Source organism: Zea mays, chromosome 2 (assembly GCF_902167145.1).
Source record: "Zea mays cultivar B73 chromosome 2, Zm-B73-REFERENCE-NAM-5.0, whole genome shotgun sequence".
Classification (NCBI taxonomy): domain Eukaryota; kingdom Viridiplantae; phylum Streptophyta; class Magnoliopsida; order Poales; family Poaceae; genus Zea; species Zea mays.
This window is the reverse complement of record NC_050097.1, coordinates 241,853,885-241,995,719: the sequence shown is the minus strand read 5'-3', so window position 1 is coordinate 241,995,719 and position 141,835 is coordinate 241,853,885. Positions and strand designations below refer to the sequence as shown.

Below are 141,835 nucleotides of genomic sequence, written 5' to 3'. Positions count from 1 at the left end.
CCCCAAGGCAGCTAGGAGCTGTTGAGAGCAATCCAGGAAGGCAATTCTTGCCTTCTGTCGACTTGCGCACCGGACAGTCCGGTGCACCACCGGGCACTGTCCGGTGCAGATTTCTTTCCTATTCTGGCACAGCCGATCGTTGAAGACTTGGAGCCGTTGGCACACCGGACACTGTCCGGTGGTCCGGTGCTCCCATCCGACCATTGGCTCGCCACGCGTCACGCGCAGATTGCGCGGCCGACCATTGGCTCACCGGATAGTCCGGTGAATTATAGCCGTACGCTGTTGACTTGGTTCCCGAGAGCGGCGACTTCGCCGCAGACGACTCACCGGACACTGTCCGGTGCACCACCGGACAGTCCGGTGATTTATAGCCGTATGCCGCCGTCGAGACCCGAGAGCAGCTAGTTGACCAGACGCCAGCCTGGCGCACCGGACAATGTCCGGTGCACCACCGGACAGTCCGGTGCACCCAGACTGAGCAGAGTCTTGGCTGCTCGAGCCAAGTCTTTTCCAATTGTATTTTCTCTGATTCTAGCACTTAGACAAATATGTTAGTACACAAAAACCAATGTACTAAGTCTAGAATCATACCTTTGTGTTGACTTTGCACTTCATCCACCATTTGGCATAGTTTAACACTTAAACCATTTGTGTTGGCACTTGATCACCAAAATACTTAGAAATGGCCCAAGGGCACATTTCCCTTTCAGTATCTGTATTTGACGCCTGTGGGTGAAGTCATGATTGCCACAGCGCCTGCCCCCGCATGGCACCACGCGCCGTTGCAGTGAATGATCCATACTTTCTCTGGGGACTCTTGTTGCCGTGTTGGCCCTGTCCAGTCAACGATGAACTCTGCCAGGACTTGTGACTTAATCGCTGTTCTGGGTTCAAAGGTGATGTGGTACCCAAAGAGTTCCGCTACCCACTTGGCGATTCGGACGGATGCCTCCATGTTCCGGAACAGTTCACCTAGACCTCTATCCGAAGTGACCCGTACTTTGAATGCTTCAAAGTAGTGGCGTAGCTTGCGAGATGCCATGACAACTGCGTATGAAATTTTTTCCAGCTCGGTCATGTTGCACTTGGAAGCCATGAGGACTTCAGAGACATAGGACACTGGGCACTCTCGGGTCATGCCCTCTCTGTCCTGCTCTTGGACCAACGCTGCGCTAACTGCACATGGTGAGGCCGCTATGTATAGCAGTAAGGGCAGCGAAGGGTCGAGACTAGCGAGGGTTGCCAGATCGGACAAGAGTTGCTTGAGTGACTCGAAGGCTGCCGCCTGCTCTGGTCCCCAAGCGAAGTCTTTTGCACCGCACAATGGCTTGAGGAAAGGTAGATTGCGCTCTGTGGATTTTGAAATGAACGTATTCAAGGCGGCCAATCTTCCTGTCAGTCGCTGGACATCCCAGGCGGACTGCGGGGGTGTCATTTTGATGATTGCTTGGATTTTTGTCGGGTTGGCCTCGATCCCTCTGTGCGACACCAGGTAGCCAGTATTTTCCCCTGGCGGACTCCAAAGACACACTTTTTGGGGTTGAGCCGAAGTCATGCATCCTGCATATTAACGAATGTTTCGGTGAGGTCGGTTAGGTGATCCTCTTTGTTCTTGCTCGCGACGATAATGTCGTCCACGTAGGTGAAAATGTTGCGGCCTACTTGACTTTTGAGGACCCTTTTTGTGAGGCGGGAGAAGGTTGACCCGACGTTTTTGAGTCCTTTCGGCATTCTGATGAAGCAGTATGTGTCGAAGGGTGTGATAAAGCTTGTGCTGGCCTTGTCTTCCTCTTTCATGTAGATCTGGTGGTAACCGAAGAAGCAATCAAGGAGGGACATGACTTCACATCCTGTTGCGCTATCGACTATTTTGTCGATCCGTGGCAGGGGGAAATTATCCTTGGGGCAGGCCTTATTGAGACTGGTGAAGTCGATACACATGTGCCACTTGCCGCTTTTCTTTTGCACCATGACCATGTTGGCGAGCCATGTAGGGTAAGCGATTGGCTCGATGAAGATGGCTTCCAACAGGCGGTGCACCTTGGCTTTGGTGGCTTCGGTCTTCTCGTCGAACATTTTGCGCAGTCGCTGCTTTCTTGGGCGCACCGAAGGGTCGATACCTAGGTCGTGCTCTATGATGGTGCGGCTAACTCCAACCAGATCGTGAGCGGACCAAGCGAAGACGTCCTTGTTTCGGGAGAGGTAGGAGATGAGTTTTCCTCGTCTCGCGAGGTCAGGTCTTCGTTTATTACGACCGTTTGTGTGACGGAACCTCCCAAGTAATTAGGCCCACCTACAGTGTCCTTGTCCAACGGACATCAGACACCCTGTAGATGTTCCTAAGTTACTTGACAAGCTCGGTATCTTTCCTTACCTAACCAGGAACGTTTCACCCGTCTTGCAGACATTACAGAACATCGGAGATAAAGAAATGCGGAAGCAAATTACATAAACTTTACATTTATTTTAAAAGCAAGCTTAAGTTATGTTATTACAGACCAGACTAAAAGTGAGTGCAGAGTAGTAATATTATACAAACCAGGGAGGCACAAACTCCTCCCGAGAAGCTAAAAGCAAAAGATCCTAAGTGGAGGACCGAGTCCTCCCGCACTTCAGTCTTGTTTTTCTTCTTTCGGAACCACCTTGGCACAGAAGCAGCAAAAGTCTGCTACTTCCTCACCTAAAAACAACGAAGGGATAAACCCTGAGTATGGAATTACTCAGCAAGTCTTACCCGACTAAAGAAAAGACTCTCAAGGGTATGCTGGTTATATGGGAGTCAAGGTAAGGCTTTTCAATCATCAATGACTCTGTTTTTGCAGAAATGCTTACTAAAGTGGATCCTTAAAAATCCAGTTTTAATTTGTCAAGTTAAGTAAAATTACCTGCACTAGAGTTCTTTCTACCCTAGTTCAATCACTGGTCCTGCACTAGCCAATTTCTTAACAAAAGTCCATCGTCTTTAGTGGAATGCTACGTGTAGGGTAGTGACCAAGTCTTCATAACCGCGAAGGTACGACGATCCGAATCGATTATACTCAGCTGAGGATCTCCAATCACACGACATATGTAGCACTTAACCCTTGCATATGTCAACCCGCCACCGGGGTTCTTAAGACCGGATCAGGTTCACACAGACCGAGAGCACAGATACACCACCGTCCAGCCTCTTGCCACGGAGGGTACACGCTACTCTCGCCACCGCTCCACGCCCATCTCGTGTTGTCTTATTCCGGCCTTAGTCTGCCCGAGGCAAGGCTTACCCATGACGAGGCATGTGACCAGTTAAAGGGTCCTCGATCAACAAGCCTACATCGACAAGGTCCTTAATCGACTCAGACGGAGACACTACACCGAGACTCTCTTCTCGTGCAAGTCACCCGCCCGGTCTCAGCTTAATCATTTCAAACCCAAAGTTTGGTCCCTGGCAGAGGTACATCTTTTCCGATGTTGAACCTATCAAGGCCTTTGATAGATCCATCATCAAGTTTTATTTTCGAAAAACATCCCACCCACCTTTGCCACATCATATTTTGTAAAAACAAAACCTTTTGTTTTTCTAAAGCAAAGCTAAGCATCAAAAAGCTTTTGTAAAACAGGTGATCAAGGAAGGTAATCAAATTCATGGAAGGTAATGCAGGAATGGTTTTATCAAGCAACTCCTATCACCTAATGCAGCAATCAAGTGAGAAAGATTTTGAAATAGCAAGGGAGGTGGCAAATGCACCGGGGCTTGCCTTCGTTCACAGGTGAATCAGGCTCAGATCCACAGATATCAAAGTAGAAATGATTCCCGGCCTGAGACTCCGAAGGTGGTGGTGGTGGTGTCTCCTCTTCAGTTACTTCGATTTCTTCTTCACGTTCTAATCATAACCATACATAGGTATAAGAATGGATGCCATGGGATGCTCATGAGGATGCAAAGATAATATAAATTTATTATCTATATCTTGAATACAACTTTCCTTCATGGAGTTCCGGGAACTTAGGGTTTTCGGAGTCGGTAAAGGAGTTCATAGGGCAGGGAGGGTGTTTTGGGGTTTGGTGATCAAACAAAGTCCAAAACAATTCAAACTCTACCCAAGGCTTCTAAATAATATGAGGAACTTATGTAAAAATGTTGAGCATTTTTGGAACTACCATTTATTTTCTAAAAATCCATAACTAATACTTTTAACTACTTTAAATACCCTAAAATTTCTTACTTTCACTAAAAATCACAAACTTATTTTTATTAAATATTATGGAAAATAACAAACCTAGGAAAATTAGTTTCACAATTTTAGCATTTTTCTACATTTTTCTATAATTGTTTTGGCTCTGGGGATAAAAGAAAAAGGAAAATGTTCCAACAGTGATGGGCCAGATTCAGCCCAACGGCCCAGTTCCAGAGGGAAAGCGCGCCCGCGCGCCCGCGCCCTAGCGACTTTGCACAGGGGCCCCCGCGTTTTAGACTAACTGCGAATGAGCTCTTTCACTATTTGGAGGAGTCGCTGACACTTCGCAAAAAGGCACTCCGGTTTCTATCTATTTACGATTTGAAGTCCACGACGGCGCTCGCGCACCGCCGTGCTCCGACGAGCAAGCAGACCGGCCAGAAGGGGCAACGGCTAGGGTTTTTGAGCAGTAGACACCAAATTCAAGTCCTAAGGACTCTTTCCCCCCAATCAATTTCATACATGGTGATCTGCCAAGCTCTACCCGCGAGGACAGTGCACGACGCGGATAGGTGTTCGTGTTCCAATCAATTCATGGCAGTTAAATTCAATTGGATGGTTTGGAAAGCATCAAGGACACACGAGAATGTTAGAACAAGCAACAGAGCAACATGAACTGACCTAATTTGGGCTGGCCACGGTGAGACTTGTTTCACGGTGGCGGAGAGCGAGGTTGGGGGAAATTCCGAATTCGAGCAGATGAGTGGATGATTGTGGCTGATTAGCGGTGGTTAGCTAGCGAACTACCCCACAGAGCTGGACACGGGCTCAATTTATAGGAAGGATGGGCGGTGGTCGCGAATTTGGACGAGACACGCGGCGGTCGGAGGTGAAGAAGAAGCACTGGCCGCGTGAGTTCGTGGCCAACGGCGTGGCAGTAACTCCGGTGAGCCACGGAGACTTCAGAGGAGGTCACGGCGACACGGTAAAAGAGTTGAGCCACGCGGCGCACGGCCGGGAGGCGGCGGTCGACGGTGAACATATCCACATCCGCCGCGGTAACGATGGTACGGTGGCCGGAGTTGTTTAATGGCTGAAGTTTATCCCCGGCGGTGACCTCCAAGCGTTATCCACACGGTCCGCACGAATCACAGCAACGGATCGACCATCGGCGACGACTTACCAGCGACGAGCCCGCCGCGCTGGCAACCTGATCCACTCGGGTCTACTGTACCATGGCAAGCGCTTCATCAGAGCAGCTGACAGAGCAACTTCAGAGCTCCTTTTCTCCCAATTTTGTGTGGTGACTAAGCTAGCTCCCTGTACCAAAATTATAGCCTGACCAACCAGCTACAACTTTGTCACAGCAACCATGATCAATTTCTCAACAATTCCAGTTTGAATTCACACACCAAGTTGGCTCTGTCCCACTGAGAATCTGAACTTCAGAATGGACCAGCCTGACAGCCAAACTTGAGGCTTAATTATCTCTGACTTTTTCTAAATAACTATGCTTTCCTTCTTAAGCAAAGTTGTTCTCCTATGTTAGGTCTTCAACTTTGATGTGGTGACCTAGGGCAAAAACCCTATGCTTTGAAAGTTACAAAGCCCCAAAGTGGAGCCTTTAACACTAAATTTCAGACTTGGTATAGAACTCAAATGAGGTCCATTTTGCATTTAAGTCCAAAACTTAGGGTTTGGCTTGTAAATTCACATATTTGTGAACCAAATGACTTTATATGTCAAAACATAGTAGTTTTTACACTTTAGTCCAAAGGTTCATCATTTTTGCACATAAGTCCCTAGGGTTTGATTTTAGGGTTTTCCAGGGTTCCAATTAGGGTTTCTGGTATCCCAGGGGTACAAAAGTGATTCAAGTTTATTCTTAGGGTCATTTTATGACTTTTACCCTAAAGCTTTTAGGTTTTCCTAACTTGGGTTAAGTTTTACGCCTTTAACCACTATTTAGGGTTAAGTCCATTAACCAGGGTTCCATTTGCAAAAACATTAAAACAATACAACTTGTTTGAAATTTTTGCCTAGTGAATGCACTCTAGGTGTGTCACACATATGCAATGCCAATGCTTATGATGTCATGCTCAAGTTTTAGTTATAATAACACCAGGGGTGTTACAGTTTGCTTAGGGTGGCCGGGTCGAGGGATATCGCCTTCGTTCTGTCATTGCTTTGCAGCTGCGCTTTTACTTTTTTGTCGGTGACTGGGCGGGTCTCTTCAAAGCCTTCGTGTTGTGCTATGAGGCAGTGCATGTTCCATTGCCCTGGGACGAAGTCTCTTTCAATGTTGCACGCGGTCTGCTGGTTGCCATAGACTGTGATCACGCCTTGCGGACCTGAGATTTTCATGCATAGGTGAAGTTCGTGAATGGCCGCTTCAAACTTGTTGATGGAGCCCCAGACCATTATGGCGTTGTACGGGTATACCATGTCAACGATGTCGAAGGTGACTTGCTCACTTCGTGCATTGGGTGCTACACCGAAGGACAGGGGTAGCTCAATCTTGCCGACGGGAAAGGTGCCCTTCCCACCGAAGCCATAAAGGGGGTTGTCTGAAGGCTTGAGCAAACTGTGGCTGATGCCCATGCGGTCGAAGGCGTGCAGGAAGATGATGTCAGCTTGGCTGCCGTTGTCGACCAGGACTTTGTGTAGGTCCCAGCCTGCTACGCTACAGTTGATCACCATGGCGTCGACGTGAGGGGGCGCTGCGCAGATCAACGTCCCTGGCATCGAAGGTGAGTGGCACAGGAGACCACCTTGTTTGTATGACTGGGCCGATGAGGGCGACGTGGTTAACACTTCGGTAGTGGTCCCTCTTCTGCCGCTTCGTTTCGAAGTCCACGCTGGACCCTCCGGTGATCAAATGGATGACTCCGCGATATGGTTGTTCGGCGAAGTCTTCCTGCTTTGGTGCTTGGGGTGGTTATGGTGGTGTGGATTTGGGTGATGCGGAGGTGGAGGCGGGGGTGGAAGGACTTGTACTTCCTGGCGGTGTTGGTACACATGGTTGGGTGGGTGCTGGACATGGTCGTTGTAAGGTTGTTGTTGTTGGTATGTGTGTGCAACAACTCTCTGGTTGTCGGCTAGCTGTGCTCTAGACATCTTGTCCTTGGTGTCCTTCGTTTCTGGACAATCTCTTGTTGGGTGCGCGTAGTCCTCGCCATGAAACAGGCAGTAAAATCTGCGTGGCTGCTGTGTCCGTCCCCGGCCTCTCCCTCTGGTGCCATTGCCATGGCCTTGGGGGGGATTCCTGACGGCGGACGGTTTCTCCAGCTAGGTGCTGATTGGCTATGTTGTGCACCTATTGTTGGCTTCAGCTATCCTGACCGGAGTCTGGCTGCGAAGGCCTAGTCCAGGTTCTGCTGGACTGCGGAGGGTCCTTAGGCTTTCTCTGAGATTCGACCTTTCGTTGATGTAACTCTTCGAACCTGGCATACTTCTTGAATAGCTGGTATAGCTCTTGGAGATTTTTAGGTGGGCCCTGATGCAGTGACTGTACAGGACGCCAGCCCGAAGGCCACTGATGGCGTAATGGATTGCGATGTGGTCGTCGACCGATGGCAGTTGAGACTTGAGGGTCAGGAACTTTCTATAATACTCCCAAAGAGTTTCCTTCTCTTGCTGCTTGCAGAGTGATAGCTCGGCCAGGACGTCAATATCAGGTCGGTACCCTTGAAAGTTGAGCAGGAACTTGTCCCAGAGTCCTTTCTAGGAGTCGATGGACAGTGGTGGCAACCTGGTGTACCAGGTCAGGGCCGAGCCTTCGAGCGCGATGATGAAAGATTTGTCCATCATGACGTCATCCCCTCTGGACGATGCGACGGCGACTTGGTAGCTCATGATGTATTGTGCTGGGTCAGTGCTGTCGTTGTACTTGGGGTAGGTGCCTGCCCTGAAGTTGGTAGGCCAAGGTGATGCTTAGAGCTGTGGTGCCAGGGGGCTTCGCTCATCGAGGTAGTTGATCCCCTGGAAAGTTGTGGCATGCGGTATGAAGGGCCCGCGCTGTGGTATGAATAGGTCTCCTGTTGGGACGCGCTGCTGTAGGGGCGGTCCATGCAGCAGGTTGTGCTGGCCTCCGCTTTGCATGAGCGTGATTTCTTGCTCGAGCTCCCTAGCTCTCTCTTCCTCGTCCCGTATCATCTGGCGCACTTTGGTCTAGGCGGTGACACGTTGGCGCTTGGCCTCGAGGATGTCCTTTTGCTTTTGTAGGTTGTGGTTCTTGATGCGCAGGGCCCGCAACTGTAGCTGGTCTTCGGCTGATATGCCGATGACCTTGCCGTCCTCTATTGCATCTTCGTCCTTTGTTGGAGCGAAACCTAGGGGTGGTGCTTGCGGTATGCCTTTGGAGCTGCAGGTGCGCAGGGTGCCTTCGGGAGTGGGGTGGTCTTGGCGCTATCGTTTGCTGGCAGCTTCATCTTTGAAGGCTTCTTGGGGGGTGTTGTCCGCGAGGGCCTTGCCTTTTTTCTCAGCCAGCAGCGCTGCCTTTGCTGCTTCGTCGATGGATGGGGCTGCCTTCGAACTAGCTCGCTTGGGGGCCATCGCGGGTTGTTGTTCGTAGCACGAATGGTGGGCGCCAAATGTTGGAACTTGCTCTCCCGAGCAAGTAGATCCAATGGGGAAGTGGAAAGAGTGCGAGCAAAGTTTAACGTGAGATGGCAAAAGCTCTGTTAATCTGGCCACGCAAGGGCACTGTACGGGGGTATTTATAGGCACTCGAGTGACCACCCGTCCTTTGTTAAAGACGTTTATGCCCTCGAGTACCCGGTCTATCCCCAGAATTCCTTATTAAAGAAAACAAGAAGCATGTTAAAGTAAAAAATGCTTATGCTCAGGAAGTAGAGAAAAATGAAAACTTGACTAAAGAGCTTAGCATTTGTCATGACACTGTTTCCAACCTTAGAACTGAGAATGCTAATTTAATTGCTGAGGTTGAGAAGTTAAATGTTTGTAATGATTCAATTGTCAGTCTTAGAAATGAAAATGTTAGTCTAAATGCTAAGATTGATAAATTGAATGATACAATTTCTAGCCTTAGAGATGAGAATGCTAGATTAATTTCTAAGGTTAAGGATTTAAATGTTTGCAATGATTCACTTTCCTTTCTTAGAGATGAGAATGTTATTTTTCATGCTAAGATAGATGAGTTAAATTCATGCAAACCCTCTACATCTACTGTTGATCATGTTTATATTTGCACTAGATGTAGAGATATTAATATTGATGCTATAAATGATCACCTTGCTTTAATTAAACAACAAAATGATCATATAGCTCAATTATCTGCTAAAATTAATGAGCATGAAATTGAAAATGGAAAGTTTAAATTTGCTAGAAGCATGCTCTATAGTGGGAGACACCCTGGCATCAAGGATATAATTGGTTTCCAACAGGGAAGCAATGTCAAGCTTAATGCCCCTAAGAAACTGTCTAATTTTGTTAAGGGCAAGGCACCAATGGTTCAGGATAATGAAAGCTATATATTATATCACGCTAATTACCCTGAGCATAAAATTAGGAGGATTCGTGCTAGAAAACCTCATAATGTTTCTCACCATGCATTTATGTATAAGAATAAGGCATCTAGCTCTAGGCATTCTGCTCATGTTAAAATGCCTAAAAGGAAAACTCCTGCTGCATCAAATGAACCTAACATTTCATTTAAGACTTTTGATACATCTTATGTGCTTACTAACAAATCAGGCAAAGTAGTTGCCAAATATGTTGGGGGCAAACACAAGGGTTCAAAGACTTGTGTTTGGGTATCCAAGGTGCTTGTTTCTAACGTGAAAGGACCCAAGACTGTTTGGGTACCTAAGAACAAGGCCTAAATTGTTTTGAAGGTTTATGCATCCGGGGGCTCAAGTTGGATCATTGATAGCGGATGCACAAACCATATGACTGGGGAGAAAAGAATGTTCTACTCCTACGAGAAAAACGAAGATCCTCAACGGGCTATCACATTCGGGGATGTAAATCAAGGTTTGGTCAAAGGACTTGGTAAAATTGCTATATCACCTGACCATTCTATTTCCAATGTTTTTCTTGTAGATTCTTTAGATTACAATCTGCTTTCTGTTTCTCAATTATGCAATATGGGCTACAACTGTCTATTTACAGATGTAGGTGTTACTGTCTTTAGAAGAAGTGATGATTCAGTAGCATTTAAGGAAGTGTTAGAGGGTCAGCTATACTTAGTTGATTTTAATAGAGCTGAACTTTACACTTGCTTAATTGTTAAGACTAATATGGGTTGGCTCTGGCATCGCCGACTGGCCCATGTTGGAATGAAGAATCTTCACAAGCTTTTAAAGGGAGAACACATTTTGGGACTAACAAATGTTCATTTTGAGAAAGACAGGGTTTGTAGCGCATGCCAAGAAGGAAAGCAAGTTGGCGCCCATCATCCACATAAAAACATCATGATGACAGACAGGCCGCTCAAGCTACTCCACATGGATTTATTCTGCCTGATCGCTTACATAAGCATCGGCGGGAGTAAGTACTGTCTAGTAATTGTGGATGATTATTCTCGCTTCACTTGGGTATTCTTTTTGTAGGAAAAATCACAAACCCAAGAAACCTTAAAGGGATTCTTGAGACGAGCTCATAATGAGTTCGGATTGAGAATCAAAAAGATAAGAAGCGACAACGGGACGGAGTTCAAAAATTCACAAATAGAAGAATTTCTTGATGAGGAGGGCATCAAGCATGAGTTCTCTTCTCCCTACACACCTCAACAAAATGGTGTAGTGGAGAGGGAGAATATAACTCTACTAGATATGGCAAGAACCATGCTTGATGAGTACAAGACACCGGACCAGTTTTGGGCGGAAGCAATCAACACTGCTTGCTACTCCATCAACCGGTTATATCTTCACCGAATCCTCAAGAAGACGTCATACGAACTCCTCACTGGTAAAAAGCCCAACGTTTCATATTTTAGAGTCTTTGGAAGCAAATATTTTATTCTTGTTAAAAGAGGTAGAAAATCTAAATTTGCTCCTAAGGCTGTAGAAGGGTTTTTACTTGGTTATGACTCAAACACAAGGGCATATAGAGTCTTTAACAAGTCCACTAGGCTAGTTGAAGTTTCTTGTGACATTGTGTTTGGTGAGACTAATGGCTCCCAAGTGGAGCAAGTTGATCTTGATGAATTAGATGATGAAGAGGCTCCATGCGTCGCACTAAGGAACATGTCCATTAGGGATGTGTGTCCTAAGGAATCCGAAGAGCCTACCCAAGCACAAGATCAACCATCATCTTCCACTCAAGCATCTCCACCAACTCAAGATGAGGATCGGGCTCAAGAAAATGAAGTTGAAGATCAAGAAGATGAGCCACCTCAAGAGGAGGACAATGATCAAGGGGGAGATGAAGATGATCAAGATAAGGAAGATGAGCAAGAAATACAGGGTCAAAAACCACCACACCCAAGAGTCCACCAAGTAATTCAACGAGATCACCCCGTCAACTCCATCCTCGGTGACATTCATAAGGGGATAACCACTAGATCTCGGGTTGCACATTTTTGTGAACATTACTCTTTTGTTTCCTCTATTAAGCCTTAAAGGGTAGAGGATGCACTAAGAGATTCGGATTGGGTGGTGGCAATGCAAGAGGAGCTCAACAACTTCACGAGGAATGAGATATGGCATTTGGTTCCATGTCCTAATCAAAATGTTGTAGGTACCAAATGGGTATTCCGCAACAAGCAATGTGAGCATGGTGTGGTGATAAGGAACAAAGCCCGACTTGTGGCCAAGGGTTATTCACAAGTCAAAGGTTTGGATTTCAATGAAACTTATGCACCCGTAGCTAGGCTTGAGTCAATTCGCATATTACTTGCCTATACTACTTACCATGGCTTTAAGCTTTACCAAATGGACGTGAAAAGTGCCTTCCTCAATGGACCAATCAAGGAAGAGGTCTATGTTGAGCAACCTCTCGGCTTTGAAGATAGTGAGTACCCTAACCATGTTTATAAACTCTCAAAGGCGCTTTATGGGCTCAAGCAAGCCCCAAGAGCATGGTATGAATGCCTGCGAGATTTCCTTATAACTAATGGCTTCAAAGTCGACACGACCGATCCTATACTCTTTACTAAAACTGTTGAAAAAGACTTGTTTATTTGCCAAATTTATGTTGACAATATCATATTTGGGTCTACTAACAAGTCTACCTGTGAAGAGTTTAGTAGGATCATGGTTCAAAAATTCGAGATGTCTATGATGGGGGAGTTAAGATATTTCTTAGGATTTCAAATTAAGCAACTCCAAGAGGGCACCTTCATCAGCCAAACCAAGTACATTCAGGACATACTTAACAAGTTTGGAATGAAGGATGCCAAACCCATCAAGACACCCATGGGAACCAATAGGCATCTCGACCTCGACACGGGAGGTAAATCCGTAGATCAAAAGGTATACCAGTCGATGATAGGATCTTTACTCTATTTATGTGCATCTCGACCGGATATTATGCTTTCTATATGCATGTGTGCAAGGTTCCAAGTCGATCCTAAGGAAGTTCACCTTAGGGCCGTGAAGAGAATCATGAGATATTTAGTTTACACTCCTAAGTTTGGGCTTTGGTACCCTAGGGGATCCACAATTGGTTTAATAGGATATTCAGATGTCGATTGGGCAGGGTGTAAAATTGATAGGAAGAGAACATCAGGGACTTGTCAGTTTCTAGGGAGATCCCTGGTGTCTTGGGCTTCAAAGAAACAAAACTCCGTAGCTCTTTCTACCGTCGAAGCCGAGTATATTGCGGCAGGCCCATTGTTGTCCGCAATTACTTTGGATGAGGCATGTAACACCCCTGGTGTTACTGTTACTAAAACTTGAGCATAACATCATAAGCATGGGCATATCATGTGTTTGTCACACTTAGAGTGAAAACTAGGCAAAAATTTCAAACAAGTTGTTTTGATAGGACATTTTGTGAACAAAACCCTAGAGTAGGGTACTCAACCCTAGATTGGGTTTAATAGTGCAAACAAGGCTTAAACAAGAGAAAACTTCAAAACTCAATTTAAATAGTCATAAAGCATCACCATGGATGAACTTAAGTGGTATCCAAACCCTAAGAGTGCTAAAAACCCTAAATAGAAACCTGGAAAACCCTAAAGTAAAACCCTAGGGGGCTAAGTGCAAAATTAGTGCACTTTTGGACTAAGGTGCAAAAACTATGAAGTTAAGGTGTCTTAAGTAATATGGTTCACAAGAATGTGGATTTGCAACTTAAACCCTAAGTTTGGGCTTATTTGCAAAAAAACACATTTGTGCCCATTTCAAATTAGTGTTTTCGGACCAACTTTGAAGCCCTATAGTTTTCAAATTATAAGGTTTTTGCCCTAGGTCACCACATCAAGTTTGTAGAGCTATGATAGGAGAGCAAGTTTACTTAAGTAACTCAGCACTGGTGCCGGATAGAAATTGAAGATAAATGAGTTTGAAGTTGAGCTGTCAGACTAAAACAGTCTGAAAATTGGATGATCAGTGACATTGGATCAACTTTGGAGTCAAGCTGTGACTAATCCAGTGGAGTTAATACTTGGGTCACTGTGACAAGGTTGGAGACGATATATTGGAGTACAACTTTGTCAAAGGAAGGTAGGTGTGTTACTGCCTAGATCAGGGAGTAAATGTGGCTCAAACATGCGTTGTCAGGCGACTTCAAAGGGAAATTTAGAATGAACAGTGGTCTGAAGAAGATCGTAGGTGCAGTGCACCAATCGCCGGTGAGCTCACGCTGGGATCCGAGTTCCGCCTGGGAGATTCGTGCTCGATGAGGAGTGAATAACACTAGGGCGGGGTGAAAAGATCAGTGGTGGGATGAATTTCGGTCGCTAGCTGGCCCAGCCGTCATGCTCACTTGCCGCGCGGTCGGTCGAGATTATCATCACCGGAGTTGGATGCCCGTCGACCGAACGCCACGTGCCTCAGCAATTACCACGTCGCAATCACCAGTATTATGCATGTCTGATGATCGCCGGGGAGGCCGCCACGGTGAAGGCCACGAATCACCATGCCGGTGACTCATCTTGTTTCTTACCGATAGCCATCCGCCGCTCAAATTCGTCGTGCTCACGGTCGATCTCTATAAATTGATGCCTCTGTGAGCTCCGTTAGGTTATCCCCAAGCCATAGCACCCACTCTCATCTCCAATCATCCGCCATAGCGCTTCAATTCGGGTTTTCCCCCAAATTGAATCTCCACGCCGCCGTGGATAGCCCTTCCGTGGCCAGATGAACCTAGTATGGTTCTGCGCCTTTGAGTCGTTGTTTTAGCAGCCCTGTATACCTGTAAAGCTCATCGTGGCACCCGTTTGACCATTATGGGCATGATTGATTGGGAACGCTGCCTTGACGTCGCGGGTTCCGCCGTGTGCGTGGGTAGAACATCCTCTGCGTATGCAAGCCAAAGTGAAGCTCGTTCCTGAGTCATCTTGGGTCGGTAGTGCTTCCCCTGTAGCTAGACTAGGCAGCCACCGCCGATCATGGCCAGTACGGGCCGCGTCGGTGATGGACGGCGAGCGCGCCGTGGCCAGGGGTGTATTTGGAGAAGAAACAGAAGTCGGGGGACCTCTATGTAACTGTCAGAGAGAGAATGAATAATGGTTAGGGATTCTTAATAGATTATTCAAGACAGCAAGGGCCTCTGTGCAAATTGCTAGCGCGGGCGCGCGCACGCACGGGCGCGTCCCCGTTTCCTGTTCAGATTGGGCCGACTGGGCTGGTTTAGGTCCAACACTTTTCACGCTTTTTCTTTTTCCTTTTCTACCAGAGCTAAAACAATTCTAGAAAATTGTAGAAAAATGATAAAAATATCAAACCAATTTTGCTAGGTTTCTAATTTCCTATAGTATTTAATAAAAATAGTTTCATGATTTTTAGTCCAAAAGGGAAATTATAGAGTATTTAAAACAGCCTAAGACCATGCTTCTGGATTTTTAGAAAATAAATAATAAATCCAAAATTCACTAAATTTTTAGGATAAACTTTAAATAATATTTAGAAGCCTTGTGTAAAGTTTGGTACGATTTGGACCATGTTTGATACTTAGAACCCAAAACCCTAGCCCCCTTGCCCTGTGAACTTCACTATTGACTCCGAAAACCCTAAGTTCTCGGAGATCCGTGAAGGAAAGTTGTATTCAAGACTTTAGATAATAAACTTTTATTATCTTTGCACTCTCATGAGCATTACATGGACATTCATTATTATGTATGGCTATATCTAGAAAACGAAGAAGAAGTAGAAGTCGAAGAAGCGAAGACTTCACCCCCACCACCTGAGGAACATGAGGCAGGCAACTGTTTTTATATCGATATCTACGGAACCGAGCCTGATTTACCAGTAACACAAGGCAAGCCCCGGTGCATTTGCCACCTCCTTGTTCCTTTTAAAATCTTTCCCACTTACTTGATACATTAGGTGATAGGAGTTGTGTGCTAAACTATTGTTGCATCTCTTTTCTTGGATTATTTCCTAAATCCCTGTTTTACAAAAGGCTTTCCTTATGCATATCTTTGCTTTAGAAAAACAAAATGTTTTGTTTTCTCAAAAGATGATGTGGCAAAGTGGGTGGGATGTTTTCAAAAATAAAACTTGATGGTGGATCCATCATGGCCATGATGGGTTCAGCATCGGAAAAGATGTACCTCTGCCAGGTACCAAACTTTGGGTTTGAAATGTTAAAGCTGAGACCGGGCGGGTGACTTGCATGAGAAGAGAGTCTCGGTGTAGTGTCTGTGTTGAGTCGATTAAGGACCGTCTTGATGTAGGCCTGCTGACCGAGGACCCTTTAACTGGTCACATGCCTCGTCATGGGTAAGCTTTGCCTCGGGCAGACTAATACTAGAATAAGATAACACGCAATGGGAGTGGAGAGATGGCTAGAGTAGCGTGTACCCTCCGTGGCAAGAGGCTGGACGGTGGTGTATCTGTGCTCTCGGTTGGCGTGAACCTGATCTGGTCTTAAGAACCCCGGTGGCGAGTTGACATATGCAAGGGTTAAGTGCTACATATGTCGTGTGATTGGAGATCCTCAGCTGAGTATAATCGATTCAGATCGCCGTAAATTCGCGGTTATGAAGACTTGGTCACTGACTTACACGTAGAAATCCAGTGAAGATGAAGGGTTGTTAAGAAATGAGCTAGTATAGGTCAAGTGATTGAATTAGGGTAGACAGAACCCTAGCTGCAGGTAATTTTTACTTAACCTGACAAATAAAACTGGATTTTTAAGGATCCACTCTTAGTAAGCATTTCTGCAAACAGAGTCATTGATTATTGATAAGCCTTACCTTGACTCCCTCTAGCCAGTATACCCTTGAGAGTCTTTTCTTTAGTCGGGTAAGACTTGCTGAGTAATTCCATACTCAGGGCTTTGTCCCATGTTGTTTTAGGTGAAGAAGCGGCAAACTTTTGTTGCTTCTGTTCAAAGGTGGTACCAAAGGAAGAGCATCAAGACTAAAGCTGCGGGAGGAAAGGATCCTCCGTAAAACTTTTGTTTAATACTTATCGGGAGGGGTTTTTGCCTCCCATGGTTTGTAATAATAATACTCAGCACTCATATATTATGTTCTGGTCTGTAACTATATAACTTTGTCTTACTTTTCAATAAAGGTAAGTTAATGTAATTGTTTCCGCATTTTCTTATCTCCGATGTGTTATAATGTCTACGTGACGGGTGAAACGCTCTTGGGAAAGGTAAGGAATTCAGATACCAAACTTGTCAAGTGATCAGGTGCACCTGCAGGGTTGTCTGAAGTCCGTTGGACAAGGACAACTGTAGGTGGGCCTAATGACTTGGGAGGTTCTGTCACAACTGGTATCGGAGCAAAGCCCATCTCTGCAGAGGTTATGAGGCATTTTCAAAAAGAATTTTCAAAGACTTATCTAGAAAATTTCTTTCTTTCTTATCTAGTTTCCTTCTGAAGTACTTATTTAAAGACCAGATATAGAGTGCAATGTATAGAGGGTGTGAATCAACTAAGGTTGATTCTGTAATTACACATGCATCATGCTAAAAACTATGCTAATAAGCTTTTCCCCTTAAGAAATGCCGCCGCGCACAAGAAAGACCGCGCGCAAGTCTACCGGGCCGATTGGCGTACCCCGCCATCAGCTTGCCCCACGGCATGAAGACACCAGCAGTGGTAGCAACGATCCAATCGGGGATCTAGAAGCCCAAGTTGATCAGCTTCGATCAGAACTCTGTCGCAGGAACGATATATGGGTCCCGGATGGTGAAAGAATAAATGAATTAAGAACAGACATCTGCCACCTGCAAGATCAGCTTGCGGAACGAGATCTAGCGCTCGACTGGGCGGTTAACTCTCGTTCGCTTGCTTGGGCTAAGGAGGCTAAAGCTCGAGCCACGTGGAGGAGCTCAGCGCCGCCATAGACCACTTGCAAGTGTATTGTAATACACTACATGAAGAAGTTCATGTATTGTATTCCCAACTGCACCCCAACGTACCTGCGGATCCTGTCGGGATAGAAGCCGGACCTTCTGGGACAGCGGGAGAAGCCTTTGGTGGTGAATTAGATCTTTTCAGGCCTCCTCCCTCTATGAAGTTGGTGGATGAATGGTCTCCTACTCCCGACAGCGAGGCTACTAAAAGTGACAAGAAGCAAGAGTAGTATAGTGTAGAAGTAGTAGTAATGTATAATAGGTAATGTAATCCTGTAGTAAAATTTGAGTCTGTAACATTACCCTTTTTAGTAATGTAAAGTGGATGGTTTTCTTTGGCATATTATATTTTTCCAAATGTTTGTTGCCTCAGATGCCTTCCAAGACTCGTTCACAGGATGAAGCAGGGACCTCCCGTGGGAGGGAAGCAACTCCAAACCCACCCCCAGTACCTCCAACATTAGCTGAGGCCATCGCTGCCTTGGTTAATTCTACGACCGACAACACCCGCTTTCTGCGGGAAATGGCGGGTCAACAGTTACAACAACAAGGCGGGCGAGCACATCAGCAAGGACCCGTGAAACATCGTATTTGGACTTCTCCGAGACATGCCCTCCGTTGTTCGTCAAGGCGGAAGATCCTTTGGAAGCGGATAAATGGATCCGCGTTATCGAGCAGAAGTTCGGGCTTCTCTGGTGTATGGAGATTCAAAAGCCCCTATTCGCAGCACAACAATTGCGTGGCCCTGCCAGCACCTGGTGGGGAAATTTTGTAGCCGTTCAACCGGCTGGTCATCAAATATGGGATGAGTTCAAGTTGGCTTTCCGGGAGCACTATATACCTGAAGGGGTGCTCCACATGAAGCAGGAGGAGTTTATGAAGCTGAAACAGGGTGGGAATACTGTCACTCAGTATCTCAATAAATTCAACCACTTGTCCCAATATGCTTGTCAGTACCCTCAATCAGGGGTACCTTCTGCTACTGCATAAAGGCACCGCACCCGTGCAACACCTCAAGACCACGTGGAGAATGGCGCCCAATGGGCAGGTCCAGGAGCGCCGCATGGCAAGGAAAGGGAGTACATCCCAGCGTTCGTCACTAGGACCGGACCCCCGCAGGAGGACACCGGACCCCTATACATACTAGTTCGGGACCCTAAGAAGGTATGCCAGACCCCCTGGAAGGCCTCAGCATTGGCAGGGTCCTGGGACGAGGAGGACCCCGGCGAAGGTAGGGGTCCGGTGCTGGCACGTGCCCAGACCTTGCCCTGCACTGCCCCTTGTTGTCGCGTGGCTTACGACCCGACACATAAACCAGCGGGCCAAGCCTGGCATAATAAGCCCACCCAGCCGAGCGGCCTCTACATTTATTGCTGAAAGGACACGTCGCCTTCCACCACGCCAGCGGGCGACGCGTCCTCCCAGCATTAAATGCGTCCTATCCAATCCAATGGCAGGCGATGTTAGGGTCATCCAGCAGGCGGCGCATCTGACCGGTCAGCTGGGAAACAGTGTGCCTGTGCCGAGCGGTGCACCGTACTCATCATCCCTTCTACGAGAAGCCTCCCCTGCACGCCGAGGATATGAAGATCTCGGGTGACAGAGCGCTAGAGGACCGCCTCAGCAGCACACGTTCGTGACTCCAAGTACAATATTCGTTATGTCCCTGGGCCCACATGTCGGGGCTCAGTACCTTTGTGCATGCCCCCCTTCGGCTATAAAAGGGGAGGCATGCGGCGTTACAAGATAGACAATCTTTGGCAGTCACTCACAAGTTCATACAAGCTCCCAAAGCAATACATCACACAGTGGAGTAGGGTATTACGCTCCGGCGGCCCGAACCACTCTAAACCCTTGCGTGCTCCCGTGTGTTGATCCACCAGTCTCGTAACAAGCAAAACGCTTAGGTCCCTCCTCTTTTTAGGATTTTGGGCGGGTGCAATCCGCCACCCGGCCGAGGATATTTCCTCTCCGACATTTGGCGCACCAGGTAGGGGGTAGGCTTTAAGTTTTTGCTTGTTTTCTTGCTCAGCATGATGGTGCGGATCATCGAGCACCGCGCCGAAACTTCGAAGGATTTTGTGATGGAGCAAGAAGTTGCATCCTCTGCGCCGCAAGTACCCGACCGCCCTGACACTAGGACTGCTGCTGTACACACCGTGCAGCAACACACGCCTGCACAAGCGTCCCGGACCCCGTCAAGGGCAGCGCCTACGGCGTTGTCGGTAGCCAGGGAGTTGCTGCGCCACCCTCAAGCTCCGCGGCCTCACTAGGGGCCATGAAACAGTGGTGTGACGATGTCGACCGGCTACTCGACATGGCGCATTCCACTTCGACCAGGTCTAGGCCTCGGTCATCCCGACGCCAGCGCGAGGCGACAGCGTCTGTACGCTCGCCCTCCGTAAGGGGAGCATAGACCGACGACCTTCGGGCAGAGCTCAACCGTAGGCGTACGGGAGAGGACGCCTGGATCTCTTTGGAAAGGGCGCGGGAGCGCCGACAAAACATCGAGGGACGCAACCTCGACCGAGATTTCGCTGCGGAAGCACCTCAAACACCAATGGGCGGCTGGTCCCAAACGGGAGTCCCCTTGGCCGGCGTGGGCTGCACCGCCCTTGCGGACCATCTACGCGCGACGTCATGGCTGCCCAAGTTCTGGCCGCACCTGCTGGAAAAATATGATGGAACATCAAACCCGTCGGAGTTCCTGCAGGTGTACGTCACTGCCATCACGGCAGCAGGTGGAAACACCGCGGTGATGGCGACCTATTTTCATGTCTCCCTGTCTAGGCCTGCCCGGACTTGGCTCATGAACCTCGCCCCAGGGTCAATCTACACCTGGGAAGAGCTTTGTGCATGGTTCGTTGCGAACTTCGCCAGCGCTTACCAGTAGCATGGCGTGGAGGCCCACCTACACGCAGTGAGGCAGGAGCCCGGAGAGACCCTCCGGACATTTATCTCCCGCTTCACCAAGGTACGAGGTACTATTCCTCGTATTTCTGATGCCTCCATCATCACAGCCTTCCGATAGGGGGTACGTGATAAGAAAATGTTGGAGAAGCTGGCCACACATGACATGGAGACTGTCCCCATGCTCTTCGCTCTGGCTGACAAGTGCGCCAGAGCCGCCGAGGGCCGTGCATGGCACTCGGCCCCACAAACCAGAGTTACCTAGACAGGTGGCTCGGGCGCCGTCCCCCGGGACGGCAAAAAGAAAACGAAGGGCCACGGCTACGAGAGGCCACAGTCAAACGCGCTGGTCGTTGCAGCTGCGACCGGGGGCCGGGGCGACCGCAACAAGCGCCCACGACCACAGAAGGGTAGCAGCGGCTCATGCCCTATACACCCCAATGGTCGCCACAGTGTCGTGGAGTGTCGCGAGATCATTGATCTCGCAAGGCGCATCAACGAGCGCGTCAGCGAGCGGCGTGAGTAGTCTTCCAAGGACGGCTCCCCGCCTCATCGTCGTCCTGGCAAGGAAAAGGTCGATGACGATGAGGTAGCCGCGGCTGAGCGAGACCTCGGGTACCAGTCGCCCGAGGGGGACCTAAAGGACGTCTTCGCAAAAGACTCCCACTCCGACGGCGACGACTAAACAGACCACCGGTGGGACCCCATGTCCCCCGGCCTACAGAGCCGAAGCCCGCCTTCCTCCAGAAACCCATCTAGACTCCCCACGGGTCTAGATTTCTGACAGGTTCACCTAGGAATGACCACAGCCAAAGGCGGGGCCTCCTTCGTCAAACGCAGATGGAAATCTAGGGTTGGGAGCTAATCTTATGGAAGTACCAGACCAGATTAGGGCTCCGTAACACTCCCCCGGCTGGGAAGGACCCTTCATGGTAATGGGAATCCCCCGACCCGAGGGCAACTATCTAGCTATGACTGAAGGAGTGCCTCCCCTAGTGCCAGAATATCTCTGTAAGTTTTATCTATAGAGCAAGTCTGAGGGTCGAAGTTTTTCCCTTTTGTAACTAGGTAGCGCATACGTGTACGCCAACCCGGTTGGGTCTGTCCCCATAAACCCGGCCTGTTGGTCCGCACCCATGCATAATAAGTTATAAAAAGAAAACTACCCTCTCAGATGTACCTCTATGATAGTATTATCCTACTGCCCCAAGGTCTTCTCCTACAGTTTCCGGATTATATTTTAGCTAACCCATCCGACCAGTTCCCATCCTATCAGGCATGATGACATCTGAATTGAACAGCCAGGCTTGCGGCTTAGGACCTCTATGCGAAAGCAGGAGGGCCCGATAGCCTGGGAGCCGGCTATGAAGAACGGGAGCCCGTTCCATAGGGTGGAACGGAGCCTATGTGGTCGGTTAGCCTGGTTCCGTACCCGAAACCCTACACACTCCACCAATCCGTGACGGGTACTCTAGTACTTAGAGCTATAAGTCATGTGGGTCTGCAACCTAGGGTTCGGAACTAGGAAAAAGGTACTTGCCTCCTAGGGTGGTCCGGAGCCGTGTAGCCGCTCAGCCTGGTCCCGTACCGTGGGCCTGCACACTCCATCACCCTACGGCAGGTGTCCTAGTATCTAGAACCACCATCCAGGGGGTCCAGACGCACAACTTGGCTCCCTCAGGCTAGACCCTGCAAGTCCTGAGCATGTATCAAAGGATGACTAGTGTCAGATGGCGGGCCCTATGGGTGTATCACTAACGCTCTTTAAAGCTAAAGTTGTGTACAGATCCAGGCCTCGGCGAGGCTGTCTCCCGAAGGCCGTCGACAATCCTTTCATATACGCTGGTGCCCAACCTCGACACATCGAGCCTGCACCCCATGCGGGGGGCCAGGTACCAAGGGAAGTCAACAACAGGAACGAGCAATGCATAGATAAGTGTTAAACACTGCTTTATAAGTAATACTCAGAAGTACCTTACAAAAACAGGAAAAAGCCTGGGGGTTGATTCTAAAGAACAGATGCCCGTTCCATGGGGTGACCCGGAGCATGTGTGGCCGGTTAGCCTAGTTCCATACCCGAAATCCTGCATACTCCATCACTCCGTGATGGGTGCCCTAGTATTTGGAACTATAAGTCCTGTGCGTCTGACAGCTTTGGGTCCGGAACTAGAGAAGCGATGCTTGTCTCCTAGGGTAGTCCGGAGCCGGGTAGCCGCTCAGCCTGGTCCCGTACCGTGGGCCTGCACACTCCACCACCCTGCGGCAGGTGTACTAGTACCTAGAACCACCATCCAGGGGGTCCGGACACACAACTTGGCTTCCCAGACTAAGATCCTGTATACATATGTTATTACATTTTGCTTCTGAGCAAGCATATGTTGTTGCATTCCCTTACAAGCGGGGCCCTAGCTCCATTTCTGCAGGAATAAATTACGCTGCACTAGCAGGAGTCACGCTGAAAGTTGGCTCCGAGCAACCTCTGCATCGACGGATCGCCGGCGACAACAACCACCTCTGCACCAGCAGCGACAACGACCTCCGCTCCGTGCGGCTTGCCAGCAACAGCGACCACCTCAGGGTGAGCGCCACTGCGAGAAGGTCCTCGCCCCCCGTCCTCCTACGAGGGGCGACAATGAGGCCATTAAAGCCTAAAAGTCAGGGACTCAGCGGCAGATGGCTCTGATGCCCTCGCCAGCGGAGGCAACCACCTCTGCAAGGGGTAGCCTCACCAACGGCAGCGACCACCCCTGTACCAGTTGGCGGCGGCTGCCTCAGCACGCACGAAGGGGTCCTCGCTCCCGTCTGACCAAAGGGAGTGAGGACAAGACCATCCAAGAACGCCACCGCTACCACTGCGGCATACGACGTCTTGTACGATCCCCCAGTGTGGTCGGCGGGCAGGAGAAGGGGTGGATGTGCCGGACCCACACACGGCGCAACCGTCGCTCATGCGGTGGACGGACAGCCACGCCCCGGCCAGAGCAGCAGGAGGCAGCATCGGAGGCGGCGCCGAAGCCGTCCAGCCCAAAGGGGCGAACACGCTGCAGCTGACGGCCTACAACTGGCCGGCCCCGCGTAGCCGGGGTTCGCCTCCTCCGCAATGCTGGTGAACACCCTTCTCCTCTGAATGCTGGAGGAAGAAGCGGGCCGCCAACCCACGTGGAGGGCAGGGCCCCGACTTGGCTTGCCCCCCGCCCCAGCAAAGGATGATGAACATCCTTGAAGCTGAGGCTGGGGGAAGCCATAGCCCGGCTTGCTTCTCCCCACCGCGAGGCTGGTGGTCATCCTTCTGGATGACCACTGGTGGGGGACTACAGCCGGGCTGCATGATGAAAATCCTTGAAGCCGAGTGATGACAGAAGAGCACCGACCCTCACGGGGTTGCGCTCCTCTAACAGCAGCAAAAGGAAGACAAGATCGGTAGCCCAACTGCGATCGCAAGCTCTCTGGCGATAGGACCACCAGAGGGGATGGCTCTGACGCGTTCCCCCCCCCCCCCAGAGAACATTGGCGCACCCCATCCAGAGGCCCACAAGGCAGGAGGGCGCGAAGGATGCAAGAGGAGCAAGGCATGACTTCTACCCGGGGGTCGACCCCTTTTTAAAGGGAGATGTCCCCCTCTTGCCCCGGAGCGCCACGGGCAAAGTCTCCCGGTGTGCACTAAAAGGTCCGCCCTATGACACGGGGGCTAGGCCCCACGCGTCGTGGAGGCCGCCCCGAAGAGCGAAGAAGGCAAACCACCACGCAGGGGGCCTGCAACCGCCCTAGGCTTATGTGCCCCTTCACTTTCGAAGCAACCAGCGGTCGGGAAGGCGAACCGCCGCACAAGGGGCATGCAACCGTCCCGCGGTTAGGCGCCCCCTCATTTTTCGCCAAAACTGGCGGTCAAGAAGGCGAAACGTCACGCGGGAGGCGAGCAGCCGCCCCACAATTGCGCGCCCCCTCGGCTTCGCCACAATCAACGGTCCAACATGCGGATCCAGGCCCACGCGTCATGCAGCCGGCGCGATCGGCTATTAGGTGCGGAAGAACCACACCGCCGCTTGCACCAATGATGCGCCCCCTCGAGGCCGTCGTAGAAGACTGAAAAAGATAAGCTTTCAGGGCCGATGCAGCGACTCGAGGCACCCCACGCATGGCCTATCGGTGACGAAGGTCACAGGTAGATCAGTCATGGGAACGGGCGTGACAGTCGGTATAGCCATAGGCGGGCCGGCAGTAATTGCGCCAGCAGGCCCGCAAGAACAGCAGGCAGATCGCCAATCAGGCTCTAGCCCCACCTGCAGGCTCACCTCCTCCCCTGAGGCGGGCCTGGGGGCCACTGTCAGTACCCTCAATCAGGGGTACCTTCTGCTACTGCATAAAGGCGCCGCACCCGTGCAACGCCTCAAGACCACGTGGAGAATGGCGCCCAATGGGTAGGTCTAGGAGCGCCGCGTGGCAAGGAAAGGGAGTACATCCCGGCATTCGTCGTTAGGACCGGACCCCCATAGGAAGACACCGGACCTCTATACATACTAGTCCGGGACCCTAAGAAGGTATGCCGGACCCCCTGGAAGGCCTCAGCATTGGCAGGGTCCCAGGACGGGGAGGACCCCGGCGAAGGTAGGGGTCCAGTGCTGTCACGTGCCCAGACCTTACCCTGCACTGCCCCTTGTTGTCGCGTGGCTTGCGGCCTGACACATAAACCAGCGGGCCAAGCCTGGCATAATAAGCCCACCCAGCCGAGCGACCTCTACATTTATTGCTGAAAGGACGCGTCGCCTGCCACCACGCCAGCGGGCGACGCGTCCTCCCAGCATTAAATGCGTCCTGTCCAATCCAATGGCAGGCGACGTCAGGGTCATCCAGCAGGCGACGCGTCTGACCGGTTAGCTGGGAAACAGTGCGCCCGTGCCGAGCGGTGCACCATACTCATCATCCCTTCTACGAGAAGCCTCCCCTGCACGCCAAGGATATGAAGATCTCGGATGACAGAGCGCTAGAGGACCGCCTCAGCAACACACGTTCGTGACTCTAAGTACAATATTCGTTATGTCCCTGGGCCCACATGTCCGGGCTCAGTACCTTTGTGCATGCCCCCCTTCGGCTATAAAAGGGGAGGCATGCGGCGTTACAAGACAGACAATCTTAGGCAGACACTCACAAGTTCATACAAGCTCCCAAAGCAATACATCACGCAGTGAAGTAGGGTATTACGCTCTGGCGGCCCGAACCACTCTAAACCCTTGCGTGCTCCCGTGTGTTGATCCACCAGTCTCATAACAAGCAAAATGCTTAGGCCCCTCCTCCTTTTAGGATTTAGGGCGGGTGCAATCCGCCACCCGGCCGGGGAGATTTCCTCTTCGACAATGCTATCGACCAAGTCAACACGGATTTAAAGAAGAGAAATTGCTTCATGAGAGGCCTTAATGATCGAATGCAAAGGAAGATGGCCACCTGCATTGAGCTTTCCTACAGAAGGGCTGCCAATACTGCACTGGCAGTCGAGGCTAAATATTTAGGCTCCGGAAAATCCATGGGTTACGGAGGCGACAGGCCCAGTCAGGGGTCTGAGAAAAGACAAAGGTTGGTAATCCGACCTTTTAATCTGAATCGCTCTTCCCCGCGTCCACCCTCCTACCCTTTCAAGCAACTGATCTTCATTCGCCCCGCCACTGCCCCTACATCAACCACTCAGCCAGGTGCCCCTAGCACTCGTTTCCTGGCCCTCCCAAGCTCTTCAACTGGCTGTTTCAACTGTGGAAAGTCCAGACACTTTATTAAGGACTGTCCATACCCGAAGCAGAATAAATCAAGTAATCAGCAGAGTTTTGGGAATTCCGCTCAAGGAAAGGGAAACACGGCAAACAATACCGCGGGCAAGAATATGACGAAAACGGGGCAGATTTATTATACTCAAGTGGCCACAACACCGGAAGGTGCACCGGTTATGATGGGTACGTTTCTCGTGGCCAATCACCCCACAATTATTCTTTTTGATTCTGGCGCTTCGCATACTTTCATAAGCAAGAAATTTGTGGAGCAACATTGCATTCCATACCATGAATCAAGGGAAGGGTTTAAAATTCATTCGCCTGGGGGACAAATATTTACTAAAGAAGTGGCTTTCCAAGTGCCCATAACATTGGCTGAACGGGACTTTCCTACTAATATGATTGTTCTAAAAGGCCAAGATATAGATGTAATTTTGGGCATGAATTGGTTGGCCCAACATAAATCTATTCTCAACACTAATTTGAGAACTGTCAGATTGAGTCATGGCCAAGAAGAGGTTCTCTTGACCATCCCCGTAGCTATTCCAGCTAAATCAATTGGCAGAGTATATGAAGCTATTATACCGGAGATCCAAGATATTCCGGTAGTATGTGAGTTCCTAGACGTTTTTCTAGAAGATTTGCCCGAATTGCCTCCAGAGAGAGATGTAGAATTTGTGATTGAGTTGAAGCCCAGTACGGCTCCTATTTCTAGAAGGTTGTACTGAATGCCTCCAAATGAATTGGCAGAGCTCAAGACCCAATTACAAGATCTACTGGAGAAAGGATTCATCCGGCCAAGCTCATCGCCATGGGGTTGTCCAGCCATCTTTGTTAAGAAGAAGGATCAAACAGTATGGATGTGCATGGATTATAGACCCCTCAATAAGGTTACCATCAAAAATAAGTATCCTCTTCCCCAGATTGACATTTTATTTGATCAACTAACTGAAGCGAGGGTATTCTCTAAGATTGACCTTAGATCAGGCTATCATCAGATCCGTATCCGACCTGAAGATATACCGAAGACCGCATTCACTACGTGGTATGGTTTATTTGAATCTCTGGTTATGTCTTTCGGGCTAACAAATGCTCCTGCCCACTTCACCTATCTGATGAACTCGGTATTCATGCCCGAGCTGGATAAGTTTGTAGTGGTATTCATTGATGATATCTTGATATATTCCAAGAATGAAGAGGAGCATGCTCGACATCTACGGATCGTGTTGACGCGCTTAAGAGAGCACCAATTATATGCTAAGTTCAGTAAGTGCGCATTCTGGCTGGAAGAGATCCAATTTCTGGGACATGTATTATCTACCAAGGGGATTGCGGTGGATCCCAGCAAAGTCAAGGATATTTTGGAGTGGAAACCCCCAACCACTATACATCAAGCCCGAAGTTTCCTTGGACTAGCTGGCTATTACCGTCGATTCATACCAGATTTTTCCAAGCTTGTGAAACCAATCATAAGTTTATTGAAGAATGATACTAGATTTATTTGGTCTTCAAAGTGTAATGAAGCCTTTGAATAGTTGAAGGTATTATTAACCACTGCTCCGGCATTGGCTCAACCGGATATTGAAAAGCCCTTTGATGTGTGTTGGAACTTGCTCACAGGCGCAAGTCGATCCAACGGGGGGGGGGGGGGGGTGCAATAGCGCAAACAGGATTTCAGCACGTGATGGCAAAAGCTCTGTTCATCCAGCCTCTCAAAGGCACTGTGCGGGGGTATTTATAGGTGTCCGGGTGCCCAGCGTCCCGTGTTAAGGACGCATGTGCCCTCAGACACCTAGGTTATCCCCGGAATGTTCCCATAAAGCGGGGTTACAGACTGTAATTACAGGGACACCTTTACAAATTAGGCCCGTAACACGCAGCGGCCATGCAGGGCCCGTTACAATGGGCCGGATCACACGTGGGCCTCCGTGCTGGACGAGGCCGCACGGTGGGATGACCTCGTCAAGGGTCTTCGTCCGATGTCGTATGGGGCGAAGGGTGTCCCTGCCCGTTGTCTTGTCTCCGTTGGGCCAACGACTACGGCGAAGGCCTCGAGCGAAGGGTGGCATCTTTGCCTTCGCCCCAACATTTGCCCTCCGAGGGACCAGTTCGACTAAGTCATCTGGTGCCGAAGACGTCGCTAGATGGCGGAGACGCTGCCCTCGCTCGAAGTGGTTCCGCGGGGGTTTTTGACATGACCGTTGATTGACACCGTACTGTTGGACTGCGGGTTTCCCGAAGCGCCGCGCCCTGTGTATAAAAGGGGGCGGGGGCGGCGCGTTTTGAACTTTATCCTTCCGCGCTCCGTGAAAACCCTAGCCACTTTTTCCACTGTCTTTGCTGCTCGTCTGCCCTCCTTGCTCTTGTTTGCCGGAGATCTGGCTCGAGTGAAGCAGACCGCCCGCCGCCGCCGACGGTACATAGCGATGCCAACCTCTTCTTCTTCTGCTGTCGCTACGCCGCCGGCCGACGCGTCGTCTGAGGAAACGCAGAGTACTGTGGCGGCGGAGGAGTTGCGCGCGGCGATACGGTGGATTTTGGTGTGTCGCGGATGTCGTCGGTTCGCGTGCAAGGTATGCAGCGGCTTGGTTACTTTGGCGGCGGAGTCGCTCGTGTCCCGGGGACGGAGGAAGTCCCCGAGCCGGAAGGCGAGTTGGTTGTGTTCGAGGCGTTCTTTGCCGCTGGTCTCCGCCTGCCTGCGCACCGATTTGTTGGAGAAGTCCTGCGCAGATTTAACGTTCAGATCCATCAGCTGACTCCGAATGCCGTGGTGGCTCTGTCGAAGTATGTCTGGGCGACGACTTCGTACGGCGGACAGCCATCAGTCGAAGTCTTCGCGAAGTACTATTGCCTGCACTGGCAGAAGAGGATGATTGGAAATGAAGTTGCTCAGTTTGGGTCCTGTACATTTACGCCGAAGACCGGCAAGACCACGATGGAGGTAGTTGAGTTAGTTCCTTGTGCCCGCAACAAGTGGGGCAATTGGCATGATTTTTGGTTCTACGTCGCAGAGGGTACAGTCGAAGACCATCCGGGGCTCCCCGTGTCCGAGATGTGCTCGCATTTTTACTCAGCATACCCGCCTTTTGAAGTGGCGGAGGAGGATGCGAACGAAGGGGCCCTTCGGTGCGCCGCCGGCCTGAGCAGCGGGCGCGATTTGGTTGAGGAGTTTGTGGCGTACGGGGTATGGCCTTTGGCGCATGGCTAGGCGCTGGGCGAAGTGTGCCCTCGCCAGATGCCTTCCCATGGTGGGAAGCTGGTGCGAAGTCCTGCCTTCGCGCTGGATCTGCATAGCCACGATCCGGCCGCCTTTGTGCGTGAGGCGGAAGATGGGGCGGTGCGGATCGTTGGTCGGTACGTGCCGAGGACAGAGGGCCAGCGTAGCTGGGACATTCGCGGGTCAAATGACCGCTTGAACAGGGTTTTTGAGTTGAATCGTCTGCCGTATGGCGGTTATCCCGGCCAAGACGATGTGGATCGTCGCGGGAAGAAACCGGTGGTAGAGTCTGGAGACGACCCCGCGTCGGCGGCCGCCCCGTCCTCTAAGAAGAGGAAACTAGGTACTGCTGTGGGAGGACTTGGGGTTTCTGATGGTTTTGCTAGAGAATTGATGAGGACATGCGCGGCCCCGGGGGGAAGGATGTCTTCGCCCGAGCTCCGGGAGTCTTCGGCGCGGATGCTGAGGGTTACTGGGGGTTGGTGGCCTAAGAATGTTCCTGTCCCCCGCGCGGCCAGCGAAGACTTTTTTACATCTCGCATGGTTCGTGATTGGAAAGTGTTTCCTTACGGGCAGAATATTGCTGCTGTTGTGTCAGCAGTGATGGACAAGGATCACTAGGGAGCTGCACAGAAGCGCCAGGCGGTGTTCAGGCTTCATAAAGCCAGGCCGAAGAGGCAGCGGGGGGCTGCGAAGGCTACTGCCCCCGGCGGAGGCCAGCCGCCGCTGGTGGCGAAGTCGGCCGTCCGTGCATCCAGCAGGGCGCCGGAGGTTGCGAAGGCGGCTGCCGCCGGTGGTTCCAAGTCTGTGAAGGCCGCCCCTGTGCCCAGCTGTGTGCCGAAGGCTGCGAAGGCGGCCCGAGAGTTGCCGCCGCCGGGCAAACGCATCGCCGACTTCGCCACCGACATTAGTGTGGAAGATTATCTTGTTGGTAAGTCACTGTCTCGATTTTTTTCTTCGTTAATAAGTTGAAATGTTGCAGGGTCGGACGAAGGCCAACTTGTTGTTGCTCCGCCTGCCGGGGCGAAGGGCGGTGCGTTTAGTGCCGGTGGCGAGATTCCGGCACTCGCTGCAGTCAGGGACGAGGCAGGTGCTGTGTCCCGCCGGCTGAAGGAGCTGAAGGAGGCACTAAGTCAGGTACGTGGAGCTGGACTTTGGTTTTTTACCGGCTTTGCTGGGGCTGTGGTCTTATGTGTGTCTTGTAGGCGACTGACTTCGCTGACTGCACGACGTCGGGAGCCCTGACGGCAGTTGTGTCTGCCGAAGTCGAGAGACTTCGGACGCAACATGCTGACGCCGTCCGGGAGAAGTCGGCCGCCGACAGCAAATGCCGCAAGCTGGCGGATAAGGTGGCCGCGCTGGAGGGTGAGAAGGCTGACCTCCGGCGCCAACTGGCGGAGGAAAGGAAGGAGGCCAATGAGGCCCTCGCCAAGGCGCAGGCTGCGTAGGCGGAGGCCAACTTGGCGCGGGTGGAGGGCAGTCTTGCCAGGCAGCACGCCGAGCAGTTGGAGGAGCGGCTCAGCGCTCTGCAGAGCTGTGTGGAGAGGGCCGAGGCCTCGACGCGCACGGAGGCTGAGCAGACACGCAAATAGCTTATGGATTCATACCATGAGCTGGGCGCGTGGACCGCTGAATTTGAAGTGCCGGACCAAGAGCCCGGACTTCGCTGCCTTGAGTGGGTACAGGAGGAGTTGCAGGCGCTCCCCACCATCGTGGAGGGGTTTATGTCTTATGCCTCCCTGGTCACCTGCGAGGGGGCGATGAACGCGCTCTCTCGCGAAGGGTGCCGGCACTATGAGGTCTTCGACCAGGCTGATGAGGATTTCGAGCGTGATATCTACAAGGTTGAGGACCCTATAGTGAAGGAATCCGCCGGGGCCCTCTACGACCGGATGTGGGGCCCCCACGGTCGAGAGGTGGTCAGGGAGCGGGCCGAGACGGCGAGGGGTCAGGTAATTGTTTGGCTTTTGTTTGGTGTTTGTTGAGTGTGGGCTATGTATGGGTTTGCTAAATTTGTGTGTTGTGTCTCAGGCGGCGCGCGGCGAGAGGGTGGATGATTTCGGGGCTTTGAACAGCGCGCTGCTTGACCCGGAGTCAAACCCGGCTTTGTCCAAGGTCGCCCTGGAGCTGCCCCCGGAAACCACCGAAGGCGCTCCTAATGCCCCCGCAGCCGCTGCGGCCGGCGGAGGCCCGCCCCCGGAGACCGCCAAAGGCGTTCCTGATGCCCCTGCAGCCGCTGCGGCCGGCGGAGGCCCGCCGCCAACTGCTGCGCCGAGGGCTGAGGATCCTGTGACGGTGGCGGCGGAGGCGACGGTGGAGGCTCCCGCGACGGCTAGGTCTTCGCAGGTGGCCTAGTGGGTGTGGGTAGTTAGGAAATTTTGGATATTGTTGTTGAACCTTGGTTGCTGCGCAGGTTCAAGATTTTGGGCCTGCGCACGCAACCGCTACTACTAATTGTTTGGCGGCTTCGACTGTGGATGATGGGAATAAATCGGACGGGTCTGCATCTAAGTTTTCTGATTTTGGTGACTCTGGGAGCTCGGTTGAGTGGACTGAGGAGTCGTCGAATGAGGACTTGGACTACTTTGCGGCCTTGGATGTGGCGGCGGCGGAGGCTTCGCCGCAAGCTGCGGATGCTGAAGTTGTGCTTGGTCCGAGTACTGGGCGTAGGCGGCGAAGGGCGGTTGTGAAGCGTAGAGTGAGTGGGGCGGACGTCGGTCGGCTTCGTGTGAGTGGGGCTGGCAGGCAGGAACTGTTGTCCTTGCCGGCCGCTGTCAGTGCAGGTGAGGGGGAGTTGCGAAGTCTTTTTGCGGGTGAGGAGCTTAGGATAATGTTATTTAACTATAGGGAGATGGGAATTATTCCGAAGGTTGAGCCGATGTAGAGTGTGATGCCCTCGCTTGTACATGTGTAATGGCTTGTATGATGAGGTTGTGTGCCTTCGCACACTCGGCTATGTTCGCGAGGGCGTTATGTGCTTGGTCTGGTGTATTTGTTATGTTGGTCTGGTGCGCGTGTAGTCGGTCTTTGTGCGGACAGTTTGGTGTAGCCGTTTCTGCACTCGTTAGGCTTCGTCCGGCTGTACCATTGTAGTTGGTTCGTCGCACTTGTTGCGCTGTCCATGCTGCACCCTGAGGCGACTTTTGCAGGGATAGTTTTCGCGGAATACTAGGATTTTTCGCGCTTATTGTGCTAGCCTGGCTGCACCCTTAGGCGATTGCTGCACGGGTAGTCTTCGCGGAAGACCTCGATTTTTCGTATTTGTAGTGCTAATCCGGCGGCACCCTTGAGTGGCTTCTGCGCGGATAGTCTAGTGGGAGACTTCGATTTTTCGCACTTGTTGTGCTAGTCCGGCTGCACCCTTAAGCGACTTCTGCGCGGATAGTCTTCATGGAAGACTTCGATTTTTCGCACTTGTTGTGCTAGTCCGGTTGCACCCTTAGGCGACTTCTGCGCGGATAGTCTTCGTGGAAGACTTCGATTTTTTGCACTTGTTGTGCTAGTCCGGCTGCACCCTTAGGCGACTTCTGCGCGGATAGTCTTTGTGGAAGACTTTGATTTTTCGCACTTGTTGTGCTAGTCCGGCTGCACCCTTAGGCGACTTCTGCGCGGATAGTCTTCCTGGAAGACTTCGATTTTTCGCACTTGTTGTGCTAGTCCGGCTGCACCCTTAGGCGACTTCTGCGCGGAGTTGTCGCACACGAGGGCGGCTGCCGCTAGACCTCGCGGTGACTTTGTATTAGTCGAATGTCGAAGACCATCTGTGCGATCTTGTTTCGACGTGGATTTTGCGGGGGATTTTTCTCTTGTATATTACATGACTCCGCCTCGTTAAAAACCTCACCCCCCGGGAGGAAAAGAGTGCGGGCCAGAACAAAATTGTTTTTGCAAATTACAAGGGCGAGCTAGCCCTGATGAGTCAAACAAAAAATTTGCGCAGATTATCAATGTTCTAGGAATGCTCTAAGTCTTCGCCGTTAGGCGTTGCAAGCCTATATGCGCTGGGGGAGGCCTTCGACTTGACAATGTAAGGGCCCTCCCACATGGGCTCCAGCTTGCCTCTGGACTCCGTTCGAGCTGTCCGGACGAGGACGAGGTCCCCTTCGCTGAATTCCCTTGGGATGACTGCCTGGTCACGCCATGCTTTTGTCTGGGCTTGGTATTTGTCCAGAGCCTGTAGGGCGAAGACGCGGTCTCCGTCGATGAGATCCTTCGAGGTCGGCTCATCTACGTCTAGGACGGCCGACGCGGCTGTCCGAGGCGACCCATGCTTTATTTCTTGCGGAGTCATGGCCTCCGATCCGTATAATAGGCGGAAGGGGGTAAACCCAGTCGCCCTGCACTCAGTTGTATTCAGTGCCCAGACCACTTCGGGTAACAGGTCGGGCCACTTGCCTTTTTTGTCGTCGAGGAGCATTTTCTTGACAGCTGTGAAAATTTTGTCGTTGGCGCGCTCCACGACTCCGTTGGACTGGGGGTGGTACACGGAGGCGAAGGCAAGCTTGGTGCCGATGGAGAAGCAGAAGTCTTTGAAATCTTGGTTGTCGAACTGCTTGCCGTTGTCGACCGTGAGTTCGGATGGTACTCCGAAACGGCAAACAATATTTTGCCAGAAGAATTTCTGGGCCGTCTTCGATGTGATGGTGGATACTGCCCTCGCTTCAATCCATTTGGTGAAGTATTCAACGGCTACAAAGGTGAACTTGAGGTTCCCCTGAGCCGTGGGCAGGGGCCCGACAATGTCTAGGCCCCAGCGCTGAAGGGGCCACGTGTGGGCGATCAGCTTCGTGAACTGCAAGGGGCGTCCCGAGCGTGGGGAAAATTTCTGACAGGCCTCGCAGGATCTGACAACCCGATTTGCGGCGCAGATGATGGCAGGCCAGTAGAAACCTTGGCGTATGACCTTTGCCGCTAGGGCCCTGGGGCCTGCGTGGGAGCCGCAGGTCCCCCTGTGGACTTCGCATAGGATTTGAACGCCTTCGGTCTCGGTGACACACTTAAGCATCGGCTGACTGACCCCCTTTTTGTAAAGTTGGCCCTCGATCAATGCGAAGTCCCGGCTTCAGTGGTGGAGGCGCTTGGCCTCGTTGCTGTCGACTGGGTGATAGTACCCTTGCAGGTACAGGGTTATTGGCGCCCGCCAGTCTTCGGTCATGATAAGATTGATCATGCGGTGGCCCTCGCTGTCGTTGGTTATTTGGAGCCTTTCAGGGCTGCGGACGGCTGGCGTGCCGATGACGTGATAGAGGGCTTCACCCCTGGCGGCTGCCTTGGCCAATGCATCAGCTTCTTCATTCTTGGCCCGGTCCACATGCTGCAACGTGAATCCCTTGAATTGTTTCTCGAGACTTCGGATGGCCGCGAGGTACTGCATAAGTGCGGGGTCCTTTGCTGCATAGTCTTTCTCGACTTGGCCGGCGACTACCTTGGAGTCTATTCGGACTATACAGGTGGTGACACCGAGGGCTCTTTATTTGCGGAGGCCGAGGATGACAGCTTCGTATTCTGCTATGTTGTTTGTGCATCTGTCAGATTCCAGAGCGAAGCTTAAGCGTGCCGCGTATCTGTGCCTGACCCCGGCGGGTGAGGTGATGACTACAGCAGCGCCTGCCCCCGCATGGCACCAAGCGCCATCGCAGTGGATTGTCCAAACCTTCTCTGCGGACGGATCCGGCTGTGTTATTGGCCCGGTCCAGTCGACGACGAAGTCTGCTAGAACTTGTGACTTGATCGCTGTCCTGGGCTCGAAAGTGATGCAGTAGCCGGAGAGTTCGGCCGCCCATTTGGCGATCCGTACCGATGCCTCCGGGTTTCTGAATAATTCGTCGAGTCCCCTATCCGAGGTGACGCGGACCTTGAATGCTTCAAAGTAGTGGCACAATTTGCGCGAAGACATAACAACTGCATATGCAATCTTTTCGAGCTCCGTTATGTTACATTTTGACGGTGTGAGCACTTCGGAGACATAGTATACTGGGCACTGCCTGATCACGCCCTCTATTGTCTTCTCCTGAACCAGTGTCGCACTGACCGCGTGCGGCGAAGCCGCAACGTAAAGCAACAGTGGTAGCGAAGAGTCGGGGCTCGTAAGAACGACCAACTCCATCAGTAATGTTTTAGTGAGGCGAAGGCCGCCGCCTGCTCTGGTCCCCAAGCGAAGTCTTTTGCGCCGCGGAGTGTTTTGAGGAAGGGAAGACTTCGCTCGGCAGATTTGGAAATGAACCTGTTGAGGGCGGCCATTCTGCCCATCAGACGCTGGACCTCTCTGGCTGACTGCGGGGGCTTCATGTTGATAATGGCCTGGATTTTGGTTGGGTTGGCCTCGATGCCGCGGTGTGATGCCAGATAACCCAATATTTTCCCCTGTCGAACACCGAAGACGCACTTATCGGGGTTCAGGCGAAGTCGTGCGTCCCGCATGTTCGTGAATGTCTCGGCGAGGTCTGCGAGATGGTCCTCTTTATTCCTGCTGGCGACGACAATGTCATCCACGTATGTTAATACGTTTCTGCCGACTTGCCCTTCGAGCACTGTTTTAGTGAGCCGGGAGAAGGTGGACTCGGCGTTCTTGAGTCCCTCCGGCATTCTGATAAAGCAATATGTGCCGAAGGGTGTTATGAAGCTGGTGCTGGCCTTGTCCTCCTCCTTCATGTATATTTGATGATAACCGGAGAAGCAGTCGAGGAGTGACATGACCTCGCACCCGGCCATGCTATCGACTATTTTGTCAATCCGGGGCAACGGGAAGTTGTCCTTTGGGCAGGCCTTGTTGAGGCTGGTGAAGTCTATGCACATTCGCCATTTGCCGCTTTTTTTCTGCACCATTACCACGTTGGAGAGCCACGTGGGGTAAGCCACTGGCTCGATGAATTTGGCTTCCAGGAGGCGGTGTACCTCTGCCTTGGCGGCTTCTGTCTTCTCGTCGGACATTTTGCGAAGCCGCTGTTTTTTCGGTCTCACCGAGGGGTCGATTCCCAAGCTGTGCTCAATTATGGATCGGCTGACCCCGACCAGGTCGAGGGCTGACCAAGCGAAGACGTCCTTGTTCTTGGACAAGCAGCACAGGAGTTTTTCCTCGTCATGCGAAGTGAGGTCTTCGCTGATCGTGACTGTTTGCTTGGGCGTGGCCTGGTCGAGGGGAACAGTCTTGGTCCCGTCGTTGCTTTGCAGCTGCGCCTTGTGTTGTTTTTCAGTTGGGCTGGCGAGCACTGGGACCTCGCGCTGGGTCATAAGGCAGTGGACATTTCTTTGCTCGGGGACGAAGTCTCGCTCTATATTGCGCGCAGTCTGCTGATTGCCGTAGACCGAGATGGCGCCTAACGGACCTGGTATCTTCATGCACAGGTACAATCCGTGAATGGCTGCTTCAAACTTGTTGATGGAGCCCCGACCCATGATGGCGTTGTACGGATACACCATGTCGACGATGTCAAAGGTTATTTGCTCACTTCGGGCATTGGGCGCTACACCGAAGGAGAGAGGCAACTCTATTTTGCCGATAGGAAAAGTGCCCTTGCCGCCGAAGCCGTACAACGGATTGTCCGAGGGCTTGAGCAAGCTGTGGCTTATGCCCATGCAGTCGAAGGCATGGAGGAAAATGATGTCTGCCTGACTGCCATTATCAACGAGGACTTTGTGCAGGTCCCATCCTGCCACGCTGCAGTTGATGACCATGGCGTCGACATGGGGGGCGCTGCGCAGGTCGACGTCTCGGGCGTTGAAAGTTAGCGGTACATGGGACCACTTCGTCTGCACGACTGGGCCGGTGATGGCGACGTGGTTGATGCTGCGGTAGTGGTCCCGCTTCTGTCGCTTGGTGTCGAAGTCGACACTGGACCCCCCAGTGATCATATGAATGACTCCACGATACGGTTGATCGGCGAAGTCTTCTTGCTTGGGGGCGTGGGGGTGGGGGATGTTTTGTTGTTGCTGGTGTGGAGGTGGGGGTGGGGGAGGTACGATTTGTACTTCCTGATGGTGTTGGTAAGCGTGGTGCGGTGGATGCGGGGCGGGGGCGTGGATGTATGGTGGAGGGTGTTGCTGATAAGTGTGCGCGACGACTCTTGGGTTGTCGGCCGGTTGCGCCCGTGCCATCCTGTCTCTGGTGGCCTTCGTCTCTGGGCAGTCTTTGGTTTGGTGGGCGCAGTCTTCGCCGTGGAAGAGACAGTAGAATCGGCGCGGCGGCTGCGCGCGTCCCCGGCCCCTACCGCGAGTTCCACTTCCGTGGCCCTGGGGGGGATATTCCTGGCGGCGAGGGGCATCACCAGCGGGGTGCTGGTTGGCAATGTTGTGCACCTGCTGCTGATTACGGCCGTCTCGGCCGGAGTTTGGCTGCGGAGTCCTCGTCCACGTGCGGCTGGACTGTGGAGCATCTTTGGGTTTCCTCTGAGACTCAACCTTGCGCTGGTGGAGCTCTTCGGACTTGGCATATTTTTCAAATAGTTGATATAATTCCTGGAGGTTCTTGGGCGGGTCCTTGATGCAATGGCTGTAAAGGACGCCGGCGCGAAGGCCACTGATGGCGTAGTGAATGGCGATCTGGTCATCAACTGAGGGCAGCTGTGACTTGAGTGTTAGAAACTTGCGGTAATACTCCTACAGAGTCTCTTTTTCCAGCTGCTTGCAGAGTGAGAGTTCGGCCAAGGCGTCGGTGTCTGGGCGGTACCCTTGGAAGTTGAGCAGGAATTTGTCCCTTAGGCTTCTCCAGGAGTCAATGGACAGCGGGGGCAACCTGGTGAACCAGGTGAGAGCTGGGCCTTCGAGGGCGATGATGAAAGACATGGCCATTGTGGCGTCGTCCCCCCGGAAGATGCAACGGCGACCTGATAACTCATGATGTACTGTGCTGGGTCCGTGCTGCCGTTGTACTTGGGATAGGTCCCTGCCCGGAAGTTGGCAGGCCAGGGTGTCACTTGCAGATGTGGCGCCAGGGGACTTCGCTCGTCTAGGTAGTTGACCCCTTGAAATGGCGCGGCATGTGGGAAGGCGTAGTCACACTGGGGGAAGTGTGGGTCTTCCACTTGCGCGCGCTGTTGCAGGGGCGGCCCGTGCTGCAGGCCGAGGTGGCCTTCGCGCTGCATCAGCGCGATCTCCCGCTCGAGGTCCTGGGCCTTCTGCTCTTCATCGCGTATCATTTACCGCACCTTGGCTAGTGCAGACACGCGCTGGCACTTGGCCTCCAGTATCTCTTTTTGCCTCTAGAGATTGTGGTTCTTGAGGCGTAGGGCGCGCAGCTGTAGCTGTTCTTCTGCTGAAACGCCGAGGACTTCACCGTCCTCGGTGAGGTCCGCGCCCTCCGGTGGGGCGAAGCCGAGGACTTCACCGTCCTCGGTGAGGTCCGCGCCCTCCGGCGGGGCGAAGCCTGGGGGAGGTTGCGGTTGTCCAAGGCCGCAGGTGCGGAGAGCGTCGTCTTCGCAGGTGCGGGGAACATCGTCTTCAGCAGCCTCTTGGTGGGTGGAGTGGGTGAGTGCGAGGGCCTTGCCCTTTTTTGCGGCCAGCAGTGCTGCCTTCGCAGCCTCGTCAGCCTTCGAGCTAGCTTTCTTGGGTGCCATCGCGGGGGGTTTTTTCGTAGCACGAACGGTGGGCGATAAATGTTGGAACTTGCTCACAGGCGCAAGTCGATCCAACGGGGGGGGGTGCAATAGCGCAAACAGGGTTTCAGCACATGATGGCAAAAGCTCTGTTCATCCAGCCTCTCAAGGGCACTGTGCGGGGGTATTTATAGGTGTCCGGGTGCCCAGCGTCCCGTGTTAAGGACGCATGTGCCCTCAGACACCTAGGTTATCCCCGGAATGTTCCCATAAAGCGGGGTTACAGACTGTAATTACAGGGACGCCTTTACAAATTAGGCCCGTAACACGCAGCGGCCACGCAGGGCCCGTTACAATGGGCCAGATCACACGTGGGCCTCCGTGCTGGACGAGGCCGCACGGTGGGATGACCTCGTCAAGGGTCTTCGTCCAATGTCGTATGGGGCGAAGGGTGTCCCTGCTCGTTGTCTTGTCTCCATTGGGCCAACGACTACGGCGAAGGCCTCGAGCAAAGGGTGGCGTCTTTGCCTTCGCCCCAACAATGTGTATTGTGACGCATCAGGTAGTGGTCTTGGCTGTGTTTTAATGCAAGAAGGCCGAGTAATAGCTTATGCTTCAAGGCAGTTACGCCGGCATGAGGAACATTATCCAACTCACGATCTGGAGTTAACTGCAGTGGTTCATGCCCTAAAAATCTGGCGTCATTATCTGCTGGGAAGTATCTGTCACATCTATACAGATTATAAAAGTTTAAAGTATATATTCACCCAGTCAGAATTGAACATGAGACAAAGGTGATGGCTCGAGCTTATTAAGGACTATGAATTGGAAATTCATTATCACCCAGGTAAGGCCAATGTAGTGGCAGATGCACTCAGCCGTAAGGCTTCCTGTCACTGTCTTACGGTGAAGACCTCTGACAATACACTATGCCAGGAGATGGAGAAGTTAAACCTAGGAATGATCCAACAAGGAGCCTTAAATCAACTAAAGTTTGAGTCAGTCCTTTTACAAAGAATAATGGATGCTCAAAAGGATGATGAGGGTATGAAGCACATCCGTGAGAAAATAGAGGTCGGAAGAGCCAAATGTTTCAGAAACGACGATCAAGGCATTGTATGGTTCAACAACCGCATAGTTGTGCCAAAGAATGAAGAAATCCACCAACAAAATTTGGATGAAGCACATCTTAGTCGCTATTCTATTCATCCCGGAAGCACTAAGATGTATCATGATCTAAAACAACATTATTGGTGGACAAAGATGAAGATTGAAATCGCACGCTATGTGGCAAAATGTGACACTTGTAGACGTGTCAAAGCCATACATATGAAGACTGCTGGCCCATTACAATCTTTACCTATCCCTACATGGAAATGAGAAGATATAAGTATAGACTTCATTGTGGTATTTCCCAGAACAACAAAAGGGTATGACTCTATTTGGGTTATAATTGATCTGCTTACGAAAATTGCTCATTTTCTGCCAGTCAAGATAGATCACCCGGTTGTTGTTTATGCCTAATTGTACATTACTCGCATTCTCAGTTTGCACGGTATTCCGAAGACTATAGTGTCAGATCGTGGACCTCAATTTGTATCCAAATTCTGGGAAGAACTTCACAAATCTTTGGGTACTAAGTTGCTCCATAGTTCGGCCTATCATCCTCAAACAAGTGGTCAAACTGAGAGGGTAAATCAAATACTTGAGGACATGTTACGAGCTTGTGTTCTGGAATTCCCATAGAAATGGGATGATTGTTTACCATTAGCGGAGTTCTCATACAATAATAGCTATCAAGAAAGCATCAAAATGGCACCATTTGAAGCTTTGTATGGCCGACGGTGTCGTACTCCGTTAAACTAGTCTGAACCAGGTGAAAGGAGTTTCTTCAGGCCAGATATGGTAAAGGAGACCGAAGAAAAAGTTCGGCGAATAATTCAAAATTTGAAGAAAGCTCAAGCTCGTCAGCAGAGTTATGCAGACAAACGACGGATGCCCATGTATTTTCTAGTTGGGGATTATGTCTATTTGAAAGTTTCACTAATGAAGGGGGTAACACGTTTCGGGGTAAAAGGGAAAATTGCACCTCGATACATTGGTCCTTTCCTTATCCTCGAAAGATATGGACCAGTGGCATACCGACTCCAGTTACCCGAAACCTTGTCTGCAGTACATAATGTGTTCCACGTGTCTCAATTGAAGAAGTATCTTCGGGTTCCCAATCGAACCATTGAAATAACGGATGTTTCCTTAGAACCAGACTTGACATATTCAGAACACCCTATTCAAGTCTTGGATCAAAAGGACAGGATTACCTGGAGAAGAACTCTCAAGTTTTACAAGGTACAGTGGAACCAACATTCAGAAGATGAGGCTACATGGGAAACTCAGGACTTTTTTAGAAAAGAATTTCCCTGGCTTTTTAGCCTCATGTAATTTGTAAAGTGTATACAATTTTTGTAATAAAGGAGTGAACCCCAAACCACCCCTGCCTTGTACCACAAACAAGGAAATAAAAGAGTGAAGCATTTTCTTTTCCATTACTTGCCCTAGGACTTTTAATCTCGGGACGAGATTCTTTTATGGGGGGAAGGATGTAACACCCCTGGTGTTACTGTTACTAAAACTTGAGCATAACATCATAAGCATGGGCATATCATGTGTTTGTCACACTTAGAGTGCATTCACTAGGCAAAAATTTCAAACAAGTTGCATTGATAGGACATTTTGTGAATAAAACCCTAGAGTAGGGTACTCAACCCTAGATTGGGTTTAATAGAGCAAACAAGGCTTAAACAAGAGAAAACTTCAAAACTCAATTAAAATAGTCATAAAGCATCACCATGGATGAACTTAAGTGGTATCCAAACCCTAAGAGTGCTAAAAACCCTAAATAGAACCCTGGAAAACCCTAAAGTAAAACCCTAGGGGGCTAAGTGCAAAAATAGTGCACTTTTGGACTAAGGTTCAAAAACTATGAAGCTAAGGTGTCTTAAGTAATACGGTTCACAAGAATGTGGATTTGCAACTTAAACCCTAAGTTTGGGCTTATTTGCAAAAAAACACATTTGTGGCCATTTTTTAAGTCTGAAATTAGTGTTTTTGGACCAACTTTGAAGCCCTATAGTTTTCAAATTATAAGGTTTCTGCCCTAGGTCACCACATCAAGTTTGTAGAGCTATGATAGGAGAGCAAGTTTACTTAAGTAACTCAGCACTGGTGCTGAATAGAAATTGAAGATAAATGAGTTTGAAGTTGAGCTGTCAGACTAAAACAGTCTGAAAATTGGATGATCAGTGACATTGGATCAACTTTGGAGTCAAGCTGTGACTAATCCAGTGGAGTTAAGACTTGGGTCACTGTGACAAGGTTGGAGACCATATATTGGAGTACAACTTTGTCAAAGGAAGGTAGGTGTGTTACTGCCTAGATCAGGGAGTAAATGTGGCTCAAACATGCGTTGTCAGGCGACTTCAAAGGGAAATTCAGAATGAACAGTGGTCTAAAGAAGATCGTAGGTGCAGTGCACCCGTCACCGGTGAGCTCGCGTCGAGATCCGAGTTCCGCCTGGGAGATTCGTGCTCGATGAGGAGTGGATAACACTGGGGCGGGGTGAAAAGATCAGTGGTGGGATGAATTTCGGTCGCTAGCTGGCTCGGCCGTCATGCCCACTTGCCGCGCGGTCGGCCGAGATTATCATCACTGGAGTTGGCTGCCCGTCGACCGAACGCCACGTGCCTCAGCAATTACCACGTCGCAATCACCAGTATTATGCATGTCCGATGATCGCTGGGGAGGCCACCATGGTGAAGGCCACGAATCACCATGTCGGTGACTCATCTTGTTTCTTACTGATAGCCATCCGCCGCTCAAATTCGTCGTGCTCACGGTTGATCTCTATAAATTGATGCCTCTGCGAGCTTTGTTAGGTTATCCCCAAGCCAGAGCATCCACTCTCATCTCCAATCATCCGCCATAGCGCTTCAATTCGGGTTTTCCCCCAAATTGAATCTCCGCGCCACCGTGGATAGCCCTTCCGTGGCCAGACAAACCTGGTATGGTTCTGTGCCTTTGAATCGTTGTTTTAGCAGCCCTGTATACCCGTAAAGCTCATCGTGGCAGCTGTTTGATCATTATGGGCATGATTGATTGGGAACGCTGCCTTGACGTCGCGGGTTCCGCCGTGTACGTGGGTAGAACATCCTCTGCGTATGCAAGCCAAAGTGAAGCTCGTTCCTGAGTCGTCTTGGGTCGGTAGTGCTTCCCTTGTAGCTAGACTAGGCAGCCACCGTCGATCATGGCCAGTACGGGCCGCGTCGGTGATGGACGGCGAGCGCGCCGTGGCCAGGGGTGTATTTGGAGAAGAAACAGAAGTCGGGGGACCTTTGTGTAATTGTTAGAGAGAGAATGAATAGTGGTTAGGGATTCTTAATAGATTATTCAAGACAACGAGGGCCTCTGTGCAAATTGCCAGCGCGGGCGCGCACGGGCGCGTCCCTGTTTCCTGTTCAGATTGGGGCGACTGGGTTGGTTTAGGTCCAACACTGTTCACGCTTTTTCTTTTTCCTTTTCTGCCAGAGCTAAAATAATTCTAGAAAATTGTAGAAAAATGATAAAAATTTCAAACCAATTTTGCTAGGTTTCTAATTTCCTATAGTATTTAATAAAAATAGTTTCATGATTTTTAGTCCAAAAGGGAAATTATAGAGTATTTAAAACAGCCAAAGACCATGCTTCTGGATTTTTAGAAAATAAATAATAAATCCAAAATTCACTAAATTTTTAGGATAAACTTTAAATAATATTTAGAAGCCTTGTGTAAAGTTTGGTATGATTTGGACCATGTTTGATACTTAGAACCCAAAACCCTAGCCCCCTGCCCTGTGAACTTCACTATTGACTCCGGAAACCCTAAGTTCTCGGAGATCCGTGAAGGAAAGTTGTATTCAAGACTTTAGATAATAAACTTTTATTATCTTTGCACTCTCATGAGCATTACATGGACATTCATTATTATGTATGGCTATATCTAGAAAACGAAGAAGAAGTAGAAGTCGAAGAAGCGAAGACTTCACCCCCACCACCTAAGGAACATCAGGCAGGCAACTGTTTTTATTTCGATATCTACGGAACCGAGCCTGATTTACCAATAACACAAGGCAAGCCCCGGTGCATTTGCCACCTCCTTGTTCCTTTTAAAATCTTTCCCACTTACTTGATGCATTAGGTGATAGGAGTTGTGTGCTAAACTATTGTTGCATCTCCTTTCTTAGATTATTTCCTAAATCCCTGTTTTATAAAAGGTTTTCCTTATGCTTAGCTTTGCTTTAGAAAAACAAAATGTTTTGTTTTCTCAAAAGATGATGTGGCAAAGTGGGTGGGATGTTTTCAAAAATAAAACTTGATGGTGGATCCATCATGGCCATGATGGGTTCAGCATCGGAAAAGATGTACCTCTGCCAGGTACCAAACTTTGGGTTTGAAATATTAAAGATGAGACCGGGTGGGTGACTTGCACGAGAAGAGAGTCTCGGTGTAGTGTCTCCGTCTGAGTCGATTAAGGACCGTCTCGATGTAGGCCTGCTGACCGAGGACCATTTAACTGGTCACATGCCTCGTCATGGGTAAGCTTTGCCTCGGGCAGACTAATACCAGAATAAGATAACACGCAATAGGAGTGGACAGATGGCGAGAGTAGCGTGTACCCTCCGTGGCAAGAGGCTGGACGATGGTGTATCTGTGCTCTCGGTTGGCGTGAACCTGATCTAGTCTTAAGAACCCCGGTGGCGAGTTGACATATGCAAGGGTTAAGTGCTACATATGTCGTGTGATTGGAGATCCTCAGCTGAGTATAATCGATTCGGATCACCATAACTTCGCGGTTATGAAGACTTGGTCACTGACTTACACGTAGAAATCCAGTGAAGATGAAGGGTTGTTAAGAAATGGGCTAGTATAGGTCAAGTGATTGAATTAGGGTAGACAGAACCCTAGCTGCAGGTAATTTTTGCTTAACCTAACAAATAAAACTGGATTTTTAAGGATCCACTCTTAGTAAGCATTTCTGCAAATAGAGTCATTGATTATTGATAAGCCTTACCTTGACTCCCTCTAGCCAGCATACCCTTGAGTGTCTTTTCTTTAGTCGGGTAAGACTTGCTGAGTAATTCCATACTCAGGGCTTTGTCCCATGTTGTTTTAGGTGAAGAAGCGACAAACTTTTGTTGCTTCTGTTCAAAGGTGGTACCAAAGGAAGAGCATCAAGACTAAAGCTGCGGGAGGAAAGGGTCCTCCGTAAAACTTTTGTTTAATACTTATCGGGAGGGGGTTTTGCCTTCCATGGTTTGTAATAATAATACTCAACACTCATATATTATGTTCTGGTCTGTAACTATATAACTCTGTCTTACTTTTCAATAAAGGTAAGTTAATGTAATTGCTTCCGCATTTTCGTATCTCCGATGTGTTATAATGTCTGCGTGACGGGTGAAACGCTCTTGGGAAAGGTAAGGAATTCAGATACCAAACTTGTCAAGTGATCAGGTGCACCTGCAGGGTTGTCTGAAGTCCGTTGGACAAGGACAACTGTAGGTGGGCCTAATGACTTGGGAGGTTCCGTCACAAGGCAAACCCTCAGGGACTATGGCTACAAATTGAGCAAAGTCCCTCTCCTATGTGACAATGAGAGTGTTATCTGCATGGCGAAGAATCCTGTTGAACACAGCCGCACTAAGCACATAGACATTCAGTATCACTTTCTGAGGGATCACCAACAAAGGGGGATATTGAAATAGCTTATGTTAACACCAAAGATCAATTAGCCGATATCTTCACCAAGCCATTAGATGAGAAAACCTTTAGCAAACTTTGGAATGAGCTAAATATACTTGATTCTCGGAATTTTGATTGAAACATTGCACACATAGCTCTTTTATATACCTTTGATACTATCTCTTTCATTTGGTACATATACATATTTCTCATTCTTTTTGTGCCAAGGCTAATACTAATGTGTTTTCAAGTATATTTGTATCCTTAGTCTTAGATTGAAAGGGAAATGGAGTATTCGGCAAAGAGAACGCTTCCACTCAACTCCATCGGTATTATTTACCATTTGTCGGTATTCTGCCATATCTCCACGTTGGTATAATCTTTCACTCATATCTATATTATCAATGGGGAGAAAATATCAAAGGGCTCCAACGCTCTCCGTTTTTGGCGATTAATGCCAAAGGGGGAGAAAATATTAAGCCTAAAGCAAAAGGACCACACAACCACCATTTCAAAATTTTCGAAATGAAAGATTTATTTGGTATTCATAAATGTTTGTTTTTTCAATTAGTACTCAAGATAAATTTCACATTGATAAATTTCAAATTAGTATCTATGCTTATAAAATTAAGATTTCAAAATTGGTACCCATTTCAAAACCCTCTTGAAAGCTAAGAGGAGAATTTCATTCAGGGGGAGTTCTTGTTTAGTCAAAGGAAAAACATTTGAAACAAGGGGAGAAATTTCAAATCTTGAAAATGCTTCTTTCGATCTTATTCATATACCTTTGACTATTTGCAAAAGAATTTTGAAAAGAATTTGAAAAAGATTTGCAAAAACAAAACATGTGGTGCAAATGTGGTCCAAAATATCAAATAAAAGAAAGCAATCCATTCACGCTTATTCATATGCAACAAGACTTTCACATTGGTTTAATTCTAAGTAACCTATGCACATACCATATGCAAACTAGTTCATTTCTGCACTTTATATACTTGCTTTGGTTTATGTTGGCCTCAATCACCAAAAAGGGGGAGATTGAAAGGGAAATAGGGTTAACCTTTTTCCATAATTAATTTTGGTGGTTGAATGCCCAACACAAATAATGGACTAACTAGTTTGATCTAGAATACATGTTCTACAGGTGCGTAAAGGTTCAACACAAACCAATAAACACTCAAGATAGGGTTCAAATACAAAAGAGCAAAGAAACCGAGTGTGCCCTGGTCTGGCGCACCGGACTGTCCGGTGTGCCACCGGACAGTGTCCGGTGCACTAGGACCGTACAGGATCAAACTGGCCCCTCTTGGTTCTCTCTAGACGCGCTCCGCTATAATTCACCGGAGTAACGACTATCCAGCGCAACGGTCGACTGCAACGGACACCCTGCAACGCTAGTGTGCGAACAGTACGCGCAAAAGTCAGAGCAGTCATCAGAGGCGCACCGGACAGTGAAAATAAACCCTAGAACTTGTATAGATCATAGAAAATCCATTTTTAGTCCAAATTGAGCCATTCAAATTTCTAAAATTTTGTAATAATATTCTCTACCATTTAGTGTCTCTGTTTTGACATGAAAACAGTTAGAAAATTAATTTATCATTTAATCATATTTCAAGCACATTAAATCTTAGGAAATTCATAACTTGAAATCTATAACCCCAAATTTAATAATTCCAGTTTCTATGATCTCATTTTAATGTGTAGATTTTTACTGTATATTTTATTTACATGTTTGGTGTGATGTTGATTTTGGCTATACTATGTATGTATTGTGTTGATGCGAATAGACGAGCAAGCCACTGTGGATTCTGAGGTTCAGCAAGTAGAGGTAGCTGAGCAGGAGCTCATTGAAGGCAAGTTGTGCCCTTGATCACTTACTTTTCCCAGCCATGTTCTTATTAATTTTAATGATCTGCATAGGTTAATTTTGATGGGATCCTTTAGGTTACCCCAGTTTTGGTTATCTTTATACCTTGTTCACCCCTGAAATATTTTTGGGTAGCACCTGCTATTGCTTTATGTGGATTGGGTATGGAGATACAACAATCATGATTACTCTTTTATTATCTTGCTATTATTACTGTTAATGTTAAGATCATTAAATTAATGGGAACATGGAGCGACCACCCGGGAAAACAGTGCTACCACAAGGGTTTAATGGGACGCCCTTGGCTGATTAACTAGGAAAGCTAGTGGAGGTCTTCCTTACCCGAAAGGGGCAAGGGCAGTAGGGGAGTGGTCAGTGTAGGGAGGTCCTTGGTTGATTTTGCTGCGATGGCGGTCAGGCAAGAACCCTGCACTGGAGCTTCCTATAAACTGTAGCGGGATTTCTGAAGCTAGTGGAACTTTGTAAAGGCCTCGTAGTGTTACCCTGCCTCGCCTCCTCGGTAGAGGTGTATGGGATTGGCCGTCTCTTGGCAGATGGGTAACATGACTTGTGGGTAAAGATGTGCAACCTCTGCAGAGTGTAAAACTAGTATACTAGCCGTGCTCACGGTCATGAGCGGCTCGGACCCTCACATGATTAATTATGGAACTTAAATTCAATTTGACATTTGCATCGCATTTGGGATTATTTTACTATTACTTTCCTTTATTATTATTAAGGTTTGGTATTTACTTACACTTAGTAATTGCTAATAAAATTTTGACCAACTTATAAAAGCAATGCTCAGCTTCAGCCTTTATTTCATTGATCAGCCTTACACTTCATGAACTCCCACCTTTGGTGAGTTCATGCCACATTATTCCCCATGACTTGTTGAGCTATGAACGTATGTGAGCTCACTCTTGCTGTCTCACACCCCCCCAGGAGAAGAACAGGTGGTCGAAGAGGAGCCGCCTAACACTGAGGCATTCGACTTGATCTAGGTGGCGTTTCTCAGTCGACATTGGCGCCAACGATCCTTAGTTCGTTTTATATTTATCTTTATTTTGTAATAAGTCTTCCGCTATGTAATAAATACTCTGATGTTTTATGACATTTATCTCTATACACTCTGTTATTATATATGTTGTCTTCTTGGCGCATGTATGAGATGCACCCGGCTTTGTTTCTTAAAACCAGGTGTTACAGAAGTGGTATCAGAGGAAATGTTGACTGTAGGACGAAACCTAGATAGAAATGGACAAAACCCTTCCCTACTTACCTTCTTCTTATTCATTCTATACTTACCTTACTCTTATTCTCTCTATACTTGTCTTGATTCGTCTCACCTTCTACTATTCTACTCTGATTATTATTATCTTTTCTACTTCAAGACAAGAGGGATTTCACACTTTGGAATCCTATAACTATGAACTTTTTCAGAGATAGGGAACCTAAGACGAAATTAAAATTATTTTCTCTATTAAAAATGTTGGTTGATTGATTCTGATGATCAATGTCTGATTTGCTTCTTTGATTGATTGAAATAGTATAGACGGGCATCTTAGCATGTACCACCATAAGGTAATGTATTAGCTTTAGTGGATAACACTAATCTACTTAGCTAATAAATCCCCCGCAGTAACATTCCTCGTAATTACTCGCCTTGTCTACAATTCTTCCCTTCTTACCCTGTGTTTCTAACCCAGATGGGCTATACCCCTATAGTGTTAGAAGAGAGCACTATAGACGTAATCCTTGGTATGTCATGGTTAAGAAAGTCAAAGGCAGTATAAACACTGTGCTAAGGAAACCGTAGAACTCACCAGTTCCAAAGGACAAAGATTTGAAGTCGAGTTGGTCATTGATCTCTTACCTGGGACTGCTCCTATTTCTAAACGGCTATACAGGATGTCCGTAGAAGAACTAAAGGAACTTAAGAAGCAGTTAACAGGGTTACAAGATGCTAGGTACATTCGTCCGAGTTCCTCACCTTGGGGAGCACCGGTCTTGTTTGTACAGAAGAAGGATGGATCGTAAGGGATGTGCGTGGATTATAGGTCCCTTAACGATGTCACTGAGAAGAACAAGTGTCCATTACCCTACATTAAGGGTTTATTTAATCAGATGAGAGGAGCCAGGGTATTCTCGAAGATTGATCTCCGATCGGGATACCATCAGATGAAGATTAGACCATCAGATATTCCTAAGACGGCTTTCTCAACCCGATATGGATTATATGAGTTTACTGTTATGTCATTTGGATTAACCAATGCACCGGCTTATTTCATGAATTTGATGAACAAAGTGTTTATGGAGTATTTGGACAGATTCGTCGTGGTGTTTATCAATGATATTCTTATCTATTCTAAGAATGAAAGTGATCATGAAGAACATCTAAGGTTGGTGCTACAAAAGCTGCGAGATAATCAACTCTATGCTAAGTTCAGCAAGTGCGAGTTTTGGATTGACAAGGTGCCATTCCTTGGTCATATTATTTCTAATGGAGGAATAGCAGTGGATCCTGCTAAAGTGAAGGAGATAATGGAGTGGAGAGTGCCCACTACAGTTACTGAGATTCGGAGCTTCTTAGGACTCGCAGGATATTATCGGAGATTTATTGAAGGGTTCTCTAAAATTGCTAAGCCTATGACATCGCTTTTGGAAAAAGGAAGAGAATTCAAGTGGGATGAGAAGTGCCAAGAAAGCTTTGATCAATTGAAGGAGAGACTAATGTCGCCGCCAGTATTGATTATGCCAGATCTGCAGAAGGGATTTGACATTTACTGTGATGCATGTGGCCAAGGACTTGGATGTGTGCTCATGCAAGAAGGACATGTGATCGCCTATGCATCTCGTCAGTTGAGGAAGCATGAATTGAACTACCCCACTCATGACTTGGAGCTGGCTGCCGTTGTGCATGCACTGAAGATTTGGAGACACTATGTTATGGGAACTAAGTGCCAAGTATACACGGATCATAAGAGTTTGAAGTACATATTCACTCAGAAGGATCTCAACCTTAGGCAACGCCGTTGGTTGGAGCTCATTAAGGATTATGATTTGGAGATTCACTATCACCCAGGCAAGGCAAATTTGGTTGCAGATGCCTTGAGTCGGAAGGAGCATGTTCACTCCGCTTTCATTGTCCAGTTACCTGATGAATTAGCAAAAGATTTTGAGAGGCTCAACTTGGGAATTGTTACACATACGGAAGGAGTGACTATTGAATTGGTACCTACCTTGGAGCAAGAAATTCGTAAAGGTCAGGTTGGTGATGCTAAAATCCAGGAGATCAAGGATCTGATAACAGAGGGTAGATGCCCAGAGTTCACGGAGGATGAGCAAGGCACGATATGGTTCAAGAATCAGATTTGTGTTCCTGATATTGATAGTCTTTGGAAAACCATATTGGAGGAGGCACATGACTCAGTTTATTCTATCCACCCTGGGAGCACTAAGATGTATCAGGATTTGAAGCAAAAATATTGGTGGTATGGATTGAAGAGAGATGTGGCTGCATATGTGGCTATATGCGATGTGTGCCAAAGAGTTAAGGCTGAACACCAGAGGCCAGCTGGACTACTGCATCCACTGAAGATACCTGAGTGGAAATGGGAAGAGATTGGTATGGACTTCATTGTTGGATTACCCCGCACGTCTGCTGGATATGATTCTATATGGGTGATTGTGGACAGGCTAACTAAAGTAGCCCACTTTATTCCAGTGAAGACCACGTATTCAGGAGCCAAGTTGGCGGAGTTGTACATGGCACAGATTGTTTGCCTGCATGGTGTGCCAAAGAAGATTGTGTCAGACCGGGGATCACAGTTTACCTCTCGGTATTGGAAGAAGTTGCACGAATCATTGGATACGAGATTGAATTTTAGTTCGGCTTACCATCCACAGATTGATGGGCAGACTGAGAGGACCAACCAAGTGCTAGAGGATATGTTAAGAGCTTGTGCTCTTAAACATGGTGGAAGTTGGGATAAGAGTTTGCCTTATGCGGAGTTCTCTTACAATAATAGCTATCAGGCCAGTTTGAAGATGTCACCGTTTGAGGCTTTGTATGGCAGAAAGTGCAGGACTCCACTGTATCGGGATCAAACTGGTGAAAGGCAGTTGTTTGGACCTGAGATTATACAAGAAGCAGAGGAACAAGTCCAGCAAATAAGGGAGAATTTGAGAACTGCACAGTCCAGGCAGAAGAGCTATGCTGATACCCGGAGAAGACTGCTTGAGTTTAAAGAGGGAGATTATGTCTATTTGAAGGTATCACCACTCCGGGGTATGAGAAGATTTAAAGTCAAAGGAAAGTTGTCCCCTCGCTTTATTGGACCCTTCTTAATCTTAAAGCGAGTGGGAGAGGTTGCATACCAATTGGAGTTACCGGATCATCTTGCGGATGTTCATGATGTCTTTCATGTATCTCAGCTGAAGAAATGTCTTAGGGTACCTGAAGAACAGTTACCAATGGAAGACCTTAGTGTTCAAGAGGATCTGACTTATGCTGAGTACCCCATCAAGATTTTGGATACATTGACTCGAGTTACAAGAAATAAGGTTATAAAGATGTGCAAAGTGCAATGGAGCCACCACGGCGAAGATGAAGCAACTTGGGAAAGAGAAGAAGAGCTTCACATAGATTTTCCCCACCTTTTCCCTAGATCTTCTTAAATCTCGAGGACGAGATTATTTTTAAGGGGGGTAGGCTTTGTAATACCCAAAAATGTAAGATGAAAGCATAGTTGAGATACATACATGATTTTTGCCTATGTTTATTGTAACATGTGAACCAACACCTCAAAAGTCATTAATTAATTAGTGACACTTAAAGTAATTTGTGCATCATGCTGTGATTTCTTTGTTTGTGCATTCACTCATAAAGATAATGATAAAAGAAATATGCAAATGGTAAAATCAATAAAATATAATTATGTTAATGTTGTGAATTGAGACTTAATTTACAACTCTAGAAACTGGAGAAGTAAAGGAAAACTACTATACAAAATAAAACAAAAAAATGGGATAAATGAAACCTTACCATGATGGTTTGACCAAACTACACAATTAAAATGGGTTCAAATTCCCAAATAGGTTTGAATTCAAATTTGGATTTAAAGGAATTAAGGATAAAAGAAAACAGAAAATAAAATCCAAAAAGAAAAAGGGAAAACATGGCAACTGGGCTCACTGCGCGCATTTCGGCCCACTCTAACTCCCCACCCGCGCGGCCCAAGTTCAATTCCATCCCCCGCGCGCGCCTTCAGCCCTGGATGACCGACAGGGTGCCCCCACTGTCAGCCGCTCAATCACTCACGTACACCCGCCTTCTTTCCGCGCTGCGCGCGCGTTCAGTCAATGGCTCATGGGCCCCACATTGTCAGCTCTATCCCTCCCCTCTCAACCACTTCCTCGGTTGCTCGGCTGAAAACTCGCCGGTAGACCCGGCAACAAGACCGCGCAGGGCCCGTCGCGACCACACCTCCCTGCGGTATAAAACCCTCCTCGCAGTGTTACAACCTCCGCTCCTTCCACCGTGCCCTCGCATCATCCCTAGCAGTCGCGTCACGCCGTTGACCTTGAGCCACCCCATTCCAGAGCCTTCTGTCCGCCAACTCCGTTCCCGTCCGCGGCCACTTCTAGAGCCTTCCGTGCCGCCTCGGGCTACTTCGCAGCGCTGCTGGGGAGCGCTCGTGACCGGCTGGAGGTGTTTCGACCTCGGCAGCGACCGGAATTTCTCATCGGAAGCGTTGCTCCGCCGCGTAACCACTCGCGTCGTGGACAGCTTCACTCCACCGCCCAACCCTCGGTAAGTCTCAATTTCATGTTTCTCCATGCACCTAGGTCCGCGTTACGCCGGTTCAATTTGTGTTAGACGCTCGGGTACGGTTGATTGGGTGCCTCGCCGGCGTGCTCCGCCGGATGAACAGGGCGGCGCCACCGGTTTGAGAGCCTGAGGAAGGAGATTAGCGTCCACCGTCAGATTTGGAATGAACAGCCCAGATTAGAAGTTGGGAGGAGATGGGTTTCTGGCCGTTGATCCGATCACGTACGCGCGAGATTAGATCGCGTGCCCCCCCTTCGCGGGATTAGCTTTGAACCGTTGGATCACGATCGGGCGACCACGGTTCGATACTGGTTCATAAACATGCGCTTTGATCTGGGCCGCCCACGCACGATCGGATGGCCCAGAGACCTTCATACCCCTTCGCGATGGTTATTTTATTAAAGAGCCCCCGCCAAACTTTGAAAACAACCCGCGGTCCACATTTAGGGAAACTTGAGTCTCGGTTACATTTACGTCTGGGCCCCTGACTTCTCTGGAAATCGAGGCCCGATCCAGAATTGTTTTAAATCAATTAAATGGATTAGAAATTGGATTTTTTAATATGAAAATAAACCCTAGAACTTGTATAGATCATAGAAAATCCATTTTTAGTCCAAATTGAGCCATTCAAATTTCTAAAATTTTGTAATAATATTCTCTACCATTTAGTGTCTCTGTTTTGACATGAAAACAGTTAGAAAATTAATTTATCATTTAATCATATTTCAAGCACATTAAATCTTAGGAAATTCATAACTTGAAATCTATAACCCCAAATTTAATAATTCCAGTTTCTATGATCTCATTTTAATGTGTAGATTTTTACTGTATATTTTATTTACATGTTTGGTGTGATGTTGATTTTGGCTATACTATGTATGTATTGTGTTGATGCGAATAGACGAGCAAGCCACTGTGGATTCTGAGGTTCAACAAGTAGAGGTAGCTGAGCAGGAGCTCATTGAAGGCAAGTTGTGCCCTTGATCACTTACTTTTCCTAGCCATGTTCTTATTAATTTTAATGATCTGCATAGGTTAATTTTGATGGGATCCTTTAGGTTACCCCAGTTTTGGTTATCTTTATACCTTGTTCACCCCTGAAATATTTTTGGGTAGTACCTGCTATTGCTTTATGTGGATTGGGTATGGAGATACAACAATCATGATTACTCTTTTATTATCTTGCTATTATTACTGTTCATGTTAAGATCATTAAATTAATGGGAACATGGAGCGACCACCCGGGAAAACAGTGCTACCACAAGGGTTTAATGGGACGCCCTTGGCTGATTAACTAGGAAAGCTAGTGGAGGTCTTCCTTACCTGAAAGGGGCAAGGGCAGCAGGGGAGTGGTCAGTGTAGGGAGGTCCTTGGTTGATTTTGCTGCGATGGCGGTCAGGCAAGAACCCTGCACTGGAGCTTCCTATAAACTGTAGCGGGATTTCTGAAGCTAGTGGAACTTTGTAAAGGCCTCGTAGTGTTACCCTGCCTCGCCTCCTCGGTAGAGGTGTATGGGATTAGCCGTCTCTTGGCAGATGGGTAACATGACTTGTGGGTAAAGATGCGCAACCTCTGCAGAGTGTAAAACTAGTATACTAGCCGTGCTCACGGTCATGAGCGGCTCGGACCCTCACATGATTAATTATGGAACTTAAATTCAATTTGACATTTGCATCGCATTTGGGATTATTTTACTATTACTTTCCTTTATTATTATTAAGGTTTGGTATTTACTTACACTTAGTAATTGCTAATAAAATTTTGACCAACTTATAAAAGCAATGCTCAGCTTCAGCCTTTATTTCATTGATCAGCCTTACACTTCATGAACTCCCACCTTTGGTGAGTTCATGCCACATTATTCCCCACGACTTGTTGAGCTATAAACGTATGTGAGCTCACTCTTGCTGTCTCACACCCCCCCCACAGGAGAAGAACAGGTGGTCGAAGAGGAGCCGCCTAACACTGAGGCATTCGACTTGATCTAGGTGGCGTTTCTCAGTCGACATTGGCGCCAACGATCCTTAGTTCGTTTTATATTTATCTTTATTTTGTAATAAGTCTTCCGCTATGTAATAAATACTCTGATGTTTTATGACATTTATCTCTATACACTCTGTTATTATATATGTTGTCTTCTTGGCGCATGTATGAGATGCACCCGGCTTTGTTTCTTAAAACCGGGTGTTACAAATGTAGATGCACCATGAGAACAAAACAAATGATGTTACTCGTGCTCTTTTATCTGATTCGATTTCATATTATGCGGCATTTGTAGCTCCTTGGCCTTTTTTGCAAGGAGTGTATGAAAAGACCAGTTGAACGAAAGATGCGATCATTCTTTTCTCTGCTAGAACTCATGGACATTGACATTTAATTGACAAACCCAACTCAAGCTCTCGTGGCATGCATATCCCTACCTGAATTATGAGGCAAGCATGATTGGGTTCGGTAAAATACTTGTCCCTCGAATAGCAAGTATAATTTTCATAGGATCACCAGATCTTATTTTTACATTCACTACCGCAATTGCAATTATATTTGTTCTAGCGGACTAAACAAATCTTACTTTTGTTTTTTTTTGAAATAGTAGATTCCATAGATAGATTAATTGATGTTCTTGGTGCTTGTGAAGATACTTCAACTCTAGCCAACTTCTCTTCTGTTGTGGCCAAGATATGTGAGCATGTTGATGGCACAATTGCTGATGAATTTTGGCAATAATTCCCGTGTATCAAATTGTAGATATATTGTTTTCAGAAAATGAGCATTGTATGAAAATGTGTTTGCGAGACTTGCATCTTTGATAAAGGTTGGAAAGTTGAAGGCTATTGAGACTATGATTGAATCGGGAATTGATAAGAATCTTCTTGTGTTTCTAAGCAATGGTTTTGAGATCTCGCAGCACCCACGCGATTACCACGCTAAAACATGCAGTGAACTTGGTGCTCCATTTTAAGGGTGCATGGGACCCGCAATGTTGCTTCATTTGCCTTGGCATGCTCCGATGCTCGGATCAGTTTGAAAAGATTTGTTTTATTTGACAGAAATGTATTACAACCAACAAAGACCAACAATTATTTGAGGTGATTATTCATAATATCCTTCGGAGATACGATAAAAATATCATTGAAACCATCAAATATTTATTATCTCTTGTTGAAAGGGTAAATGATACAAGGGTGCAAGACCTCCTTTTTTGGAAGTTTTATATTTACTCTTTATGTAAAAAATATGATAAAATCATGTGTAAATAAGTGTTTGAATCTTGATTGTTAACTCCATATTCACATCCACCTAATTAATAAAAAACATATATTTTATGATTTATTAAAATAAAATTTATCCAATATCATATATAAAACCATAGCGGGTATATGACTAATAGGAAATAAATACTTTGCTTCCGACAGCTCCTTTTTATGACAAATTGGTTTCAATGATATTAGGTTCCATATTCAATCGGAGGGAGTACTTTTAGGAAACCGGAGGGAGTACTGATATTTTATGTAAACCGGTTTATCAGTAAAATATATGATAGTTTTATATTTTATGTAAATTAATTGGGGAATATCTCCTCCGGTTTATCAGTAAAGATTACTCGGAAATAAATACTTTGATTCCGACAGCTCCTTCGTTCTCCTCCGCTCCCCTTTTTGCGCCGCGTCTGCCACGGCCCCACCCGCTCGTCTCCTTCTAGGTGCCTGTTTGTTTCGGCTTCTGGCAGCTTCTGGCCACCAAAAGCTGCTGCGGACTGCCAAACGCTCAGCTTTTCAGCCAGCTTCTATAAAATTCGTTGAGGCAAAAATCATCCAAAATCAACATAAACACATAATCGGTTGAGTCGTTATAATAGTAGGAATCCGTCACTTTCTAGATCCTGAGCCCTATGAATAACTTTATCTTTCTCCACACGTAATCGTAATGATACTCAGATTCTCTCCACAGCCAGATTCTCCCTACAGCCAGATTTTCAGAAAAGCTGGTCAGAAAAAAGCTGAACCAAACAGGCCCTAGATCTCTCGTCCTCCCGCGGTCCCGCCGTCCCGATTCACCACATTCAGCTCGCCGTGTTGCGCTCACTCAACCAAATCCAATCCCGGCGGAGGGAAGCGTCGTCTAAATTCCAACCCTAGGCCATGGCGAATGCGGCTTCATCCGCATCGTCGCCGGGGGCAGGTCCCTCCTCCTCGCCGCAGGCCGGTGGAGACGGGGGAGGGGACGCGCACACGCCGCGGCAGCGGCAGGGCCGGCCCCCGCGCGCCGGCTCCGACCCGCTCCTCATCGTCTGCGGCTGCTTCAGCGTCGTCACGGTCGCCACCGCGCTTCTCTGCGTCGCCGTCAACGTCGTCTCCGCCGTCCAGTCCTTCCGCGCCGGCTCCGATGTGCGTGGCCTGCCCCGCCCCGCTCGCCCCGTTCCGTTCCAGTGCGACTTTCCCCTTCCCGTCCACGCCCGCCCTGGGGGCTGATTCGATGCTTCCGTTGCCTTCCGCAGATATTCGGGGGCATATTCCGGTGCTACGCGGTCGTCTTCTCGCTATTCGTCGCCGTCCTCGAGACCGAGTGGGGGTTCATCATCCGTTTCTGGAAGGTTGGTTCGCTTTCTATCTCCAGCGTACCTCTTATTTGCTTTGGAATTTGGATTGTCGTGGGTCTGACATGCCGCGAATTCGTTGCGATCGAAACGACGAGCCTATTCAATTGGAGCCTGATTGGTCGTATCTGATTGATCATGGAATGTTTGGTGATGTATGTACAATGTTACACAGTTCAACCAATCAATTGGGGCACTCGGTAAACTGTGCTGCTGCAGTGAGCTTTCTAGTAGTGTGCCACTCTGTCTCTCTAGTCACTGTTTTTTTTTACATAAACATTTACACACGGACACACTCACACACCTCTGTTCATTTGCATTGTTATACTGGTCAAATCTCTTAGTCAGTTAGCATTTGTAGCGTCCTACTTGAGATGTCTTTGTACATGTCCAATGCCGGCCCTTGGGGGGGTCGACCAGTGCCCTTGATGTACCTCCAGATTAATGGGGCCTCATCCCATGTAGTGATTAGTGAATATTATTTAGTATTAGTTTGTAAAGGCCCAACAACAATAAGACAGGTAGCATCAGCTCACGTCTTGCTTTTCTAAACGCACGTAGCTTTGCCCTATCTTGCCTGGCGGCAGTGTGACACCTGCTTCCTTGCTTTTCTGTCCTGCCTGGTGGCCGCGTCGCGAGGGTTAATGCATTGTGTGACCTGATCTGAGTACTTGACGAGAGTCACAGACTCACCGTTAGCTGTTCTTGTGATCCCTGGTACAGTTTGTTTATCTCATGCCTTCTATTCGTTGTTTGCCTGTTTTAGGCCAATCAGAGCCGATGCAGGGCTAGCAGAGTAGGCATCATCAATGAATTCACACCTAGATATGTTTGAAGAATTTTTTAAGATAAAATTATTATATACTTCTTATTTGATATTTTATATGAACAATTGTTTAGATATACATGAAGTGTTTATTGATAACACATATACAATATATTTATATATAAGAATTATTATTAGAATGGGTCTCCATTATAAATCTAGACCTGGGCCTTTAAAATGTCAGGACCTGCACTGTACATGTCTGATTTCTATATGTAGTGCACCATCAGGTTCATTTGGTTCAGGTTCCATGTCGTGTTTACGATGATCAACCTACGATATTATTTGCTTTGTGTCAAGGAGTGTCTGTAAACTAACACTGAGCTTGTATGGATGCCCAGTGTTTCAATAAGATTTTAGGTGACTACTTTGTTTACCTTTTATCAAAAAAAATATTGTGTTTACCAGTAAACATAATTTTGTAAGTTTATTAGATGGTGGTTTGTTCTGTTCTCATGTTATTTCCATAACAACCTTTATCTGTTTCAGTCAATAAATGCCATTTGGTGCTCAGGTTCTGCAAGTTAGTGAGGCTAGCTTAGTATATTTTCATGACTTACTGCCTCATTGATTTAGTGGTGTCTTTACTTCTTACATGATCAGATATTTGAATACTGGCCTGCACGGGGAATGCTCCAGATCTTGTAAGTGTTTTTTTACTTCTGTATGACCATATATTTTCTTCTTCTAATTTTGTTTCCAAAACTCAGCACTCAATCTGTGTTTATATATTTGAATGCACAATTGAGTAAACCACTTATGCTTGGTGCTCATCCAGATACGGGATGTGATTGTTATTCTTTTTTTTTCAAGTAATTCAGAAAAATAGATATCAGATGAAGTTGTAGATGTGACAGTGAGGCATTGATTTGTATTGTTCAGTTGTTTGTTTTGTTAAACAAAAAAATTATCTGCTTACAATGTCAACTTGCTTTCGCCATAAACCTGGACCAAGATTTGATGAGCAACAACAATCATGTGCTGGATTGTATTACATTCATATTCCTTTTACTTTTGGTTGCTGGCAGTGTTGCTGTCATGACGAAGGCATACCCAAGTATTGAAAGGAATGATCTCAAATTGCTCCAGGAGATTGCCAGCTACATGCTTCTTGCATGTGGAGCTGTCTATGTTGTCTCGGTAAGATAATTTTGGATGCCTGTATGTGTTGAAAGACTGTAACTGCAGAAATAGTTCAGATTAAGAAAGTTTGGACAGAACACTGTAAAATGGCTAAACATTAAATCTCTTAGGACATTGAAGCCTTCATAATTCAGTCATCTTTGTTCTGGAAAATTAGTACAGTTACTACTCAACCTTATTTCATAGGCTGCACATCATTATGAAACATGAGCCAATTGATAGCTTGTAGCACAAGCTGAAAATTTTCATGCAAACACTCCAAAATATTGTGATGATCATTCATGAAGCTGTCCCTACCAGCTATGTCGACATGTCGTGTCATAGGGTTCGTACGATAGTATGATCTTACGATTTGCAATGAAAACAAACGGTCAACATTGCCTTCTCTTATTACATCTTAACAAATGTATTTAACTAAAAAAACTTTGAATATATAGGGGATATTGTGCATTGGTGTGCTAAAACGTTCTAGGCAGCAGAAAGCAATATCACGGGAGCAAGCAGCCAAAGACCTGCAAGTAAGTACTTGGTTCATACTTCAAATGTGACATCATGGAATCCTTTGATTGGATATTTCTTTGTTTTGAGCTATTGTCTTTTCGGTCTTTAAGATACCCTTTCTGTGGCTTGTGCCTAAATTTACTCACTGTTGCTCAGTTTCATCTTCAGTAGTTCAATTATTCCGCTTTCAGTTACTGTGTCATAAGATTATTCTTTTTCTTCAGCCCTGTTTGTTTTCTTCCCATGTATAGTTCAGGAGGTGTAGCTCATTAGAAAATAGAAATATAAAAATCTGGCTTAAAAAATGGTGCCCCTCTTTAACCCAAAATGATCACCCTGTTCTGCAGTGTTGTTTATGCGTGTTGAATTTAGAATGCTATGTTATAATTATCCCGGGCCATATTGCATCAAGTATAATATGTGCTAACAGGAGAACTGCATCTGGTTTCTAAAAGAGAGTATGCACAACCTGCAAAATCGATAATGGTGCCACAGACCATTATTATTTTGTTGATCATAGCCAACCAAAGTCCATTGGATAGTGTATTGCCAAAACCGCTCCACTTAGTTTCGAGGTTCAGGGTGCAGCCTATAAATAGCACAGGCATATTTTTGGGTCTGTACATTGTTACTGCCAGCTCATCTTTCCTCATTTTCTCAATTCGTATGGTGTTTCAGGAGTTGGAGAAACGGAGAGAGGAACTTGAGGCATTGTTACTTGCTGAACGGTCGGAGTTGGTTTGAAGGCTGACCACCGTGATCTAACAATTTATCTTCTGTTGTAGATAAATGCTTTCTTTTTTCTTTTTCTAATGATAGCATACTGCTTGGTCATGGCCCTGAGTCATTCATCCAGAAGTCACTTGATTGAAGTGTATCTTCTTCTTTAGTTTCTGTGAGTATGGATCCTTTGTTATGTTTATACCAAGTCAACAGATTCTAAATTGTCTCTACTCTACATATTGATGTGGCTTTGCAATCGCTAGATTCTAAACTTATTATCTCTATTCTACATGCTGATGTTGCTTTGCAGTGACTTGGGCCTCACATTTGACGTTTTGCATTATAGTGATATTTTGCATCGGATCCACTTTTCTTAATTATTACCGATACAGAGTTGCATATGTTTCTGTTGTTAACACCATGCTTTTTACGGACAGGGATTGCAGCTTCCCTCTTGGTTTCAGCTGAATTGTGGGCTTCTTGGTTTCAGAGCATTGTATTGATTCATCGTCTGGGGCTGTAAGATTGCAGCATGAATTTGATGTAGCACCCTGACTTGTGTCGTCCAATCCTGTCGTGTACGCATAAATGCATTGCTGAATAATTCACCTGATTTTTGCACTTAATGTCTCTTGTGATGTGGTAACTCAGTCCTTGAGCCATAATTATGATTATGTTTTCATGTATACTCCCTCTGTCTAAAATTAAAATTCGTTTTAGTTCATTACTAGATTCATACAATACTTAACATATGTGTTTTAAATATATTTATTTAGGTTCATCTTCATCCATTTAAATATGGACATAAAAAACAAGAGCTAAAATGACTACTATTTTGAGACTGAGGAAGTATGTTTTACCCAATGATTACTGGGTGCTAGAATTGTTCCCATTTTCTTTTAGGGTTCGTTTGGTGGACATGGAAATAGAGGGTAGATCCCCTCTATTTCCTTGTCCACTAAGAGGAACATGTTCTCATATACTTACTCTATTTTTTTTATATTTGACGTGTTTTAGATAAAAATGAACTAGCAGCTGACCAATATTCGAGAACGAATGTAGTATTATATTTTTATCTAAATCATTTTTAAGAGGAACTTTTTTTTAAATCGGATGCTAACCATCTTATAGTCGTGATAACGCTCAGTAGCATTCATGTCCAGCATCAGAGGCTCTATCTTTATGTTCGATAGCTTTCATGAGCTCTCTTACACTCTTTATATTTATCTACTATCATAGAGTTTGTCAATCGTTATACTTAAGGTGCTGTTTGGTTCAAACGTTGTTAAGGAAATGGTAATGTGATCTCTTATCAGTGATAAGGTTACTAGTTATAATTGGATTAGATAGTAGTACATAGTATTACTAAAAAGAGCTCAACCAAACAAAACTATTAATATCCATTACCCTAAGTAATCCGTTTATGTTACATTTCGGCAAACCAAACACCATCTAAGATGCAGCATACTGCTACCGTATTATCCTTAGGGACCATTTGGATCTATTCATTCTAGAGGAATTATAATTTATATAATAAAATAGTCTATTTAGCTTGGAATTTGGCATTCCAACACTTTCCAAAACTCAGATATAAGACTATCTTAGATTCATGGGTGAAGTATGAGAAATAATTCTTTGTACCGAAATATGTTTCTACTCTGCAAGACTGCAATTTATAAGGCGCTCTTCGCTTGTAGCATATAAATATCTTTCAAATATTGCTAATAATAGTGCAAATATATTTCATATAAACCATATTAGCTTAATTAATGTTTGCCTAATAAGGAACCAAACGGCTCATTATTGAATTATGTATGTTTTTTTTCATTAATTAGAGGACCAAGACCTTCACAAGAGGCTTAAGAACCATATATTTGTGCAGCGGCGTGTGCTTGTTAGTCGCAGGGTTTTCTTTCTCGTCGGGGAACACTGAAATTTGGTGAAATTTTCCGTTTTCACTGCTGACCGAGATGTGAATTTGTTCTGGTTTTTTTTTAATAAATTTCGGTTCCAAATTCAAAAGTCAAACTTTGGTAAAAAAACGAAATGGTGAACACTGGTCAGTAGGAGGGAAATAAGGAAGAAAATGACGAGTGGCTCCATGTGTCAGTGAGAGAGGAGACTTGGTCGAGTGAACCGTGAATGACATGTGGTGTCCATTCGTATTCGTACACAGAAGCTTTGTAGCTGCTCATATCTCACAACAACTAGCTGTTGTTTTTTTTTAAAAAAAAGTTATAGCTTGACTAGACAAACTTTAAATGATCATGCGAGGAACTATACCTAACAACATAACATAAGTTGTCCAAGGACTGATGAGACGCTAATGCATGGACCGAGCCGCCTTTCACTCTTTCTCTCTCTTATCTTCTCTCTTTCAGGGTGAGTGACAGACACACAGAGACAGAGACAAGTTCAAAGTAGGCGCACGCTGAAGGAGACAGAAGAATGCCTGGAGAATATCCTCCTCCGGCTCCGCTGTGGATAAGAGCACGCAGGCAGGACCCAGTTGCCACTACACAAAGATTACTCTGACCGCCAGCCAGCGATAGGGACGCCGGAGTTGTTAATGCCGCCACCCCCGGCAGCGTGCACTGCATGCAGGCTTGCCGCTTGCAGCACGGGGGAGTCGCAGAGGAAGGAGGCCTGCATCTGCATGCCAAGAACGCCCGCCGTCGGCAACGGTGAGGTTCTTGGCGTGCGACTGTGCGGACGGTTGGGGGCAGCAGATGAACAGAAAGGCTGCTGCCGTGCCCGTGTCTTCTTTAGCATTCTGCTGTCAGTTCAGTTCAGCAGATGAAGGAGGCCTGCATGCTGCTACTGGTACAGACTACAGAGTACAGTACAGAAACGTGCTGTTGATGATGGGGAACAGGATAATGAACGACATGTTGGTTGGTTAATCGTTATCAGGATTTCAGCCTGGACCACCCGGCCCCAAGTTCCGAGGACAGCATCCAAAGTTTCTATTCAATGCTAGAACTCTGCAACATTTCAGCAGCTGGACTGTTCATTCGGTGACCAACAGCAAAAACATTTTTTTTATTACTACTGCTGCACATGCAAAATCTTAAATGGACTGTTCATTCCTCGACACACATTTTATTCAACGAAAAGAAGAACTGAAGATGGTGACAAAAAAGCCCGAAACATGGATTAGCCGCAAAACTGTATCATCTCATCTCTTTGGGATGTACAAACCCGAAGCATCAGTTTGGTCTCGAGCGCTCAAGGCCCGATCTCCCTCACTCCCTGTATGTAATGTAATGTAACTATGTATGTGTACAGACAGCTACACTACTCTCAGTTTCCCTCCTGATGATTCCCGTTCCTGAGGCTGCAGCTCCCCTCTCAGCAGCAGCAGCAGCAGCAGCCTCTCCATCATTTCCAGCCATAGCTCTCGGACCGTCCGTCTTCCTCCTCGCAGCTGACGGTGGCCGCCGACGAGACTGCGATGCCTGAGGTGGAGAAGTGGAGCGGGCCGTGGGGAGACCCGGACTGCGAGCTGCTTTGCTCCTGCGGAATCCACAGCCCTCCCACCAGCACGATGGGCTGGCTCACCACGCCGGACCCTGGCGCCCTCCGGTTGTGCAGCCGGTATTTCTGAAGAACCAACACCATCATCAGACAGATCCATGTCAGCATCCTCTTTTTTTTTTATTTATTTCACAACAAATTAAACAAGGGCAGTGAATTGAATCGTCATCTCCCGGAGATGAGAATGAGATGGATGCATGTCATGTCATGTCAAGGGGAAGCTGCTGCTGGATTGCTAACCTGAAGGTGGCTTTTCACTTCGTCGTTTGTGAGGCCGTCCACCTTCATCAGCTCCCTGATCTGCTTTGGGGTGGCAACTGCAGTGCAGACAATCAGACATGAATGAACTCGTTAATTCCAACTCTACGTATCTAATACGGCAGGCAAGCAAGTAGGTAAGAACACGCTGCAGGCCGCCCAAAACCGGCAAGAAATAATTTGCATCTGAAGAGCAAGGCTCACCTTGGGGGCCACCGAGCTGGTTCAAGGCGGCGACGAACTGGCGATGCAGCTCCGTGGACCAGCAACGCCGAGCCTTCCTCGCCTGCTGCGACGGGGACTGGACGCCAACGCTAAGCGAAGGGGCAGCTGGCGCCGTGGCGGCGGCCGCCCTCGTCGCCGCCTGCGCAAACCCCACCACCTGGCGTCGGCTCTCCTCGGCGGCGCTCTTGGTCGCCGGCGGCGACAGCAAGCACAGGTCGGGCATCCCGGCGCGCGCGGCGGCCTTGTCGTCCATTCTCAAGCCGAGCGGCGCGAACGCCGGCGCGCCGGAGCCCACGGCAGCCTTGAGCGGCAAGAAAGCGCCGCCGGCGGCGCGAGACCTGGCCTCAGGCGAGCTCCTCTCCTTGTCTTGCTTCTGCGATCGCAAAGCTCCAAACTTTTAGTCCGCCGCCCACCACCGTCCACCAACGTGCTCAGAGTTCACGGATCGAAACGACGCCCGAATCGTGCCGTACCTCTGGTTCCGCGTCCTCGCGGCCGCAATCGCCCGTCCAGAGCTGCGCCGTGCTCATCCACTTGCTCTTGTCCCCGGCGGCGCCGTCCTCCTCCGCCACCGCCTTCCCCGCTTCCTCCTTCATCACATCGATCACTGCGCACACGCCAACGCATCGCCGCATAAAAAAAACGCATCCCAAAAATGGAAAAAGAAGCAAGAGGAAAATGAATCACAGGTGGGGAAAGAATAGGGGAAGAGGTAGGTGCGTGCGTGCTCACCGTCTGCGAGGAGGCGCGCGCAGAGCGGCAGCTCCCGCTTGAACATCTCGATCTTGCCCCGCTCCTCCTCGAGGCGGCGGATGCAGGCGTCCATGTCCGGCGCCGGCGCCGGCGCGTAGTCCTTGCTCTGCCGCACGGCCTTGGAGGCGAAGTGCCTCAGATCCAGGCTCAAATCGGCGCCCATCCCGATCTCCACGACGTCCAGCCCCATCGTCGCGATGAATCTGTCTACGGTGTCCTGTGTGCTGTGCCGGAAGGAACAAGTGCGCGGGCGGCGGATGGGAACTGCCAGAGGTCGTGGAAGGTGAGCTCCATTTATAGCAGACGAGGGAAAAAACTGGAGACGAGGGAGGAGTGATAGAATCTCGCAGCCAACAAGGACGAGTTTTCACGTCCATGGAATATTTGCACTAAAGCCCCTTATGTCTGTTGTATATTGTAAATTTACTGCTATATCTACTCTTACGTATGTGTTTTGTAGGATATTTTCAATTTAGTATTACTTCTGTTCTCGAATATTTGTCGCTCACTAGTTCATTTTTGAACTAAACAACGATAAATAAAAAAGAACTGAAGGAGTAGTACATTTGCTCTTATGTGTAATAAAGGTTGGATAACATTTCTTAAACAAGTCAGATGACGTTTTAGCTTGATTTCGGGTTTGGTTTCTTCTTAAAACCTAGATCAAGCTTGGTTCCATTTTACTCCTAATTTAAAACTATGACGAAGCTTCTACCATTGTTTTCAGAAAAACAACCCTTTACAGATTTAGTACATTATTTGTCACATAGGAAGACCCCTTGCGTTTGTAATATATTTTAATTTTAGTGCTATATACTTGTTCTTGTAATAAAGGTTTTGCTAACATTTCATAAACGAGTCTTAAGATGCATTGATGGCCTGGTTATGGGGATCAAATTCATCTCAAAATATGGATCAAGCTTGGTTTTTTTACTTCAAATCAACAAACTATGACAGAGCTCCTACCATTGTTTTTGGAAAAATAATCTTTTAAAGATTTATCGTATAGGGAAACACCTTGTGTTTGTAGAATATTTTAATTTAGTACTGATTCTACTCTTGTAATAAAAGTTTAGCTAACATTTTCATAAACAAGTCCAATGGCATATTAGACTGTTTTCGGGCTTGGTTTCGTCTCAAAACCTGTATCAAACTTGGTTCTTTTTTACTCATATTAAAAATCTACCACGAAGCTTTTGTCATAGTTTTGGAAAAAAACAATCTTTTGCAGAATTAGTACATAATTTGTTGTATAGGGAAACCTCTCGGGTTTCTAGGATATTTTTTAATTCAACACTATATTTTCTCTTGTAACGAAGGTTTAGCTACTAGAATTTTCGTACAGGGAAACACCTTGTGTTTGTAGAATATTTTAATTTAGTACTAAATCTACTCTTGTAATAAAAGTTCAGCTAAAATTTTCATAAACAAGTCCAATGGTGTACTAGTCGGTTTTCGAGCTCGGTTTCATCTCAAAACCTGGATCTTGGTTTTTTTACCAAAATAAAAATATAGCATGAACCTTTTGTCATATTTTTGGAAAAGAACAATCTTATAATTAGTACATAACTTGTTGTATAGGGAAACCTCTTGCGTTTCTAGGATATTTTTAATTCTGTACTATATTTCCTTCTGTAACAAAAGTTTAGCTAAAATTTTGTAGGCAAGTCCAATGTTAGATATTTCTTAGGCTCAAATTTTTCTAAAAATTACCTCAAACTTAGTTCTTTTTACTCCTAATAAAATAAAATAAAGATTAAGCTTGGTTCTTTTTTACTCCTAATAAAAAAATTCCATCTTGGTTTCTTCTCAAAACTTAGATCAAGCTAGGTTCCATTTAACTCTAATAAAAAACTAGCTACGATGAAGTTTATACCATTGTTTTTAAAAAATAGCCCTTTAGAAATTTAGTACATTACTTGTCATGTACGAAGACCCCTTATGTTTGTAGGATATTTTTAATTTAGTGCCATATACTTTATATTGTAATAAAAGTTTTGCTAACACTTGATAAACAAGTTTTAAGATGTATTGCCTGGTTTTCGGGCTCCGATCCATCTCAAAACCTGGATCATGCATGGTTCTTTTTTCACTCTTAATAAAACAAAGCTTCTGACACCATTTTGAAAAAACAACCTCTTGATATTTATCATACAAGAAAATATCTTGTGTTTGTAGAATATTTTAATTTAGTACTAAATCTACTCTTGTGATAAACAAAGTCCAAAGACGTATTAGCTGGTTTCCGGGGTCGGTTTCGTCTCAAAATCTGGATGAAACTTGGTTCTTTTTTTACTCATAATAAAACCTACATGAAGCTTTTGTCTTCATTTTAGGAAAAAAGAACAATCTTTTACAGAATTAGTCCATAATTTGTTGTATAGGGAAACCTATTGTGTTTCTAGGATAATTTAAATCTAGTACTGTATTTTCTCTTGTAATAAAGGTTTGGCTAATTTTTTTATAAACATTTCCAGTGACATATATATTAGCCGTTTCTTAGGAAAATTTCAAATCAAGAAGGTCAAATTTGATGTAATGGTATTTAGTTCGTGTTTGGTAGAGGTCATCATGCCCCTTCTATGAAGTAATTGGAAGTGACACTATATATTTAGTTTCTTATATATATGTCGTAGCAATATGCATGGTCAAGTATCTAAATATTAATTCGTCAATTACATCGATCGCTTTTCTATTTTTTTTAACTAGAACAAATATTTCTTCATGTATGCACACCTCTATCTAATAAGAACGGTTTTAACCTAGCTACACTACACTAGCTAGCTAGCAGGCCAAGCCCAACTAAGGGGGTGTTTGGTTTCTAGGGACTAATTTTTAGTCCCTCAATTTTATTCCATTTTAGTCCCTAATTTACTAAATATAGAAACTAAAACTCTATTTTAGTTTCCCTATTTAACAATTTATGAACTAAAATGGAATAAAGTAGAGGGACTAATGTTTAGTCCCTATAAACCAAACACCCACTAAGTATCTTCTTGGTATATACTCCATAGTGTAAACTGTTGTTGTAGGGCTGGATCAAAACTTGATTCCAAATGACTGGTGACGCTCGAGAAAGATCTCTGACGTTCATCGCACGCATCGCCCGAATTTGGTCATCACGGCAATGTGAGAATATGCCCGGCCCGGCCTTTGAAGATGGATAGGGAGCATTATTAGCTGCCTCGATCGCATTTGTGTTGTTAGGTCATCAGGGCAGAGCAGTGACATCATTCCAATTAATATGGCATATGCAATATGGGGCTGGAATATCCATGCATCTAGCTAGCTAGGAGATAAGTTTTGTTAGGGAAATGTATGCATGCCAGCCCTAGCTATACCTGCTTTGCTTGTATATATATATATATATATATATATATATATATATATATATATATATATATATATATATATATATATATATATATATATATATATATATATATATATATATATATATATATATATATATATATATATATATATATATATATATATTGGGCGAGCTAGCTGACTGCGTGTACGTGTTGTGTGGTGTCATAAAAAAAAACTTGACCTGTGGTTCCAAAACGGCATCTATACCTCTCTATATAAAGCATCACTTTAAACTTTGCAACAGTCAGCCAAACAAATGCATTCAGAATCATCCCACTTCTAAAACCATGCATGTGGATGCATGGATATAGATTTTTGAGGTCTTTTGTGTGCAATGGAGCTAGCTAGCGACAGTAATTAAGAAGGCGGCAAACTAAAAATACTTGAGGGATATGCTATGCCGTGCCAACTTTGGACGGCGGCTGATTCAGATTCCAACGAATTTCTTCATTGGGTAATCCGAACGCACGGATTTGTAGGGATTATTCCATTTCTTTTCTTGTGCTAGTAGCTCTCATGCATGCATGAGGGGGACATATTCTTGGCGTTCAATTTCTTTTCCTTATAAATATAAAAACAGTACCACTACTAGCTAGGTGCGGATCACATATCATGAGATGCTCTCTTCTTCTATTCTTTTTCTTTTTTGTTCTTTGAAGGGGTAGCACAATTACTTTAGAACAAATATTTATCGTTCACTAGTTTATTTATATACTAAAACACAATAAATAAAAAAGAATGCAGCGAGTACAATATAGACCAGAGCATGAAGATAAGTAAATATGCTGTACATGAATATGCATTTGTTATTAATGTAAAACATTTGGCATGTTGGTAGTAGGAATATGCATTTACACTACCGGAATCCGGGCCTTTGCCGAGTACCGGAGTCTTTGCCGAGTGCTTTTTATCGGGCACTCGGCAAAGACTACTTTGCCGAGTGCCGCCCTCGGCAAAGTCCTGCGCTCGGTAACGAGACAGTTTACCGAGTGCGGGGGCACTCTGCAAAGACGGCTCTCGGCAAAGGGCCGTTAGCGGCCGTCTGCAGCTGACGGCCGTTAGTCTTTGCCGAGAGCCGAAAGCAGACACTCGGCAAAGCAGATTCTTTGTCGAGTGTCAAATAACTGGCACTCGGTAAAGAGTGTCTTAGTGTCTTCTGTGGACACTCGGCAAAGCATCCCCATACAGGGGAGGTGTTGCATGTCACTCGAAACTTAGAAAACCATGCATGCAAAAATGATATTCATGCTACTTAGCACAAGTTACGACTGATTTCAGGAGCGGACTGGAAACTTCGAGCACCATGCTCACTCAACATGCCCGTGAACTGGCCATCTAGTTGTTTAAAAATTGTATAAAATACAAACAAAGTCAGAAAATCATGAAACCTGTCCACGTGTCATGATATCATATGTAGAGGTTGTGATAAAAATTTGACAAAGTTTCGAGAAAGCTGTTATGCACTATGTGTACAAATCTAAGAGATCCACATTGAAACTCTATGATTTCATGTGTAGTTCTCTTAGGTTTCTACACATAATATCTCACACATTCTCCAAACATTCTAAATTTTTTATCACAGCCTCTATATATGATATCATGGCACGTGGACAAGTTTCATGTTTTTTCTGACTTTGTTTGTGTTTTATACAATTTTTAAACAGCTGGATGGCAAGTTCACGGGCATGTTGAGTGAGTATGGTGCTCGAAGTTTCTGGTCCACTCCTGAAATCGATCGTAACTTGTGCTAAGTAGCATGGATATCATTTTTGCATTCATGGGTTTCCAAGTTTCGAGTGACCTGCAGTTCAAATGTGATTTTTCGAAGAAATTCAAATAAATGAACTGAATCTACTAGCTATAGAAAACACTGTTATAATTGTCTCAAAATGGTACATGTAGGTCTATATAGTGTAGGAACACACCACAAAAATTTTGGTTGGGAAAATAAAACAAATAAAAATATGCTTTGTCGAGTGTCCAGAGATGACACTCGGCAAAGTAGTCTTTGTCGAAAGAATTGTAAAATAATATTTGCCGAGTGTCCCCGATCTGGCACTCGGCAAAGCGTATTTTAAAAATAAAAAAAATCTTTGCTGAGTGCCAGATCACGGGCACTCGGCAAAGCGCGCGTACATAACAACTGTCAGTCTTTTCTTTCTCACTCTCCACGCCGCACCGCGCCGTCGCCGCCTCGCCCTCTACCGCCGGCCGCCGCGTCCTCCACCGCCGGCCGCCGCGCCCGCCGTGCCTCGCCCACGCGCCCGGCAAGCCGCCACCGGCCACGCCCACGCCGCCGCCCGCCCCACGCGCCCGGAACGCCGCCGCCGTTGCCCGCGTCCTCCACCGCCGGTCGCGCCCTCCACCGCCGGCCGCGCCCTCCCCGCCGGTGATTTAGTTTATTATATTGTCATATGTTATTAAATTTATATGTGTTTATTGTCATATTATGTGTTGTATTAAATTTATAATACATGTTTATTGAATTTAGTTAGTTTATACTACGTGTTTATATTATGTTTTTATAATGAATTTTGTGTGTTTATTGAATTTAGTATATCTCTACTACTCTATATGAGTGCAGTGTAGGCGTGCACAATTCCAGTGTTCTGCCTCCCTCCCCGCGAACGGCTGCCGCCGCGCCAGCTCCGCTTTACTCCCGCGCTGCTCCCGCAAATCCCGCCGCCGTCCTCGCGGCCGCTTCGACCCCGGACACCGCGCCAACAACGAGCGCGGATGGAAGGTTGCCGCGCCAGCAACGCCCGCGGATGGAAGGTTGCCGCTCCCGCAAGCTCGGCCCGCATCGCCCCCGCACTTCTCGCCACCAACGACCGCGGATGGAAGGTTGCGGCACCAAATCGCCGCTCCCGCAAATCAGCATCAGCCGCGAAGGTACAACTGCTCCTCGCCGCTCCCGCAAATCAGCCTCGCGGCCGCTTCGCCCCCACACTTCTCGCCACCAAAGACCGCGAATGGAAGGCCGCGCCCGCAAATCGTGAATCCGCCGCGCCATCAAAGCCCACTGACGTTCAAATCAATCTCGGCAGTGGATGCTCCCGCGGATGGAAGGTCCCAGATCTCTTCTCGCCATTACCGCGCCCGCCCCCTCAATTCCCATATCTCCTCTCCATTCTCTCTGAACGTCCACTGCCGATTCCATTCTCTCGGTTCTTAAAAACCCCTAATCGATCCATACGCCAGTGAAGCCACACGTCGCCAGTGGACACGGTGCTGAAGGTCAGTGTTTTCTTGTGTTGTACCAGTTCCTATGTATCTCGGATCACTGGTTCATAGCAGTGTTTGTTATAGCAGTGTTTGTTATAGCATTGTTTGTTATAGTATACGCCAGTGAAGTGTCACACCCGGATTTTAGGGGTCCAAAACCCGGGCGCGAACACAAACACCAGGTGTGCTGGGACCAAGTCTCACACATATGATGCATAGTGGCACAGGATCGAATGTCACATCTTTACTATATAACAGGAGTTCTATACAAAATAATTAAATAATTACATCATATGAGGAAACGATCCAGCAACCCAAAGTTGACTGGGAGACGACGACCTAGACCTCTCACGAACTCATCACAGCATCCTCCATGCGCCTCATCCTGTGGTACCTGTTCTTGACCTGTGGGGGGGTGTGAGACAGCAAGAGTGAGCTCACATACGTTCATCGCTCAACAAGTTGTGGGGAATAATGTGTATGAACTCGCCAAAGGTGGGAGCTCATGTGAAGTGTAAGGCTTACCAAAGAGGATGGTTGAAGCTGAGCATTGCTTTTAAAGTTGGTCAAAATTTTATTAGCAATTACTAGGTATAAGTAAATACCAACCCAATTAAATAGTAGAACAGAAGTAACGACATCACCTGCGATGCAATGCATATGACAAATTGAATTTAAGTTCCATAAATTAATCATGTGAGGGTCCGAGCCGCTCATGACCGTGAGCACGGCTAGTATACCAGTTTTACACTCTGCAGAGGTTGCGCATCTTTACCCACAAGTCATGTTACCCATCTGCCAAGGGATCGCGACTTCCCATACACCTCTACCGAGGAGGCGAGACAGGGTAACACTACGAGGCCTTTACAAAGTTCCACTAGCTTCAGAAAACCCGCTACAGTTTATAGGAAGCTCCAATGCAGGAATCCCTTGCAGGACCGCCATCGCAGCAAAATCCTCCCGAGGGCCTCCCTACACTGACCACTCCCCTACTGCCCTTGCCCCTTTCGGGTAAGGTAGTCTTCCACTAGCTTTCCTAATTAATCAGCCAAGGGCGTCCCATTAAACCCTTGTGGTAGCACTGTTTTCCCGGGTGGTCGCTCCATGTTCCAATTAACATAATGATCTTATCATGAACAGTGATAATAAACAGATAATAAAAGTGTAATCGTGAACAATGTATCTTCATACCCAAAACCACATAAAGCACTAGCAAGTACTACCCAAAAGTTCAGTGGTAAACAAGGTATAAAGATAATCAAACTAGGGTAACCTATTGGGTCCCATCAAAATTAACCTATGCAGATCATTATGATTAATTAGAACATGAGTGGGTAAAAAGAAGTGATCAAGGGCACAACTTGCCTGAGACTTGAGATTCCAGGTACCAGGATGATCTTCAGGTGACACGTGTCCTCACTGCTAAACGTAGCAATATAGACAAACATGGTATATACAAAATTAACATCACACCAAACATAAGAATAAACTACGTAATAATAATCTACGCGTTGCTACGAGATCGTAGGAACAAGAATCACTAAATTCGGAGCTACGGTTATTAAGTTATGAATTTCCTAAGGTTTTATGTGATTAAAATAAGATTAGATGAGAAATTAATTTTCTAACTGAGTTCATGTCAAAACAGAGACACTAAATGATAGAGAATATTATTACAAAATTTTAGAAATTAGAAGGGTTCAATTTGGAGCTAAAATGAATTTTCTATGCAATAAACAAGTTTTAACACTTATTTTCATATTAAAATCTATTTTCTAATTATTTTATTCAATTTACAACAGGCTCTGGACTGGGCGTCAATTCCTGGCAAGCACAGGGTTCTCGGTGTAAGGTTTCTAAGACACAGAGCACAGTACGAGTGGATGGCGGGTTGGTTTTAACTAAACCGAGGGGCTTCCATGCAAATTTCTCACACACAGCGCTAGGGTTTCACAGGGCCATTGGATCTTGATCGGGCGGTCACGGTTTCATGAATCCCAGAGTTATGACCATCATCCGATCTCGATCGGACGGTCGTCACGCAAACTGATCGAACCGGTACACGCAATTTAATCGGAGCCGTTCCGTTCAAATCAACGGTCCGGGAGCCGTCTTCCTCCCCTGGCGCGCAGACTTCCACGCAATGCCGCCGCGCCATTAGCGCACAGACAGAGCTCACCGGAGCACTTGCTAAATCCCTACCAGCGACCCAGGATTACCCAACCTCCGTGTGGCTACGTATAGAAGGAAAATAGAAACCACAGGGAGGAGAAACATGAGTAGCTCACCGAAGCATGTAGCTCAAAGGGTCCCTTCCGCGGCGGACTCCCACCATGGAGGATGCCGATGGGGAAATCCCGCCGTACCGCCAACACCTCCGCACCAGAGAGCCGCACTGATTGGTTTTCCCCATTGGTGCCGTTGAAGCTCCCGATGCGCACGCCAGGATTGGACTGGAGGCGAACATGACACGCGACGTTGGTGGCCCACGGCTTCTCTCTGCGCTCGGCAATACGGGTCACGGTGGATCCGCCCCACAGCGCGCCGACCATGGAGCAACACAGCTGACCACAAGTTTCTCACCCTGCCGCGACACAGCTATTTTCTCTCTCCCTCTCTCTCCGAGTGCGGCGGCGCTCACGATCTCCCCCAATCTCCGCTCTCCACAACCTCTCTGCGATGGAAGAAACGAACCTGGGGGGCGACCAGCTCCTTATACCGTGGTCGAGGCACGTGGTGAGGGGATTTCGTCCAGGCGGTTGTAACAACCTCGCATGCGTCAACGAATCAGGCGGCGGCGGCAGCTTCGGAGTTCAGTTACAAGCCCGCGGCCATCAGAGGAGGATGACCCCGGCAGCACGGGACCACCGGCCAGAGATGGAAATGAGCGGCCCAGCGCGCAGTGAAGAGCATCGGCATGTCGGCATGGTCCCACATGGCGGTGAGTTGTGTGTGCGCGACGGCTGACGCCCCGGACCCATTTGGCGGTGAACTGGTAAGCGTGGGACACGGAGACTACACGGTGGGCCCGCGGGGTCAGGGTATAGCGAGGTGGGCTGCGTGGAGGAGTTCCCTGGTGGGCCGAAAAGGAGGGATTCGGCCCAGCAACAGGATTTTCCCCCTTTTTTATGTATATTTTTGTTTTATTTCCTTTTCATTTCCAAATTCAAAATTCAAATTCCCCTTTAAGTTCAAACTTCGTGGTAATTTGTACTCAGGACAAATGTTTAATTTGATCATACCAAATTGTGATGATGTTATTTATTTATAAATTTATTTTGTGTTATATAATATTTCTCTCTTTCTCTACATTCTTGAATTTCCTAATTTATGATTAAATTCCCAATTTGAACATTGATGTATTTCTATAGACTTTTATTTCTAATATATGCACACATAATTAAACTCCAACATGATGTAATGGATATATATTTATTTTAATTGTTTTATTTGTTTGGTAGATGTTTGGAATATGATACACACTCATATCGTTTTCTCTCTATGTAGATAAATAGTATTTTGAATGTGAAATAGGAAGTAAAAGTTTCTTCCAAATTTGATATTCATGTAAATAAAGGCTTATGGTGCATTATTTAATAATATGCATAATTATTTAGTTGAATAGAAACTTTTCTATTATTATTTTTATTATTATTATTATTATTATTAATTCTTGGTTTTCAGAATTCCGTCCTCAATCTTCAACACTCAAGTATAATCTGAGATATCTGTATTTACTATTTCCTTTCTTCACATGTTTATTTTATATATTTTTTATACGCATTTTGGGCCTTACAAATCCTACCCCCCTTAACAGAAATCTCGTCCTCGAGATTTGTAAGGAAAGGAATACAAAAGGATTGGCTTGTAATTCAACTTTTAGTTTATAATTGTTTCAAATATCCAGAGTATTTTATAGTCAATAGTGGGTGATTAGGAGAGCATAGGTATCCAGCCACTTATTAGGTATGATATAAGAGATGGATAGGTTAGGGTCATATTAGCCTGGGGGAAAAACAAAGTTTATAGTGAGAAAGAACTTTTGTTGGGTAGTAATGCATCTGAAGATTGAGTTTGACTTCCCTCCTTCCTTGACGAGGTTGATCTTTTCTTCTCCGGCCTTGGTCTCATTGCTTCGGGGTTAGTATATATCATCGTAGTTGGGGGAATATGGTTAAGATAGATATGGTAAGATAGACTACATGATATAGGTCAAAAGTTTGTTTGATGTTAGGTGGGGATAAACATATTATGCAATCTATCATGACTCTATTGGCTGGGTTGGTCTGTCATTCTTTATTTAGTGCAGAGTGAACTAAGTTAAAACATGTGGATAGGGTCTAATCTATTTCACAAGTATTAACTTATCCATTAAGTAACTCACTTTAGATTGGACCATATTAGATTAGATGGGATCTAGATTAGATCGGTATAACTAGGTTAGACTAGATAATATCTAATTACTTTGGATTAGATCATGGTTGTTACACTAGTGCGGGATAAATATGCTTATTGGGGCAAGATGTATCCATAAGGATAAGGTAGAATCTTTTGAGGTCAGTTAGTTCTATTAGATAAGATAAAATCTTTTTCAAGATAAGATAGATTTATTAAGATAAGAAAGAATCTTTAAGATAAGGGAGAATCCGATAAGATAAGGGAGAGTCTTTTAAGATAAGATGTATATGGTTAGGCTAGATATTTTAATGAGAGATAATCTAGTTATTTTGATAAGTATTTTTTTTCCTATATGTATATGCAGATGTAATTGTGGACATTACTCCACAACTCATCACACTCAATCAAAGATCCAAATCAGACAAGTATCATAAGAACTAACATTGCAGCACATAGATACCTAAAAATAATTTTGTTTTTGTTCCTAAAAGTAGGTCTCCTATTCCTAAAAGTCACTTTAGGCACAGGATTTCAATGTGTGAAATCCACATTTGTCTTTGGAAAGAAAGAGGTAAGAATAATTAGAGTAAAGCGGAATTAGATGAGAATAGATTAAGGTAAGTTTAGAAAGAATCAGAGTGGCAAAGGTAAGTAAGTATTGGTTGTCCAGTTCTATCTAGGTTTCGTCCTACAGTCAACATTCCTCTGATACCACTTCTGTCACACCCGGATTTTAGGGGTCCAAAACCCGGGCGCGAACACAAACACCAGGTGTGCTGGGACCAAGTCTCACACATATGATGCATAGTGGCACAGGATCGAATGTCACATCTTTACTATATAACAGGAGTTCTATACAAAATAATTAAATAATTACATCATATGAGGAAACGATCCAGCAACCCAAAGTTGACTGGGAGACGACGACCTAGACCTCTCACGAACTCATCACAGCATCCTCCATGCGCCTCATCCTGTGGTACCTGTTCTTGACCTGTGGGGGGGTGTGAGACAGCAAGAGTGAGCTCACATACGTTCATCGCTCAACAAGTTGTGGGGAATAATGTGTATGAACTCGCCAAAGGTGGGAGCTCATGTGAAGTGTAAGGCTTACCAAAGAGGATGGTTGAAGCTGAGCATTGCTTTTAAAGTTGGTCAAAATTTTATTAGCAATTACTAAGTATAAGTAAATACCAACCCAATTAAATAGTAGAACAGAAGTAACGACATCACCTGCGATGCAATGCATATGACAAATTGAATTTAAGTTCCATAAATTAATCATGTGAGGGTCCGAGCCGCTCATGACCGTGAGCACGGCTAGTATACCAGTTTTACACTCTGCAGAGGTTGCGCATCTTTACCCACAAGTCATGTTACCCATCTGCCAAGGGATCGCGACTTCCCATACACCTCTACCGAGGAGGCGAGGCAGGGTAACACTAAGAGGCCTTTACAAAGTTCCACTAGCTTCAGAAAACCCGCTACAGTTTATAGGAAGCTCCAATGCAGGAATCCCTTGCAGGACCGCCATCGCAGCAAAATCCTCCCGAGGGCCTCCCTACACTGACCACTCCCCTACTGCCCTTGCCCCTTTCGGGTAAGGTAGTCTTCCACTAGCTTTCCTAATTAATCAGCCAAGGGCGTCCCATTAAACCCTTGTGGTAGCACTGTTTTCCCGGGTGGTCGCTCCATGTTCCAATTAACATAATGATCTTATCATGAACAGTGATAATAAATAGATAATAAAAGTGTAATCGTGAACAATGTATCTTCATACCCAAAACCACATAAAGCACTAGCAAGTACTACCCAAAAGTTCAGTGGTAAACAAGGTATAAAGATAATCAAACTAGGGTAACCTATTGGGTCCCATCAAAATTAACCTATGCAGATCATTATGATTAATTAGAACATGAGTGGGTAAAAAGAAGTGATCAAGGGCACAACTTGCCTGAGACTTGAGATTCCAGGTACCAGGATGATCTTCAGGTGACACGTGTCCTCACTGCTAAACGTAGCAATATAGACAAACATGGTATATACAAAATTAACATCACACCAAACATAAGAATAAACTACGTAATAATAATCTACGCGTTGCTACGAGATCGTAGGAACAAGAATCACTAAATTCGGAGCTACGGTTATTAAGTTATGAATTTCCTAAGGTTTTATGTGATTAAAATAAGATTAGATGAGAAATTAATTTTCTAACTGAGTTCATGTCAAAACAGAGACACTAAATGATAGAGAATATTATTACAAAATTTTAGAAATTAGAAGGGTTCAATTTGGAGCTAAAATGAATTTTCTATGCAATAAACAAGTTTTAACACTTATTTTCATATTAAAATCTATTTTCTAATTATTTTATTCAATTTACAACAGGCTCTGGACTGGGCGTCAATTCCTGGCAAGCACAGGGTTCTCGGTGTAAGGTTTCTAAGACACAGAGCACAGTACGAGTGGATGGCGGGTTGGTTTTAACTAAACCGAGGGGCTTCCATGCAAATTTCTCACACACAGCGCTAGGGTTTCACAGGGCCATTGGATCTTGATCGGGCGGTCACGGTTTCATGAATCCCAGAGTTATGACCATCATCCGATCTCGATCGGACGGTCGTCACGCAAACTGATCGAACCGGTACACGCAATTTAATCGGAGCCGTTCCGTTCAAATCAACGGTCCGGGAGCCGTCTTCCTCCCCTGGCGCGCAGACTTCCACGCAATGCCGCCGCGCCATTAGCGCACAGACAGAGCTCACCGGAGCACTTGCTAAATCCCTACCAGCGACCCAGGATTACCCAACCTCCGTGTGGCTACGTATAGAAGGAAAATAGAAACCACAGGGAGGAGAAACATGAGTAGCTCACCGAAGCATGTAGCTCAAAGGGTCCCTTCCGCGGCGGACTCCCACCATGGAGGATGCCGATGGGGAAATCCCGCCGTACCGCCAACACCTCCGCACCAGAGAGCCGCACTGATTGGTTTTCCCCATTGGTGCCGTTGAAGCTCCCGATGCGCACGCCAGGATTGGACTGGAGGCGAACATGACACGCGACGTTGGTGGCCCACGGCTTCTCTCTGCGCTCGGCAATACGGGTCACGGTGGATCCGCCCCACAGCGCGCCGACCATGGAGCAACACAGCTGACCACAAGTTTCTCACCCTGCCGCGACACAGCTATTTTCTCTCTCCCTCTCTCTCCGAGTGCGGCGGCGCTCACGATCTCCCCCAATCTCCGCTCTCCACAACCTCTCTGCGATGGAAGAAACGAACCTGGGGGGGCGACCAGCTCCTTATACCGTGGTCGAGGCACGTGGTGAGGGGATTTCGTCCAGGCGGTTGTAACAACCTCGCATGCGTCAACGAATCAGGCGGCGGCGGCAGCTTCGGAGTTCAGTTACAAGCCCGCGGCCATCAGAGGAGGATGACCCCGGCAGCACGGGACCACCGGCCAGAGATGGAAATGAGCGGCCCAGCGCGCAGTGAAGAGCATCGGCATGTCGGCATGGTCCCACATGGCGGTGAGTTGTGTGTGCGCGACGGCTGACGCCCCGGACCCATTTGGCGGTGAACTGGTAAGCGTGGGACACGGAGACTACACGGTGGGCCCGCGGGGTCAGGGTATAGCGAGGTGGGCTGCGTGGAGGAGTTCCCTGGTGGGCCGAAAAGGAGGGATTCGGCCCAGCAACAGGATTTTCCCCCTTTTTTATGTATATTTTTGTTTTATTTCCTTTTCATTTCCAAATTCAAAATTCAAATTCCCCTTTAAGTTCAAACTTCGTGGTAATTTGTACTCAGGACAAATGTTTAATTTGATCATACCAAATTGTGATGATGTTATTTATTTATAAATTTATTTTGTGTTATATAATATTTCTCTCTTTCTCTACATTCTTGAATTTCCTAATTTATGATTAAATTCCCAATTTGAACATTGATGTATTTCTATAGACTTTTATTTCTAATATATGCACACATAATTAAACTCCAACATGATGTAATGGATATATATTTATTTTAATTGTTTTATTTGTTTGGTAGATGTTTGGAATATGATACACACTCATATCGTTTTCTCTCTATGTAGATAAATAGTATTTTGAATGTGAAATAGGAAGTAAAAGTTTCTTCCAAATTTGATATTCATGTAAATAAAGGCTTATGGTGCATTATTTAATAATATGCATAATTATTTAGTTGAATAGAAACTTTTCTATTATTATTTTTATTTTTATTATTATTATTATTAATTCTTGGTTTTCAGAATTCCGTCCTCAATCTTCAACACTCAAGTATAATCTGAGATATCTGTATTTACTATTTCCTTTCTTCACATGTTTATTTTATATATTTTTTATACGCATTTTGGGCCTTACATGAAGCCACACGTCGCCAGTGGACACGGTGCTGAAGGTCAGTGTTTTCTTGTGTTGTACCAGTTCCTATGTATCTCGGATCACTGGTTCATAGCAGTGTTTGTTATAGCAGTGTTTGTTATAGCAGTGTTTGTTATAGTTTGAGATAGCAGTGTTTAACTCCTCTTGGTTTAGTTTGTTATTCCATCCTCTTGGTTTCGTTTGTTATAGCATTGTTTTCCTCTTGGTTCATAGTTTTTTCATGATGGTTTGCGGAATTTGATTTAGAACAATATCTAACTGTTAAGTGTTATCTGTTGACAACAAACTATATAGGTTCTGGCAGAAAGAAGACCCACGACATCTTCAACACAGATAAATAACCTGGTAAGTGTTATCTGCTTTGCCATATCTTGCTTTGCTTTGAATTGATAATTCATTACTTCATGTCTGTTAGCAAGTAGATGACATAAAATCTGTCCATTGGCTGTAGTTGACCTCATATCTGTTGAGGTACTGGTTGTACAATTTGGTATTTTCTGTATATGGTCCTGTTAGCACTGCAGTGTTTGATTTTTGTTTGAGCTGTATATGACTTGGGCTGTCTGCATCAATTGTGAAACTGGACAGATCAGACTGGACTGTCCTGTGAAGTTTTTTGGTTTTTGTTTGAACAGTGTTCCTGTAGCGGCTTAGTCTTGATTTCATTTTATTTAGAGCTACAATATCACTCTATATGTTTTCAGATTTTATAGTTCTCCTATAAGTGTTATGAACTTTCACGTTACAATTGCAATTCTGTTAGCCATAACTGTCAGCCAGCCAGATGAAGAGAGTACATTTCAATGGAGCCCATGTCTTCCATATGCGTTTCTACATATTTTCTAGAATAAATCCCATGCTTGTATAGACGCCGAGAATGCTGGTTTGGTATGTCTTGCTGCAGATGCAAATTATCCAAAAGGTTTTAGAGCTGTAGATATTAACATATGGTTTCTGGTTCTAATTTAGAGCTGTAGTTATGTCTTGCTGTCTTTTGCAGCCATAACTATCGAGCACATAGAGCCCAACTGAACAGCTCCAGATTGACGATGCCAAGGCTACCCAATTGAATTAACATATGGTTTCTGGTTCTAATATAGAAGTGATATCTTAAATTCTGAAAGTTGCTTTTAGAGTTAGCAGACTGTCTATATAATAGTCAAGATGAGCTAATGTATACCAATGTCCTTTACTGAGTCCGCCCCTGATTAGCTAATGGCTATGATTTTGGTATTGCGGCGTGTCTAGGGCCTGCCGTGGCATGCTGACATGAGTTGGGTAGCTGATCCATTTATTGTTACACTCTCTCGATCTATGGTTTAGGTTAAAGTTTTGCACCTGGTCTATTTGGTGTACAGAAAGAAATCCAAGGTAACTTGTAGTAATCTGAACAACTACTCATATTTTTTCGTGTGTTCTACCAGTTCCTGCTGATATATAATAATTGCTGCACTGCGAATTCCTTTACTTGTGTTTATTCGGATTGCGTCTCTGGATTAGTTATTACCTAAGTGTTGTACCTTGCACTTTGATGATCTATATTTGAGGCAACTCTTATTTTATTTATTGCTTGCTGCATTGGATGTTTAGGTAATCTATATTTGAGTCTTGCTGTAGTCCTTGCTGTTTTTTAGGGGAGCTCTTAAGTTATTTTTTCCTGTATTTGAGACAACTCTTAGTTGTTTACTCGGGCATCGCTTTTGGTTTCAAGATTTTTAAAATGCTAGCTTTACAAACGTGTTCATAGTTTGTTTCTTGAACCAGTTTTTTACTTGTAGTAACCCTGATAACGTACCGAAAGAACTCCCAAGTGATCTTGAAGAACTATACCTTCAACGGCAAAATCCAAGGTAACTTGTGATGAACAACTACTCATATTTTTTCGTGTGTTCTACCAGTTCCTGCTGATATATAATAATTGCTGCAATGCGAATTCCTTTACCTGTATTTATTCGGATTGCGTCTCTGGATTAGTTATTACCTAAGTGTTGTACCTTGCACTTTGATTCAGCATTGGATGTTTAGGTAATCTATATTTGAGACTGGCTGTACTCCTTGCTGTTTTTTAGGGGAGCTCTTAAGTTATTTTTTCCTGTATCGTCTTAGTGGAGCTCTTAAGTTATCCTATGTGTTTTATTTTGCAAAATTACTCATTCTTAACAAATAGTTTGTTGTTTACTGAAATTGATCATAGATTGTTTACTGAAATTGTGTATCGTGGTTTCATTGTAGTAGTTTGTTGTTTCATCTAGCGAGGTGTCTGTAAGAAGGAAGGGATAAGGCGTTTGGTTGACCCGGACCGGACGACAGGACACGGTCGGGGGTTCGCTGCAACGCATCGACGGCTTCCGCAGCTTCTCAGGCCAAGGTAAGCTTTCAAGCAATGTTGTTAATACCACTTTGTTTCATTTTTTCGATCATGTTTCAGTTGATTTTTCTTAACAAGCAATGTTGTTAATGCCGTGTATGCTTGTGTGTATTGTTGGTTTGTATTGGGGTATAAAGTTTATATGCATTCTTCCGGTATATATCGGTTGATGCTAATCTCTACTACTATAAATCAGAACAATAATTCATGTATTTTGTGCACACATATGTGCAGCTATCTGTATGGGATCTCAAGGCTATATATCCTTGCTCTCCCTCCTTTTGTATTGGGGTATAAAGTTTATATGCATTCTTCCGGTATATATCGGTTGATGCTAATCTCTACTACTAAAAATCAGAACAATAATTCATGCTTTTTTGTGCACACATATTTGTGCAGCTATCTGTATGGGGTCTCAAGGCTATATATCCTTGCTCTCCCTCCTTTAAAATAAAATACTTGTACCGAAAGACCCGTACACCACGAACATGTTATCAAACATCTAGCATTGAAGAATGCACCCAGGTAGCTGATAATTGAAAGAGACCTCTGTCTGCAAAATCTAATGTGTAGCAGACTTTAGTAACAAGCACAACCTGCACAAATTGTTTGAATTAAGAGAACTATTTGTTTGAATTAAGTTTTGATTCTCACCTGTAGAGGCTTCATCCATACTCACAATATTAAGTTTTGATTCTCAACTGTCGAGGCATGATATATATTTTCATGAACCATTAGACAACAATAAAATATTGATCCGCGAAAGTATGACATGTGTTCCATTTAATTTTAAATTTTAAATTATGTTAAAGGCTACAAGGTTTTGATGGAACCGGTCGTATTGAACCGTGAAAGAGCCGCAGCTGACCGCCTAAAACGGATGCCTATGTAAGTTATTATAAATATATTTACACAAAATTTGTCTATCAAAGTTATGACCATTATTTAGTCGTATGTTTAATATAGCTTCAGATTGTTCGACGACTACCGTGATGAAGATTTTTATTATGGGCTTCCGCGGAAATACAGTATTGTCGCTCGGGTCGAAGTTAAATTCCCGATTGAACCACGTTTTCGTGATAGACAACATTTCGTTTTGTCTGACATCAATGTAAGCCAACAATTCTTTAAGTTTCATTTTCAAAGTTACACGATATTCATACCATGGCCTCATCTCCTACTGAAATACTATTAGGGAGCCAAGATCGAGGCCATAACATATATGTATGAGACAGTCAAACATTTCGACAATTTGCTCCATGAAAAGCATGTTTACAAGATGCATAATGTGAAGTTCAGTCTTCATCCGGGTGAATTTAATTTTCGTCATCTAAATGGTCCCATGGAATTGTGTCTTGACCAACAAACTATCGTGGAGCCATACACTGTTCCAATTCAGATGGCGCCATTCCCAAAACAAATACTATTGAACCTTGCTGATATTGCCGAGTTGCCAAACAGGACTTTAGTCGGTAAGAATATATCGAACTCTTAATATTATTAATATATCGTTTACACAAAATTCAGTATTAATCCATTTATAAACTGTTATTTTTGTAGACATTATGGCTGTTGTAGTCCACTTGGATACAATACATCGCACAATGTGGGGCCCTTTCAGAAAGATTGTGATAATGGATGCTAGGTATATTCTGTTAATTGTCGAGTTATATATCCAAGTCTAAATATTACTAACCTATTCTTACCAAAATTAATGTCGTAGGGGATATTTACATATCATTAAAGTTTGGGGTGACCTACTAAACAAAAATGCACTCCGCTGGGCGTTGGCTAAGGAGGATTATGGCATAATAATTGGGACTATGTTTAGACGGTTCAGAAGACAAGGTACATCATGTCTTTACGTCTTTCAAAACATCTGTCACTAGGTTTTGCTTTATAATGATTCGTAACGGAGATTTAAATGTGTAATTCTAGAGTGCCTCGAGTCTTCGGATCATACCGCAATACACTTCAATCCGTTCCATCACAACACCCATCATTTTCGACGTAAGTATATTCTAAAAAAATAGTTACATTAAATCGTGATTCTTTTTATTATATCATGAACTACGTGTAGATGTGATTAATTGTGGCATTCATTGCAGCAATCCAAAAAGCTTTGGTGGCGCTGAACAACCGTCAGTTTGCTGTTACATTTCTTGAAGAAGAAAGGCGTAGATAGATTCTACAAATTCGCAAAGAGCAATAATTGGGACTATGTTTAGGCGTAGAGAGATTTGATAGAATACGTGTCGTACTGTTATTGAGCAACCAAACGCAACAAGAGGCAAACTTGTATGTCTATGAATCTTGTTTGTAATACCTATGACATGGGTTTAATAAGAGATATTTTGTGAAGTTTTTGACCGTGCAAATGATAATTAAATATTTTGTGCGAAAATTTGAATTCCCGTAATATTTTGTGCAAACAGTCTCCAAATCTGTAGGTAATCCTGATCACCCCTATCTGTTCTTTAAACTTTCAGTTTATTTCTGACTAAACCATATCCCTTTGTTTAATTCTCTTGAAACATTCTAACCACAGCCCTATCTGAGAGTGTTGTAAAATCAGTATATAAAAAAAATGTGAACAGATGACTCCGAGGGTGGCAAAATTAGTTAGAGGGGAGAAACTGAGAAGTACACACAGTAATGTGTATTCACCCTTGCGTCCTTTGCTGTAAATAAAAGGACACTCTCTACAGACTACAGATGTAACTCAATAAACAAAAAGATCAGAGGTCACTCAAAAACGAAAAGAACATATGTAACTCCAGAAACAAAGAGAGAACAGTGAATATATAAACTCTTGTTTTTTCTCTGATTCTGTGTTTCTTTGTTCTTGCTGTTCTTTATGCTTGTGTGCCATTAAGAACTCAAATTATTCTCAGTTTGTCGTCGGTGAGACATACCACATATTGGTATTGTTGCTCGCCTGCAAAGACAGCTGAAGACTGTTGCATGTATAGCAGCCACGCTCTGGTCAACATTGGTATTGTTGATCTTCGGCACAAGATGCTTGTCAGCTCGGTTGCATAGGTATTCCTGGATAGCTCTACTATTTCGAATGTATTTGATGTATCTGTTCTTTGCTGGATCTAGAGTCATGTACTTTGCACGTACACCAAATCGTTCCATGTGTTTTCTTTTGGTAACAGCAGAAGAAGACTTTAATCAGTGGCTACAAGAAATGAGATATAACTAAATAACGGAAAACAACATAAACTAAACAATTTTATGAAATACCCCTCACCCCTGCACTGTTTCTTGCCACCTCCACTTGTCCCACACAAGAGTATTGCCACAGATTCCTTTGTCTCTTTAATTCTGATCGGAAAAGTTGGAAAACAAAGAAGGAAATGTTACCAAAAGAAATATTTGAATTGGGTGAAGGAACAAATCACAACCAGATCAAATGCACTATTACACTTTGTTGCTTGTAAAATGTGGTTAGGTAGACACAGGTCAATACCGTTCAGATTATATAAGCACTCGGCTCGCCTGAGGATGGATGTATGTGAGACCTGAATTTGTATGGTAGCAACAGCGTGGTCATTGATTTACTGCTGTGAATCCCTTGCTTTTCAAATCCATGTGTGAGGAATCTCCTTGCTATTTAATGGCAAGCGGAATTCCTCTCCATGGATCCCCTCACAAGTCCCTGATCACCAAATCAGACCTTACTCAAGTACTGTGTGAAAACTTAACTAAGTCATTCCACTGTCCATGATAGGGTTTCTTTATGGAGAACGGAGAACCAACAGAAACAGATCAGATGGAACATAATGATGGACGCACACCATTGACAAACATCTCAAACACCATTACTATAGGTAAAGGTTATTACACGCGTGCCGATTAACGTTTGAAACGTAGTATTAAGGGTAACACTAATACTAAATTTTATATTGTAGCTGATGAAAATGGATCGAAAAGGCTTGGTCCAAATGTCGATGCTAAGGAACGTAAGAGGCAAAGGGAAAGGGAAAGATATGCCGCGATGACCGTTGAACAAAAAAACGAGAAAAGTAGAAAACGTCGTGAAGCAAGCCAACGAAATAAAGGACCTCCTATACAAACAGAGGGATCTACAGGTGATGAAAAAGTTAAATTCCTAATTATTTTAATGGATCCTCTTGTGGATTAGTGAATGTCTATTAATCTTATTTTGGTTTTCATTTTGTTTCATAGTTAGTCTTTCAGATGGCTGTAGCACAATTGATTTCACAAACTTTGCAACACAAGGTATTGCGGGTATACCTATCACAATTTTTTCCACCGATCGTTTTATAAATACAGAAATACAGATTTGTAGCCATGAAAATCATTTTGCCACTGTTGATTTGGTAGTTCCAAATGTGAATCGAGATGATGATAGCGATTGGTTGCATAGGAATGAGACATTCAAGTCAGACGATGTTTTCACAACAAGAGACCTTCTGACACCAGGTACATGACTGTTCACTCAACTAATTTTGCAAAACAGCTGATTTCATGCGGTTTAACGTATACATGCCTTATTCCAGGCGGTGTGCATGAAACTGTTGGTAACACGCCTAACCATAATTTGGGAAGGACTGCCTACTTTAGAGAGCGGTACAAAAACTTAACTCCAGCCGAGATGGAGCTTAATCGTGAACGCCTTAGGTTGTATAATAATACACCAAAGCGGAAAGGGTCAAAGATAGAGTACATAAGAAAACGTAGAGCACTGTTGGCTGACACATTGAGTCAGGAGTCCATCGCCATGGAGTCCCCAACATATACCCCTGAGGTTGTACACCCTACAACAGATGCAATTGAACCTAATGGATCTGCTCTTACCCCCTGCGACTGGGTTATCCCTGATATCGCCAGTAACCCGTTCCTACCAGCTTCAACACAGACCGAGGATGCCGATTCACTGCGTATGTCTACTAGACCACTAAGACGTAAACAACATGTGCCACGTGGTGAAAGACAAGCTATCTTAGCCCGTCGAAACCGGCAATTTGAAGCATCCATTTCAAGGAACATGGCTACTGTGGCTGAGGATATCATTAGTGACGCCGAGGAAGGGGATGATCGGACACAACCCCATATGACTGCAAAGATCAACAACAATGGTAATTACTATCATTTTTATCCCCCCCCCCCTTTTATCCTGAATGCCCAGGTATTTTATGTGGCTTGTATTTTCACCCTCCAGTTGATGACGATGACGGTGTCGTATTTGAAGACGATGCTGATGAGAACGAGGGATACCTATTCGCTGGGCAATGTACTAATTTCAATCTTTTTATGATATGATACAAATGCTTATATATAAATACATATATGTCTTACTCATTGTTTCCAAAAAAAATATCAGATGAGGATACCGATGAGGATATAGAGATCGATGGTAGTCAAGATGAATCGAGTGCCATTGATGTTCCTGACCCGTACGACAAGGTGTATAGCAACATCCCTGAAGAAACCCATATGCTAAAGACTGTTCCCAACTGCAGTTATTGCACCGCGAAGAAGTTTGAGTATGAGACACCTGGTTTTTGTTGTCGTGGTGGGAAGGTTGAGCTAGCCCCACTGGAGACCCCTCCCCAACTCAAGAGGTTGTGGGATAGTGCAGACTCTGATGCTAGGCACTTTCGTGATAACATTAGGTTTTTTAATGGCCATTTCTCTTTCACATCCCTATACTGTTGCCTCGATAGTATGACAACTAATGTAAGGGATTCTGGTATATACACGTTCCGAGCACAGGGCATGATGTATCACAATATCAAGTCATTTGGTAGGGATGGTGGGGCAGAGCATAAACACCTTGAGCTTTACTTTTATGATGATGATCCCACTCTCGAGCATCGGTACCGTAAGTGTCGCGAAGAGCATCAACAGAAAGACAAAGAGGTTATTCGACAGATAGTCGACATACTACGTGGAAACCCGTACTCCGAGCACCTTAGGACCATGGGTCACGTTGAGAACCTTGATGACTATCGTATCGCGTTGAACCTAGACCAGACGTTGAACCAGAAGACATATAACACACCTCTCACTTCGGAGGTGGCCGCTGTCTGGATCGAAGGGAGCGAAGGGCGAGGCCAGTTCAGCAAGAGTGTTATCCTCCATGGGAAGGACAGTTCAAGCCACTGCATCCGCTCATACCATGGATGCTACGATGCACTATCATATCCATTGTTCTTCCCTAGAGGCGAACTTGGCTGGCACGGAAATATCCCAAAGGTTGGAGTATCCATGGACGAAGTGGATGCATACCGTGCGACACATAGGGCAAGTAATGCAAATGATGAAGATGCGGGTTAGTTGTTTGTTTATATTTTGAAATATTTGCGCATTATTAACTATTTTTCATCATCACTCACTTTATAATCCTTGCGTATGCAGAATCTCCTAGCCATTTATGTGTGTCTGTACGTGACTACTACTGCTACAAATTCCAGATTCGCCCCGGGGTATTCAATCCTATACTTCATGGAAAGCGGCTTTTTCAGCAGTTCGCGGTCGACACGTACATAAAGATTGAGAACTCTCGTTTAGATTACATACGCAAGAATCAGGATCGGTTAAGGGCAGACCTGTACCAGGGCTTGGTGGATAGCATGCTAGATGGAGATATTAGAGGAGAGAAGGTTGGCAAGCGAACTGTGCTGTCGACGTCGTTTATTGGCGGTCCTCGTGACATGAGACGTCGGTATATGGATGCTATGGCTCTGGTGCGGAAGTTTGGTAAACCAGACATATTTCTTACCATGACATGTAACCCTAACTGGGATGAGATAAGGAGGGAGCTTCTCCCTGGGCAGACACCGCAAGATCGTGCGGATCTTGTAGTGTGTGTCTTTCATGCGAAGCTACAAGAGTTAAAGCATCGGCTGACTAAACAGGATATTCTTGGTAAGGTCCGAGCCTACGTCTATGTCGTGGAGTTTCAGAAGCGGGGTTTGCCGCATGCCCATTTTCTACTTATAATGCAGAGGAAGTACAAGCTCACATGTCCTGAGCAGTACGACCTTTTGATCTCAGCCGAGATCCCAAGCAACAAGTACCCTGAACTACGAAAGATGGTTATCAAGCATATGACGCATGGCCCGTGTGGGTCGCTAAACCCTAACTGCCCATGCACTAAGGGTCGTAAATCGTGCAAGAATCATTACCCTCGGCCTTTCAGTGACACAACCTTGCAAGGGAAGGATTCGTACCCTATTTATAGACGTCGTGACGATGACCGTAAAGAAAAGGTCCGAGGGTGCGAACTGGACAATAGATGGGTTGTCCCTTATAACCCATACCTCCTTCGTCTCTTCAACTGCCACATCAATGTCGAGGCATGTGGGAGCATCAAGGCTGTTAAATACCTGTTCAAATACATATACAAAGGCCATGATCGTGCGTCTGTTGTTATGAGAGATGCGAGCAAGGCAGATGATGATGTTGATGAGATCAAGCAGTATAGAGATGCAAGGTGGGTGACTCCTCCGGAAGCCTTGTGGAGGATATACGGCTTTGAGCTTAGTCAGATATCTCCACCTGTTATGCAGCTTCAACTCCATCTTCCAAACATGCACATGGTGGCGTTTCACGAGCGGCAAATGGTCGAGCGAGTCGTCAACCGTCCAGGTGTTGATAGGTCGATGCTCACATCATATTTTGAGGCGAATAGGTTTAATAAGGAGGCTCGTGGCATCCTATATCGTGACTTCCCTGAGTGGTACACTTGGCAGAGTGGTAAGGGAAAAGTATGGCAACGGAGGAAACGAGATACAGGTGGACAAGTCGGTAGGATAGTCTCTGCTCATCCGGCTGAGGGGGAGCGCTACTATCTTCGTGTTCTCCTAAACCACGTGACTGGCGCCGCCTCCTATGTGGATCTAAGGACAGTTGATGGTGTCACCCTACCGACTTTTCGTGAGGCAGCAGAGAGAAGGGGACTACTTGAGTCGGACAACACACTAGATGAGTGTCTCACTGAACGTGCTCTTTTCCAGATGCCATCGTCGCTGCGACGGCTTTTTGCCACAATACTGGTTTACTGTGAGCCAAGCGATGTGGCTGTACTCTGGCAGAAACACAAAGATTCTATGTCAGAGGACTATCAACACAAGAGTCAGAACAAAACTCATGTTGAGCAGATGGTATTGATTGACATTAGGAACATGCTGCAGTCAATGGGAAAGGACATAAAGACATTCCCTCTACCTCCTATGATCGACGCGTATGACGATGCTATTGGTACTGCTCGAGAGGTTTACGAGGAGGAAAGTATCCAACCGACAGTGGAAGATGTGGCTCTTAAAGACTCTCTTAACGAGGAACAGAGGGCCGCCTATGATAAGATTATGTCTGCCGTTGACACCGATCAGGGCGGATTATTCTTTGTGGATGGACCTGGTGGCACCGGGAAGACTTATCTATACAGAGTACTGCTCGCGACGCTACGCAACCAGGGCAAGATTGCAGTGGCAACAGCTACATCTGGCGTTGCGGCTTCCATAATGCCTGGAGGAAGAACCGCCCATTCACGCTTCAAGATACCACTCACTATTGACGATGGCGCTGTATGTAGCTTCACGAAGCAGAGTGGAACAGCAGAGTTGCTACGGAAAGCATCTCTCATTATCTGGGACGAGGCTTCTATGACTAAGAGACAAGCCGTGGAGGCACTGGACAATAGCATGCGCGATATAATGGGTCGCCCCGCACTACCATTTGGTGGTAAAACCATTGTCTTCGGTGGAGATTTCAGACAGGTCTTGCCTGTTGTTCGTAAAGGGTCAAGGGCTCAAGTGGTCGCGTCTTCGCTACGAATGTCTTACCTATGGGAGTCCATGTCCCACTTAAAGCTTGTTAGCAACATGAGAGCAAAAAACGACCCTTGGTTTGCGGAGTTTTTGCTGCGCGTAGGCGGTGGAACTGAGGAAACAAATAGTGACGGCGACATTCGTCTTCCTGATGATGTGTGTGTGCCTTACAGTGGGAGTGACAACGATCTTGACAACCTAATAGACTTTGCTTTCCCAAATCTCAACGAAAATATGTCTGATTCCACCTACATCACTTCAAGGGCGATACTGTCAACACGGAACGACTGGGTTGATATGATAAATGTTAAGATGATTGATCGTTTTCAAGGGGAGCATATGGTGTATCATAGTTTCGATAGCGCCGTGGATGATCCCCACAACTACTACCCACCCGAGTTCCTAAACACATTGACGCCTAATGGGCTACCACCTCATGTTTTGAAGCTCAAGATTGGATGTCCTGTTATATTGCTCCGGAATATAGACCCTGCAAATGGACTTTGCAATGGCACCAGGCTGGTCGTTCGTGGCTTCCAAAGAAATAGCATTGACGCAGAGATTGTACTGGGTCAACACGTTGGAAAACGGATTTTCCTACCGCGTATACCGTTGTGTCCCTCCGATGAAGAGATGTTCCCTTTCCAGTTCAAAAGAAAGCAGTTTCCTGTACGGCTTAGCTTTGCAATGACGGTTAACAAAGCACAGGGTCAGACTATTCCCAATGTTGGTGTATACTTGCCTGAACCAGTGTTCTCTCATGGCCAACTATATGTTGCTCTATCTAGAGCGACGGCCCGATCGAACATAAAGATTCTTGTCATCCCAGCTGTTGATGGGAGGAAAAAGTTAAGGAAGGGTGTAAAGAAAACCCCCACCGTAGATTGTGGGACATATACCAAGAACATCGTCTACAAAGAGGTCCTAACAAATTAGACCCATGGTAAGAGTTGCATGTTCAGCTAACAAACTAATAGGATGATGTTTGTCTTATGTTTGATTGGTCTGGTGTATTATCAAGTCATGTTTGCATGCTACAATTGTTTTTATTAGAGACGCACATGTTTGTGTATTATTAGAGCATGCATACTATCTTAAAGTATTGTTGAGTTTTGGATCATTTGTGAAATTAGCAATAATAATTTTTATGCATCTAACAATTTGTTATGAATGTAGGTTTTTGTCCCGCGAGAATGGAATCTCTATTTGTAGGCTTGTCTCATAACAAGCCAAAAAAATCGGTGGCAACCGCAATAGTTCGAGAAGGTATTAAAATTTTCATAGTTCTGTATGGATCAATTTGTATTTTTTGTAATAACTAATTTTAGTTTTATCTCATGACTGGTTGCTCCTAGACTATATTTGCACGCAAGGTGATCTTGCTCTCATCGATTTTATCAAGGAAATCCCTTGTGAACCAAGGGTAGAAGTCGTTCTTATTGATGATGCCTTCGTTGAAAGGAAGTGGATGGAGTGTTTATTTCAGCCGAGCGCATATTTAGGTGACGAGGTAATGCATGCTTAGTTTTTATATTTGGCGACGTTGTTATGTATAAGTTTTTTTACTCATCCTGGTATTTTTAACCACAACTTACACACTTGCAGGTTATAGACTGTTACATAAATTTGATAAAAGCTCAAAAGCATCTAAAGTGCCGATCTGGAGGTCGCGTTCACATAGAAAATGCTTTCCAGTTCAATTTCCTGAAGCGAGATGGTGATCTTGAAATTAAAACAGAGGAGCTATATCCAATTAAAGACATGACACACATATGTAGCGCTGAACGAAGGGTGTTACTTTACCTAGACCATGACATGGTACATATGAGTTTGCAATCTGAACAGTTAGTGTTTATATGTATTTTATTCTTATGCAAGTATTTATAATTGTTTCGTAGGTGTTTATTCCGATAAACATCTGAGAGACGCATTGGTATCTTGCTGTGATCCATGCAAGAAATATGGAGATACAAGTGCTCGATTCACTTGGTACTTCACAAGACCGCAAAGACCTCACTGACTCTGTGAGTATGCACAAACTAAACAATTATGAATTCAATATTAACTTATCCCAATCTCTAATTTTATTTTACCATATATAAAGATTAAAGGACTGCAAAGACAAATAGATATGATATCTCAACGTAAGGAGTTAAAAGACCACAGGTGGCCAGACCTCCAAGTTGCTTCTTGGCCGCTCAGAGAAATAGACATGGGATATGCAAAGCAGACAGATAGGTACGTCCTAAGATCTTCTTTACCAATTTCTTCATTCATACTAATGTTTATGTTGGTATTAATGTATATTGTAGCTCTTCATGTGGCCTCTTTCTTTTGAACTATATCGAATACTGGACAGGGGATGAACTGTCTGACAGTTTTACCCAGGTATATTATTACTACTATGACATATATGGACATCTACAGTCGGTGTTACATATATAATGCTAAATAATTGTTTCTTATTTGTAGGATGACATGTCACACTTTAGGAAAAAAATGGCTGCTATATTACTATCTTCAGACCTGAATAAGAGAAGGGGGTGTCTGTTATACAAAAATGAAAAAGAAGTTGACTCTGGAAGCCCATCTGATGTTGAGATATTAGAAAACCCAACAGATTCTAATAAGAGGAAACTACTCCACGTGCTTGATGATAGCGAAGTGGTGTTTGAAGATGAGGAAGGCCCTATTACTCAAGCAGACTTGCAAAGGTGGTTTGTTGATGATTGAGATAAAAGAGCTCCTGTAAAAGTCTCTAACGATGGTTGCACCAATGACTTTTTAATGGTTGGTCTTTCCACAAAGGACATGCCAGTGACCAAAGCCGATTCAATAGATGTTTTATGTGATTATATCATGGCAATAGAAGACGATACGACACTAGAGTAAGTGCTCATTGATTTATTTATTTTATGTATATCGACTACTTAGATTCTTGATATAGAGTTTCGTCATGCTACATTACAGGAGAACATGGGTGCGAAGTTTCAATCCTTTTAAGATAGAAATATCTGTCAAAGACCTGCAAAACATATTAACGACAACTCAAGATATGATTCTAAGATGTTTTGATATGGCTATTCGGCTGCTTGCCAATAAAGAGTCACGTAAACCGAAAGAAGAAATCATAAATAATAGAAAGCATTATATGGACATGCGTTTTTGGGTAAGTTTGTTTCAAATCATTAATGTATTAATATATAGTATCTACATCTAATCATCATGTGTACATGTATATATACTGTCCAGAGAATGGTTGGTTTTGGTAAAATACCAAAGTACCATCAGGATCCTACAACAGAAGAGTTGGCCAAAACACTAGATTGTTGGCCATCAATGAATTATTATATCACGGGTTGTAGATATGTAAGTATGTGTTCATTTCGAATGTATTTATAAAGGACACTTCTGTTGTAGGATCCTAATGACTGATATTTTGCAGGTTCTCATGCCATGGAAATTCAATGGATGTCACGCCCTTTTCGTAATAGATCATGTTAAAAAGCATGTGACTTTTATCGATTTTACACCGACTTAAGATTGGTGTAAACACATGCCATACAAGAGGTTCGCGGAAGCGATTATCATGGCCTCAAAAAAATATAAGATTGCTTACAGCAAGAAACGTTCTGGATGGACGGAGGATATCTTTAAGTGGGAACATACAATTCAGACTGGTGTTCCAATTGACTTAAGAGGGTATTTTCTTCGTACCACCTTCTCATCAGTTTAAATTTTTTCTATGATAATCATTGTATAAAACATAGTTGCCCAAATATTATTATATAGGTTTAATACCAGCTACCTCGTTCTACAAGCTATGGCCATGTGGGGGAATGACAGACGACTGAAATTTGTTGGGGTGAGTGTAGTACGTTTGTTTTATGTTCAAAACTTACATTCTAGCTATCTCGTTCTACAATATAATATATTTTGTTCTCTTATCTCTTTGTCTGTAGGATGCAAAAACTCTTCGAAGAAACTTTGTGATTGATCTTTTAAGTTATGAGGACAATTCGTGCCGATATGCCATCCCTGCAAACATACAACAAAGACTTGTCGATATCGCTAGAAAGGATTAGCTGATTAGTGAACAGTTGTCGACACATTTGTCTGTAACTAATTTGTGTGATATTGATAATGTTTTCCAATATATCAGTGCAAACTATGATATTGAATGAAATAGTTTTTATATGAATCTCTTTTGAAGCCATTGAGATTCCCAACACTTAACTAGCTTCTTGAAGGATTCTTGTTTTCTTATTTAGTTTCAGTTAGTTCTTTATAGTACTGTATGTTTATTTAGGATAACATTGGGGTATTCGTTGATCAAAATGGTAAACTTATTCTCGATGGCAGAATTATTTGGTTAGACACACCAGCTTCTGTTGTTATACATAAACCATATGCTGTGGCCCGCTTGCCACGACATGTTGAGGTGAGGGATTACTATTAGTTACTGTGTACCACTGCTTGTTTATTTCAATGCACAAGATATCAACCATTTGAACCCTACTTTGGACAGTTTTAAAAATAATGGCCAAAATTTTCAGATTCAGCTCCAGTTGAGAAAATAATGTGGTGCACGCTATATTAAGGGCACCATGCTTACCATGGTACTGTTGGGTATCATATATTAATCACTGTGTCTGATCACTTCACAGGTAAGCATCTCCGTGGATGGAGCCTGAAGTATATTCAGTTACTTCAGACATGTTGTGAGCAGTGTGAGTACAAATCAACACACTGTGGTTCCTTGTCTGGATTACTCAAGAACATTTCTAAGTGACGAACAATACCAACATAGTTTACTGCAGCCATTGAATAAAAGTAAGTTCCGATACATTTAGGAATTCTACTACAGTTTGTTTCTGTTTCTACATTTTCCCACTGGAATTTTAAAACTGAGTTTGATTCTTGTGCTAAGGTTTCTAACCCTTAGTTTTATGCAAATAACGTCACAATAGATTATGGTGAATTTGAGTTGTCTATTCTGGTAAAAGGGTGTCATATTTTATCTCGATCCTGAGAGCACCCATTTTTTATCACTGCTTGTGTATGGTTTACACTTAATATACTAAGGTGAGTTCTTCAGTTATTTAGCACTACTGGGCTGGGGTGATGGTACTGAAAATGAGTTCTTCACTATCGATGACCTAGGTTTGTTCTTAATATTCTTTTTCCTTTCATTTTCACTGCAGTTTTTTAATATTAAATTAAAAGAAAACTGTCATCCTCAGCTTGGTGCTATTTCTCATTTGCAGTCCATAAATTCACTATAAATCGTGTCAATAAAAGTGGAGCAGTCTTTGATGCAACAAAATTGAAGTAAGTTCTATATGCCAAGTTTCTCTGTATTGAAGATATAACTATCAAGATCATATAATGCTCAAAATATTCAGTGTTGTTGATTCAGTGCAGTGTTCAATTTGTCTATTGGGGGATTAACTTTGAGATTTTCTTTCCTACTATTTTGCATGTATTATAGTTTCAACTTTGTCTACTACTGTGCCTGTAGTTTTCTGATTTGAGTTGTGGTTACAGTTTTGGATCAAAGGCTCTATTGCTGCTATAGTTAAATGATGCCAGGTATGTTTCAGAAAACTTGTTGCTGAATGGTTTACATTCGAACCAAATGCTTGTTTATTTGGTATAAAAAATGCTCAGCTTTCTTAACTTCCAAGCGCAATCGACAAATCATTAGAGCATGCAAGCCTCGCGAGGAGGCACCTCTTCCGAAGTCAGTCAAGCCTCGCGAGCACGAGCACGGGGAAGAGGAAGAACACCAAATGGTAAGCAATTTTACAGCGCAGTCGACTACATCGTCGGCGGCCATGCATGGTCACGGTGGAATATTGGGAGAAACTGACTCGCCAGAACTGCAGGAGGCCCCCTCTCTTGTCCTGCGAGAGCGAGGTCGCTGACAAGGGGTCCCGGTGGTGGAGGAGCACCTGGCCTGTCCATTGGCTGTGGGTTATTCGAAGTCAGTAGGCAGAGTGAGACCTACGACTGCACAGAAGTCTTCTCTCACAGTGTGGAGGTGATGGGTAAAGGGAAAAGATATGAGATCCTTCCGCGTGCTGGCCAGGTGTGGGCTGTATACAAGGACTAGAGCCGCGCATGGAGCTTCAAAGATTACAGTAGATGCGAGTATCTTCTGGTCGAGGTCATGGAGGTTTCTGATGGTGATATAATAGTGTCGTGCCTTACTAAAGCGTAGGGCTTTAGCATGGTGTTCATGCCAGAGCAGAACGGTGAATCCAGGAGAATAGCAAGGAGTGACTTGACTATGTTCTCTCATCAGGTTCCTTCCTACCGCTTGTCAGACGAAACTAGCGATCTTTGTGGTTACTTGGAGCTTGATCCTGCGTCTTTACTGGAAGTTTTATTGGTCAGGAAGACCAAGTGAAACATTGTTGAGCTGATAGAGAGGGGTTTTGGCACTGTGAAAACTGAAGGTATGGTTTTGAACAGAGAGTAGTTTAGCATGATTGAACATGTGGCATTTTTTCCAGCTATTGTTAACTACTCATTTGTTTTCTCCGCAGTGATGCGCTGGTGACAAGGCTGTGGTACTGGATTGTTGTTTGTTTTTGGCTAGCTCATGTACCTTGTTTCGTGTAAACAGGCTATTCATTAGTTTGCTACCTGATGCCACTATATGGCAAGCCTTTTGCTGGCTTGGTCTCGCTTTAGGCTAGGCTTCATCTCACCTGTTTGTCCTTGCTACGTCCATTGTGGACATTTTTTGGTGGGAATACCAGTTGGCCGCGGCTGTTGTTCGCAGCTTACTAATTAGTTTATGGTTAGTTTAAAACCATCTTAAAAGCTAAAATTCAGGTAACTGAACTATGTGAGAAGCGTTATTATAATCTAATAATATATATATTCCATTTACTTTTGTTTTGTTTCAGTCCGCAATGTTTGGGGAGATGCTGGGTTCAGGGAGAGCAGCGCCGAAGCTGCTCGGGCACATACCAGTTGCACGTGACTTGTTATAGTTCTTTTAGTTCCAATGTGTCTAATCAGCTTACCTATATATGCAGGGAATATTTACCACCCTTTCCCAGAACAATGGCAAATACATGTATGATTATGCCACAATTCCTTTTTTAGCTGAGCTCTTCAAGGTACTTAATTCCAATCATATTCATGTGCTCAAGAGATATGGACAAACAACAAAAACAATTATATTTGAAACTATGTAGCTTCTTGTCCAGTGGACATGATCACATGGATTGTCTCTACAGTAAAGTTTTCAAACTTTGTAACTCTAGCTTCAGAGGGTTGTGAAGATATGTTAATGAGTATTGACGTAAGGATTCTGAAGTAACAATTGCTATTGAAGTCTTTCAAATGACGCTGCTGTTTCAAATTATGTAAAAATATGTTGATCATCAGATGGCTTCCCCATAGGTGTTTAAGTTTCTTCAGTAATCATATTGCTTCTATATGTACTCATGATTTTTTCATGCTACTTAACTGTGAAATCAACTGATCAACAAAAGTTTCTTATGTATGCTTGTTGAGTGTTGACACTGTTTTTATTAGATTCATATGCTAACTTTGGTACGATTCTTCTCACTGTTGAGTCCATTTATAATTGTACCTCAGTCCCCAGATTCATGTGGTTTATTTGCATGCTGATTTTCAAAACATCGAGTTGGCTTGATATTTGCACCCTTTTTTCCTCTAACATTGTTTGTGTAATCTTAATAGAAATGGATTATTAACTTTAATCAGCGGTTGCCTTATTATGCTTCAATCTTATTTGTTCAATTTCACTTATGGTCCTGCTTCACCTGCAGATCGTTGAAAGTTTATGAAGTTTTGTTGGGGTTCTGGATGCATAAGATAGTGGTGTATGTGATTTGCCCATAGTTTCTGCAACCTCATTGTTTTCCATTTGGGATCAATAAAGCTTCATGCTCATGGATAGGGCTGATACATCAGGTTTTGTCAGTGGTGGTATACATTACATGAACATCCATGCGTATTTTCATTTTGTGTATACTATGTGCTTCCTCAGTGGTGAAGTTGTAAAGCTGGAGTTCTGATCTCTGTTGGTTGGATTAAGTATCTGGTCTCTGGACAACATATCGTGGTGGTGAAACAACTAGATTAAAATAACAAAATTTATGTATGGATAGGATCACAAATGTATTAAGAAACCTTTTCTCATACAGTACCATGGTATTATGTGTTTCCGTTGCAACGCACGGGCACTCACCTAGTGTGTTTATTAAATTTATACTACATGTTTATTGAATTTAGGGAGTTTATACTATGTGTGTCAATTACATATATTTGTGGATGTCAGCCATCGTGCTGCTAGCTAGTTTTATTTGCAGGTTTTGTAAACATCCCCGTACAGGGGAGGTGCTGCCGAATTTTTTGTTGATAGGCTTGAGTTATTTTGTTTGCAGATGTCTTACATGTTATATTAAACTATAGTCGGTTATATATGTTATAGGATGGATGACCGTGAGTGGATGTACACGAGCCGTAGAGGAAGGAACGATGTCACCACTGAATGGATTAGAAAGACCGACGATTTCGTGGAACGGGCATATGTCGAAGCTGCTAAAGGAGCGAGTCTAGTCTCATGCCCTTGCATCAAATGTGCCAACCGGAAAAGAAAACCAAAGAAGGCCATGGTAGAACATATTTGGAAGAATGAATTTACGCCGGGCTATACTCGGTGGATATTTCATGGTGAAGCGCATCGTACGAGAGAGGAGGTGCTGAGACAACGTGTCGAGGATTATGACGCGGGTGCGGGTGTAGCGGATATGTTGGACGACTATCAGGAGGCACAGTACACGGGAGGATGTATGGATGACGAGCCAGAGCCGACTGCAAAGGCGTTCTACGACATGTTCGACGCGGCATAGAAGCCCTTCACGGCCAGACAAAGGTTTCTCGATTGGATGCCATTGGGCGTGTAATGGTGTTCAAGTCGCAGTACAACATGAGCAGAGACGCATTCGATGGCTTGTTGACGGTTATTGGGAGCCTGCTTCCGGATGATCACGTTCTGCCAAAGAGCATGTATGAGGCACAGAAATTCCTTCGTGCACTCAAGATGACATATGAGCAGATTCATGCTTGTCCGAAGGGCTGCGTGCTATTTAGGAAAGAATACGCGGAGGCAAAGTACTGTCCCAAGTGTACATCGTCTAGGTTCATGGAGGTAAACTCTGGTGATGGACAGAAGAGGCAGCTCGACATCCCCTTGACAATCCTACGTCACCTTCTGTTCATACCGAGGATCCAGCGTCTGTACATGACAGAGGAATCCGCGAAACAGATGACATGACACAAAAATGGAAAACGATACAATCCTGACAAGATGGTGCACACATCCGATGGTGAAGCATGGAAACACTTTGATGCCATTCACCGTGAGAAAGCCGAAGAGGCTCGTAATGTACGTGTTGCGTTGGCCACAGATGGGTTCAATCCCTATGGAATGAGCGCTGCCCCGTACACATGTTGGCCCATGTTTGTTATCCCAATCAATCTCCCCCCTGGTGTGTGCTTTCAAAGGCAGAATATATTTGTGTCGTTGATAATTCCCGGACACCCGAGAAATAAAATGGGCGTGTACATGGAGCCTTTGATCGATGAATTGGTACGTGCCTGGGTGGAAGGGGTATGGACGTATGACCGAGCTACGAAGACAAACTTCAGAATGCATGTTTGGTACCAGTACTCCATGCATGACTTACCGTCGTATGGGCTATTCTGCGCCTGGTGTGTTCACGATAAGTTCCCATGCCCAGTTTGCAAGGAAGCTCTCAGGTTCATTTGGTTGAAAAAGGGTGACAAATATTCGTCCTTCGATAAACATCAACAATTTCTCCCTGCTGACCATCCATTCCGCCTAGACATCAAGAACTTTACGAAAGGTGTCGTAGTGACAGACCGCGCACCTGCAACGATGACTGGTGCCGAAATTCGTCAATAGATAGATGGGCTCGTGGCCATTACAGAAGGTGGTTTTGTGGGATATGGTGAGCAGCATATGTGGACACATAAGTCTGGCTTGACTCGGCTCCCCTATTATGACGACCTGCTCCTTCCACACAACATTGATGTGATGCACACTGAAAAAAATGTTGCCGAAGCACTATGGGCAACAATTATGGACATTCCTGATAAGTCAAAGGATAACATGAAGGCAAGAGTGGATCTGGCAGCGTTATGTGATAGACCAAACCTAGAGATGAAGCCGCCAAGTGGCGGAAAGACGTGGAGAAGGCCTAAGGCCGATTTCATCCTTAGCAGGGCCCAGAGGAAGGAAGTACTTCAGTGGATCAAGATGTTGATGTTCCCTGGTGGGTATGCAGCTAACCTGAGTAGGGAGGGTGAACTTATCTACTATGCGAGTCTTAGGGATGAAGAGTCATGACTTCCATATATGGATTGAACGGATTCTTCCTGCGATGGTTCGAGGCTATGTCCCTGAGCATGTCCGGCTAGCGCTTTCAGAGTTGAGCTATTTATTCCGTCAGCTTTGTGCAAAAGAGTTATCTCGGACCGTGGTTGCAGACTTGGAAAGATTGGCACCCGTGTTACTGTGTAAGCTTGAGAAGATATTTCCACCCGGCTTTTTCAATCCAATGCATCATTGGATTCTTCATCTCCCCTATGAGGCACGAATGAGGGGCCCCGTGCAGGGACGTTGGTGCTATCCAATCGAGAGATGTCTAAAGACTATTCGAAAGAAATATAGAAATAAATGCAAAATAAAGGCTTCCATTGCACAGGCATACATTCTAGAGAAGGTCTCAAACTTCACAACAACTTATTATGGTGACAAACTGCCGAGCGTGCATAATCCATCCCCTCGTTACAATGATGGCGACAATGAATCGAACCTTAGCATATTTCGAGGCCAACTCGGAAGCGCAAGTGGCTCAACCACCAAGACCCTGACACATGAAGAGTGGCGACATATCATGCTATACGTATTGACCAACCTTGAAGAGGTGACGCCAATCTTAAGGGTTGGGATGTTGTGTATAAGATATCGCCGCACGAGAGGTTACCTGTTCCTAACGATGAAGATTACAACTTAGACCCGGACACATATGATGGAGAGTTCTTCCAAGAAGATGGGCTAGAAGGGGATTTGAGATAGACTTAACCGAAGCTATCAGAATGGACGTAGATATTGAAATGGTTGTTGATGACGAGGATGATGAGGTGCAAAATGATAATGACTTAGTAATCCTTGAAGGCAATGACATTAATGACGAGTTTGCGTCTTCCGATGGTGTTGAGATTGAAATGGTTGATAGTGATGATGAGAGTTATGATCCGGCTAACCTCGACACATATGAAGATTATTTTTAATCGATGTAATGCTATATGACTTTTTATTTCGCACCTGTTTTTAATCTATCCTTTTATATGTTCTTATTTGTTTACTCTTAATTGCAGGTTTTTGGACAAATATGGTCGGCGGTAATTGGTTGAGTAGGAGGAGGGGGAGGAGGAGTAGGACGGCGGACGAGGCAGACACTCTAGCTAGCTACTAGTTGTAGCAGTAGCAGCATCTTCTGGTTGGGATCGAATAAATGATCCAGCATACGATGAGATAAGAGAAGGATCGCGTATGCACGTACTCGCTGCCCTGATCATCTCTTTAATTTGGTGGTTGTACATGCTGCACCATATATATTGTCAACTAACTATGAGGTTGTTGGTGCCGATCTGATCATCAAACACTATAGGTTCCGGTATTATGCCCTCTGCGAAGCAATTATTATCGTAAAAAAGTAGCATCTCCTGATTCCGTTGAGTAATTCTCCATCGTGATTTTGAGAGTAGTCTACGCGAAAGAATAATGTAAATAATGAATCACTTTGAAAACATCTAGGGCCATTATGATTTCGATATATAACGTGTGTTTTGTTCAAGGTACGGTGTGCATGGTTTAGAAGAGGCCTAAAAGAAGTATGGACCAAGACCTAGCTATTTATAAGTTAGACAAGTTAGAAGGCTAGGGTTTCTAAGGCGACGGATTCAAAGATCGTTGAACCATACATGACTGGTCTAACGCCTCGTTAGAGCTGCTAGCTAGCTAGTCCTCAGTTCGTTGGAGCTGCTAGCTAGTACTCCGATCCATGCATGCATGTATGCGTCCGATTTTGATTTGGACGTCTAGAGCGAGCCAGAATCGAATAACACCGAATATGCTTAATTGGAACCAAACAGACCTTGTAGCTTCATCTCTACAAGAGGACAAGAGTTAGCTAGCTAGCTAGCTCGTCTGCCAGAGGCACTCACTTTAATTTGGGCCGGGGGCAACTGGCTAGATAGGGTCGTCGCAAGCACACACAAGGGTTCGCCGCGTCGCATGTACCCATGCCATGCGACGTCGTCGTTGCTCCTTAATTAGCTTGCCTTTGTTTTTGTGCATCGATATCGTCATGAATATGATGATATTGATATGGTTCTTCCGTTCCATGCATGCATGCACTATTCTGTCCTTGCCTTCTTGCAAGTCAACTACTCTTGAACCCTACTACTACTAGGTGGAGATGAACTTATTAACCCTACACTCAGTCGACGGGTACATGCAGTTTTATGTGCCAAATCATGTGTTGTATGAGTCAATGTAGAGACGAAGAGAGGTAAAGATTTGAGATAGAGTGAGGGTAATCTAGGACTAAACTAGAGTTACTCATATATAATGCACAAGGTAAAAACGATAAGTAGATTTGACTGGATTGATTGTGGGGGTTCAATCGACCGTAGCTAGAGATGGCCAAACGGGTCGCTCGGCCCCGCCATTTAAACCCGTGGGCTCGTTTCCCTGTCCAAGCCCAGCCAGCAGCGGGACTAAACGGGCCAGCACGGCCCTGTAAGCACGGTTTAGTGCAAAAAAAGGGTTTGACAGGCTTAGAGGTAAACGAGCCGTGCCGGGCCAGCCCGGGCCCGTATAGAACCGGGTCATGACGGGCTTGGATCGGGCCCAAACAACGAGCTTTGTGCTGGTCTTACGCGCGGACGGTCCGCTCCGCTAACTAACTATGCACACGCGCGGACGATCCGCGCCGCTACGGCGAACAGTCCGGCCTCAGAGCCGGACCGTCAGCAAGGACATTTTCTTTGTTCAACACATGGATATGGACAAAGAAAACCCAACTAATTAAAAGAGAGAGAATCCTGGACGACATGATGGTATATTCCCCCACCTAGCTAACTTTCCAAGTGGTGGATTCTAAGGCAAGCAAAGAGGATACGAGCACTTGAGAATTTGGACGTGTGCACTTGCTGAGGAACCTCTGCCATCCCACCACTACCCCGAAAGAACACACACCGCATAAATATATGCATGTGTCGACGACCACGCCCACAGCATCGATCAGCAGGAAAAGCATGCAAAAGCAACACGCTAGCCATTAGCAGATTAGTGGTGAATTAGATCCCCCAGCCGGTCCACTGATTTGTAAGAAAAAAAGGGCACCTTTCTGCGATGCCAATTGCAGATGCGTGGATGAGGAGCCAGTGGCTTTGATGCCCTCCTTTGGGTTGATGGAAACCTTTGCTTGGTAGCTGCAATGGCTGGTCCTCCCTTTTCTTGATTTTCTTGCTAGTGTGCATGCATTGGAGGGATTCCTGATCTCTCTCTCTCTCTCTGTCTCCATGTTTGATCGAAGCGCCATGGTAAATGCAAGCCCAGATAAAGAGACAAATGGATTTGTAATAATGCCACCGAATTGATCATCAAATCTTCCATCGCAAGCATGTGTCGCCACTCAACTTAATTAGACCATAAACTATATATAGGGATATATCTCGGTCCATGAAGGCACATGCATCATCTATCATATGCCCAAGTGATGCGTATACATGTCTAATAAAAATGTATAGCTAATTTTGAGCTCAATAGGGAGTCTAAGACTACATATAAAAAATATATAAAAATATCAATTTTTATGGCATAAAATTATAATATCTCTTTAGGCTATATATGTTACCGGGAATGGGGGGATTAAGAGGGATTTAGGGGCTGTTTGGTTCGTGGCTAACTGCGCCATACATTGTCTAAGGTTAGTCGTTCAAATTGAAGAACTAACCTTAGACAGAAAAGTTAGGCAAAGTGTGGCAGCACGTTAGACAGGGAACCAAATATGCCCTTAATCCTCTTAAATCTCTCTGAATCCACTCCAAACCAAACAAACTCTTAAGGCTGATTTGGTGGACATGGAATTGAAATTTGAATACCAAGTCTAATTTCTTGTCCACAAAACCAGCTCTTATTATATGGAGTCTAAAACGAGACATACTCTTATATTACATGGATAGATTAATATATATACATACTCTAAGAACAAGGGAATTTATTTTGTCTTCCCCAGAGATCATAGGCCGAGAGGCGTAGCATCCGATCCACTTGACAAGAGATTCCTATTCTTGTCCGTGGTGATGCGGATTGCAGGCCAAGTTTTTTTGTATGTGATAGTTGTGATTGGAGGCCTGATGGAGAAACATATGGTATGTATGGGTGGCTTTTAATCAAATCTACAGACCAATCATTGGCCCGGCCGGAATATTCATCATCATGAGTGAATCGATCATTAAATTCTTCATGGGCAAATAATTAACAAATCCAAGGAGTTGATGCAGAAGATGCAGCTGCGTGCATGTCATGTACACAGTTCCTGGCTGCTCGGCGCCTCGAGGAGACAGAGGGGTATATATATGTGACCCCTCCACGTGGCCATTGAGCCACTCTTCCAATGAGATCCGATCCATGCCATGCATCTGGCCTAGCTTGCGAATTTCTACTCATATATATATTGGAATGTCCTAATCAATATATATAATCCTAGCTCTCTTTAATTGATCCATGCTGTGTCTGTCAGTAACAAATTAAGATATAGTATAGGAGTACGAATCCTCGTTCAGGACCAAGAACTAACTAAACAGCAGCTAATTAACTGGATTAATTAGCTAGCGTGTGTGTGTGTGTGTGTGTGCATGCATATATATAAACCTGTCATGGCATACGTACAGTAAAGCAAAGGGTGCGTGCATTATTATTTCTCTTGAACTTGGCCCTCTGCTAGCTTCACGTCCAAGTTCATCACATCCAAGTGTGCAACTGCAGAGCGGGCATGCATGCACAAGCTATACGTTGCTTCTGATGAACTGCACAAGATCAGGCCTGTTTATTTGGCGAAGAAGAAGAAGAAGAAGAAGAAGAAGAAGAAGAAGAAGAAGAAGAAGAAGAAGAAGAAGAAGAAGAAGAAGAAGAAGAAGAAGAAGAAGAAGAAGAAGAAGAAGAAGAAGAAGAAGAAGAAGAAGAAGAAGAAGAAGAAGAAGAAGAAGAAGAAGAAGAAGAAGAAGAAGAAGAAGAAGAAGAAGAAGAAGAAGTGCACTGAGACTGCTGCCTGGGCTAGGAACTGAATAGGTCTAGCATTGTCATGCAGATACTTGTATCTTGATATCTTCTACTCTGAAATTCTCCTGCTACTTCGTGAAGCTGGCTGCCGCGACACCACCGCGCTACGTACGTAGGATCGGAGAAGTATGTACGGACGCGGGGATGCGTGCAGTGGATCATGTCATGTCATTCATTTTCGCTGTGATAATAAATAAAAAAGAAAAGAAAAGATGGCCAGCGCGCTAGCAAAAAACGAAGGTTCTTCCTCGTCTTCTTCAGACATGGCAACCACAGACGCCGGCACGGTACTGATGAGAGAACTACTGACGGCCAAGGCCAAGCGGCCGGTGGGACACTTGGACGGTGGCAGCGGGCTCAGCTGTCGCTGCCTCTGCATGCGTCTCAGAATCCACCGATCGATGGTAGTAGGATTCTAGGTGGAGGCGGGATCGTCCAAGGAAGGAGGTGAGGACGGGCGGGCGGGCCCCACTTCACGTGGGAGAGAAACCACAAGCCACACCGGAGGACCGGACCTAGCCTGACAACGACAATGGCAGCAGCAGCAGCCGACGACGACGACGACGAAAGCTCTAGCAGGCTGCTGTCTAGTCTAATCCACCGGATTCCATTCTGCACTCGATCTACCATCACTCATATACAGTACTAATTTCACGGCGGCAAGATCCCCCCCGGTCGCAACTTGCAGACGACAGCGACTCGCCGCGGCCGGGGCAGCATCCGCACCGCATACGCATATAGCTAGCGTGTTCCTGCCGCCGCTGCTCCGCTTCCCCCCGTCGCAACACAGCGGCAGAGATGAAGCAGCAGCAGCTAACGAGCTGCTGATTTGGCCCAGGCGACACCTCCGAGGGCTCGAGGCCAGTCTATGGCCCATTGCCGGCCCTTTCAAAGCGGAGGCGGCAAGACCCTTCTGTTTGGGCCCAAAAGCCAATCCTGCCATGGAAGCTGAAGCAGACGTACAAATCCCACCTTGTTTTAACTTGTTGCAAATTTTTTTTATCATATTTCGTATTAACTTATCCTAAACAAAACATCCGTATCTTTGTTGACCATTAAGTTTAATTATTACATACGTACATAATAAGGTTCTATGTGGATAGAGAGGAACATAGTTGGTTTAGGTATCGAACACTCAGTCAAATAAAAACTAAAATCTACTGTCTCTCTTTGACCTTTCCGACGATCTCAATCAAATAAAAACTAAACTACGTGAATGTGCCAAGTGCCAGCAATTGCCATGGTGAGCATGCATTCAACACAGTAATTTCACAGGAATTATAGAAATTTATAGAAATTAGTTTTAAAATACAGAAAAAAAACACAGGATTTAGAAAATTTTCCTCTATTGCAAAGGAGCCTAAACTTAACCGTCAGCCGAAAAGTCAAAGTCCTGAACAATGCTTTCCATGAAATTACTTTGTATATATTTGTTTTCTTCGAGGAAAGCACTCTATATGTATATGTATGTATGCATGCATGCACGCAACGTAGATAGGCACTCTAATTTTCTAGGCTTATTTTTTGCTATGACCTCGTAAGTCGTAAGCTATGCACGTAATCATTCTTAATATAAAACCAATCTTCGGTTCTTAAAATCATTTTTATCCATCGAATGAATGATAATAAATATAAACTACTTATATTTATAGGTTAATGAATGAATACATGTTTAGTTTAAAATGAATTATATTTTAAACAAAAGAAGTATATTTTTAAAACACCCATGAAGAAGAAGTAGTATTATACTTATGTCCTTCCACCATCCTTAAGTACGGAGTACGTGCATGGCTTGACCAGAAGATGGGAGTTTCCACCACATATATATTGCCTTTTATCAAGAACCAAACAAAGACCTTAATCTTTATAGGACATATTAACTTATGCAAAGACTTATTTAAAGGCATAAATGTTTTGTCTACTAGTTGCTACTACGTCACTTATACGGTAGAAACCCATTTCATTGAAAGCTTCCAATTGATATTAACATTTTCTTCATCATGGTGTACCAACGCAACTTTGGCAATTAAAATGTTCCGATTTTATAATTTCCCCCCACCAAAAGGTATAAGAGCATGTTTGGAAGCCCTCGATTTTTTTTAAAAAAAACTAGTTTTTGAAAACTAAGGTGGTTCCAAACATATCAGTTTATGCCCAGTTTATAGAAACTAGATTCCTAGTTTCTTAAAAACTAAGAAGAGTCTCCCCTGTCTAAAACTAGTTTATGAAAATTGAGGTGGTTCCAAACATCGTTAATCAGTTTTTTTTCATAAACTAGTTTCTAGAAACTAGAGATATAAACTGGATTCTTAAAAACTAGGTCGCTTCTGAACAGGGCCTAAGAAAACTTACATCTAATTACCATAGCAATGCTAAAGACATGTGTCATTAAGACATGTTTCTTTCTATATGAAATATGGACAGATATTTCCCTTTTTAAGAACATAGTTCTGTAGCCACTTACACTCCAAAACTTAATTTGGTTACCATCATGAATACTAAGGGCATGCTTGGAAGCACGTCAGTTTTATAAAAATCAGTTTATATCTCCCGTTTCTAGTTTTTTGATACACAATTACTAACATAGCCTTCATCTATTTTAAAAGTGGTGGCAATAAATGTAATTTTCATGAAACCAACAAGGGCATGATATAATTAAACAAACAAAAGTTGTTTTTAGCAACGGGAGAGTAGCCTCTTGGTTTTAAAAAAAAAATTAGAAACCCGATTTCTATAAACTGAGACGTCAACCGATATGCTTAGAAAGTTAGAACCACTCCACTTTCTATAAACCGGTTTCTTAAAAACAGAGTGCTTCCAAATAGGCCCTAAAATAAGAAAAAGGTTAATGAAGCAGTTTTTAACCTTTGTAGGACCTAAACAAAAGTGTGAATTTCCTATTTTCATTGGACTTTATCAGTGGTTTTATTTTCTAAGTATTATTTGTAAAAAATTGTTGACAAACTCTATATTTACTAATAAGTTTGTAAAGTCACTTAGTAGGTTGTAATTGTAACTCAAATTTTTGGTAAGAACAAGAACAAAGCTCTCCATTTTATCACTGTGTATCTATTCCTATGGTTGTTCGCTTCCAAAAAAGATCTAATTTATTTAGAGAATCATTCAGTACTATAAAAAGATAGCATGTATGTGACAAAAAGGCTGCTAAAAACAAAGCTAATTAAGACTAACCTACCACCATAAGATAAAACATTTTTTAAGACCAAAATGAAACGAAATGCGATGTGGGGTTTGACTGGTGGTTGGACTTTGGTTGTTGCCCCGTGGGCGAGGCGAGACTCACCTCCATGACATGTGGGCCACCCTTACGGTACCCGCGAAACCAACGACCGCCTCCCAAACAAAACGACAAGTAAAAAAAGGAAAAAAAAATAAAGCCCCCGACTCAGAATGGAGGCGGTCGTCGTCGTGGCCGCGGCCGTCGCCGTCGCCGTCCACCCGCTCCGCGCCCCGCCCTCGCGTCCCCGCCTCCAATGCCATTAACCCTACGCGCACGGCGGCTAGTGTTTCGTTCCCTCGTCCTCCTCCCACCCCTGGCCGTGACGATGCCGTCCTGGTGGAAGCGCTCCAAGTCCGCGTTCCACCGCTCGCCCGTCACCCCGTTCTCCTCCGCATCCACGCCGTCCTCTCCCGCGCGGGCGTCCACCTCGTGCGTCCAGCCCGGAGGCCGCGCCGGGAGAAGGGACCTCCTCGCGCCGCCCAAGCTCACCCGCCAGCGAAAGCTGCGCCACGTCGACGACCTCTACGTCGCGCTCGGGGACCTCCGCGTCGACGTCTCCGACAGGTCGTCCTCCTCCTCTCCGCCGCAGCAGAGGCGCCTCGCCACCGCCTCCGAGGCCATCGAGATCCCGGTACCCACCCTCGTCTCCAGGTCCGCCAGCGCCAGGGAGGGCGGCGCGCCGCCGCCCAGGTCCGCGTCCTCGCCCGTCCTCCACCCGCTGCCGCTGCCCTCGCCCAGGCCACCGGATCCGTCCGGGGCCGGGGCCGCCGATGGGTGGTGCGACAGGACGACGCACGCGCCCAGGTGCGGGCCATTTCTTCCTTTTCTTAGAAAAAATCCCCCCTTTTCTTCTTTCGCCCAATTTCATCTGAATTCAAACGGTTGGATATCTGGATGTGAAGCACGGCACGATTTGATTGCCCGGAGACTGTTATGGGGAGTGACATTCACGTGTGTAGAGGAAGTGCTACATTTGCAATTGACACTGTACGATCCTGTAGTTCCAACAATCGGTTGAGATGTTGCTTTCAGCCAGTAGCCGAAAGGCGTTTATGGTTATTCAGGGATTCTTAGCATTTATTGAGATGTGGAAATGTAGGAACGCGGGGGATTGGAACTGTCTCTGTACTAGAATGTTTCAACTGAATTTGAGACAGGATTTCTGGCACTTGACAATTGCTCAAACCGACATCTACTGCTATTGCCCTACAGTTCATCTGTCCTGGACAGAAATCAACAAAAGAGTGGCAAAGTCCTATCACTGTTTCATACCCTACATGAATCGGGCATGGTTTTTGTGGTGGTATATGAACATGTAGGATAGGCTAGGTGGTTTGAGTTAATTACAGGACCATTTCATCATTCATGAACTTTTACGGGAGAAGTGCATTTTTATGCACTAGGTTACTAACTTACTATCATCATGGGTTCATAATGAATCATACAATCAAGAAAGGTTTACATTGGAACATGCAATGTTTTTTTACATGGGAGTGACAAGGTGGATGTGTGACCATAAGGGTGACGAGCCGGATCGTGCAAACTGGGATTGTAAGGGAAAAAAAGGAGGCTGACAGATCCATCACCATTCACTTAACGCAAAACTTCCGGTTTTTTTGTGCTACTGTACTATTGACCATTTATGATGGTGTTTGGTTTTCTACAATTAAATTTAACTCACAAGTGCATAGAGACACTTGTCTGAGGAAAACTAGAGTTGCATCACATGACCACCCTTTTGCTGGCTAGTCCTTTTCCTTTTAATTATAATCCACATTTTTTTGCTCAAAATGGATATATTTATATATAATTGAGCCCAGCTAAAACTCATTTTTCATTGCTTTTGAGTTATTTCCTGATCCTTAATTGTTTTGTGGCTATAGGGTGACAAGCCAGATTGCACAAAAGTTTCCTGAGCACAATGAATTATTACCAAATGGAATAAAACGGGCTACCTTTAGTCACCACAGGAATGCATTCCGTGAGAAGTTCCAGGATAAGAGTTCGGCAGAAATTATTAACTTTCAGTTGAACATTCCTGCTAAAAGCGCTCCGAGCAGTGGCTTTTCGAGTCCTGTGTGCAGCCCTCGAAGATTTAGCAATGCTGACTTCTCATCTACCGTGGCACCTGCTCAAGGACCCCTTGCGTGGTCCTCTCCATCTATCCAATCGACAGATTTTATGGGAGTTTCATCCTGTCCTGAAAAATACACGGGGGTTCCAGACCAAACTTCTTTCTCTAGCGGATTGAGAAGTCCTATTCTTATGCCAAGGATTACCAGTGCTCCTCCATCACCTATGCACTCTAAATTGTACCCAGATAACAATATTTCACGCATTGAAGGAAATGGGAGTGTCAGCTTTCACCCATTACCGCTCCCCCCTGGTGCTTTAAGTCCAATGCAAACAGGTTTTACCACTCAATCTGCTCCAAAAGTTGAAATGCCCTCAGTGGCTGGTCAGTGGCAAAAAGGAAAACTTCTAGGTAGCGGCACATTTGGTTGTGTGTATGAAGCTACCAATAGGTATGGGAGTGTATTTGGTGTACATTGATACTAGCAAGTCATTTTGAATCCTAACGATTGTTTTGCGTCTATTTATTTGCAGGCACACTGGAGCTCTCTGTGCAATGAAAGAAGTTAACATAATTCCTGATGATGCTAAATCTGCTGAGTCCTTGAAGCAATTAGAGCAGGTTGTTAAATTTGACATTATATTTTACAGAATAGACATCCTTTTTGTTTGCAAGAATGAGCAATATTTTTTATAGGTGTTCTCATTTCCTATGTGAATAATTTTCTAGTTTATTCTTTTTGTTGAGTGTTTTTCTTTGGACCAAGACTTCTGACTGCTTGACTATATTGTGTCTTTTAAATATTACCTGCAGCATTTGTATGACTATCTGGATAACTTTTTTTTTCAAACATGTAGGACAGCTGTCTATCTTTTTATACCTAGACAACTTGAATAATATGCAAGTTCTGTAATAGCGCACTGACATACTTTCATATATTTCAGGAAGTAAAGTTCCTAAGCCAATTTAAGCATGAAAACATAGTGCAGTATTATGGCAGTGATATTGTAAGTTCCCCACATGAATATGAGTTAAGTAACTCTGCTTGTTTGTTCATCATGTAACATTTTGGGGGTCTTGCAGATTGAAGATCGTTTTTACATTTACCTGGAATACGTTCACCCAGGTTCAATTAATAAGTATGTCAAACAACATTATGGAGCAATGACAGAATCAGTTATTCGCAACTTCACCCGCCACATTCTAAGGGGTCTAGCATTTTTGCATGGCCAAAAGATTATGCATAGGTATGCAAATCTCTGTCATTGTTCAAATGCATTTTTTTTGTGCCAGGTCAAATGGTATGTTGACTTGTGGCTTGGTTCATAGTTCTTATGTCTTAGGAGCTTCTAGTAAACTTCCACAGTTTTAGATTTTCCGCACAATTTTTAGGAGAAACTTTCTCACAAAATACTTGTATAGTTTTTCTCATATAGGTGTACATGCTATTTGCCTCTTTTAGTTCATGTGGCTATGTTCTTCCTTATGTTGCTTTACTAGACTTTGGTATGCAAATTGGGTTATCACATCCAAGATCCAAATGCATCACTGTTGGAGTGTTGGTTATATTGGCATCCCTTATCATGGTACCTTGTCATTTCTCTGGTTATTTGAACATATAGGATGGGAGGTGGAGTTATGATCTCATTTTTTTTGAAATAGATACTCCTGAAAGTACACAAAAATAGGAACTTCATTGACAACCATTAGCAGAAATAAAACTCAAACCAGATTATTTGATGCCTTAGCTCACCTAGGGCCCTAGGCGGACATATATGAAAAGGTGGAGGGCATAGCTTGTGTATCAAAGCTGGACAACCTTAACCTTAAGTTTTCAATAGAGTAAGTAACATGGAGTATTGGAGTGCACCTCTCAGGATGGTTTTGGTTGCTATATACTAATGCATCTGCTTTCACTTTGTGTCATTTATGTAAAAGGCAATGAAATGTACACTTGCAGGGATATCAAAGGAGCAAATCTGCTAGTTGATGTTCAGGGTGTAGTCAAATTGGCTGACTTTGGAATGGCAAAGCATGTGAGTATAGACTCATGGAGTTCAGTAACATTTTTCATGTGGCACCATTGACACCATTTTCTCCTTTTACCAGTTAAGTACTGCGGCCCCTAATCTTTCACTGAAGGGAACGCCATACTGGATGGCCCCAGAGGTATCTTAAGATATTTCTTGTATTACTACCAACTTTTCATGCGACAAAGTATCAAATTAATTTTCTATGTACAACATTTGACCCCCCACCCCCAACACACAAAACATTGGTCTGTATAAAGTTGTAATGTTGCATAACATGATAAATATTATTCTTATCCTTACACTGATTTCATCATGGGTTGTCCATTACATTGTGAGCTCGAGAAACATGCTCAGGCAAGATCGTGAAAGGAAAAACATTGGGAGCTCAGGAGTTCTGTACTTACTGAAACTGCAAAGTACAGTGAGACTCCAGAGCCTGTTGCATGGGCAGCTTAAAGTCAATGTGTGCCACAAAGGAATAGGAACATATATTATGTTGATGGGCTATGGAGCTATCTTAACTCTGCTAAATACATTTTTAATCAAAATAAATATTATTTGATATATCAACTCACAACCGGGCAGTTAGTTAGGCAACCAATTGTGCGAGACATAAAAATAAAACAGCAGCAGCTCATTTCTCTAGTTCACAGGGGAGGGGGGTAGTTTTTTTAAATGAATTAGTTAGCCTTTAGTAGAAAGTCAGTTTGGATTGTCAAATGAGACTATTGCTGTATTTTGCTGCTTCATGTGTTTATTTTTATATCAAAGTTAGTAACATGCTTGTGACTAGAAATTTAATTGTACTGTTATTGATAAAATTTTGCTTTCTTCAGATGGTTCAAGCTACACTAATGAAAGATGTAGGCTATGATCTCGCTGTTGACATATGGAGTCTTGGCTGCACCATCATAGAGATGTTCGATGGAAAGCCTCCTTGGAGTGATCTTGAAGGGGTAATAACTTGAAGCATGCTTATAATTTACAATAAGTTCTACCATGTATTTGCATGGCTAAAATTTTCGTAGTGTGCTTAAGCTCACTTAAAATGAAGCACTTCCCTGTAATATCCTTCAGTTGTGCCATCTGTGGTCTCCTCGTTACAGGCTTGCAATATTTGCCCCATAGTGATCTTGGGATTCTTGACCAACCAAAATTATTGTTGCTTCTGGAAGCACCAAAATAGTATTCGAGTCTTACAAACCTGTCATGCTAATAGTCCTATATATATTTACATAATAGGTGAGGCCATCTGATTGCTTAAAGCCACGAGAATTGTGGAACTATCATGTCAATAACACCCACCACCATTCTATACAAGAAAGGTTGAGTGTGGTAAAGTTTCTGTTGTCATACCTGAGGAAAACAGCTATAGCTACCCTGACCTGACCATTCTGTCATAGAAAAAGTAGGGTTCTAGATTACATAAAGACATAGAAAGATGAGACAAGCTTATGTTGCTAGTGTCATTGATCACCTCACTCTACTACCTTACATGCTTTTATTTGTCACCGGTATTCTTGGTATTGACATCACACATCGATTTTAATGTTCCCTATTATATGTTACCCTTTTTGTGCTGCAGCCAGCTGCGATGTTTAAGGTGTTACATAAAGACCCACCAATTCCTGAAAATTTGTCCAATGAGGGCAAAGAATTTTTACAGTGCTGTTTCAAGAGGACTCCTGCAGAGAGGCCAACCGCAAGCGAGCTGTTGGACCATCCATTCATCCGCAATTCAAGTCACTACAACAAACATGGTTCCATACATTCATTTGCAGGGATTAAAGTCAATGTAAGTCTCTTTTTCTGGCATGATCAATGAGGGTTAAAAGATACCTGAGAATGGCATACATATGATGCCACTGATGTATTACAGGATACAACTTACAGTTCAAGAGACAACTGGCCAGCTTCGAAGAGTGACTCAAACATGAAAGGAAAAAATACCAATGTGTGAGTAGTATCGATTAAACTGCCATTGTGCTGTCTTGGTTAAAAGAACAGTTAGTTTTTCGTCACTACATCTTAACAGCAACATTTTCTTTTTGTTACCAGTGAACCAAGCAGAGCTGCTAGGTCATCCGAATCAACTTTCCGATTGGCTCCACTAACAATCCAGGAAGCTACTCCTAACTTCTCACCTCGGCCTTTTGTGAACAGCATGCAGTTTACAAGCGTAAACCCTCAGCCTAGTCCATTGCCAAGGCCTAACGGGAAGGAAGTTTTGTTCTGACCGTGGATGCTGCATGCCATGTAGAGTGCCATTTCTATCAGGCGCAGTTCGGCCTCAATGTGCCTTGCAGAGTCCTGCGCAGTTAAAGGATGTTGGGTTTTATAAGATCATCTGTGTGACCACGCCACATTGTGACTGCTCATGGAGCACTGCACATGCAGCGTTTGACCTTAACTTCTAACCATTTTTTAGTAAGGATACAAACATATGAATTGTACAGTTTACCAGGATTTGCACGAGAGATCCTTGAAAGCACAAGCACGGATGTAAATTGTCTCCAGAAATGGTTGGTGTCATTTTTTTTGGAAGCATAGAACTAGGACTAGCTCTATGTAAAACTGAAAGTTCCTTTCAGTCAACAGGAATTAGGCGTAGCTCTGTGTTGCTTTTGCTGCTCACCAATGTAAAAATCATTCTTTTGCTGTATCACTGATTATTCATTTTTTGGCTAAATTATCGAAACAGGTCATTCTTTTGCTGTATCACTGATTATTAATTTTTTGGCTAAATTGTCAAAAACAGGTCAAATTTTGCACTTCTACAGTTTGTGCGAAATGGTTCTCGTGTTTTAAAAACCGTGATTTTGTTTATGGAGGTAAAATAGTACTACTTCTGTTCTCGAATATTTGTCGTTGGCTAGTTAATTTTTCAACTAAAACGCGCTGAATAAAAAGAAACGAAGGGAGTACTACAATAGCATCAAACAAGGCAGGTGTTGCTGAATAGGTTAAACCTAAAACAGAACTGGCTACCTCTCTGTACCGAGCCTGCATTGGGATCTTCCACGCTTCCGGCTTGTAGAAAGAAGACTAAGGTTCTACTCCGTATTTAGCACAGTTTTTTGGGAGAATTGGCTGTGTACCATTAGAAGAACACATGTTTGGCAATGTACCATTAAAAGATTTCTTCTTTGCTTTGTACCACTGAAAGGTTACAATGTTGAAGGTTTATAGCATTCCGTCACCTTCGTTAGGGAATACTAACGGTTTTATTTTTCTTTGCCTAAAAATGAGTTATGAAATGGCTCTTTTGCCCCTTGCCTTAGTAAACTAGTAAGCCTGCTCGTTCTCAACCTCACGTACGCTCCCAGCCCAGGAGTCCGCTCCTCCCAGGCACAAGCAAAGCAGCCGCTCGCGGAGCTTCCCGGCGACCCTCCCGACAGTGTGCTCTCTGCTAGTGGCTCCAGCTCCTTCGCCCTCTCCTTCACTCCATGGTGAGCACCCCTCTCATCTCCCCTCCCCTCCCTTTCCTCTCCCATACTGTAAGTTCATATTCTAACCCTAATTTTTGGGGAATTTTTTGTAGTGCTCATTAATCTGAAATTGGTTGGGGATTTGAGCTGGGATGGATCCTGCTTGTGTTTCAGAAGGGTAATCTCCTCTCGCATTCTAAAAATTGTTCTAATTTTTTTGGTATTTTCATGTACGAGCTTATGGTTGTCTGAAGTGAATTAATGGGATCTATCTTGTTGATTGGTCCTTAAAAATTTTTCTTTGTTCCGTTTGTGTTCGGTCTCTATTTCAGGGATAATTCAAAGAACCTGCATAAAATAGATGTTACCGTCAACTCTTATTTCGCCGTTCTTGATGGTAAAAAGGTGTACAATCGAGGCAGAACAATAAATTTGGTTGTGAATCCAGAACACTATACACTTATTGATTTAGAGAAAGATGTGGATTCATATTTCAAATGGGGTAGCTGCCAAAAGCCAATTTTCTGGGTTGTTGAAAAGGGTGACAAATGGCAATGTAAGTTGACTTCAGATGCTCAGCTTAGTGACCTGGTAAGTTCATTCGATCTGGTGAAGTTATTTATGACAATGGGAAGATGTAAGGAGGGAGAGGAGACGCTGCATGTTGTGACCGATGTGGTGGGCAAGGAGATGCTAGCTGCAGCATATCCGGTGGGCAAGGAGATGGATGTAGACAATATTGTCTATGAAGAGATGCATGTAGATGAGGTGATTGGCACAACAGACAATGGAGAGGAGGGTATGCATGAAGACATGGACAAGCAACCAGAATGGAGAGAAGTGCCTGAATATGGTCAAACAACTGCAGGGGCACCAGTGGTTGATCTGATGGATAAAATTAGAGAGAAGATCATGGAAAAGATTGCCACAAGGCAAGATATTGCCAATAGACTTGAAGGTCATATCCTTCCAAGTGTGCTACATGAGCTAAACATGAAAAGTAGAGGGCTTAATTATGATTTTAGCAAAAGTGGGTTACTAGCAGCCGAGATTTCTGGAACAACAAATGAAGGGAAGACATGGAGGTATGGTGTTGACCTTAACAAAAGAACTTGTGGCTGTGGACAATGGGAGGTGTCTGGAAAACCATGCACTCATGCTATCTTTTCACTTGGAAAATTTAGACAGAAAGAGTTAAAAATCGAGGATTTTGTGGATGATTACTACTCAGTAGAGAGGTTTAAACTTGCTTATCAATTTGAGGTCATTCCAATGGGTGACAAATCTCAATGGCCAAAGAATGACCCCGGTTTTGAAATGGTCCCTCCACCATTAGAAAGGCCTGCTGGGAGACCAAGGAAGCAGAGAATTAAGGCTAGTGGAGAGCCAGGAAAAAGAGGTCCATATCAATGTAAAAGGTGCTTCAAGTTTGGACATATAGAGAAGGGATGCAATGCAACTCAAGCTGAACTAGAGCAGGAGCTTCCACCACCTCGTCCAAAAAAACAAAAAAAGCAAAGGTCGGTAATATACTGTAATATACTAGTATTCCATGCCTTGTGATGCAATCTGCTCCTTTACTGATCCTATTTATGTCTTGTAGCAAAACCAAATCCGAAGCTTATGAAAACTCCACAAAAGGTGCTGAGCCATCAAACATTGATGTTGATCCAAAACTAACTTCAAGCCCAGGTGTTACGACAAGAAGGATGGCGTCCCTCTCTCCGGCAAGAGCAAGTCCATGTGTTACCACAAGGAGGATGGCGTCCCTGTCTCCAACCAGTCCGGGTGTGTCAACAAGAAGGATGGCATTTATCTCACCTGGAGGAATCAACCGCAGGCTTATCATTGATTAGTTGTATTAGTGCAATGTTAGCATGTACTGTAACTTAGTTTATGGCATGCTCCATGGCTAGCTTTTGGGCATTTGTCTAGTTACCATGTGAACTAGGGTCTCTGTGAACTATGAACAGCTTGTAGTCTTATGCCAAGTCGTTATGCACGGACAAAATTAGTATTATATCATATTTTAATGTGTTTATGGTCTCTTTGATCTGTTATATTCTACGTTGGAAGGGGCAAGGGCATTTGTGTCCTATTTAACTGTGACTTAACGGATGTGGTGAGCCTCAAAAGAATGCAATCTTTTAATGGTATACAGCAAAGAAGGGATCTTTTAATGGTACATTGCCAAACATACGTTCTTTTAATGGTACACAGCCAATTCTCCCCAGTTTTTTTCATAACTTCGCATATTTAAGCATTGCAGCAATTTGCAACTTATCAATTCAGGTGCTAAAAATGCTTTTTAGGGCGTGTTTGGCATAGCTCCAAAGCAAAACTCTAAAGAGGAGCTGGTCAGTCTGCCTAACTCCGGAGTTATAAACTCCATAGAGTTTTCAGAGTTCTAGTACAAATTTTTGGAGTACCTCTTTTGCTGCTATAAAAACTCTAAAAAGCAATCTAGACATGAAGTTTGGAGTTATTTAACCGCCACTGGTTATGAGATAACAAGCAAAGCTGCTCCACCAAAAGTTTTGGAGTAGAGCTGCTCTGAAGTGGAGCAAAATTATACCAAACACACCCTTAGAATGAACTAAAAACAGCAAACAAGTAGAAGTTATTTTCACCGGCTTCTCAAATTACTTTTCCAACAAGCATCAGTGCCAAACGAGGTAGACTTCGCCACTTCCAGCTTAGCTTGTGGAAAGAAGGCCCTGACTGGCTTGTCTATGTACAAACATGTCAAATTTTGCACTTTTAGTCATGTCAGAAATTCACTCGTGTTCTAATACCATGAGATTGTTTACGGAGGTAAAAATGGTAGAGCTAGCGAAGCAGTCATAGAATCACTGGATTTTAGCGTGCTTATATTGGTGGGATCTTTTTTTCTCGGACGCGCAGAAAACTGCATATCATTATATTGAGATCTTATACACTTATAGCTCACAACTTTCACAAAAAGAATACAATCTCAACATTTTTCTTTAAGATCTGCTAGCATTTGATGCTCTCATACAGTACGGTTCATATAACAAGAAAACTTCGGGGGTAAAACAGCTCTGGCTCTCCTATTTAGCATCCAGAAAATACACTCTAGTCTATAGCTGTAGTTGTGCCAGTACGTAGCAGCAGCTCTCCATAAGACTGCATTATACTACTACTGTCTAAACTGGAGAAGTGGCTTTTTTCTGCTCCAACACATGTGTACATATATATTATACTATATCCAAGGAACAGGCGTACAAATCTACGTTGTTTGACAACGTCGCACCATGCCATGAATCACCAAAACATTCATGAATCATGGGTTAATGATACCAGGCAGAGCATTAACAGGTAACAACCCATGCAAAATTTCATGTACACAAACATCAGCCAGGGATTAGCATGTGTTCTATCTTACCCTTTTATTTCTAGCAAACTAGGCAGAATACAGAAACACAGAAAATGAGGGACACAAATCCAGGTCATGTTCTCAGCCAGGAACGCCCATCTGCTTTATTAACACCTTACACGGAATTCCCGAGGTGTTAGGCTTGAATCGATCAATAGACACGTGCTTTTGGCGGGAATGACTCTACTTCATCGTCCAATGTTTTCATGTGCACTGGCCTGTATGCCAATCGAACCTTCTCGTTCTCCCAATATCTGTGTACAAGTAACATCAGCGAATCAGGATAGCATTACTGAAAGGGCAGTATATTTCAGATCATACATCTCTGCCACCAAAGATACAGATTATTGAATTTGCATGTCAAGCTTTTGTGTGACCATACGTTACTGCTGGTTCACAAGATGCATGCCATTAGTTACTACTAGTGGTTCACAGGTACTCCTACATTTTACAGTTTGCTCAAACACAAATTGCACAAGATATGATCTATCTAGTGTCTACAGATTGGCTCCTATGACACTGACAAGGCATGTCAAACAGTGCAGTGCAACAGCAGAAATGTCATTTGATATTAGTTCTGGTAGCTTAGTGAAAAGAAGATAATTACCCCAGGGAGTGTTTCATCCACTTCTCGTCATCTCTTGTCTGCAAGCAAGTAGGAAAATCATTGTCAGTGTAACATAGAAGCATGTCATCAAAATATAGAGTCAAAACAGTAGCTTCAAACCGTGAAATCTTCACGAGCATGAGCTCCTCTGCTTTCCTTCCGAGCCTCTGCCGAATACATAGTTATGCATGCGTTTATCAACAGATTTTCCAGTTCCAGGGTCTCTATCAAGTCAGAGTTCCTATTGAAACAAATTACAAAGGAATAAAAATGGATCATAAATGCAACAGCGAAAATCAAATGAATTTGACAGTTCCTTACGAGGAAGAACATACCAAATGAGACTTCGGTCACTGAGCTTCACATCATGGAAACTTTCCCATGTTTTGCTAATCAGTTCACAACCTAATAGACAGAAGGTCAGTGAGAACACATGGTGCATAAATTTCCCAAATGGCACTCCTAGCAGTGTTTATTTATCTACTATTTTTCGTCATGCTTCCTTCAAGTGCTCATAATAGTAGTAAAAGGAACTACACAAAGAGCACGAGCAATACCTTCTTCAAGTGTTTCTTGTGTACGGAACACAGCAGCATTATTTTGCATAACACGTTGCATGTTGAGACGGATCTTGGAAGTTGGCAATGACCCATTCGCATTCCTCAGCTTGTCCAACCAGGCTATGGTCTTCTCTCCAGCATCTTTCTCCAGAGGTTTCTGCTTCTCACCTATAACAGAATCAGAGTGCAACATGGATATTAGGAGCGTAGGAAGAGCAAAAGGAAACAAACCACCAAGTAAATATAAGGAACCTACCTGGTTTAGAAATATCTGCTACCCTGTTTGCACAAGCTCTGCCAAAAACAACTATGTCAAGAAGTGAATTTGCGCCTAGCCTATTTGCACCATGGACAGATGCACAGGCTGCTTCACCAGCAGCCATTAGACCAGGGATAACAGCATCTGGATTATTACCCTTGATATCCACTACCTGTTATGCAGAATAGCAGAATATATTTCTATTATAATACGCAGGTTTTGACCCATACTTGTCTACTACATGCTCAATACAAACCTCCCCATGGTAGTTCGTTGGGATACCACCCATATTGTAATGCACAGTAGGCAAAACTGGAATGGGCTCCTTGGTGACGTCAACACCAGCAAAAATAGCAGCAGTTTCAGAAATGCCAGGGAGCCTTTCTTTGAGAACCTCAGGCGGCAGATGGTTCAGATGCAAATAAATGTGATCCTTCAATGGCCCTGTAGTAATCAGATCAAAAGAAAAGTTCCAAACAGAGGAAGAAAAAATAGGCACCTAGCACGAATTACATACCTACACCACGTCCTTCTCTAATTTCCATTGTCATTGATCTTGAAACAACATCACGAGAAGCAAGATCTTTTGCAGTAGGAGCATATCGTTCCATGAACCGTTCACCTTCACTATTTCTAAGGATACCACCTTCACCACGAGAACCTGGTGACACAATGAGAACAGGACACATAAATTCTGGTAAGAAAACCTTGACTACCAAGGGACTAATTGTTCACAAACAAACGAACTGCCTAAGCTAAGCACAGCAAGGAAGGGTTGAATATATACAACCTTCAGTAATCAGGCATCCAGCACCATAAATGCCTGTAGGATGGAATTGTACAAACTCAAGATCCTGCAATTGCATGTACCAAGCATGATCAGGAAAAGGAATAATAACTAATAATAAAACCCTGGATGAATAGACTGACCTGAAGAGGTAAACCAGCACGTGCGACCATAGCATTGCCATCTCCAGTACAAGTGTGTGCTGAGGTTGCTGAGAAATATGCCCTGCCATAACCCTGTGTTCATAAAGCAAAAGAGAAATTCATCACCCGAGTTGGTGCAAACAAAAAAAAACAGTACATAAAAAATGGAAGACCCCTTACTCCTGTGGCTAGAATTGTATTAGAAGCACGGAAACGGTGAAGAGTTCCATCTTCCATGTTTAAGGCAATGACTCCTTGACACTTTCCTACAATATTGTTGCTAGTTAATTAATGGATGGAATTATAACCATACTTGAAAGTTGCAATAAGCTTCATATATCGTTGAGTCAAAACAGCAGCAGAAGAAATGCATTGTAATAAAAGTGCAATTATATAGGAGTAACCAAGTACTACCAACTACTGGTACTGGCTTTCAACAACCACAAGAAAACAATTATAAGCTAAAGCCAAGGTTCATGAAAGTGTATTGATTGAAACAGACCAACTTAGCAACAATGGACTGAGTCAAATGCTAGAAAATCTAAAACAAAACATCTAATAGGACCTTAAAGGCATGCTCCTCTGATTCGCCTTTTAGATCTTGCAATGCAAAATATCTTACCATCATTGTCCATGAGAAGGTCCAATGCAAAGTATTCCACAAAAAATTGAGTATTGTGCTTCATTGCTTGACCATATAATGTGTGTAGCATAGCATGTCCTGTTCTGTCAGCAGCACAGGCACAACGGTAGGCTTGTCCACCTGATGATAGTAAATAGTTAGAGCAAGCAGAATACAATAAGTAAAAGGGTGCTTTCCAAAACAAGTTACAGACTGTGACCTTTGCCAAAATCTAAGCTCTGTCCTCCAAAGGCACGTTGGTATATCTTTCCCTCTTCAGTTCTTGAAAATGGTAATCCATAGTTCTCAAGCTCTATAACAGCTTTTGGTGCTTCTCTGCACATATACTGAATAGAATCCTGGTCACCTGGAAATGGATGAGAATGGAAAATAAATAAAAAATGTCAAAATATAGGACACTTCAATAGTTGCTTGAATATACCATTCCCTGTTCTTATTAAGGAAAACATAGTATGAACTAAATATGTCAGTTCCTTTCCACTAAAACATAAAAATAGATGTGGGGTAAAATCATGATGTAGCTCACCGAGCCAATCGCTTCCCTTCACAGTGTCATACATGTGCCACCTCCAATCATCTTCACTCATGTTTCCAAGCGCGGCATTTATGCCTCCCTGCATAACATGTCCTTGCAAGTTAGAGCACAACTGAAGCTCATAAAATGGCAGTGGACTGTACTAGGGAAAAATACAGCATACACCAGTCCTGTAAAAGAAATGTGCAACCATAGGCCTACTTAGAAAACTTTAAATTGTCGCTGCTGGTTCAACACTGTGAACTAGGGCTATACAAATAGACATGTTCAAATGTAAGTTGGGTCAGGTCAAGGTCAGGCCGTGGGTCGTTTGGCACGGCCCGTACCCGACCCGTGCCTAGTGTCGGGTCGGGTTGGTCCGTGCTTCCCTGTTGGGTGTGTCGGGTTGGGTCGGGTTCTTTTAGATTGGGTCGGTTTTTGGGTCAAAAATCATAGCATGTGCCTAGCCTATGGATTGTTGCGGGTCAAAAACTTTGGCATGTACTCGCTCGTTGCATTAGTCTGGTTGGGTCAGGCGGCCTATGATCAGGTAGCCTCCCTTCTACTGGTTGCAAGGGCATGTATGCAATCCAATCGAGCGTGGTCAAGGCAGTAGCTGATTGGAACAAATAAATTTCACTCTTGCACACACTCAATTAGCGGACTACACTAGAATCATCCCAGTGATCAAATGAGGACAGAACAGCAGTTATTACTTGAAGCAGACAATGTCAGCTATAAACAGACCATGCCAACGGGGAAACGGTAGCCATCTTCATTACCCGCACTAGTATTTTTTTGCACAAAACAACGAATTCCATTTTGAACTGAACCAGCACCACAGTATGAAGGTTATGCCGCGAATCACCTGTGCCGCGACGGTGTGCGAGCGCGTGGGGAAGAGCTTGGTGATGCACGCGGTGTTGAAGCCGTGCTCGGAGAGGCCGATGGCCGCCCGGAGCCCCGCGCCGCCGGCCCCCACCACGACCGCGTCGTAGGTGTGGTCCACCACCGTGTAAGACGACTGCAGGCGGGCGAAATGACACGAAGAAACGGAATCAGTCCCCACCCACGTTCTCGGAACCAAACCATCCCAGCGCACCACGGTACAGACCAAACACTACTCTGAAGATAGGCAGGCAAGCCCGTCCCAAACAAGCCCGTCCGTCCGAACAACGGCAAACCGCCGAACCCACGATGGACGAGATCAAATTGAGCGGGGTGAGGCGGATCAGGCGTACCGATGCCGTGGAGAGGAGCCTGGAGGCGGAGGCCTTGGCCCTGGAGAGGCCCCGCGAGACGCAGCTGCGCCACATCGCGCCCCGGATCTCGCGGCGGCGGCGCACGCGCGGGGAGGGGAGGGGAGGGGAGGGCGGTGCGGTGCGGTGGGGGGAGGACGTTGGTGGAGACTGGAGAGGAGAGCGTGGCGCTGGAGAAGCCGACGTCGGGGGAGTTTTGTTTTGTCTAATCTCGGAAGTAGGGCTTTTTTGACTGGACCATTTTGCCCCTCGGATTGTGGGGGCCCTTGTCGTGAGGGAACTCTTCAAACACACACACATACGAGCATACGCGGCACAAATGTTTACTACTGTTTGGCATTGGCTCCCAAGTACGTATATGTTTATGCTGTGTGATGATTTATATCCACAACCACTAGCTGCATGCATGGATGTGGTGGAGCAGTTGCTTGTATTTGACAGTGACCCATCTCTATGCCCACTACCGACCCCCCGCCGCCTTTTGTTGTTCCCATCAAACATGCTTTGTTTTGTGTCGTTTCCATAAATCTACACTAAAGTGAAACAAGTCCACTGTATTAAATGTGGTAAGTGATACCTACCAAAAAAAATCTAGTCGTTTAGCTTGATAAAATAATAATTTAAATTCTGCAAAGCTTCCCTATATTTTCCTTCGGATCGAGCCAACATCCGTTACGGCCGTTCATTCTATTAAAAAAATCCCTGTTCTAAAACCGTACACGAGGTTTTCGGTTTCTCCCTTCTTTACGCAGTGCCAAACGAAAAATCTATAGAATGAAAATCGAATTAGTCCTATCTTAATATGGATCGATAGGGCTTGTGTTTTTTCCAAAAAATCTATAGCCAACCTTCCCGAAGAGGTTATTGTTAATATGAAATTAGTTATATTAATACTGGAGGAAAACGATAGCTCCAAGAATTTCTTTTCTGCTCCATCATCCTTTCAACCCTAAGAATTTCTTCCCTGCTCCATCATCCTTCCAACCCCGAAATTCGAACAACGGGTGACTGCAGAGAGGAGGTTGGGTGGGCTATGGACTTTTGGTTGAGGCAGCTAGTAGGCCGGCATCTGTGGGCCTTGGTCCGGTGGGAGAGGAAGGGAGTGAATGAGCTGGCCACCATGGCCTATTAGGAGAAGGGAGGTGGACTGAACTGTGTCCATGGTAAACTGGCTACTGGCCTAGGAAGCATTAAAAAATGTTTATCTAAAACAAAAACAAACCAAATAATTAAATTTGTACGCACACTCTAGAACGCCTAGAGTAACTAAGGAGGCCATATAAAGACCGTCCTCCAAATCATTCCAAGGGTAGCCAGTGTTTGTTTCCAAGCGCATAACATTATACTATTGCCAGAGGCAGAGGGGGCTTTAATCTACCACAAAAGAACAACATTTTCCATCCGACTCCATCCCTATAATCGGTGTTTTTTAAAATTATATCGTACGACCACGGGGCTTTTATTACATGATTTGTTTATTTCGAGATGACTGTTCGTGAGAATCAGTCGCAGAAGTGGCAGTGACAGATGCCTCTCCTGGAGCCTTCGCACCAGCTGTTCTTGTACTTGGTATGGTACTGCTTGGCGTCGATCAGGCAGCCGAACTTGCACGCCCAGTCCACGCACCAGGTCGCCACCCGGTCAGTGGTGTAAAAGCACTTCTGGTCGTCTACCACCACGAGACAACAACAACAGCAACAACAAAAACAAGAGTCTCAGCTTGCGAACCAACTTGGCCGGTCTTCTTTGATTATAAACAAAACAACAGTGAGAGTTGAGACGGAGAGAAAGCAAACCTGCAGAGGAGGAAGAAGGATTCTGCGCCAGAAGAAGCAGCAGGAAGATGCAGACACTCGCCGGTTTTGCGTCCATTGTCAGTCTCTCTTTGCAGGGTAGGGATCTCTCTCTCTCTCTCTCTCTCTCTGTATTTTTTTTGCAATTGCAACTGAGAGATGACAGTCCTGAGTACTTTTGGTGTGCATGTATGTGTATCAGTATACGTATATTTATAATATAATGAGAGGCTGGCAGTTTTCCATGCAAGCCCTGGTAGGAACAGAAATATACAATAATAAGGCTCTTGCTTCGATTACATTACATCACATCAGGCGTAGCGTAGGATGGAGAGGACCGTTGTAACAAGTAATGGTTTGCATTCAGTTTGACCTTGGAAGCAATTGAAAGAAAACAAAAAAAGAAATTAATTGATGCAATAAGTAGTATCCAGCTAGGAAGATGGCACCAGCTAGCACGTAGTATCAATATATGTGAATTAAATGTTCCGAGATTCTTCTGCACAGCTGAGACGTCAATGAGCATACGCAATTTTCCCGTTAGTAATTAGTAGACACTAGACAGGCAGTTAGGGAATATATGGTGTGTCATCACCTACATAACCCTGTCGTTAAAAAAATTTATTTGAATGACCTGATGCATTCACCAATCCTCATCACTGATCCATCTGTAGAAAAATAAAGCAGTAAACTGCTCATGCAGCATATATAGAAGCGGATATCAACCTTAGAGCTTGTTTGGTTCCCTCCAATCCATATGGATTGGAGGCGATTAGGTGTAATTAAATCCATAGCAAGTCAAAACTATCCATAATTTTTTTCAATCACTTTTCATACATAAGACACACGAATAACTGAACAAAATCTTATCATGCCAACTTGAATGATTCATCAATCAAGCCAAGAAAAAAAAACTAATTTACTAATTGGAGAAAATGTATTTATGGGTTAGTTGGGTCACACCCTCACAGCTGTCTTACCAAGTTCTTAACTTCTTCCCAAGTCAAGCAGTGGATGATACAAACGATGACCGGTTTGAGGTACCCTATGACGAAGCGGCATCAAGATTGCAAGGATCTTTTTTTTTCCTCAAGAATACGTGGAGATACGTACATAAATAGAAAAAATATATAGATTTAGCACACAAAGCAGTATCAGATTTCAAGACATAACGCGTTGAGCTCTTGTTAAGTGACCTGACTTCTATACGCTGGGTTGCAATGCACGGTCATAGACTCATATATGCTAGTATTTTATAAGTACTTTGCATAGAAAAGGGGCCTTGACGATTTTAAATCCAAATTCATAAGAAAACAACAAACTTGAGAGGCAGATCAGTGCAGAGGACATTTCTTCCTCGTTCCCATTTCACGCGGGGATAAATATCCGATAGGGATTCCATCCCCGCTTAAATCATAATGAGCATATTCGTTCTTTGTTATTAATTAATACAAAATATTGTCACTTATACACGTTGACATATGTAAAAAATCATTATGTGTATATCAAAATAAACACATTTGTATAATGAGTGGTCTTTTGACAAGACAATTATTTATTTTTATCGTTAAATATTATACGAAAACATAATCACGTGCAAGTTTATCATGTACAGGCGAAGAAACGCTCGTTTACCCACCGAGAAAGATTTTTTTTCCTATTTATATCCCTATGGGGAAGAAACTTCACATCCTTGTACCCGTAATGGAAAAATCCCCCGCACCGAGAATCGGAGATAGGGATCCATTGTCATCTCTACTCTGAACCCTTCAACATAAGTTACTACCTTTGTTCACAAATATATGGTATCGTTGACTTTTTTTTGAAAACTTTGACCACTCGTCTTATTCAAAATATTTATTCAAGAATGTAAAATTTTAAGTCAAGCACAAAATACCTCAAGTGATAAACAAATAAAAAATACTATATGTTGTGTTGCAATGCACGGCCATATATGCTAGTATTTTAAAAGTACTTTGCATAGAAAAAAGGGCCTTAACGATTTTAAAACCAAATTCATAAAAAAACAAACTTGAGAGGCAGATCATTGCGGAGGACATTTCTTTCTCGTTCCCATTTCGCGGGGATAAATATCCAATAAGGATTCTCATCCTCACTTAAATCATAATGAGGTTATATGTTCTTTGTTATTAATTAATACAAAAAAATCTATTCAAAATATTTATTTTATAATGTAAAACTTTAAGTTAAACACAAAATATCTTAAGTGATAAAAAAAATAAAAAAAAAGATAACTGAATAAAACGAGTGGTCAGTTTTTTTAAAAAAAAACAACGGTGTAATATATTTATATACGGATATAGCTTATTGCTATGATAGTACCATTGGTTTTTACTCCACTCTGTTACAAGCTTTGTATCGTTCATCGGGCAAGGACCAAGACTTTTGACCGCCGTCGCTCCGTGTACGGCGCTGAATTCATGGACGAGACAAGTTCTAGTTAGCTGACATATGTTACGTTGTTTTCCGGTTTCCGACGACGGTGGTTAGCATAGAAGGTAGAAGCCCCCGTATGGTTCAGCTTGCCCCCGTTTGAATGCGTGTTAGCAAGCTATATTCAAACACGTAGACAGAAGCAGAGCCTTCCATTGGTGACTGAAGACACAGGTTTCCTCCTCAAATCAACATTCATATTTTTCTAAGGTTCCATTTGTTTACTTTTATTTTAATAAATTGAAATCTTACTAGTAAAATAGGTTATTCTTTTTAGAACGTGACATTCAACCACTTTCTAAAGTTATCATACTCCCTCCAGTGCAGTAAAGGTAGTCGTTTAGGACATGATTGTGCATACCAATCTATACTACTAATTAAGGCTGCAAGGGGTAGGCTGCCTCCTTGCGTTCTGCCTTTTTTTCATTTCCTGTTTTGCCCTCCTGCCCGCGCACCTCACCTGCCCGCGTCGCCTCCTCTCCTGTCCTCCGCGTGCGTTGAGCGGGCAGCCAACTCCCCCACCAAACCCTAATCACTTCGGCGCCGCGCCGCGCCGCGCGGACCTGCCTCGATCCGCTCCAGCGGCCGCCCGCCGAGGCGGCTGTGCGGTGGATCCAACCTGCCGTCTTGTTGCGCCTCGTGCGTCAACGCGAGGTAGGAGCAACATCCACTTCCGCAGGCTGGTCGAGTACCACACGAGGCTGCGCATGATGAGGAGCCTCCGCGACTCCCTCCATGGCCGAATCACCGCACGCCTCGAAGCCAAGGTTGGTGTCTCCCCCCTCTCTTTCTCTCCGTCGTAGACTGTGCAACCAATGTGCAATCGCTCAATCAAGAAATCTAGGGCATATAGCCTGATTAGTTCACCAAAATCCGGCGGAGGGGAGGAGCTCTCCGTGGAGGAGCGCAACCTGTTGTCCGTCGCCTACAAGAACGTCATCAGCGTCCGCAGGGCCTCATGGCGGATCATCTCCTCCATCGAGCAGAAGGAGGAGGGCCGCGGGAACGAGGCGCACGCCGCCTCCATCCGCGCCTACCGCTCCAAGATCGAGACCGAGCTCGCCCGCATCTGCGACGGCATCCTCGCCCTGCTCGACTCCCACCTCGTCCCATCCGCCGGCGGCGCCGAGTCCAAGGTCTTCTACATCAAGATGAAGGGTGACTACCACAGGTATACCATTATCGCTAGCAGATCTCACTTTTTTATTCTTCGTATTTGCCTGTAGAGTCTAGACTATGCGATCTATTTATGGAGTGGCGAAGGAGGGAGGAGTCCATACCATGGGAATTGTGTTTTGGAGAAGTTAAAACCTGAGATCTGTGCGTAGATGTTTTGTATGGTAGCAGGGGCATGCGGCTCCCTGTAAAAACCTCCTCCAACCGTGTATGCAGTGTGCACAGTACTCAAAAGGTTTTCTATAAAAGGTCCCTGTATGTATAGGGAGAAGAATCTTCTCTATATAGGGGGGAGTGATATGCTCTCCACGTTAATTATGTGGTTCTTATTCCTAATTAACTCTCGTGATATGATAATAATGTGTATTATGGTATTATAAATATTGTTTGCTTCTAATTCAAAGAAAAAAGATAAATAAATGTTAATCTGTAGTGTATAGAGGAAGCTGGATTGTAGTGTATAGGGGAAGCTGGATAGGGGGGAATGGTTGGAGACAAAACATAGTGGGAGAATAAGGGAGTTTAGTGTAGTAAAATATATTAAAAAATACAGATAAGGGGAGATGTATAGGGGAAATGGTTGGAGATGGCATGAGTTCTTATTATCAATTGGGTCTAAATTTAACGTGTGGTCTTTTTGTTTGAACTTTTTGTTATTTGTGGCCGAAAGTTCAAAAGATAAAAAGGGGAAAGGGGTTGTGCAGGCTGTGACGTTTTTTAGTGAGGTTGTTGTCCTTTTATTTATGTTGCACGTTGAAGTTGCTTATCTATGAATTTGCCCTGTATGATGCACGATGTTGTGCTGTCTCCTGTAATGCATGGTTGAAAGATGTGAAATTGTGTTTCATGGTTTTACCCCCTACCCTAGAACACGTATATATTGTTATCTGATTTCTCCACATGATGATTTGGCAGGTACCTTGCTGAGTTCAAGTCTGGTGCAGAGAGGAAGGATGCTGCGGAGAGCACCATGAATGCCTACAAAGCTGCTCAGGTTGGACCATGGTGTACATGTTGATAGGATGAAGGTGTACATATCTTATTAATTGTGATTCATAGTTTCTGGGTTTTTTTTGGGGGGTGGGGTTTGTAGGACATTGCTCTTGCAGATCTGGCTCCAACCCACCCCATCAGGCTTGGCCTTGCTCTCAACTTCTCAGTGTTCTACTACAAGATCCTGAACTCCCCTGATCGTGCCTGCAACCTTGCAAAACAGGTTTGCTTCTTCTCCTTCTATCCCCCCTTTGTGATTTGCTTTCATTTTGAGACCCTTTGTGATTTGTTTTAATTTTGAGACATGATGTCTCCTAGATTGTGTGTAGCTTCTGGGCAACGGATTGAGTGTGCATAAACAGCTCCTGTCTCCATCAGCTTATGTAGGGGTTTGGTTGATTCAATTAAAAAAAAGATGGTGCAAAGGAAATAGTTCACTTGCCTCCATCTGCATGCCTATTCACTGAAACAATTTTTTCTTACATTAGGCACTGTGTAAGTGATGGATCTAATTACTCTGGGTGCTAACAAAATGCTTCTTTTGTTGCATATTTGTTTCAAAGAACGAGAGCTCGAAATAGTAACAGGAAAAAATACCCAGGAGAAAATACTACTGAGAATAATAGTAGCGCAATCTTTGATGGTATACAAGTAATAGAACCCAATTTTGGTTTGATAGATAAACCAGATGCAGATACAAATGACATGATTTCTGAAAAGTTGATGGTACAAATTAATCTTAACGAAGGCATTGAAGAGGATATCCCACCAAGCCAATATACTACCAGGTGTGAAGAGAAATTAACTATGACTCAAGCTGCCATCTCAAGGGAAGCTGGACCTCCAGGTTATGATCCTGGAGAAAACTTTCTTCAGGTCAGTTCAATGATTACTAGTTGTGAGCAGAGTGTGATAATGGCTCCTAGCGCTATCGCAAGAGGAGTTGGTCCACCAGGATATACGCCTGGAGAACACCAGGGCAATGGGGCTCCATGGAATACAAGCTATGAGCGAAGACCGTTTACGAGTCCTGCGACTAGCTCAAGAGAAGTCAGACCTCCAGGATATGGGCCTGAAGAAAACCAAGGCAGTGGCATTTCCTGTAATACAAGCAGAGAGCAAATATTGTTTATGAGCCCTACAACCATCTCGAGAGAACTTGGTCCACCAGGATATTTGCCCAGAGAAAACCAGCGCAGTGACACTTCATGGAATACAAGCTGTGAGTCGGGACTATTTATGAGTCCTGCGACCACCTCAATAGAACATGGTCCACCAGGATATGGGCCTGTAGTCTTGATGCTTGCTTTATTGTGTATACTATTTAGTATAAATAGTTGTATATATTATTTTTGTCCTGAAATATTTAGGATGACTATATGTACGAGTTACGACTATGACTAGGCTTGAGTAATTGGTCTGGTCGAGGACTAATCATGATTAGTTGCCCAGTCTGTCCCATGACAACTAGGTTTGACTATACAATTTATAAACATTGGATCCTATCTAAGTGCATTCAAAGCAACTAGAGTCCATTTGGACTTTGATTATCCAAATTCACTACCACTTCTACCTTTGGTAATGGATAAGCAGCTGAAGCTCTTGTTCTTCCCCTGATCCTCATGACTAACATGCTCTTGTCAGGCTGTTGAATTGATTGATGCAGAAATAGCGCAGTCATTTTCACAACAAAGGAAAAAAAGAGATGGCGGTGGTCCTACATATCATGAAACTTTTGCTTATGCTCAAGGGCCGTTTGCTCGTGTACCTGAAGCTTACGTTCTAAGCCTGGGCATTTATCTGCTTCCCAACAGAGAGTGCACGAGGTACAGCAGCAGAACATAAACTTCTGAATTAAAATTTTGCATATTGTTTCTGCATTGGATACATGACTGTCTGCATCTAATTCTGTTCTTTTCAGGACTTTGTTCACGTGTGGCATCCCCACAATCAAAATGTGGGAGCAACAGGTTCTGGTCTGTCTGGTGTTGCTACTGTCTCGAGTACTCTTGGTGTACTTCGAGCTTACAGTCCAAATTCGACATCAGCATCCTCCAGTAATTTGTCAACTGTCCATATGGGTGGACTAACATGTATAACTCAGCCGACGACAGAACTGGGGTCTGAGGATACTGTTATTGCACAATTTTTGAGGTACACATGTTTTGACTATCTTTTACAGATGTGTCATTCTTTTTTCTGTTGCTTGTTTTGGACTGATTATATTCTTGCGCCTTCCATAGTAATCCTGCCCAAGTTGGACCAAGCGAGTCTCCTGTCCTATTTAGTGGAACAGTTGGTGCTGCATCTACATTTTCTCCATTGGCATCTAATGACCTTCCTGTTAGTGTAACGACTGTCTCAACCAATGTATTTTTCCTGTTGACCTCATGACTATGTTGCCATATATTATCTTCTAAGACCTTTCTAACCTTCTGCTAGGAAATAAGTGCTATGGTGCCCCCTCCATCAACATCTGCTGATCGTCTGGGACCTGTATTACTTGGTTGTATACGAGACGTCTTGTGGCACGGCCATTTCTTAAGGTATTTCTCGCTACAATTAATTGGTGACAACTCTGTTCTGTTCCACTACAGGTATCTCTTGATATTGGACCGCACGAACTGGAAGACCAACATGCTGACAGCTCTCTTGGTTCCTTACATTTTCTTCACTCTGCCTAATGTGTTGTTTTCTCTGATCAGGTGATTAGGCACATAAACTCTATCTCAATTCTCACTGACCAGTCTGTTGTGCATTGCATATATCAATTGTTAGTTACCATGATAGTTTTCATGTCACTATGGGTAGCAGATGAGATCGATGTAGTACAGTAAACTCGTAGGATCAAAGCACTACCACAGTACCACTACAATATTGTCATACTCTACACATCGTAGAATGACAATTACAAAATTTATTAAATTCAGTTATGTTTCTGTGGATCAGTTATGGCCTGTTCGTTTTAGTGAGTTTAAATTCATGGCAAGTCAAAATGCTCTTCTAATTTTTTTCCCCAATCCATATAAGATGGAAATAACCGAACAAGGCCTTAATCTAGAACATCCATATTGGTTACATGTTGTTGTGAAGTCTGATGTAGTGATAGCTCAAAGCACTTTCATGAGAGAGTGTTCTCTCTTGATCACTTGATCTATAACAGAGAATACGAAAGAAAATTGTCTTATATAATCAAACCTTTGAATTTTCAGAGGAGAGGTGGGGAAATGGATTGTGATTATTGCTGTTATTCTGCGCCTATTTTTTCCGCGCCACTTCCCAGGTACATCTCCAGCCTATTGGTTTCAGCCTATCAAATTTCCAGATATTGGTTTCACTTACATTTTATTAACATTTTGCGGTTTTGCCCTTCAAATAAAATACCCCCGGTTCATACATTTTGCTTAGCGACTCTTTAGCATGGTTTCATCCTGTGCACCAGATTGATTAGAGCTTCCCGGTTCCATCATCCTGCTCACAGCGGTCGCCCCCAGTCTGTTCGCACACACCTTCAGGGACGACCTCGTCGGTGTCTTCATATGCCTTGCGATCGGATGCTACCTGCTCCAAGAGCACATCAGGGCGTCAGATGGACTTAGGAACGCCTTCAGGAAGGGCAATGGCGTGTCCAACTCCATTGGCATCCTCCTGCTCTTCATCTACCCTGTCTAGACCGGGGTGCTGCGAATCCTGTAGGCACTGTTGCCTCCGTGTTCCCGTCTGTTGTCCAGGCGTCCAGCTCCGTTGCCGTTCGTCTCTTGTGCAAATGTTTCTTCTATGGTGATCATGGTTCTGTGCTATCGGGATGGGATGTAAATTGAGATGTTGGTCATATTATCAGGCGTGTAAACCCTTGCCGCTTCTGTTAAGTTGTCGCAAGTTTGAGGATGGGTGTTTATAGCAACTACTGTATATCATTTGATGTTATTCCTTCTGAATATGATGTCAAGTGGTGACAAATATTGAAACATGAACCGCGCACGCTTGCTGTTGTCCTCTACACCAGGCTTCCGTTGGTTCAGCAGCCTTTGCCTGCCATTCACTCGTGCCCGTCGCACCACACAAGCCTTTGCCTGCCATTCACTCAGAAGTCAGAACGAACTGACGAATGGAAAGCAGCGCGACCTGTTGCCCCATAGAGTTTGCAATGGTCGAACATGGTTTGTGCGCAGCTGGTACATTTTTTAACAACACAAATATGTAGTTTTCCCCCTGGGTTCCTCGAACTATTGGGCTGAGAGGATGTCAGGGCAGGCCTTTGAGCCATCTTTGCGCCTACTGGCATTCCTTCTCGTTTCCATTGGCCCACTTGGTTTGGATCACGTCAAGTGTATGGGACAACTCGGAGAGCCCATGTTGCAATTTAACCAATTAATAATAATAATAATGAAATGGATGGAAAGATCCACAATGACAGGGGCAAATCTCATAATCTTAGCTATCAATCAGTCGTCGTCGTCATTTTTATAGTTCCTGGTCATCGGCTCATCGCCACCTTACAAAGCGTGTGCATAATAGTATTGTTTTTATTAAACATGAGCTGAAAAAGAAAAAAAAAACAATATACCACTTGGGCCAATTCAATACTATAGGAGAGTGCCCGTGCGTTGCAACGGGAACGTATAAAACCACGATAAACTATGTGGCAAATCGAGAAGTTTTACATATACCAGTGTTCTCGATTTGTATATCAGCTATGCTTCCTGTGGAGCAAGGTAGCGAACACAAGCCAGCCTTTTGTATTAGTGCATTCTGTTCAGTTCTTACTTGATCATCTCGTGTTCTCGCGTGTGCCATGGCCGAGTGGCAAGCTCAACACTGGTATTGTTGTCTTGTCTCAAATGAAGTTCGGTTCCACAAGTTAACCGAAAATCTTCATGGGTGATAGCTGTGTCAGATTCTTCCGGCAAGTAATGTAAGTGATAGTTGTGTCAGTTTACACCCATTTTCTTGGGCATCACTTGTCTCAAATGAAGTCCATTGAAGGTTCGCAATTTATGTTCCGTGGCATCGCACGCGCACCTACCAAAATCCGTGGCATCAGCAGAATTACTAAAGTTACTTATATTAAGTGAAATACACCTGATGTGTAAAAGCTAAGCATTCTGCTGACATGGTACCTGCATGATCAAGATGCAATCAATATGAGTATCCTTGAGCATGGTACATTCTTGATTATTAATTGAGAATTTGGGAGATAAGCATCAAACACATACTTAATATAAGTAAAACACTTCTTGTATGTAAAGAGAGAAGCTAATGTTAATACTTAGCACAAGTATTGTCAAGTGTATATGATTGTGTTCTGTACTTCTGTGTTAATTCATTATTTAAGTCCCCGAATTGGTTGTTTGGGCTAGAGATGGTAGATAGTTCCAGGTTTATGCAATTTGACTTATGTATGATTTTGAGAATATTATGATGTAATAGACTGTTGTTATATGAAGATGATAAAACTCAGGATTCTGGAGGGTAAAATGAGCGTGTAGTATGAACAAGTAGCTGTGTAGACATGCTTGCCAACGACCTGGTCTGCCCCTGCTGTAGGACGTCGCAACATCCATGGCCAGGCCCGGCTCCCTACTGCCGCTCGACTTAGGTGAAGGTCAAGGTTAATGAGTGCCATGGCAAGCTGCATAAGATGGGGCCGCGGATGAGCTCACCGAGCAGCAGGCCAGGCAGCTCAACTTCAACCTCAATTCACCATTACACCGCCTTGTTCGCTGCGCAGCCCGCTGCTGGTCTGTAACGGGCAAGAATCTACCAGCTTCGTTTTTATTTGGTTGGTACGTTCTATTATGCTTCTAACATTGGAGCACCACTCTTCACTACACTGTAGATATCTGTAATTTCGGTACTGTTGTTTTGTTGTAAATAAGAAAGTCCTAATTTTCTTTGTATACAGGAAATATGCTTATTGCATGATATGTGCTCACATTACAATGCTTGCAAATGGCATGTTTATTTGGGTACGTTTATTCTATTCTCTATGGAACATATGAATGCTTTTGCCAGTGAGTCTTTCTTGTACTTGTATTTCTACTTCTTGAACAAGTAGAGGCTTATTAGGTCCACTTTATCATTTGATTTAATCTGTGTGGAGTAATCCTTTTAACCTTTTGCCATATCCGTGTGTTCTGTGGGCTACTAAGACTCATTTTGGTGTTTGAACTGCCATGGCAAAGTATTTTGTTGTGTCCAAGAGTGATGTCAATTACACACTCTGACGTGTGAATCTATCGACTGTAAAGTGTTGGAGCATTGAGACAATTGTCCTAGCTTTGTTCTTGGCAGTTTGCATTTTTTTTGTTTCTTTTGTTTTCTTATTTGAATTTGTTTGAATTAATCATATGTATCTTGAACCCGTGATGACGAATCGATGGCTCGATGATGATTATTCTTGCTTTAACCACACCGAACCAAAGGCCATTGGAAGGGTGCTTTCTTTCTCCCCTTTGCGCCAGTCTCCTCTTTCTTGTCGTTTCCTTGTGAAATCTTGATCTCTTGTTGAAGAATGCATTTCCTGTTTTCTTCGCGAGAGGGTGAGGTAGAAGGATTCGGTAAGATTTTGGAGCGCAGCAAGGGGAAGCTACAGGCCTCCTCCGATGGTTCTTGGCTTGTAGAAAACACTGGCCTTTCACTGAGAGCCTTTGCCCTGTTTTGAAGAATATTTCCCCTTTAATTTTTTCGAGCCAATATGCACGTTTTGTTCGGCTGATCGATTATTTCTATGACTTCATGACAGATAATCTGGAAGAGGAGGATGCGTAACTAAATTTGTAGCTAAATTTACAGATAATGAAAGTGATTCATAATCTGAGATGCATATATAACCAATGTATTAGCATTTTCTAAATTAACTGAGGAGTGTTTTGCCTCGCCGGGATGCTCCGATCTTTAAAAAAATTGTATGATCCTTGAAGTACTGTCTCATCTCCTGTGATTTCTGTAAAAAATCGTAACAATTGTTTGAGCGAACGAGCTAACCACCTTCACTTACTTTGCAGGCTACTGGAGGAAGAGGATGAGGTAGGCTTGTGATGGGTGGAATTCACTACAGTTTTGCTTTAGCAAACACTGAGTAGAACCTAATCTTTAGCATGCTTAATAGTTGTGTTCTATTTTTTGAATTATATGGTTTTCATGTCATTTAGTCGGAACATGATCTCATATGGATATTGATTCCTTTTTCTGGTTCATCTGCAGCTCGCTGAGTGGATAAAAACAAGCTCCATAGAATCAGAAAATGTAAGCAAGGCCCTTTGTGAAGATATTAGCAAACTGTCAAACAAGGTATGCCATACCTGATAATGGCCCTTTGTGGCTGCATATGAAGAATTTCAGTGAACATGCGTGTCACTGTGGTGTTTCAAAAAACACTCCTTTCAGCCGAAACATAATCTATTGTCCATGCCAGCTATTAAATTCTTGAATGAACACACTTGTAAAATAACAACGCAGACATGTTTAACATTCACAGATCAGGCAACACTTTCACAGACCAAGGCGTGCGACATCCATACGAGAAGAAGCGCAGGCGCGCGCATTCTTCGACAAGCTCGTCTGTTGCTGCCTGCGGGAGCGGGAGCAAGAGCGGCATGGCTGCAGCTGCTGCTCAGGCTGGAGGGAGTAGCGCTACACCGAGCACTACTTGAGAGTATAGTAGACCTGTATATCTTTGTTTAATTATCATCTCTATATCGCAAGATTAATTTGAGCTTCCATTCTACATTTGCTCCACATATGCTTCTTGTTTCTTTTTCTCTCTCGATAGTTTCATCTTTTTAGCTTGTTTTTAGATCTTTTTTCTTTCCAATCTATTAGATAGGTCAGTATATATGGCTAGAATTTGTAGTAGGCGATGGGTGAGAGGTGGAATGGGTTGATTAATCGGTCTGGATTGGATTGAGTCTGCATTTGTTTAGCCATATTAGGAATGGGGTAAAAATGGTAGTGTATAAAACGAAACTTTTTTTATTCACTTTTGCAAAGTTCACCAAAATTTGGCTCGAAGGTAGCGGTAGCAGTCCGTTGTTGTCTCGTAATTTTTAGTTATGTTTCTGATTGCTCATGGACGATATTCGAGGCTTGAGAGACACCAAATTGGGATGATGTCCGCAGGTAATTTAGACATCAACATAGTTCCAGTTCCAACCAGTGTAGTAAACTAATTTGATTAGTAAAATAATTTGTTTAGTCTACTCTCTTATAAAATGGTGTAAATCTTGATGGTTTGAAGCTATGGTTTCAGGACATCTATTTTATTCTAGCCTTTTTCATGACTTGGTGTGCACTGTGCATGCAAGAGGAGGGCTCTAATCCCTCCTGAAGCAGGCTACATTAGTGAGACATTGAAGCCCATACCAGAAGAGGTGCACAATCTCGATGAACAAACGCTTTGTATTTGCAAAATCTGGCACATCACT

General features: G+C 44.7%; 8 protein-coding genes, 1 long non-coding RNA gene and 1 pseudogene across 18 annotated transcripts; 8 read left to right on the top strand and 2 right to left on the bottom strand.

Moving 5' to 3' along the window:
• Positions 1-57,432: 57,432 nt before the first annotated feature.
• LOC100272789 (uncharacterized) lies at positions 57,433-64,322 on the top strand. Of its 4 annotated transcripts, XR_561688.3 has the most exons (8): positions 57,433-57,872; positions 57,983-58,078; positions 59,511-59,551; positions 59,936-60,047; positions 60,488-60,568; positions 61,230-61,446; positions 61,712-61,852; positions 63,656-64,322. XR_561688.3 is itself a non-coding variant. In XM_008669267.3 (6 exons), exons 1-6 carry the CDS (start codon positions 57,627-57,629, stop codon positions 61,293-61,295), a joined length of 642 nt encoding a protein of 213 aa, XP_008667489.1. In that variant the 5' UTR covers positions 57,433-57,626; the 3' UTR covers positions 61,296-61,563. The 4 variants fall into 4 exon arrangements, 2 of the variants coding, with proteins under 2 accessions (XP_008667489.1, NP_001140714.1); XR_561687.3 differs by lacking the exon at positions 63,656-64,322 and having other exon boundaries at positions 61,712-61,962; XM_008669267.3 differs by lacking the exons at positions 61,712-61,852; positions 63,656-64,322 and having other exon boundaries at positions 61,230-61,563.
• Positions 64,323-64,365: 43 nt separating this feature from the next.
• LOC100283628 (uncharacterized) lies at positions 64,366-66,348 on the bottom strand. The gene is made up of 5 exons (NM_001156529.2): positions 66,027-66,348; positions 65,768-65,901; positions 65,274-65,667; positions 65,052-65,128; positions 64,366-64,877 (listed from the first exon to the last, which is right to left on the bottom strand). The coding sequence occupies exons 1-5, from the start codon at positions 66,235-66,237 to the stop codon at positions 64,656-64,658; spliced, it is 1,038 nt and encodes a 345-aa protein (NP_001150001.1). The 5' UTR covers positions 66,238-66,348; the 3' UTR covers positions 64,366-64,655.
• Positions 66,349-72,010: 5,662 nt separating this feature from the next.
• Positions 72,011-86,181, top strand: LOC103648297 (uncharacterized). Of its 6 annotated transcripts, none has more exons than XM_020548754.1 (11): positions 72,011-72,659; positions 81,747-81,797; positions 83,231-83,302; positions 83,685-83,820; positions 84,633-84,708; positions 84,787-84,931; positions 85,016-85,292; positions 85,381-85,465; positions 85,544-85,668; positions 85,759-85,830; positions 85,929-86,181. In XM_020548754.1, exons 5-11 carry the CDS (start codon positions 84,647-84,649, stop codon positions 86,003-86,005), a joined length of 843 nt encoding a protein of 280 aa, XP_020404343.1. In that variant the 5' UTR covers positions 72,011-72,659; positions 81,747-81,797; positions 83,231-83,302; positions 83,685-83,820; positions 84,633-84,646; the 3' UTR covers positions 86,006-86,181. The 6 variants fall into 6 exon arrangements, with proteins under 6 accessions (XP_020404343.1, XP_035821492.1, XP_020404346.1 ...); XM_035965599.1 differs by having other exon boundaries at positions 83,217-83,302; XM_020548757.1 differs by lacking the exon at positions 72,011-72,659 and adding an exon at positions 81,433-81,468 and having other exon boundaries at positions 83,705-83,820.
• Positions 86,182-87,560: 1,379 nt separating this feature from the next.
• Positions 87,561-96,885, top strand: LOC103648294 (uncharacterized; annotated as a pseudogene). Its single transcript, XR_563376.2, has 16 exons — positions 87,561-87,656; positions 87,738-87,917; positions 88,015-88,068; positions 88,174-88,272; positions 93,801-93,890; positions 93,980-94,134; positions 94,230-94,442; positions 94,523-94,648; positions 94,729-94,862; positions 94,937-95,012; positions 95,097-95,512; positions 95,595-95,793; positions 95,877-95,993; positions 96,070-96,326; positions 96,417-96,489; positions 96,587-96,885. The product of XR_563376.2 is annotated as an uncharacterized protein (transcript).
• Positions 96,886-111,399: 14,514 nt separating this feature from the next.
• Positions 111,400-118,113, top strand: LOC100281440 (uncharacterized). Its single transcript, NM_001154358.2, has 11 exons — positions 111,400-112,093; positions 113,173-113,814; positions 113,897-113,984; positions 114,308-114,370; positions 114,447-114,610; positions 115,324-115,399; positions 115,473-115,532; positions 116,233-116,352; positions 116,982-117,191; positions 117,276-117,352; positions 117,455-118,113. The coding sequence occupies exons 1-11, from the start codon at positions 111,543-111,545 to the stop codon at positions 117,630-117,632; spliced, it is 2,229 nt and encodes a 742-aa protein (NP_001147830.1). The 5' UTR covers positions 111,400-111,542; the 3' UTR covers positions 117,633-118,113.
• Positions 118,114-118,616: 503 nt separating this feature from the next.
• LOC103648298 (uncharacterized) lies at positions 118,617-120,933 on the top strand. The gene is made up of 4 exons (XM_008672796.4): positions 118,617-118,845; positions 118,938-119,002; positions 119,157-120,344; positions 120,428-120,933. Exons 2-4 carry the CDS (start codon positions 118,977-118,979, stop codon positions 120,678-120,680), a joined length of 1,467 nt encoding a protein of 488 aa, XP_008671018.1. The 5' UTR covers positions 118,617-118,845; positions 118,938-118,976; the 3' UTR covers positions 120,681-120,933.
• A 1,082-nt stretch (positions 120,934-122,015) lies between these two features.
• LOC100280324 (succinate dehydrogenase4) lies at positions 122,016-127,136 on the bottom strand. Its single transcript, NM_001153250.1, has 16 exons — positions 126,976-127,136; positions 126,603-126,758; positions 125,747-125,834; positions 125,420-125,566; positions 125,200-125,340; positions 124,758-124,843; positions 124,578-124,670; positions 124,438-124,501; positions 124,165-124,308; positions 123,904-124,091; positions 123,645-123,819; positions 123,386-123,556; positions 123,164-123,233; positions 122,949-123,069; positions 122,829-122,866; positions 122,016-122,475 (listed from the first exon to the last, which is right to left on the bottom strand). The coding sequence occupies exons 1-16, from the start codon at positions 127,048-127,050 to the stop codon at positions 122,373-122,375; spliced, it is 1,860 nt and encodes a 619-aa protein (NP_001146722.1). The 5' UTR covers positions 127,051-127,136; the 3' UTR covers positions 122,016-122,372.
• A 4,706-nt stretch (positions 127,137-131,842) lies between these two features.
• On the top strand, positions 131,843-132,007 carry LOC103648300 (uncharacterized). Its single transcript, XR_563384.2, has 2 exons — positions 131,843-131,894; positions 131,920-132,007. It is a non-coding gene; the product is annotated as an uncharacterized lncRNA (long non-coding RNA).
• A 48-nt stretch (positions 132,008-132,055) lies between these two features.
• Positions 132,056-133,813, top strand: LOC103649501 (14-3-3-like protein GF14-D). The gene is made up of 3 exons (XM_008673761.2): positions 132,056-132,411; positions 133,332-133,410; positions 133,510-133,813. The coding sequence occupies exons 1-3, from the start codon at positions 132,056-132,058 to the stop codon at positions 133,702-133,704; spliced, it is 630 nt and encodes a 209-aa protein (XP_008671983.1). The 3' UTR covers positions 133,705-133,813.
• A 578-nt stretch (positions 133,814-134,391) lies between these two features.
• On the top strand, positions 134,392-137,081 carry LOC103648301 (uncharacterized). The gene is made up of 7 exons (XM_020549244.1): positions 134,392-134,511; positions 135,054-135,173; positions 135,331-135,563; positions 135,653-135,752; positions 135,852-136,114; positions 136,622-136,692; positions 136,891-137,081. The coding sequence occupies exons 1-7, from the start codon at positions 134,392-134,394 to the stop codon at positions 137,079-137,081; spliced, it is 1,098 nt and encodes a 365-aa protein (XP_020404833.1).
• The last annotated feature ends 4,754 nt before the right edge of the window (positions 137,082-141,835 follow it).

Bases quoted from the DNA above. Each gene is read 5' to 3' on its own strand.
- LOC100272789 (XM_008669267.3), top strand. From the start codon at position 57,627: ATGGCGAATGCGGCTTCATCCGCATCGTCGCCGGGGGCAGGTCCCTCC. The intron at 59,552-59,935 runs GTAAGTGTTTTT...GGTTGCTGGCAG, and splicing joins CGGGGAATGCTCCAGATCTT to TGTTGCTGTCATGACGAAGG. The intron at 60,569-61,229 runs GTAAGTACTTGG...ATGGTGTTTCAG, and splicing joins AAGCAGCCAAAGACCTGCAA to GAGTTGGAGAAACGGAGAGA.
- LOC100283628 (NM_001156529.2), bottom strand. From the start codon at position 66,237: ATGGGGCTGGACGTCGTGGAGATCGGGATGGGCGCCGATTTGAGCCTG. The intron at 65,902-66,026 runs GTGAGCACGCAC...GCGTGTGCGCAG, and splicing joins CGCGCGCCTCCTCGCAGACG to TGATCGATGTGATGAAGGAG. The intron at 65,668-65,767 runs GTACGGCACGAT...TTGCGATCGCAG, and splicing joins GCGAGGACGCGGAACCAGAG to AAGCAAGACAAGGAGAGGAG.
- LOC103648297 (XM_020548754.1), top strand. From the start codon at position 84,647: ATGGAACCGGTCGTATTGAACCGTGAAAGAGCCGCAGCTGACCGCCTA. The intron at 85,466-85,543 runs GTATATTCTGTT...TTAATGTCGTAG, and splicing joins ATTGTGATAATGGATGCTAG to GGGATATTTACATATCATTA. The intron at 85,831-85,928 runs GTAAGTATATTC...CATTCATTGCAG, and splicing joins CAACACCCATCATTTTCGAC to CAATCCAAAAAGCTTTGGTG.
- LOC100281440 (NM_001154358.2), top strand. From the start codon at position 111,543: ATGCCATTAACCCTACGCGCACGGCGGCTAGTGTTTCGTTCCCTCGTC. The intron at 113,815-113,896 runs GTATGGGAGTGT...ATTTATTTGCAG, and splicing joins GTGTATGAAGCTACCAATAG to GCACACTGGAGCTCTCTGTG. The intron at 114,371-114,446 runs GTAAGTTCCCCA...GGGGTCTTGCAG, and splicing joins AGTATTATGGCAGTGATATT to ATTGAAGATCGTTTTTACAT.
- LOC103648298 (XM_008672796.4), top strand. From the start codon at position 118,977: ATGGATCCTGCTTGTGTTTCAGAAGG. The intron at 119,003-119,156 runs GTAATCTCCTCT...TCTCTATTTCAG, and splicing joins CCTGCTTGTGTTTCAGAAGG to GGATAATTCAAAGAACCTGC. The intron at 120,345-120,427 runs GTCGGTAATATA...TATGTCTTGTAG, and splicing joins AAAAAACAAAAAAAGCAAAG to CAAAACCAAATCCGAAGCTT.
- LOC100280324 (NM_001153250.1), bottom strand. From the start codon at position 127,050: ATGTGGCGCAGCTGCGTCTCGCGGGGCCTCTCCAGGGCCAAGGCCTCC. The intron at 124,502-124,577 runs GTCAGTCTATTC...ATGCAATTGCAG, and splicing joins GTGCTGGTTTACCTCTTCAG to GATCTTGAGTTTGTACAATT. The intron at 123,557-123,644 runs GTAGGTTCCTTA...ATTCTGTTATAG, and splicing joins AGCAGATATTTCTAAACCAG to GTGAGAAGCAGAAACCTCTG.
- LOC103649501 (XM_008673761.2), top strand. From the start codon at position 132,056: ATGTGCAATCGCTCAATCAAGAAATCTAGGGCATATAGCCTGATTAGT. The intron at 132,412-133,331 runs GTATACCATTAT...ATGATTTGGCAG, and splicing joins ATGAAGGGTGACTACCACAG to GTACCTTGCTGAGTTCAAGT. The intron at 133,411-133,509 runs GTTGGACCATGG...TGGGGTTTGTAG, and splicing joins ATGCCTACAAAGCTGCTCAG to GACATTGCTCTTGCAGATCT.
- LOC103648301 (XM_020549244.1), top strand. From the start codon at position 134,392: ATGGGGCTCCATGGAATACAAGCTATGAGCGAAGACCGTTTACGAGTC. The intron at 135,753-135,851 runs GTTAGTGTAACG...ACCTTCTGCTAG, and splicing joins TGGCATCTAATGACCTTCCT to GAAATAAGTGCTATGGTGCC. The intron at 136,115-136,621 runs GTGATTAGGCAC...TTGAATTTTCAG, and splicing joins GTGTTGTTTTCTCTGATCAG to AGGAGAGGTGGGGAAATGGA.